The 144,179-nt window shown below is 39.5% G+C and overlaps 3 protein-coding genes and 1 long non-coding RNA gene across 6 annotated transcripts; 1 reads left to right on the top strand and 3 right to left on the bottom strand.

Annotated features, from left to right (window-relative positions):
- Positions 1-17,454: 17,454 nt before the first annotated feature.
- On the bottom strand, positions 17,455-18,213 carry LOC149241240 (uncharacterized). Its single transcript, XM_089370478.1, has one exon. The coding sequence runs from the start codon at positions 18,211-18,213 to the stop codon at positions 17,455-17,457; it is 759 nt and encodes a 252-aa protein (XP_089226604.1).
- Positions 18,214-21,070: 2,857 nt separating this feature from the next.
- LOC149241241 (uncharacterized) lies at positions 21,071-21,865 on the bottom strand. Its single transcript, XR_016245603.1, has 2 exons — positions 21,728-21,865; positions 21,071-21,619 (listed from the first exon to the last, which is right to left on the bottom strand). It is a non-coding gene; the product is annotated as an uncharacterized LOC149241241 (long non-coding RNA).
- An 11,742-nt stretch (positions 21,866-33,607) lies between these two features.
- On the bottom strand, positions 33,608-113,371 carry NFD5 (pentatricopeptide (PPR) repeat-containing protein). 3 transcript variants are annotated; one of them, XM_089373921.1, is made up of 3 exons: positions 112,033-113,371; positions 34,457-35,514; positions 33,608-33,915 (listed from the first exon to the last, which is right to left on the bottom strand). In XM_089373921.1, exons 1-2 carry the CDS (start codon positions 113,158-113,160, stop codon positions 34,465-34,467), a joined length of 2,178 nt encoding a protein of 725 aa, XP_089230047.1. In that variant the 5' UTR covers positions 113,161-113,371; the 3' UTR covers positions 33,608-33,915; positions 34,457-34,464. The 3 variants fall into 3 exon arrangements, with proteins under 3 accessions (XP_089230047.1, XP_089230046.1, XP_089230045.1); XM_089373920.1 differs by having other exon boundaries at positions 33,608-34,009; XM_089373919.1 differs by having other exon boundaries at positions 33,608-34,128.
- Positions 113,372-129,776: 16,405 nt separating this feature from the next.
- On the top strand, positions 129,777-130,706 carry LOC149241243 (uncharacterized). The gene has a single exon (XM_089370479.1). It carries the CDS (start codon positions 129,777-129,779, stop codon positions 130,704-130,706), a length of 930 nt encoding a protein of 309 aa, XP_089226605.1.
- Positions 130,707-144,179: the final 13,473 nt, after the last annotated feature.

The raw sequence follows: 144,179 nt of genomic DNA on the forward strand, positions 1-144,179 counted from the left end.
GCAAATTTCAAGAGCATTGAGAAACCTTAATTTCCTCAAAGCATATCTCAGAAAATATAGTGATTTAATGATTAAAATATTTACCACATGTACATGAAATCATAGCCTCTATCTCCTCAAATTTTTATGGTATGAAACATCTAGAAGAAAAGCTATAGGAAAATTCTAAGATGACACATTTGCTCCAAAAATCACATTTTTGTTCCAACTTTAAAACCTGAAGAGTATTCATCAGCATCGCTTGTGCACCTTGAATTTCTTCTTACTTGGATGATCTTCAAATGCACTCATTTGTCCTTTATTTATAGTGTTTTTGTATTCATTTATGGGGGACTACTTCTAAAACTAGATGGGTTGACCTGTACTTTCTAGCTAGGTCGACCTAACATATCCTTTCATATCTCCTTGTTCCTATGGAGTTAGAGGGACTTCCATATATCATTGAAAAGGTCTCTGAGTAATTTTTTTAATAATATATTCTATGCTCCCATTTGAGCTAGGTATTTAGAGTCTAAATGTCTTCAAAGATAGCCTGGTATCCAAACTGTGCATCAACAAAATTAGATATCCAAACAAAATTTCCAACAATATTCATCTTGTAATCTTTATCTTGGACATTTGTATTCTCACCCTATCTTTGGCATCTATGACAATATTTTCCAACAAAACTAACAGTAATTAAAAAGGCAAGGTGTTACATTAGGGGAATTTTGAGGTCTAAAATAGGTCTCCTAAGAAAAATGTACAACCAAAATAAACTTTATAAGGACCAATAAGATTCAAGATGATGATGTCAACCATGGGGAATGATTCACCATTTTTTTAGTAAAAAAGTAAAAAGATTAAAAAATAATAAAATAATAAAACTACTTTTTCAACTCGTATTTTGAACTTATCTCCCTAAGGTTTTACTCAAATTTTGAGTGGGAGTACTCATTGGATGCAAAATTTAATTCCTCATCCAAGGAGTACCCATGTTGCATACTTTCGATGAACCCTGCTACACGAAAAATGAGAAATACATGAAAAAACATGATTGCAATCATGTTTTTCATGTATTTCTCATTTTTTGTGTACTAGGGTCCATCGAAAGTATGAAGCATGGGTATTCATTGGATGAGGAATCAAATTTTGCATCCAAAGCGTGTTTTCACTCAAAATTTGAGTAAACCTATAGGGAGATAAGTTAAAAAGAAAAATAGTTTTTTTTTTTTTTTTTTCCCTCTAAAATTTGATGATGTAGTCTAATCTTATTTTATTATTTTCACTATTATTTTATAGTTTCCTTAGGAGGCCCATTTTAGACCTCAAAATTCCCCTAATGATAGTCACCCTATTATTGGAAAAATCAAAACTTCAACTAAGTATAAAAAGAAATGAAAATCTAACTAATAATGCAATAAAATCAACATGAATAGAAGCAAGGAAGGATGAAAAATAAGAAATGAAAGACACAATCTTATCTACTCTAATCTATCTAAAGTTAAACAATCAAGTGTTAGTATAAAGTACAAGAAGTTTTCATCTACTAGTAATGGAAACTTCACTCCATCAGGCCTAGATGAGTAAGAGTAATTAATCCCAACCTTTCCATGTACCTTACATGAGTAAGGGTCATCTCCTACACGCACAAGGTTTACTATTTGAAAATTAGTTGCTATGTGATCAGGTTCCTTTTTTACATTATACCTTATTTTTGTTTTTATCTTATACTCACAATAATTGGTCTTGGGACAAGATAAAAATGTCTGTATAGCATATATTGCTTCTAAATTCTCCATTCCCCTTCAATTTAAGATTTTCAAACTCCCTAAGTTTGGGGTGCAAAATGTTTCCAAGATATTTCAAGGTTTAAAGGCTCATCTTGCTCATCTTTTCTTTTCATGGAATTAGTCACATCTTCAAAGAAAAAAGGGAGAAAAGATAAGTCTTCTTATTGATCTTCTTTGATTTCTTTGAGTTTATGGAAGGAAAATCATCCAAAAATACTTTATGAATATCAAATATTCAATTATTAGTCTCATTGATGTCTTTTACATGGTATCTTAACACAAGTTCTCTATAAGGGACAAATGTTTCTCCACTAAAAGTGGGCATGGTAGCATGGAACACGAACATTTGCAAATGCCCACCTAAGGTAGCATACCATTTGCTTGATAAGAGCACACCCTTGGAATCAAAGACATCTATGTCAACGACATCCATAAGCATATTAATGTAAGGATTAGCAACCCAGCAAACCTTAAATCTTTGATAAGACCATGAATTTTGTTAGAGTTTGAATCAAAACCACACACATTCCTATAAGGTCCAGTAATTTACAATTCCAACTAATTCATGACCTTAAAAGCCATCGCATTAGTAGAAGCACTATATTCAAACATACAATTATGAAGGAACGAGTCATTTACCACTAATGTGAGAATGAAAGGTGCATGTCCTCCATTTATTCTAACACGGTGCATATTTTGTAAAATCACAAGAGGATCCTCAAGTTCTTTATCAAAGTTAATTATTTTCCGAATTTTTCCTCTTTGAGGCTCTAGCTTGGCTAATTCAAGGAAAGGTACAGAAACATTTACCTTAGGGAGTACATTCCCCAAATCAACATCCAAGGATGCATCATTGTTCTTTTGGGTTGAAATGGGTTTGGGGTTAGTATTCAAAGGTAAAGATGCCCTAGTCCATTGTCTGGGTGGGGCATCACTGCTATTTTAATCAAGGTTTTATGGTTGTTTGCTTTTTCTAGTATAATGCAACCCTTTAAACTTGTCCCTTCTAATGCATTCACATTTGAATCTAGATTCTTAAGACATTCTTTAATCATTTCCTCATGGTGTTGCTTGGTTATAGGGAAATTTTTAATCAACAAAACACATTTAGGACAAGGATCATTTATTAACTTCAAATTTTCTTATTTTTCTTCTTCACTTGCTTGGTTACAAAGACACTCATCCTAAAAAAAGACACCTATGAAACTCATTACAATAACAGAACCAAGAAAACTCTTCCTCATTGATCATGTTAGTAGGAGCAAGGCTACTAGGAATGCTCTATTTAAAATGAGACTCATTGTTGGTTGGCCCTGAGTTCCTTCTTGATGGGTAGTCATTCTTATAATGAAGCTTAGGAGGATAATTTGGATGTGTTGTTGATGTTTTGGAATGTAAGTGTGGCTCAAGCACTACACCCACATCAACATCTCAGACTCCTTTGTAGTTGTTGAGGAGTGATAGGAACGTTATCTCGTTGTTTTAAGCCGCTCGAGTTAGAGTTGGGTTCATGCTAATAATAACGCAACTCAAACTACTCGCAAGTCAAGAAAAGAAAAATAAAAACCTAACGCACTAATCTTAAACACAAACTATACACAAAAGGCAGTGAACCAATCAGCTCTCTAAGGTTTGTGGCCTTAGATCACTGTAGGGCCTAAGCTGCTATAAACACAGGTAAAAGGAAGTGAGCTAATCAAAGCTAAAGCTAAAAGGAATTAAGATCCTGTAGAGCGTAATTTGTTGTAAACAATAAAAGAAGAGAAGACATTGGTTACAAAGATTTATGCATGAACAATTAAATAAACAACAACCCTTCTATTTATGTCAAACATTGAATGCATATATGAATAAGTAATAAATAAAGGGGTATTGTAGACTTAATGCCCGACATTAATAATGTTTTAGTTGTTTGATAGACTTATATTATGATATAAAACCTTAATCATTAATATGGTATGTATAGTTAATTAATAAAGAACAAGGCTCAAATGTACAACAATTAAATATTGTGAGAGAGTAATGTTTAACCCTTTATTACTATGATTTTAGTTAAATAAAAAGAACTTATGTGATTTAAAACCATGACTTCCAAGTTGCATGTGTGTTGATTTTACCATTGAATCATGGGCCTAACTTGTGTAATTAGCTCTTTAATCACATAATTAAGTTGGTGTATATGTATTTGGTTCATGAAATAAAATCTTAATTCATTATGTGAAATGTATAATTAAATCATTTAATGAATAAGATTTATTTTTGTTAAAAGAACTGATAGCGAATAAAAGAGATTAATAAAAACTAAACAAAATTAAAATGTTTACAGAAACAGAACAAAGTTTAAAAAGGGTGCTTAACTAAAACCACTCTTAAATAAATTAAAGATCAAAAAATTAGTAAACACGTTAGATACATAAATTAGGGTTAATGTGATGTACAGTAAAACATGGTAAAATCAAAAAATTTACACAATGTGAAAGAAAGCACATAAAATCCAGAACTTTACATAGGTTAACCAAAGGATAATGTCTCTGGCCTTTTCACTATCATAATGTAATGAATAAGCATTTTCTGCAGAAATGGTTACTGTTCTGGGTCGAAATATTGCAACAACTCATCTTTAGTCACCCAAAAATAATCATCACAATTGTTGACTCTATAACTATGACTTGCAATTACTTGTGATCTAAGAAAGAATTGCTTGAAGTATGAAGGATCTTCATCCTCTGATTACTTAGATTGTGTAACAATACGAGTACAAGGAGCGTTGTCGTCTCCAAAATAACAATTGATTTGAAGGGAGATTCTGCAACCTCTTTTTCTTAGTGTAAAGTTGAAGTGTTCATCCGAAAATGTGGATCATCTTTATTTTTCATTATGAGTTCTGGGCAGGCAGTAGTCAAGCTGAAATATGATTCACATGGATCCATTGTTACCATCTTCAATGGGATTTAGAGCGTAATATTATTTATTTATTTCCTTCGATGCTTCCATGGAGCACTTCGCAGAACATCTGTGCATCGACATAATCTTCGTGAGCGTGAACTTACAGCTCAAAAGATCCCTATAACTCGTAGCGAAAATTATGAGCGCCGGAGATAGACCTTTCGGTTTCAATATATCATCCATAATTTGTAGTCTCGCCAATGATCTCACAGTGTTGTGCGTTTTGAATTCTTCATTTGTTTGATTCGACGTGCGGTCCATCCGACGGTGATAACACCTTTAGATTCTCGCGGTTTTAAATTTAGTTGATTATGTATATACATTATCTTGTGGGCAGGCTTGTATGTTGGCCTTTCATTTTTTATATATTCGTATGGGATCAGCAAGAATGAGTTACATAATTACATCGAAGGTGTTTCTTTTGAATCTGTTAACCGCCGACCATCGTCTACCTTCTTCTTTTACACCGTTCGTTCGAGAAAACACCTGTCACTGCGGTTTGTTTTCCACCGTTCGTTTGGGCAAGCAGCGATCAACGCACGTTGCCTGTGGTTAGTTCGAGGAAACAACTGCCACTACTCTTACTTTCCACCATTGGTTTGAGCGAGCAGCTGTGAAGGCACGTTGCACACTGGCCATTATCTGTCTCCCACTTGTGTAATTGACATATAACTCGACCAAACAGAAAGCACCTCACCTGTTCACACTGGCCATTATCTGTCTCCCACTTGTGTAATTGACATATAACTCGACCAAACAGAAAGCACCTCACCTGTTCACACCAACAAAATCAAGAAGTCCAAGATGCCCGAATCCGCCTTTAAAACCTCTGAACCTACTACTGTCAATGGCGACGATGAAGAGCTTGCTTTCCTAGAGGTCATTCAAAGGGTTTTTGTCTCCGTTCAGTATTGAAACCCTTGGTGTATGTTTTCATTTGTTCATTTTCTTTATTTTTAAGAAACCATTCAATGGTGATTACATGTAGAAAAGCGGCATCTGCACTCTGAATATATTCAGATATTGAAATTTTCATTAAAACCTCTGAACATACTACTTCGATACTTCGATGGCAACCATGAAGAGCTTGCTTTCCTAGAGGTCATTCAAAGGGTTTTTGTCTCGGTTTGGTACCCTTTGTCTGTGTTCAATTTTTTCATCTTCCTCGTTTGTTAAGAAAGAATGCAATGGTGATTGTTGTGTTATCTCAAAATCAGATCCTGATAGGCTGCTGGTCATGTTGACTCTAAGTAACTATTTCAACCTACTTTAGGCTGAGGCTTAGCCTCTCTCTCTTGATGGATTAATGATTTTGATTAAAGATAAGATGGCTAACTCTTATAGAACAACTTTGAAAAATATGAATGGTGGAAACACATTAAACAAAACTATCCATTGGGCTTATGGAGTCAACAACACCTCAATATAACAATGAACTCAACCCTACATGGAAGTCAGGGCATTCAGCATTTAAACATTCAGAACATAAACTCATATGGGACCACACAGTTTATAAATGTATACAGGAAGTCAGAGCACATTCAGTGAATTCTGAGTGATTATACATCCATGCCACTGTAAGAATTAAGGAAATGACAACATCACATATTCTAAACATAAAAAATCCTTCATGAATCCTGAGAAGTAAAGTCAAGCATGTATTACTGAAAATGAGTCTTACGTAGGCCAAATACAAGCTTTTCCATAAAAAATTCCAACCCTGATTACATTGTTGTTTCAGCTATATATAGAGCTCTTATTCTAACTGATCAAGATTCTTTCTCCAGCATGAGGGGAATTCGAAAACTACTTCTATTACTGACAACTCTTAAACTCTAACTACTTAATAAATACAACAAAGTGTTGACTGGAGTTTTTAGAGATCTAAATCAACTATGACTCTAACTCCATATTACATGCATGATGGCTATAATTAAGATGATTCCTTTCTATGACATCTGGTTCTCTTTCAGTTTGGCTGTGGTAGGTGTTTGTAGCTGCTTGTTGGCCTTTAATGTCGTATCCTCTCCATTGCCCTGAAACATAGGAAACTACCGCTGTTTTACCCGTCTTTGGTTTGCCTCAAATGTTCGAATCCAAAGAAACATGCCATTTATATTTGATTACCCAAAATAGAACAGATTGCCACGTCCTTGATGTGCTGGCCACCTTTGTCATGTGTAAAGGCAAAAACTCTTTCAAACCGTTTTGACATATCTTGAACTGTGGTAAGTGTGTTCACTTTATGACAAAAATTTAAAGCTGGATTCGAATCCATATTTTCTCCACCTGTCTTTACATGGTTGAATGTTGATAGCTTCAGATAATGCCTTGTATATATTCCCCTTTCAAAATTCCCGCTTGTATCTCAAAACCGGTTGACTGATATCAGATTGTTTTAGCTTCAGCAGTTTCGTAGCGCGCTATGAAATTGCTGAGTTTTAGTCATCATCTTCAGCAGTTTCGTAGCGCTCTATGAAACTGCTATGTTATTCCAAAAGACACAGTTTCGACCAAATTTTTTTCCATTTTGAGCCCTTTGCTATCTTGAAATGTCTCTTTTCATGTGCCTTGGAGCTTTTCAAACTGAATATATATATGGACCCCATTCTTTCCATATGCCTCCACATAACACCAATCATCTGTTGTGCCAACCATTAATGAGAGATTACACATAGGATTCTGGACAGCTGCAGCAACAAACCTATCTAGTGCCTAGTCAATTAAATGGGTTGCAATAATGCCTTCAGTTATCTGAGATTTCCTCAGAATACCATCTGGATCACATGTCACAAACCAACCAATCTGCCAACCAGGAACCATCCATTTCTTCGATATGCTCCCAAGAGTAATTACTGGTATAATTGATGCAAAGAATCCCATTGGAATGAATGGCTTCTTACCAAAGACAATATGAGCATATACTTCATCTGAGATTATTAACAAACCTAACCTTTTAGCTGTCTCTGCAACCTTAGCCAAATGATCATGGGTAAAAGTGGTGCCACATGGGTTGCTTGGATTGATAACAACCATTGCCACTATGTTGCTGTCTGCAATTGTATGAAGTTGATCTGGATTGATTTCCCAACCCCTTTCTGGAACTAAATCATGATGCCTTGCTTCCTTTTTCTTGCATTGCCAATAAGCGAAGATGACATGAGATATAAGCTTCTATTCTGGCTGAAAAATAGGGCTTGGGACAGAGCTCATAACTTTTCACAAAAAACGTATTTGGAAAACCTGAAAGAGGCTTTTGTGAACCAATCCATGCTGAACAAAAACCTATCTTGGTTTTTTGAAACACCTTCCCTACCGCCCAGAATGTGTCTTGGAAAAACAGGTGTAAAACAGGAGATGAAAAACTGCACCTACAGCAGTTTCGTAGCGCAACTTTGGTCATTAATTTCTCTCAGATCGTAATGGATTTGAGGAAACTGAAGGAGGTTTTTCCAGTTCAGTCTGTTAGGAATAAAAATCTCTTTCCATTACCCAAAATAGGCTTTCAGTTGCTTTAGAGACCTCCTGGAAGTTGACCACCTTTTCATAATAAAACTTTGGAGTTCATAAATGTATTTCTTTTCTTTGCTTCTTTTGAAACTTGCAACCTGTGCATACCAAGACAGCTAATGACCTAATGATGAGGATTCTGATAAATATGACAGCTAGGTGAGATTTTCTATGGATCAGCACGAAATCACCTAGACAGGGTCTACGAAATCACCTAGACAGTTGCGCTGCGAAAACACCTAAAACTGACTTATGCACTACGAAATTACCTAAAGAGCTTTGTAACACATAATAACCTTTGAACAGAGCTGTCACATGGAAATTGTGTGAATTATGAGACCAGTGGTGACTGAGAATGCATAGTGGACTCCTAAGACTCAGACTCTAAGGCAAACAAAAACCCAAACTTAGACTAGCACCGAATCTTTACCATCAAGCTAGTATGAGAAATTTTGGCATTAAAATTCTTAAGTGATAACATGTTGGACACCTAATCCTCTAGTGTAGAAGCGGAATAGACTAAGGAAGTCCAAGAGACCTTGGGATGTGGAACTCAACAGTCACATAATGTACTATAAATGTATATCATTTGTTAATAAAAAATGCACTCTCATGATTTATCTTTCATATTATGTTGCTGCCCATGTGTGTGTTTAACATGGTATCAGAGCAGGCGTATTCTTGTCCTACATAATTACTTTGAGCCATTTGTTTTATGGCCTTTCTGTGCAGGTCATTTCTGCCATCACTTCTGCATTTCATGAATATTTTCTCAGCTAAATTCTAGTTGCAACCTCTGTCATTTCTCCAGCGCCATTTTTGGCCTCCCTCTTTAATTTGTAACTCCTATTCTGCCTATTTTGCCTATGTTCTGCATTTCTTGCAGGCTGACATCTCTATCAACTTCCTGCGAAATCTCTCATTCATTGTTGAAGTGCGTTACTGCATTGAAGGAGTCGATTGGTGCGTCGAATGATGCATTGAAGGAGTAGATTGGAGCTAGTTGTTGCGTGGAGGTGTTGTGGAGTGAGTTGGGGTCGAAACTCTTGGCGCTGTTGGTGGTCTGACATGTTTGGTGTAGATTCACAGACTCCAAATGTTGTTCGAAGGAATGTTGAGGACTGTGTCTGAACGCTGCCACAGTGCGTAGGAGGAAGGAAGGTCGATATTCGGGCGACCTTGGTGTGGCTCTTGCAGCAATCAGAGGAACGATAACTGATTACATATATCGTTGTGGTTTTACATTAAATGTTGAATGCATTGGTATCCTACTGTCATAACTCAACATACCTCTCCATCCGCTCTCCATACTTCTGCACAATTAAACACAGTGCTATCACCTGTCCCTGGCTCCTCTATTACGTTGAACGTTGTCCGGTTAATACACAATTTTTGTATTACCACTTATTTCATAACCGTTGTTGTCATAATACTCTTTATCCTCTCACGAGTCGTCTCAATGATATGTATTGGATATATTTTGTTCAGGCCACATTTTTTATCCAGCTTACATTGCAATGGTAAAATTAGTACATGATACGTGTTTCCTGTAATTCGTTATTTGCCGGAAAATTTCTATGTGGATGCTGCATGTATGTATGTTACCATGGAAATATCTCTCGCCATTAATATCCACCCTCGACGAAAATTTAATACCATGGCCTCTGATATAGAGTTCATCCGATGTAAATTGATGGCAAATCCGACAGTATAGATTTAATACTGCGCAGTCCATTGTAGCCGAAAACTTAGGCTGGGCTTTGAAGACGTCATTTAAAGTACTGTTAGAAACCATGGCAGCCTTTAGCAAACCCAACACCTCGTTAGGACCAACTGTGGCATTCCACTCTTCCAATTCTGTGGGCTCCTTGACATCAAGTTTAGTCCACAACTGAACAATCGTGGCAGTGGAATTAACTGGAATTATATTCAAGTCGTCTGTGATGACAAAGTTGGCACTCTTCTAGACAAATCCCGTTGGGAGTACAGGCACAGGGGCCTTGTCCACCAGCTTCACTTCTCGGTTTAGCCAACTGCCGCAGGAACACGTTACAGTTCCATTTCGGGTGCTAAGATTGTGCGTGCTGGTATAGTAACCACCGTTGTAGTAGTCGTTACTAGCGTTGTTGCACACATAATACTTGGGAGGAGTTGCAGGTGAAGGAGATTCAATACGGAGTATGTCATTGGTGTAGGTTGTGGAAACCACCTTTGGGTCTAACAAAACCGCTTTGTCACCTTTAATGAGCTACACAGAGAGACTCTCCACGCTCTTATAAAGATTTGTGATGCCGCCAACTTTTGTGTGATATAGAGGCCATCGAATTTGAATTAATTGCAAATCCAACGATTCAGATTTAATATTTCGATTTTGAATTGCATGCAAATCCAACAGTTTAAATTTAATCCTGATATAGACCGCTGCGAGTTAAGTCATCAATGCAGTAAAATCTAGATTTTGATGAGGACGGTGATGATATTCGATCCAGAACACAAATGCATCCTTGAAATTGTTTAGCTGGATTAGAGCAGGATCATCCAAGTTCAGCCATTGCGTGCATTGCCTTGAAGAAAAAAAAAAGACATAGATGCAGATTTGTGAGAATTTGCAACTCATTGAGGTATTAATCTCTTGAATTTTCCATAAATAATTGTGCCATGAGATAAATTTGTAATTGCAAATCTGAAGAGTGAAGTTCCAGAGATATTGGGGCACACTTCTCCTTCTATTGGTGTCTGAAATTCCTGCAGTGAAATAAGGGTTGAATTGCATTGTGGAAAGGGCTATTGGAGGCTAAATTGAGGGTGTATAGTCCACAACAACTGTTGAACGAAAGCCTAGGAAGACTAATTAAGTGTGTGCAGATTCTCCGTGGCTTAGAGGATGCAATTCTCTAAGAAATATCCACGATTCATTGCAGAGGTTTTACAAAGGAAGGGGGCACTTACACGTTGTAGCTGTCCCTAATTAATAACAGCCAGTTAGAGGGGTCCCCTTAGCACAAAAAGAGGAGCACTTTGAAGAAGCAACACAGGGTCAATACTTTTGGTTTGATCTATTCTTTCCAACCAACATATTAATTGAGGTTTCTATAATTTATATATTAGCAAGGATTGTTGTTGCATATTCTGCTACACAAAGATATGTATGTTTAAGAAGACAATTGCAAGCTATTGTATAATCCAATTGTAGTGACATTGTATTGTGAGTGGGTGTTGATTCTTGGTTCATAGTTGTGATCAGTGTTGGAAGTGTAAGTTTGATTTGTTGAGAAAAATGGCTAAAATTGATGATGCATTAGAGTTGTTGAATAACCTCATTCATTCCACTGTTCATGATATGGTAAAAATTAGCAAAAATGGTCTCTCTAATATTCGAACTTGTCTACAAAATGCACAAGAGAAGATTGAATTTTTGCAGCTTGAATCTCAACTACAACAATCAGAATTACAACAATGGAGTCATCATTCTGAACCTGTTTCTGTTCAAAACAATGAAACAGACTCCCATAAATAGCAAGTCAATATTGTTGAAGTTCATTCAGATCCAGTGCCCAATAAAGCAGCAGTTGTACATGCAGATGCAGAAATTCAGTCTGCACTTCCCAAGTCAGTCATCAGACCTTGGGAAGAGCTTGTCCACAACAAGCACAGAACTGGTCTTGGATATGACAAGGATGTGTCCTTTCATATTCCAGACTACTCCAAACCAATCCAATTTCAAAGTGCTGGATTTCTTCAGGACGGTTCATCTTCACCTGCTCCTCATGACAGTTCACCTCCAGTTGTTCTAGATTCTGCCCCTCTTCCACAGCAACAACAACAACAACAAATTGTGAAATGCCAACATTGTGACCGAGTTGGCCATCTGAAAGATCACTGTTTTGATCTTCATCCATGTAAGCACTGTCATAAAACTAGTCATTCTTCAAACAGATGCTTCAGAAACAAACCTCCTGCAAGAACAAAGATTCATCTTGGATGGATCGCTTCTTGGCAATGGGCATCAACAGCCAAGAAGATATTTCAGTGACATGTCAGAACTTGTTCTAGAGTATTGAACAGTCTTGCAGTTGAAATTTCTCCATCTTCTCGCCTTGTATATAACAGGGGGGAAATGATGGTCATCTACAAGCTTCAAAGTCACATCAAGCGAGCCTCAACCACAACCTGCCACACCAATTTCAGAGTTGTAGCCAGAGACAAAGATGCCCCTGAGCATGCCTTCGGCTGGTAATTTGAGAGACTTCCTCTAGCAAAAGACTTCAGCTTCTTGCCAGTTTCGGAACAATTCCAGGAATAGAATTGGGGACACTTCCTCTAGTAGAAGACTTCAGCTTCTTACCAGTTTCGAAAGAGTTCCCGGAATTGCATTAAGCATTCCAGAGTTGTTGGTCATCCTTAAACCATCTCAGGTTGAGACTTCCCTTTTAAGGTTGAAGTTCTCCCTTTTATGTGGGGTGAGACCTCCCTTTCATGGTTGAAGGTTTCCCTCTTCAAAACATTTGGAGCATTTCCTCTAGCAGAAGACCTGAGCTTCATGTCAGTTTTGGAAGAGTTCTAGGAATTGCACTAAGCATTCCAGTGTTGGTGGTCATCCTTAAACCACCGCCCTTATACCAACATTTCAAAGAGCACAGTCAGCGTAGTGCTTCCATGCATTTTTGCATATTTTGTATTACAGCTCTCTTATTGGACTCATACATAACCCTTCGAATTAAGGGGGCCAATGTTGGACACATAATCCTCTATGGGTTAGTGTGGAAGCGGAATAGACTAAGGAAGTCCAAGAGACCTTGGGATGTGGAACCCAACGGTCACATAATGTACTATAAATGTATATCATTTGTTAATAAAAAATGCACTCTCGTGATTTATCTTTCATATTCTGTCGCTGCCCATGTGTGTGTTTAACAGTGATTACATGTATAGAAGCAACATCGACACTCGGAATCTTAACAATATTGAAATTTTCAGTAATTTTTTTGTGAAGCTAATTAAACACCATTAGGGTTTTGCCCATTTCTATTTTATAACCTGTAAGAGTCGATGTGGTGCAAAAAATTTAGAGGTCTATAATAAAACTGTATCTTCTAAGTTATTTTGTAACTGATTTTTCCTGGAATTCAAATGTTGAAATATTAAGGTCAAGTTCTGTGCATTTTGCCCAAAACTGACAGCTTGAAAAGAGTCGATGTGGTGCAAAAAATTTAGAGGTCTATAATAAAATTGTATCTTCTAAGTTATTTTGCCACTGATTTTTCCTGGAATTCAAATGTTGAAATATTAAAGTCAAGTTCTGTGCATTTTGCCCAAAATTGACAGCTTGAAAAGAATCGATGTGGTGCAAAAAATTTAGAGGTCTATAATAAAATTGTATCTTCTAAGTTATTTTGTCACTGATTTTTCCTGGAATTCAAATGTTGAAATATTAAGGTGAAGCTCTATGCTTTTTTCCCAAAACTAGAAGCTTGAAAAGTCTGCAGAAATGTTTTTGGGGTCAATTCAGAGAACAGGGGTACTATAGTTAAGGTGAAATTATAACTGGGGAGGGTTTCTCCATGTGAGGTATCGTTGGTCAAATTTGTAGTTCAAAGGGTTTCTCAATGTGGGTATTAAACTTGAATCAATTTTTATTGGGTGGAGAATTTCTCAATGCGGGCATTAAACTTGAATAAAATTTTTTATTGCGTATTAAACTTGAATCAATTTTTTTATTGGGCGGAGGATTTCTCAATGCAGGCATTGGTTTCTTCATTCGGGGTATTGAAATTTAGATGTATTTTTTTAATTGACAGGTGTTTGGGGGTAAATTTTTTTGTTGGTAGGAGGGTTTGGAATTGATAAATAGAAGGATACAATGTTGTAATTAATATCAAAACCCTACAAGCATGTAGGCAAATGTCATTCTTCATTTGAAGAATTGATTGAAGACTAAGCAAAAGGTAGGGAAATGTCATTCTTCATTTGAAGAATTGATTGAAGACTAAGCAAAAGGTAGAAGGGTAGCTCCTGATTTTCGAATTATGATTGTGAATAATTTTCTCGCGTTTTTTTAACAATTACATACTCACAAAGCGATTTTTCTTATGTTTAAGTCATGAAGTGGTTTATTGAGTATATTATATTCATTAAAAATAGCGATAATAATACATCATTTGACGGTTATGCTAAACTAATAGTGGATCCGGATATGGCATGCAAGCCTATGATGAGAGAATATCATTATCTGATCACCAAAAATACAGAACCTCAATGACATATAGCAGTATAAAATAGAGGCATTGTATGAAACAACACTAGTAAGCAAAATGAGAAAACTTCAATTGTTGTGCAGAATAGGAAAATATAAACGGGGTACTTGATACATACCAGAGATGAAGAAAATTGATAAATAGATTAAGTACCCGGTAGAATGAAGTCCTAAATGTGGTGCTGAACATCTCCCACTGATATGCTCATCTTCCAGAATTCATTTGGAGAAGAAAGACCATCTTTTGAAAGAGCATCAGCCTCTTTTTTTTTTGCTCTATCAATATGGTGAATAGTATAGTCCTTTCGAGATTTCCATATAGAATCTATTCTGCTCAGCCACCCCAAAAGATTGAGATTTTTTAAGGAGTGAACGGACTTTACATGATCAATTATGACCTTGGAGTCTCCAAAAATATGCAGTCCCTGGATGTTTAGAAAGTCACAAAACTTTAAGAGACCAGCCAACGCCATTGCCTCTGCTTTGTTATTTGTCCCTTTCCCTCCATGCCAAAAAATGTCAATATGTTGGTTCTCCCATGGAATAATAAATACCCCACATGCACAAAAGCCATTTTGAGCCGCCCCATCGAAGTAAGCACGAGGAACATTTGTGGGATCCATATTTCTTGCCTGCAGCTTTCTAACTCTTTGATAAATAATGGGGGATTTGCAGGCGAAGTACTGGGAGAGAATGTATTCAAAAACAGAGTTATGATTTTCCTTACTGTTTTGAAAGAGGGCCCTGTTCCTCCATTTCCATATAGCCCATAAGGTTAGCAGCGGAATCGGCCTCCAGTCTGATTTCATATTGCTCCACCATTCAAAAGCTTCCTTTAGAGAGAGAAAAGAAATCCTATTGAATCCAAAATGGTCAGCAAGGCTCTTCCATATCTCCTGAGAAAGGGGACAGTTTAGGAAAATGTGATAGTTGTTTTCTTCATTCGATTTACAGATAGGACAGATAGCAGGCCCGCTCCAATTCCTTTTTTGAAGGTTATCCCACGTTAGATTCTTATTGTGGAAAACAAGCCAAGCAAAGATAATTATCTTATTGGGGCAACCCGATTTCCAGAAGATGATAGGGAAAATGATATCCTGTAGGTTGGAACTATCCTGTTGAAGTTGGATATAGATGTCCTTTACAAAAACAGTCGACCTCCCCCTGAACCCCTTCCAGATTAGTTTATCCTCCGCCTCAGTTCTGAAAATACCCTTGTTTCTCATAGACCAAGTGATCTGATTCCATTGGAGAGCCAGATTGTCATTGAGGTCCATCATCGCGGCCGATTTCCATATAGGAAGAGATCCCACCCATCTATCAATGGTCTGGTCCCAATAGAAGATCCCTTTTTGCTGTAAGGCCCAAAGTAACTGCGGAGAAATGGATGTTTCCTCGTCTCCTCCCGCGATGGGATCAAGTCCTATAATGATATTTTTCCCTGATTGAAAACTCCATACCAGATTTTGAAGAAAAAAATGTTCAATTTTTCGGAAACTTCTCCAAATGGCTGATCCCTGAGAAGATCCAATTGTCCCTTGTCTATACTAGAATGATAAGTCTCTGCTGTCCATATATTTTGCCTTGATGGCTTTGCTCCAGAGGCTATCCCCAAAGACTCCTTTCCATAAAGATTTGCATAGGAGTGCTATGCAAAACATATTTAGGTCCATGATACCCCAGCCCCCCAATTTTTTTGGACGAGTCAAATTTGAGAGTTTAGTAAGGTGGAATCTTCTTTTCTCTTTGTTCCCCCCCCCCCCAAATGAAATTTGCAGTTAATCTATTTAGTTTGTGGATTATATTTACAAGAATGTAAAATAGATGAGCCCAATAAACCATTAATTGAACCAGAACTGCTTGAGTTAAAATCGCTCTCCCAGCCAAAGAAAGACATTTAAATTCCCAACCAGCAATTCTCATGAAGTACCGGTCATGAATCCACATCCAATCAGAAGATGAGTATCCCACAGGTTTTAAATGAAAGCCCAGGTATTTCAGGCCCTCATTGAGGGGTTTGGCTTTTATATTGAAGAGATTGATCAAATGAGCAATAAGTTCCGCATTTACATCCTCTAGATGGAAAGATGACTTGTCGTCATTTATGCAGAGCCCCGTGGCTTTTTGGAACTTTCCTAATATGTCATGCAAACAGGTCCACGAGGCACGACATAGCATTGCTGAAAGAAGGATGTCATCAACAAACAAGTTGTGAGAAAATGAAATATCTCGGCTGATATTCAAAGGACGACATCTCTTTTCTCTTATAGCCCTACTTATGTGGAGACTTAAGGAGTCCATAACCAAAATAAATAGAAGAGGGGACAGAGAACAACCCTGCCTCAAACCTCTGGCGGCAGGGAAGAAAGAAGATGGGATACCATTTACAAGAACAGCATAGTTAACATCAACAACACATGCCATTATCCAGTTTGAGCAATTGACATTTAGGCCAATTTTGGAGAGAAGACAACTAAGGAAACCCCAATCAATGCAGTCATATGCTTTCTTGAGATCTAATTTCAATAAAGCAGCTTCAGCTTTTCTTGTGTGCATGGAGTGAAGGCATTCCTGAGTAATAGCAACAGCCTCTAGAATGTTCCTGCCCTTAAGGAAGCCATGTTGCTCAAGGGTCATATGGGAAGATAAAATATTTCTCATCCTTTCAGCGATGAGTTTGGAGATAATCTTATAGAGGGTATTACAAAGGGAGATGGGCCTGAAGTCCATGAAGGAGAGAGAGATCTTTTTTTTTGGAATTAAAGCAATATATGTGGAGGATATTGAGTGGTTTATTGAGCCATTAATCCTAGACTCCTCCACCATATTCAGAAGATCGGACTTCAACAGATCATAAAAGTGAATGAAAAAATCAATTGTCCATCCATCTGGACCCAGACTTTTGTCCTTTTGAAAGGATTTCATGATTGACAAAAGTTCCTCCTCAAAGACCTTTGCATAAAGGTAGTCATTCTACTCCTCATCAAACATTGTAGGGTAGGGTTCAATGCCCCATAAAATGTCATTAAAATCACTGCCCCCATTCCTGTTGTATGCTTTCTGAAAATAATTTACAGCCTCCTTTGTGATGTCTTCCTGTGACACCACCGAGATCCCCATCTCATTTTTTATCTCCCAAATTGTATTAAGTTCCCGCCTTCTATTTGCATATCGATGAAAGAATTTAGTATTTCTATCACCCTCTTTAAGCCATGTGGCTCTGCTCTTCAATCTCCATGATGCCTCTTCAATTGCAAGAAGGTTTTGCTTTTTTCTCTCAAGATCCCTAATATGAGCCCTCATATCCAGAGACACATTATTTGAAATAAGACATACAGATAATCTTTCAAGTTCTTCATTTATCTTCTTTAGAGCATCCCTATTAGAGATCACCTTTTCCCGCTGCCATCTTTTAACACATAACCTGAGGACCGATAAGCGATCCAAGAATGATTTGGAATGCCAAGGGCGTTCATCAGGGGAAGAAGATTGCCAATTTTCCCGGATGAGATTATTGAACTGCTCATCCTCCAGCCAGACTCTATTGAATTTGAATGGATAACCATTCCTGTGACCGACCAGATTCCATTGGATGGAGATAGGTCTGTGGTCTGAGATGTAGCTCGAAATAATCTTGACAGAGGGATTCCTCAAACGATCAATCAAGCTGTCGTGAATGAGGAAACGGTCAAGCCTCTTTGCGAGATAAGCCTCCATGAGCTCTTGCCCCATAAGGGAACTTATTTTTCTTAGAGGTCGAGAAGATAGTTAATCCAGGTTAAAATGCCATCTGCGCAAAACTTACTGAGGTTGAAAGCTGCTTTCCAAGGAAATTGCCAAAGAAATTAGAAACACCCAGAACATCAGAAGTCTGCAAGGGGTTTACTCAAAGGAGGCCATTAGTGGCCAAATATCTCATTTTCCTATTCTTTTGGCACAAATAATTTATCATCAATTGCATGCTTGCGCAATTTGGGCTGTTTCAATCAATCAAATAGATGGTTTGATCAGACATTTGATCACAAAAATACAATTTCTATGTCAGGAACTCTTTCCCAGACGTTTTCAATCCCCTCGGTCCATGGTCCTTCATGACATGTTTGCTTTCCTAGAGGTCGTTCAAAGAGTTTTTGTATCAGTTCTGTATTGAAACCCTTGGTGTCTGTGTTCCATTTTTTCATTTTCCTAGTCTTTTAAGAAATAATTCAATGGTGATTACATGCACAGAATCCCCATCGCCACTCTGAATCTAACGGTATTGAACTTTTCAGTATTTCCTTTTTCTACAAGTTACATAAACACCATTGGGGTTTTGCCCATTTCTATGTTAGAACCTGCAAGAGTCCATATGGCGAAAAAAATTTAAATGTCTATAACAAAACTGTGCCTTTTAAGTTATTTTGTAATTTAGTTTCCCTGGAATTCAAACCTTAAAAAATTAAGGTGAAGTATAATAAAATTGTGCCTTTTTAAGTTATTTTGTAATTTATTTTCCCCGGAATTCAAATGTTAAAAAAGTAACGTGAAGTTCTGTGCATTTTTCCCAAAATTAGCAGCTTGAAAAGTTTGCAGTAAAGTTTTTGGGGTCAATTGAGAGAACATGGGTATTATAGTTAAGGTGAAATTATAGGAGTAGTCTACCTAGGCGGTAGAATGGCCCGTTTTCTGTCACCGACTGGAAAATCGTCCGGCTCCGGCCACTAGCAGTCCTTTTGTCCTCCACCACCCTCCCCTAGCTCCGCCACCCTCCTTCGCCCCCACCCTCCCCTGACAATCCTGACATTCCCTGCCATTCCCTCACAAAAAATCCGATCGCAGCTGGAGGCCCTGACATTGTCAGGGAATGGCAGGGAATGTCAGGATTGTCAGTGGAGGGTGGGGCGAAGGAGGGTGGCAGAGCTAGGGGAGGGGGGCGGAGGACAAAGGGATTGCCGGTGACCGGAGCCGGACGATTTTCCAGCCGGTGACGGAAAACAGGCCATTCTACCGCCTAGGTAGACTACTCCACCCCATAAGATTTGAAATATCCATCAACTTTATACTTGAGCTACCCGAGAGGATTCGAACCCAAAATCTCATACCCCAGAAGATTTGACTTCATACTCGAGCTACCCCAAAAGATTCAAACCCAAAATCTCCCCAAAATCTCTGATTCTTGGAGACTTCATACTAAAGTAAATTTTATATTCGAACACAAAGTCATACTAAAGTAAATTTTATATTGGAACAAATCTCCCCAAAATCTGTGATTATGTGAGACTTCATACTAAAGTAAATCTTCATACTAAAGTAAATTTTATATTCTAAACCAAAATCATACTCAAGCAAATCTTCGTACTAAAGTAAATTTTATATTGGAACCCAAAATTAAATCTTCATACTAAAGTAAATTTTATAAATTTTATACTTGAGCTACCCTAGAAGATTTGACTTCATACTTGAGCTACTCCTTCATACTAAGTAAATTTTATACTTGAGCTACCCCTCGAACGAGTAAATTTTATAAATTTTATACTTGAGCTACCTCAGAAGATTTGACTTCATACTTGAGCTACCCCTTCATACTAAAATAAATTTTATACATGAGCTAACCAGAGGATTCGAATAAGTAAATAAATTTTATACTTGAGCTACCCAGAAGATTCGAACAAGTAAATTTTATAAATTTTATACTTGAACTACCCAAGAAGATTTGACTTCATACTTGAGCCACTCTATAAAATTTTTATAAATTTTATACTTGAGCTACTCCAGAAGATTTTTTATAAATTTTATACTTGCTACCGTGTTAAAAATGTTCATAACCATAACAATATCTTGTTATATATTCATCATATTTACAGAGGGTAGATCCTTTTACAACCATGTACTTCTTAATCACTGTTCCTCCTGGGGACTTCAAGAAAAATGATATTTAGGGTGATATTCACATGCAGGAGGAGCTCTGCCTTACACTTCAACGGTCCTTCTATTATTTATTAAATAATATTTAATTTTTTTGTGTTTTTTAATAATGTTTTATTAAATAATGTTTAATCTTTTTGTGTTTTTTAATAATGTTTTATTTTTAAGGTTATTTTTTTTTAATCTGATGGCATACCATTGTTTAATGGTCTGCCAATGGATCTAATGGTCAACAATAGTACAGAATGGAATAATTTAGTTAAGATATTAATACCCACTTAAATCTATCTTTAACTTCTCTTCATCCCTCTTCCTTCTTTGTAAATATAAATTTAAACAAAATCTAAATTGATTTATGATTTATATATATTCAGTTAAATATTTTCTAAACGCATTAATTAATCCTTTGTAAATATAAAATTTAAACTGATTTATGATTTATATATATTCAGTTAAATATTTTCTAAATATATTAATTGATCCTTTGTAAATATAATTTTAAACTGAATCTAAACCGATTGATGATTTATATATATTCAATTAAATATTTTATAAATGTATAAAATTGTCACTAAAGTTCGCCAAAGTGATAGAAACATAATATTGCGCACTCTAATTACTTTGCAGGTCACAGCTTTGTGATGCAAATCCAATTTATTCATGTGATTTGCTCCAGTAGTCAACCTTCCAATTTACCAAACTACTTCAGTTATTTTTGAAGTAGCTATAATTAGCTAATCTATCATCAAGGGATAAATTTTATCATGTAATGCGATCTACACGTTGCCTGAATGAATTTCGTTGGATCTTTTGGGTAATAAGCTACCATCCACAACTTTTGGGCAAAAAAACAAAGAGCATTCTACCATTTATGCCTGTCTCCATAAGCATCGAATATTTACACACTATGATAAAAAATCCATTAAATTGGGGCTTCAGGCTACAAATCTCCACTCAGCCTACATGGTTGTTTATTTCACTCTCAGACAATATTTATAACAATGTGATCCACCCAATAAAATGCAATAATGGGTTAATGCTGATCTCCTGAATCAAGGGCACTTGGGTTTGCCCTGAGAGCTCCTCTTGTCCCGATAACAGGGGCATTCGTCTTTGTTCCCTCTAGTGCCGGATGGAACGCACTTGCAGGCATTGCAACAGATACCACAGAATTTGAGACATGCCTTTTGTCTCGGGGCCACCGAACATCTCCGATTGCACTCGCTCTTGCAATCTGCTCCTCCCCAAAACATACACACAAAAGTTACATACAATATCAAAACCACTACCAGAAAAAATGAGTTTATAAGAAGAGAAAGTTTATGTTTGCCTGGCTTTATACCTATCAGAGGTGCAGGCGAAGGTGCAGGTGAGTTTGGATGAACCAGAGTACCTCCACTTCCAGTGATCCCCTGGTCTGCGCTAAGAACAAACTACAAAACAAAACAAGAATACAGGTCTTCAGGATAATATAGAGGAGGAGAATAGTACTTCCATATATGAAAACAACCCTAATAACATTTGCAATACTGCCCTGCCATTCGAGGGCTGAGATCAGAAGCAGCAGAAGGCACACATACACACAAACATTAGAATTCCTCATCATTTTGCTTGGAAGAGTATTGAACCCTTGATGCACAACCGATCAGGCCGTTGTGGGTTTATAAAGCAGAGGAGCGGAGTGACCTACAGAGAGGCTTCTAAGAACTTGACAAGATACAGGACATCGCGGCGTAGATGATCTGGTTTGCATTATTGAATGCACAGTATGTGTTCGGAAACCCCCGCGGCGGATTTCCGAAACCTGGCGGCTTTCTCTGTCATCCTCAATCGACGAATCGCCCTCAGGGCTGTATTTCGCTGCATCTGTTGACAAGCTCCAGCACATTAAAGAAACAAAAGAATCCCCTGGACGGCCTGCAGACAACAGGGATTTCTTGACGGTCGGAATTGTAGAGCGGGAAGCCCCGAGTTGAAGAGGAAGGTGAGTAAGCAGCGAGCGGTGATCATTTCCTCAATTTGAATTGGAACCGGCAATAATACTCCACCCCTGCAATTCCAGCTCGTCCCCGATCTGTCAGGGGATGTCAGGGCCTCCAGCTGCGATCGGATTTTTTGTCAGGGAATGGCAGGGAATGTCAGGATTGTCAGGGGAGGGTGGGGCGAAGGAGGGTGGGGGAGCTAGGGGAAGGAGGGTGGGGGAGCTAGGGGAGGGGGGCGGAGGACAAAGGGATTGCCGGTGACCGGAGCCGGACGATTTTCCAGCCGGTGACGGAAAACGGGCCATTCTACTGCCTAGGTAGACTACTCCCAAAACAAAATATAAAAGAAAACAAAATTTAAATATTAAAATAATAATAATAATAATAAACACAAAAAATAATACAAGAGAAAACAAAAATTCAAATATTGGAAAAAAACAATAAAAATAATACCAAAAATAAAAAAAATAAAAAAAACAAAAATTCAAATATTGTAAAAAATTAAAAACAGTATAAAAAACACAAAAAATAATACAAAAGACAACAAAAATTCAAAAAAAAAAAAAAAAAAAACAATAAAAACACAACCAAAATTTTAAAAACTAATAATAAGAAATAAAATAAATAAATAAAATATAAAATATAAAACGGAGAAAAAATAAATTAATTAAAAACAAAAACAAAAATAGACACAATTTAACAAAAAAAAATAACATTTTTTTAGTTTAAAAAATTAAAATACAAAACTAAAAAATAAAAGAACAATTATGAATAAAAAAAAAACAAACAAACAAAACAAAACACCATTAAAAAAATAAATTTTATAGATATATATATATATATATATATATATATATATATATATATCCCCGCCACCTCTGGCGAGGTTGGCAGGGTTTGTTGCGGCGAGTGGGTAGCCTTCCTGCCATGCCCATGGCCAACCCCACCCAGGGGTGGTAGGGATTTTATTTTTATTTTTTTAATTGTTTTGTTTTAATTTGACTTTTTTTAATTTAAATTTTTTTTATTTATCTTTTATTTTTTTATTTTTATTTTTTGTAATTTTATTTTTTTATTTTTAATTGTTTATTTTTTCATTTTTTTTTTTTTTTTTAATTTTTATGATTGTTTTTCAATTTTTTAATTTAACTTTTATTAATTTAATTTTTATAATTTTGTTTAGTTTATTATTATTATTATTATTATTTGGTTGTATTTTATTTTTTTAGCTCAAAGAAATCATGTATTTTTTTAAGGTTAATTTTCAATTTTTTCCTTTAAATGATATGTTTTTTTGAAATATTCTCTTTTTATTTATTTATTTTTTGATATTTTTATTTATTTATTTATTTTATTTTTTGTTTCATTTTTTTATTTTTACAATTTAATTTTTATTTTTTTTTACACTTTTATGGGGTTTTTTAGATATGTTTTTATTATTTGAGTTTTTTTTGTCATGTTTTTTAATTTTTTTTTTTTTTATTACCAACATGAAAATCTCCAAAATTTAAAAAAATATATCCACACTTAATACATTAGAAAATTTAAAGTGTAAAAAATAAACCCTCTAAACAAAAAGGGTTGATGTTGCATAACACTTTTCAAAATCAAGATGAAAATCACTAACATTTAAAAAAAAATGTATATACTTGGATAACAAAAAAAAATGTCAAAAATAAACTCTTTAAAAAAATGTATTGATGCTCCATCAACACTTTTTAAAATCAGCATGAAAATCACTAACATTTTTTTAAAAATATTCATACTTGATACGTAAGAAAATTTAAAGTGCCAAAAATATGCTAAAAAAAAATGTATTTTGAATTACCAATTTTCAAAATCAGGGGATTTTTTGCAGCCTCAAGAAAACGGGTACTACGTAATTTTCTCGCTTGATCGGTAACTATATTGAATGACCTTTCTCTTATCATGGTAAGAGAGATATATGTCAGAGCTCCTTTTGAGATAATGTGTCCTTTCTCTTTTGCTTCAATGACACAAACTTGTGAAATCATTCACCTCTACGTAGACATAACCAAGAGAGACATAGCCTTTTCTTTGTTCTTCTTTCACCATTAGACTTATGATGGGCATAACACTCGTTCAAATGGAGTTGAGAAAGGGAAGAGACTTGCAATGGCTTGCCAAAGTTTTGAAAACGTTGATGTGCGTCAACATGTGGTCCTCTTTCCTTATCCATAAGAGTTACCTTATCATGGTGATTTGACCCTACATAAGTTCATTAGTCACTTTATCAAACTTTTGGGCAAGAGCACGTAGCCGGGGCTCAACATGATTCATGGCCTGAGACTTGGGCTCAAGTTTGGCTCTAAGGTATGAGAAGAAATCAATTTTGGAAGTCAAGGGGTTGACTTTAACAAAAGCAACATATTCTTTTGCTTGAACCAAAGAAGAAGGACCCTTGTCTCTAAATGCATAACCAAAATTTCCCTCAAAAGAAACAATATATTGCATCACTATAGTATATGCAGTGGGATTGAAATTTGTCGACATCTCTTTGATTAAGCCATCAAATCCTTGATTAAAGTCACAAATGCTTTCGTTTTCTTTCTTCTTTATTTCATAAAACTAATGCATTAGTAATCTTCCATCTTCTTAGTTGCCCATCTTTTACCGAAAGCCTCATGGAATTGATCCCAATCCTTGATCCCTCTATCAAGTAAGTCTTGGTACCATGATTTAGCACTTTCCTCAAAAGATAGAGAGAAGATTTTCATGACAACATATTCTTCCTCAGTGTGATGACCACCAACACACCAATAAAATAGGTCTATATGTTTTTCAACCATGACAACATCATTTCTAGTGAACTTGGGCAACCACTCCTCAAATTTATTAGGAATTTTGTTTGGGTATTCCTTGAATGACGCTCATGTCCAAAGGTTTCAAAGCTATGGTGAGCCATGCTTTAGTCACTATGGTTGACGTAGGAGGACCACTGAACAGAGCTTTAACTATAGGTGTCTTCAAAATTTTCCTCTTTTTAGGAGGAACAGTAAGTTTCATGCGAGGTCTTGAACTAGAAGCTCTCGAGGTAGAATGAGATTATGGAGTAGCCATATGAGTAATTATTATAGGCTTTGATATATGTTCCTCAAGAAGGATTGAAGCATAGACTTCAGATCATGAGGACTCAACTCCTACCCGACAATGGCACCAAAAATGTTACAGCAAACTGTAGTACCTCAATGCAAAGCCTCACTAAGCAATATAGATTGAGAGCAACAACGAGATTAGTTATCACTATCACCTTATCAACTATTCCCTTGCTATTTAATATTCAAATACAATCCTCACATAGGAGGATTAAGTAAACCTCAAATCTTCCAAAGCCTCAAATCTTAGGGATTAAGTAAAACTCGAATGATCTTAGGCTCTTTATCCCTTGAGGGTTCTACCACAAGATTCACCCAAGGATAAATATTCAATGATTACGTTTTCAAGTGAATTAAGGTATAATTCCAAGATGGTGAGTTCAAAGGACCCTATGGCTAAATCTATAAGGCTTAACAAGTCCTGAACATAATCAATAGGTTCTCAAACATGTGCAATCTAGAAATTACACTTTGTTGTTATAAACTATAGTTTTAATCGACAAAATTACAACATGCAAACATTTATAACAGTAGTGAGAAAATAGTGCTAGAATCTATGATAAATTGATGAAAATTTAGGACTATTCATTGAGTAAATGAGGAAATACATTACAGTAATTTTCAATGGTTGAAAACAAATAAAACAACAATAGAAACCCTAGACATCAACCCTGATTAATTGCTGAAAAATGTTAAAATAATATTTTCACTTTTTTACAAGGTCCAACATAAATAACATTGAAAATTGCAAATTTTGTTATAACCCTAATTTACCCTAGAAAACATAAAAATAAAAATTTATGGTTTTATTTATTTTATTATTTTATATATTGACATAAGAGGTAGAACTAGTGTTTTTCTTAATGAAAGGTTAATGGAGTCTAAGGCTACAATTCCATGGAATATGACTGATGGAAGTGATTTCAAGGAGAAAGAGAAAGTTACATTTAAATTTCTCAATTCCTTAAACTCATCCTTTTATCTTCTTTGGAGATTGAAAGGAAGGAAGCTACACTTAGGTTCCTCAAGAGAAACTTGATGAAAATCTTGTTCAAGAAGATGTCAGAGCCATAAAACATTCAACAACACTTTAGTGAGAAATTCATTAAAAACCCAAATCCTTTAGCAAGTACAATATGGAAGAAGATACTTGTAATAAATTAACACAAAATCATCATAAAATCACCAATCATCATCCAAGAGAGAGAACCATCCAATCAAAATATCCCCCTTGAAGACAATTCACTCAACTAGTGCCTTGTAGCAGCAAAGAAAGAAGAGGCTAACTTGTGTGCATCGATCTCCAAGTGTGTGTGGAAATGACTTAAAGATAAATTGACTCCCTTTATTTATATGACGACAACCAAGTCAATTTTACCTTAATTTAGACTAAAAGATTAAATATGATTACACGTTGGATAGGTCACAAGTTAACCCTCAAAGATCTCTAACTCAATGATAAAACATGAAAAACTTCATTTAACCCACACATGTGAGCTAAAGACCCTCCATGGATGACATTATCCTCCCAAAGGTGTCTCTCTCATCAAAAGGTGCCATGGATGACTAAGGGGTGCACATCTCATCATTAAATGGCTTCCAATCATCAAGCAAGGCTCCATCATGCAAAATGTCATCATCAACTAAGCTTACATCATCAATCCAACCCCCTTGAAGGGGACATCATAAAGTTATGGCATGATGTCATCACACTAAGAAGTGTGCCATCGGCGGTCATCATCATCATCAAATTTCTTTAAAAACAAGGCAACATCCACCAAGCATGTGCAATGCCAACGTGAGGGCATCTTGTCAGCTTTGAGGTACATCAGCACTAGGAAATATTTTGGTTCCAAAGTGCAGTCTTTCAACGCCTAAAGGGATAGAAGAGTGGCATCAATTGTGTTGAAAGCATCTTGTTACCACTCAAACTAGCAGGGGACCTAAGGGGGATCCCTAAAGGGAAAATGCTAGGCTAAGGGCAACAAATGGAGGCTTAGCCCATTGTCACCTCAACGAAGGCTCTCTTCTATTTACGGACTTTCATTGATGGGAGTAGACCCGATATGAATAGAGTCACTGGTGAAGGATAAATCAATGGATATAAGTGACCCAAATGAATCCCTTTCCCATAAGAGGTGGAAGGATTGAACTTGCTTGCTTTCTAAGCAAAGCACAATGTGTTCTAGGGAAAGGAAGAGAGGATTATTTAAGGGTTAAGTTTATGGGATAAGACTTGTGACAGAATTTCCCAATCCTTGAAATCCTTGTTAGAATTGGTATCACGGATGGTTCTTGAAGAATGGTCTCTCAACGGAGTGGGACCACACGGGGCCAAGTGGACCCAGTCTAGGGTATGAGGAAGGAATGTAGCAACCAATGATATCCTTACCCTAGACAAGGTGGAGAGAGGACCAAAGAAAATATAATTAGTCAAAGATGTTGTTTTAACCTTGGGAAGTGCTAGTGTTAGAGATGACAAGGCAAGTTTTGATCTTGGAGCTAAGGCTTGGCTTTTCGCCCAACTCCACTGTCGGAATGTCTTCAAATTTGGAGGAGGGCTAGAGGAAAGGCCAGCACGGGAGACCCTAAGAGGTCAAATTTTTTTAGTGGCTAACTTGCTGGGAAATTGATGCCCTAGGCGCCCCAATGTGCCCAGACTTGGGAGAAGGTGAAATAATAAGAGTTTTGGTGACCAACCTTGATAAATCAGTGCCTTAATCCTTGGGAGAATCGACTCTATGCTGATTTTGTGTAAGATTTATTGGTTCCTAGTCAAGGAGGCTTCAAAATTACTTCAAAAACCCCTCTAGGTCAAGTAAGAGCAATCTTGCAGCTTTATACTTCAAATGCACAAGAGGAATGGCTTATTAAGGTCAGTTTTACCCCTAGGAGATTTTTCTCATACTACATGGCCCATACTTGGAGAGAAGCGTCATAATAGAGACAATCCTACAATATTAAGCAATAATTTGCATGCAGCGATTAACCCTAAAACAACAAAATCTCAATCTAACATATATGACAAAATTAACAAGAATAACATAAAAATTGTGTACTTACATGCAGTAGAGTATATCCAACCATTCACAAATGACAATAGAGAAACTCCAAGAGAAGATAGACCAATAACCATACATCAAAATTCATCCATAAATGCTCAAATTCATCCTCTAGGAAAAAGTGTGAAATTCTCTAAAGAGGAAAAAGATCCAATCCAAAGTGATAATGAGAAATGATCTCGGCTCACTTGTATTTATACACATCTAAGGAGTTTGAATTAGCCTCCTTGGCCTACATAAGCCCCAAAAATAAAATAATGTGCTAATAATACAAATTTTCATGACAAACCCACCAAACTAGCTCATGAATGAAAAGATAATCCTCTCAAGAGGTCAAATAATAATTCATGCATGTCGTAAGGCCCTCTGAGAAGCCTAATGAAGTCCATGGGTGCCATAATGAAGAGAAGGACCCTCAAAAGCAGTGGGCAAGGGGGTAGCCCCTTGTAATAACCTGCGGTGCTCCAAATGACATATGGGGCCACAAAAGTGTCCTCATGGATCTCCAAACCAATCGAAGTTGCCTGTAGGTCGCCCTCAGGGGCTAGGATGGTGGTGTAGGTGATGCCACATCATCGTGGAATTCCTGGATCATCTACCAAGTGTGGGGCGTAGATTTGGGGTCAGCTGGGCATGATAGATCAAGTGCATCCTCCTCATCCAATAACTGAACCACGAGCAATCTTTGAATGAGTGTGGGGATCCATGGAGTGCAATCCGTTGTTGTGGAGGCCCACGGCTCAACGCTCACCCTATATGTGCCAATGTAGCCCCATGGAGGATTAGGACCCCGTATAGGGAGACCAAACCCCCAATGGAAATCATCTGCAATCCTCAATAAGATCCAATGCATCCCCTAGCCTTCCAGTACAACAAGTCTTTAGAAAAATCGAGTAAATGAGCTTACCTAATCATGGACCACATGTGGGGACTTCATAATGGCCTGCCCTTCCATAATGAGCTTCAAGATGTACCAATGTCTCCTAAACTCCAGATGGGTTAACCAAGCACCCTATTAGGTGGCTTCTACTTCTAAAAGGGATAATATAGTCAAAGTACATCTGTCAAAAAATGGTGGCATGTGATAGATAAGTGAATGAAGTAGGGGATGAAAAGGGGCGGCTCTGGGTGACATGTTAGGGTACAAGGGTAGCTAATAAGAGGGAAGCCCAGACTTGGGTTTATAATGTATAGGAGGGAGAAATCATGGTGCATGGGTGCCCCGGCCTTGATTTTTCCACCGTTTTTATATGTCTTTTGCCTTTTTATGATTTTCTTTGATTAATTGCTCGAGGCTCAAGGAGCTAGAACATGATGTATAAGATATAGCAGTGAATTCCCCCTTTTATGGTTGGGTGGTTCATCGCCCACCAGGGGTTGGGACAATCATGGGTTTCTATATGATTAAGAAGGCTCATAAAACCTAAAGGAATCAAGGTGATGGCCATGATGATGGGGTAAAGCTCATGTATTGGCTTTTCTCAACGTGCTAAATGTTTTTGTCTCATCCATCTTTTGCATTTTGTGGTACTTTTCCTATTTGAAAGTGGCCATGTATACTTTTAACTTTCTATTCAGCTGCATCAACCTTCGGGCTTCATTCCAGGCCATGAGTCGAGGTGTGGGCAAGGGGAAAGGGCAAGCTAACCCTATGCGGCCCCAATGGAGGGATGTGGACCCAGGTGGGAAATATGATGAATGGGGCAATAATGGATGGAAAAGGGGTAATATAAGCGGATAAGGGAGTGGGACCACGCAACCAAAATCAAGGTTTCCTGTGAAATATCTCCCTAGAACCAAATGGTCAATAAAAGAGATCCCACGGGACTAGAATCCAAGGCTAATTCCTAAAAGGGGTCTAGGGGACAAACCTAGCCCATTCTTTCCGTTGAATTCCCCCATTAATCCATGCCCAAAACTGTCCATGATAAGCAAACGACAATACTCAATTTAAAAATGACAAGGCATACCTTTAGATTCGGGAGGCCCACCTTCAAACATATGATCATGGCAGATGAGTAGGGGACCGCATGGTCAACTCAGGGGGAGGAGAAATGGCACAATGAGCTAGTTGATGGTTGCAAGCAGTTGTTGGTTGTCGGCTAAGGACTATCTTGGAGAAAAAAATTCTCCTAGGGATATTACCCACAAAATGGTGGGTAACACATCCCAAGGTCAACACTCAATAAGTGGTCAACGTCCTAGGTCAAAGTGCCCAGTGGAGTTGTCAAGTGGGGTTGGACATCGTCTTATAAGGGTTGGAGAAGCATCATACAATCCCTCGAGAGATTAACACATATTGAATCAAGTGAAATTAACACCATAGGTGCACAGACCATAAGACTATTAGAGTGGGCCATATTTATTAAAAATTGCAACAACGTACTTTACACAAGCATCGTCTTCAAATGTCTTTCTAGCTTATGTGACTTGTAAACAAGTTACATTGCTTAACTTTGGGAGGATCATCACAAGGCCCTATTAGGTGCTCCTAACCCTAAGGGGATGAACAATTCATAGGTCGACCCATCAATTAGTAGGTGCAACTGATCAATGACATCATATAGGGTCTACTTTATGGAGGATGCAAGTGTTGTATCAATTATGAAATCTCAACATCCTTAAGTGTTTATGATGTGAAGAGGGAGCAATCATGGGGCCTAATTTACCCCTTTTCTCAACATATTTCTACCACCCCTCTTGTGTGCCTTTTTCATCACTAATTTTCCTTTTATCACATGTATAGCTTGGGTTACAAGCTTTCATTGATTCATCATCAACCCCTTAAAGGTGAAGTGTTTCCTTACTCATTGGGGTTGGAATATTCAAATTTCCTTTCATTTATATATCTCATGCATTAGCCAAGAACTGACTAAGGGCTAATGAGGGGGGTAGAGCTTAAGTTAAATCCTTTGTCCATGCACTTTCATTTATCCCTAGGAATTTTTTGCATTTTAATATTATGGCTCATTTTTTTTCATTCTGTTGCATCAACTTCTTAGGGCTAAGTTTCCAAGCCCTTAGGATGAAGAAAACAAGAAATCAATAATAGTGACAAACAATGATCAACCTGTGATCCATACTAGAATGCCCTTAACATTAAATGAAAACACTTGAATACAAAAATGGTTTATGTACCTCACATTTGATGAGCCAACTTCATCGAATGAGAAAACCAAATGAATAAAGCACTGACCAGAGCATGGCTGAGAAGCATCTAATATTGGCTAATGTGGATCATGATAGGGTTGTTGGTTTGCTAGCCTAAATCATCAAGAGAAAAATTCTCCTAAGAGTCACCCACATGGGTGAGTCCATTCCATCTCAAAGGTGAGTTAAACAGTTCCCTATGTTCTTATTCTCATTTTAGTCAACCACCAAATGGAAGTCAAGACCTCACAAAATCAATGACCCTTATCAAGAATGCAAGAAATGTACCATAGCACACCACCCTTAATGGAAAAGTTCTTTAAGCAAGACAGCTTGCCTTATGGTAATGGTCAAATAAATATAATTTTGTTTATATTAGAAACTTTTCTTTTGTTTGATAATTTGTCCATGACTTGTTGGACTAGCCTTTGGCTAAGAAACCATAACCCATGGACATCTACGATGTCAAAATCACCAAGGGATCACACCCAGCCTAAACCAAACCAACTTGTAACATGGCTGAATTTTTTGTACCCAAAGGGTTTTGAACCATCAATCTTCACACAAGGAGTGCCTTAACAGAACAGAGTGTCACAAATTGTTCTACATCTCATGGGTTGTGTTTCTATTAGATCTAAATAGATATAAGCCAACCTTAGTTGGGATAAAACTTTGTCCTGACAGAATAGTATGTAGAAAATTTTTGTTTAGGTGATAAATTGATGAAGCCACAATTTCAGAAAATCCACAATATAGTGTTTTATATGCTGAAAGTTATAAGCTATGAAAGACCACGGGTATGGCCAGAGACATGCATGCTGTAAATTCTAATAAATATTAATTGTTTCTCTCGAAAAAAGAAAAAAAAACTACCATGATTATCATTCAATCGTTACAAAACTATTTTTGGGCTTGTATTCTCTGTGTCGCTGAAATAAAAAGGGCAGTCTAAGAAACCAATGTTCTCATCTTATGTAACTCTACATTGATAAAAATCACCTACCGTATGTTTCATTTCACATCAACTGTGTACCTTCTTCTCAACATATTTATCCACCAAACATATAGACAATCCTATCCCAGAAATAATGAAATTTTATGCTTTCATTTGCCAAAACTTTGAGCAAGAAACATAAACTTGGACAGTGGACAGAAATCAAGATCTACTTCACATGCATTTTGATGACTGAAATACAATTTTCAAAAAGTAACACGAAGTAAATAAACTTGGAAACGCTCATGAGCAATCCTAGCTAATGATCAAGTTGTCAATCAAATGAACTTTCTTCACAGAGACCAGAGTTCAAGCCTCCGAAAACACAGATTGCGATGTCAGTGTGATCTCTGAACTATTTTGTGCTATCTAGTGTCAATGTGATCAATTGTTGGGCTCTCTTAGTTATCTAAGCCTAGGCAGTGTATCTAAGTCAGAGATAGAGACCAATTCATTACCAAAGGACCATTTACATGATAAAAAGACTGCTAGTTAATGGAAATTAAAAACGATATTTGAATCCTCCGTATCCCTAGGCACTGCCAGAGTTGACAACGTTTGGAACTTTCTCGAGGGCATGAATATCACATATGTTACACTAATGTAAACTGCAAACCAAAAGCCAATGGAAAAACTTCATTCAAATAATCATGCACAGATCTAGAAGTCTGATGCTTCTTACAAAAATACAAACATGTATGGAATTTTTCTTTCAGATTAAAATCTTGTGTTTCAGGCATTCCACATACAAAAAGCAATGGTTCAATCAATACAATGCATGTACATTTCTTTTTTCTACTAAAGGAAGATTTTCGTACAAATATTATTGACAATATTTTACGAAATGGTCATGAAAACCTCAACCTGAGACTTGGAATTAAAAACACAACACATATAGCTGGAAAACTTCACATCGTCTAGAATTAAGTATTAATACTACTTTATCCTTCATAAAAGGAGTTAAAAAATTAAATAATAATATTAAAATGACAGAATTCAACCAAAGGACCTTAACAGGAAAAACTAGACGAACTGTGAAAGAGAGGAAAAATCAAAATGCATCTGACCAGCCTATTTAGTTGGCAACTTTCTGCATCCTGGTTAATACTTTCTTCCTAAATCACTCCAACACAGTAGAGAGAACATGAGTTGAACAATGGGGCATGGTAGTCTGTCTCAATAATCAACATGTCCATATTCAATTAACTGGAGTCATGAACCTGTAACTGTGATTTCCAATTGAAGCAACCAAGTTAGGATGATTATTCTCACAATATGATGTGAACGCCATATGCTGGCAGCTGGCCACATAAAAAATCTCTGAGCACACACAACTTCAATGTAAGTAACGCAATCTGAGCATGCAATCAACAATCAATATAATTATTGACACCGTGAGGAAGCTATCCCAAGCATCGGCAAAGGTGATGCACGATAACCTGAGAAGATCCCAAATGTAAAGGATCAAAAATGATAGCTAAGTTGGTTCCATAACAAAAATATGTACAATCTTGGCTGAATCTTAAGCAGCTAATTTTTGCATTTAAAATGAGATATAATCAAAATATTGCCAGCACATAGTCTGCACTCTAAACAAAATATTGAATACCATAGTTTTTTGAATTCCCGAGGACAGTGATAACCAGACACAAAGAATGCTATCTCGGTATCAGGTCAGCAGAAAAGGCCACAGAAAAATGTTTGTGTTATATTAAAAAGATGGAACGGGAGCTAAGAACTTATGGGTTACTCGATCAATAGACTCACTCTGATTTCTATTTTGTTGTGGGCTTCCTACGTGAAATGGCTTGAGCTGCCATCAGTGCTACTCGGGCAGGCTCTGAAGGAACTAAACCTTGACTCTGCATACGGTCGTTTATTCTTTTTGCTTCCTCTACAAGGCCACCAGCTAAAAGCCCGTGCATCAGCCTTTCATATTGATGTGAATCCAAAGTTTCTGCATTGTTCCATATTGTATTCAGTGTGTCTAATGCCTTTTGTTGTAAGCCACTCCTTGCATACATATCACATAGACTAATACAAACCTTGGAGGGAACTCTTTCCTTCCCAGCAATCTCAGTAAAAGCTTGCTCGGCTTCATACACCAAGCCTAACCTACCAAGCCAGTCAATCAATACAGCTGACGTTTCAAGACCTTGCTTAAAGCCATCCTTTTCAAGATCCAATAGCAAGTTTAATGCCTTGTCAAGATAATTCTTCTTCTCATATGCAGCTAGCATGCTAGCAGTGCATTTATCATCTGGCTTGTGCCCTGCTTTCATCATATGATCAAAAACATTTCTAGCCTGGTCTGCATCTCCAGACTGACCATAAGCTTCGACCAGTAGCGTGCAAGATTCCAAGTTTGGCATGACACCAGAAAACTGCATGGTGTTGAATATCCTCTGTGCACCATCAACAAGACCTCTCTGTGCAAAAGCCCTAAGCAGTGCCATGTAAACTTCCTTCCCTGGTTTGATGTCCTTGGCCTCCATCTCTCTCATCAAAGATTCTCCTGCTTTGGGCAATCCTGCTTGCACATAAGCCATAATCATTGAGCCATATGCTTTTTGGTCTGGTTGAAGTCCAAGTGATCTTATCTGTTCAAATGCCTCTCTAGCTCGATCCAGATTCCCTGTCTTGCTATACATGTGAACCAATGCACTGCATGTCACTGCATCCCGAGCAAATCCCTTCTCTGTCATAGTCTTCAGTACCCTTTCAGCATCTTCTAAACGATCTTTCTTTGCGTAGGCATCTAAAAGTTTGGTATAATCTCTAATGCTGGCTTCAAAGGATTCTTCATTTAGAGCAAACTCTGTTGCCTGAAAATATATTGTATAAGCACATTTATACAATTAGCTAAAATTAAGAGCATAACTATATACAACATCAAAAAAATCACTATAGCATTCACAAAGAGTATAGGATCATCTAACTTAACTGGTATAAAAAAAATTAGTTATAAATATAGTTTAATATTTTGATCAGGTTAGATAACCAAACGTTAATAGAACACAGATTCCATTTGAAAATATAGGATTATCAAAAACAGGAAAAACAATTATATGCAGCATACATTGCATGTGATGGTTTTTGTTAAAATTGGCAACTAGGGCCAAACTCCACATGGGTCATCTTATTTATGACAACTGATATTTTTCTTGGATTCCTCTCTTTGAGAGGTGTAGAATTGATCTAAAGATCATCCGATTCTGACATGTACAAATGCAGTCATGAATTTATTTTGATTATGGTCAAATTGTCAAGGTCGGCCAACAAACGTATGTAGGCTCAAAAGCCTAACAATCACGTCTATTCATCCTCGACGTTGCATATAAATAGAAGGTGAATTAGCCTCATTTGGATACACTTCTCTCTCTCTCTCTCCTCATTGATTGGGTACGGATTTCTGGGCCTCTCTCTCTCTCTCCACATGTCCGAAATTTTAGGACAGTTTGACCAAGTGTTGACCAGCATGCGTTGGCCTCCTTTGACTTCGTTTTTGTGAGGGTTATCTCTGTTTGGGAAGGCGCATTTCTGGAGACAGAAATCGAGGCTAAACGTTGACTATTGACCAGCGTTGACTGCAGCTAGGGCTGACCGCAGGTGGGCTGTTTGACCAGACTTTGACTGGGCTGAATTTGATTGTTTTGAAGGCTGTTTTATCTTGTTGTTTGGAGGCCGAAGTTGACTAAAGTTGACCGATTTGCTGAGAGTCAAATCTGCCCTGTTAACCAGCATTGACTTTTTGGTTAGGGCTTTTTTGCTGCGGTTATAAATTATCAGATTTGTAAATTGTACTATCTCTCTATGCTGAACTATTGAAGACTAAAAGAAGATTTGATCAAGGGTTTCCCCACATTGGGGTTTGTCGCTAGCTAGTGCCACATCTTGTGTCCTCTTGTCTTGGCTTGTCTTCTACTATTTATGTTTATGTTCTATCTGCATTTTACTATCATGTTGATGTGATTGCTAATCTAAATAATGATACTGGGCTAATAAATAAATTGAAGTAAAATTGCTCTAAAGCATAGAAGATACCATTGTTATCCTAAAATTAACATGGTATTAGAGGTGAGGTGAATACAAAGCCCAAGCAAGAGTGAAAGAGCAGTCACCAAAGACAGTTGGACAAGGACAAAAGGTTCAATGGGTTCCTCATCCTACTTCCCAGTTGAAGACAAGCTCCATGATAAATCTGACTATCATGGATGGAAGATGTCTCTTGATTTGACCTTGGAAGAAAAAGAAGTGATGGACTATGTGCAGGGTAAAATCCCTGAACCTCCTTCAAATGCACCGGCTGCTATGAAGGAATCTTTGTGGGCTATAGTGAAAATTCTAAGGGATATAGAATTTATGTGGCTAGTCAAAAGGAAGTTGAGATAAGTCATGATGTCACCTTAGACGAAGATATGGCCCTCAGGAAGATCAACAACCTTCCTATCCTAAGGACAAAGAAGCTGACACCGGAAATCAAGGTGCAACAGAAGACGAAACGATGCCTGATGTTGATGAACCTATGGATCTTATTGATCCTCCTCCTCATGAGCCCTCCTCCTCCAAAAGGAGACCCTCATGGCTTAGGGAGATTCTTGAAGATGCCGAGAAACACATTGCACCAAGGGCGACTTTCCATGAAAGCAAAAAGCCGAACAAGGATCAAAAATATTTGACAGCCATGAGCACTATCATTCAAAATGAGCCTTCATCATTCGAAGAAGTCGTGAAGCATCAAGTATGGAAGGATGCTATGAATGGAGAATACGTGTCAATTATGAAGAATGATGTCTGGGATATGATCCCTAGACCCCAAGACAAATTAGTTGTCACCTCTAAGTGGCTCTATAGAATCAAGCATGAAACTGATGGAAGTGCAAACCCTCTCATTCACAAATGTAAGAGGGAGTTGGCTTCTGAATTTGAGATGAAGGACCTAAGATCGATGCACTACTTCCTAGGGTTGGAGGTCTAGCAAAAACCAGGTGAAATTTTCCTATATCGAGGAAAATAGGTTGTGAAGATATTTGAAAGATTTGGGATGGTGGACTACAAGCTTGTGACTACCCCAATGGAACTTAACTTTAAGAAGTTATGTGGTAGTGTTGTTGGACCTGAATTGAGAAATGATTCTAAGTATCGTCAACTCATAGGAGCACTGATGTTCTTGGTGAACTCCCGTCCAGACATATGATTTGCAGTTAACACATTGAGCCAATATATGGTTGAGCCTCATCATATACATTGGATTGGTGCCAAGAATCTTTTGAGATATCTTCGGGGCACAATCACTCATGGACTGAGATACATTGCCGAAGATGTGAGGCTGCATGGTTATTTTGATGTTGATTGGGCTGGCAGTGTGGTGGATCGCAAGAGCACTTCTAGATGTTGTTTTTCTTTGGGTTCTGCTTCGATATCCTAGATGAGCACAAAGTAGAAATCGGTTGCTTTGAGCACTGCCAAGGCCGAATACAGAGCTGCTAGTATGGCCTCCTGTGAAGCTGTCTGGTTGAGGAAGCTCTTTAGTGAGTTGTTTGGACATGTGCTGAATACCACGTGATCCTCTACGACAACCAGAGTGGGATCCGATTATCGGAGAATCCTGTGTTTCATGATCATTCCAAGCATATAGATATCAAGTACCATTTTATCCAGGATATGGTACAACGAGGAGAAATAAGGCTCCATCACATTGGGACTAATGAGTAGGTCGTCGATATTCTGACAAAGCCCCTAGGGAAGGTCAAGTTCTTGGCCTTCCAAGAACGACTTGGAGTCGTGGAGAGACCCTCTTATGAGGGTCCTGTATGAGATGGACATTGAGCTCTGGGAGCTCTAGGGGGCTTGGGGTACTTCTTGGAGTGATGAGCAACCATAGGGTGAGTTGTTCAGCCTTCCCCTGCAGGCTGCGATACCCCTTAGTGACATGTAGGCAGAATGAGTGATTCATCCTTCTCCTGCCGAGACATCCTACCCATGCAGTTTGGGACCCATGGGAAGTACCTCTCATCTGGCCAATGAGTAGGGAAATGAGGATAGGGGCCATAGTATTACCGATGGACGCATCGTGTACTACGGTACTCCCTATGCTAGGATGACCGATATTGATCTGGGATCAATTCGAACTGACTTTGGGTCAGTAAGAGCGGTATGAGACACTCGCTTTTGATTGGAACTGACTTCGGGTCAGTTAGAGTGGTATGACACACTCTCCTTCGATTGACACTGACTTCGGATCAGTAGAGAATGGTATGATACATTCTAGATCACTTATTCTTCTTCATAGTTCAGCAGAGCATAGCAATGCATTGATGGCAGAGATAGTACAAATTGGCAAAGGGATTAGTAGATGGAGTTCTCCCTAGTTGAGAGGGAGTGTTAAAATTGGCAACTAGGGCCAAACTCCACATGGGCCATCTTATTTATGACCGCTGATATTTTTCTTGGATTCCTCTCTCCGAAAGGTGTAGGATTGATCTAAAGATCATCCGATTCTGACATGCAAAAATGAAGTTATGAATTTATTTTGATTATGGTCAAATTGTCAAGGTCAGCCAGCGAAATTATGTAGGCTCAGAAGCCCAACAATCACGTCTATTCATCCTCAACATTGCATATAAATAGAAGGTGACTTAGCCTCATTTGGACATACTCATCTTCACACTTCTCTCTCTCTCCCCTCATTGATGGGGTACGGATTTCTGGGCCTCTCCCTCTCCACACGTCCAAAATTTCAAGAAGCTGAAATTTCAGGACAGTTTGACCAAGTGTTGACCAGCATGCATTGACCTCCTTTGATTGCATTTTTGTGAGGGCTCTCTATTTGGGCAGGCCGCATTTCTGAGCACATAAATCGAGGCTAAACATTGACTCTTGACCAGCATTGACTGCAGCTAGGGCTGACCGCAGGTGGACTGTTTGACCAGACTTTGACTGGGCTGAATTTGACTATTTTGAGGGTTGTTTTATCTTGCTGTTTGGAGGCCGAAGTTGACTAAAGTTGACCGATTTGCTGAGGGTCAAATCTGCCCTGTTGACCAGCGTTGACTTTTCTGGTTAGGGCTCTTTTGCTGCTGTTATAAATTATCAGATTTGTAAATTGTACTATCTCTCTCTGCTGAACTATTGAAGACTAAAAGAAGATTTGATCAAGGGTTTCTCCACATTGGGGTTTGTCCCTCGCTGGTGCCACATCTTGTGTCCTCTTGTCTTGGCTTGTCTTCTACTGTTTATGTTTATGTTCTATCTGCATTTTACTATCATGTTGATGTGATTGCTAATCTGAATATTGATACTGGGCTAATAAAGAAATTGAAGTAAAATTGCTCTAAAGCATAGAACATACCATTCTTATCCTAAAATTAACAGTTTTTGAATCAATGTCAATATCTTATAAGTTATCTCTCAACTAGTCTACTGGTATGTCATATGGTTCTAAAAACAGATAATGATTTCTGGGTGGTGAAAACAACTGCTGTAGAATCGAAAGAATTATGTACCACCATACGACAAAAGAATATGAAACTGAAACAAGAATGCTTGACCATATTCAGAAGCAATATCCCAAAGCATTATGAAACTATAGCCCAAGGTAACATGACATTGAAATAGAATGGTATAATGGCAGAAAAACACAGAACATGGTACAAAAAGAGGGTTACAACATTACATAATTCTCTAGCAGAATACTCCGCAAGGAAGCTGTTAAGAAACTGAAAGATGAAAATAAAAACGAATGCAATTATAGAGAAAGTTGAAATGAATAAATAAATGCTCGGTGATATGCAACAAAATGAGCAAAGGTCAGAAATAAAAAAGCTAGGAAGAAATGAATTGCAACATGAGAAGAAACAGAAAATAAAACATATGGATGCAGAAAATGTGAACATAGTGCACTTTATGTATGTAACCTAACATATTAACATGAAACGCCAAAACTATTCAACAATTGTTCCCAAACAGAGTCCAGATTTTACGGTCCACAAGAGTCCAATAAATCATGCAACCACAAATAATCAGAGATGAAAAGAAAGGTCAAAGTCTGTTTTGATGCCTGGTCTGTTTTACTCTACAATGTTTTGTGTATAAATATGTAGGTGGCCAATCAATCTATAATTGTACACAAAACATTGTGATTGTAATTATCGCTCATATTATATTGTTCAATACATTATATTTATCCTAAATGGATTTCTCGATGTTTTCCTATTCAGCTTGGATATTTAGTATATGAATCAGTTTGGTTCATTCAATTGGTAACAGAAACCCTTCTGGGGCCCTTCCATAGCAGATAGTGATCTAAACATGACCTTTAGCAACACATTTGCTAGAGATTCTCTGACTCTGGCCTTTGGCCACACACTTTTCAGGCCCTGTCCAACTCCAGCTTTTGCCCACATATCTAGAGTAAATCCAAAATCAGCCCCTTGGCATTTCTTATTGAGACATACTGTTAAACTCCAAAATGTCAAAACCAAAAAATAAAAAGAAATTCAGTTAAGAATATTCTGCTGCCATGCAGTGAAGTGTTAGGAAAGATCATTCCACAGATACATACAAAAATAGTTAAGTTGCACGAAACGGGGAAATGGGTACGAGTTTCCGAAACGGGCACGGGTACGAAACGTGACCCCCCCAAATTTTGGAAATGGAGAAACGCAATATATATATATATATATATATATATATATATATATATATTAATATTAGGACATTTAAGAAATATGTGCAATCATAAAGCATATATGATACATTTTAATTTATTACATCACGATTAAATTGTCAATTGTCAATGCATAAACTGTAAGTCTCTAAATGTACATCGCATTTACTCATGAATGATCACATAATGAAAATAGCAATATCCAAAATTAGCCACGAAAAATTTCTAATTTCTTATCTCGTGCTTGATTGGGAGTTCCTCCTACATAGTCAAACGACCTTAGTGCTCTTGATTAAATACAAGTTCCATACCCTAGTACATGACAAAATCCAATGGAAACATTCCAATCCACCAATCTTGAAATCCTGAAAAACAGATAAGTCTGCTGGATTTTGAGTGAGATCTTAAATTCTACTTTCTCCATATGAAATCCAATAAGGGCGAAACCACTCTCAAACATCCTGAGTCATTTCATGGTAATGTTAAAAATTTAAGTAAAAGGAACATTACCATTTAAAAATTTAAGAATTTAACATTACCATGAACTGCATATCAACACTAGGGCCATAGGCTTGAACATTAGGCTGCCCCACTCAAAAAAATCCTCTTTTTTATAACTTAAGAGGCATCTAGAAGCACCCAGAAGATATTTTAGTTGCCCAATAAAAAATTAAAAGCGAAAAAACAAAAATAAAATACAATAAAAAGTCAAGTTAGAAGAGGAAACTCCGTCGTACGGCCTGGAAACTCGTTTCCGGCCGTACTGGCCACCTTTCCTGCTCGAGAAATGGGCCAGTATGGCCGGAAATACGTTTCCAGGGCGTATGGTACGAGTTTTCTCATTTCCATTTCGTTTCTCACCGGAAACGGACCCTTCTCCAACGTTTCCTGCAACTTAGAAAAATACAGAAGATAAAACCTAAAACATTCATAGAAAAAGACTAACAAGCTATTCAGAGAAATAACCATGAACATAGATCTGCAAAAATCGTCCAGTTCACAGTTAATCAATTCCGCTGCCTATTGATCATAGGAGTAAGTTTCCATTCTTTCTGATGATCTGGCCCAACCTGTGAGACTGAGTCACATCTATAAAATGTATATTTCTGAAATGGGATTGACAGGACCAGTGTCTGGGCGAGATGGCAGCAGAGGCGTGCCTTAAACTGTGAATAGTAGCCACCAAACTAGTTACAAACTGAAGTTTGTGCAGCAGTTTCATCTCCACATTCTTCGTTGTGGATTCACCAAACAGGACAGAAAATTTAAGCCACAGAGGATGTTAGCTGTCAGAGAGGCTTAGGTCATACACTGCCATGTCTGTATGGAAGAAAGAAAAACAAATTTTGTTTGACTGCCACTGTTAAAAATTAAAATGATCGTGAAGATGCTCTGCATTTCTTGCAGTGTGTCCACTTTCACAGGGACTTCAACATTTTCGATGACCCGGTCGTAGGTGATGGAGGTTAATAGCCATCTAATGCCTTGAAAGGGGTCATTTTTGTGTCAAAGCGATATGCAGTATTTACCAATTTTGGCCAGATGCAACTACCTCATCATTCCTTTATTTTGCTTATCGCCTATGTACATCAGAAGATATCCCTTCAAGTATTTATTAACTACCTTGGTTTTCCCATTTATTTGAAAGTGATATATAATACTCATTTTAAAAGTAACTAGTGATGCAGTGAGGAAGCCCGTGGAGCTTATAGAGATGCTTAAAAAAATAAATCAGCGACCTTCGAAGCTGAGCTTAGTGTTCAAACAGGTGAAATAAGCATGTTCAGTTAAAGGATCAACTACCATCAAGATAGCAGCCTTACCTTCAGAGAGAAACAGACTTATAGTGAACTCCGTAGATACTTTCCGAACTCCATAGATACTTTCCCCACTTGTCAATGGGAGTCATGTTAGGTTGGAGAACACCATGCGATGAGAAATTTCCACTTTATCATGCTAGCAAGTGTCACATTCTACCACAAACTGCTCAATATCATACTTCATTTTGAACCACTAAAAGTTGGAGGAGACATTTTTGTAGGTTATGTGGAAACCCACATGATTCACAGAGGGAGAAATTAGAAGCATGCCCATCTTAAAAAGCCTTTTGTATAAAAGGAGAGACGCGCCATAAAAAGATGCAAATTTAGAGGATGGCACCATTCCTAAAAGTTCAATGTTGGTTCTTCTTGCCATCAATAATGTCCTGTTGAACTTGAATTGCAGTAGGATCCATTAGGTAGTCTATCCCAAGCAAGTTATCTAAAAGAGATGAAGTTGAAGGTGGGTGATTTATCCCATCTAAATAAAGCATCTATAATGATATCATCTTTCCCCTTCTTGTAGACAATCTCAAAGTCATCTCGATAGCGGCCAATGGTCAATTCCCTTCTATTGCCCCTCTGTTAGAGTACCTTGTGTCAGTGAATGCTTCAAGATGAGGTGATCAGTTTTAATATTTCCATACTTTAGAAGGCAATGAGTCTATCATCTTAGTAAAATAGAGCACTAACTCCAAACCCAAGAGAATCACACTCAATGATGAAGGGCTAGGTGAAATCAAGCGGAGCAAACTGGAGTCGAAGCAAGGGATTTATCAAATTCTCAAAGCCTTGGGGTGCCTCAGATGACAAATGAAAGGCATCCTTCTTTATTCAGATGGTTAGAGGGAGCAACAATAGATAAATTTCATACAAAACAGCAATAGAATCCTACTTAACCCCAAAATCCCTAAATCTTCTTAAGGGTGGTAGGAACTGGCCACTCTTGAATGGCTTAATCTTTGTAGTAGCAGTATGAACCATTGTTTTTCGACGGTACTGGAATCTAGGATAAGGTCTTAGAATCACTAACACTACCAATCCAAATACCACAACAAACTACTTTGCACAACGAAACAAAATACAACAGCAAATCAACATGTGCACAAAATATAGACAATTTTTTACAATTTCCAATATCCCCACTTCGTTATATTAACAAACTGTAATACAATTGTCTAGGGCTCCTGTACCAGAGATAATGGCTACATCCATCGATACAAGAAATACAAACTAGGGCTTGTTGTCAACAACTATGACAATCAAATTGCCCCGAACAAGATACACTGACAGTCTAGCTGATGTACTGCACAATCATAGCTCCTCTTGTCGTACCTTGAACACAACTACTTGTTTGTACTTATCTGTCTACTTCCCAATCTGCAGCGTTGCCTCTATCAATAGTCCTGCTCCTTTAGGTCACTGAACACGACTTCTCCAACTGCTCTCTAGTTGATCAGTAGTCCTTCAACGCATCAACAAATAGAGACTCTCGTTGAGTTGTTCACAGGTTGGTTTGTGAACAAATATCAACTGCGCACAGCTGCTCAACTCCTTTAGGACTTCTTACCTCTAATGCCTTCCTGCGCTGCTCCAATGAAGACAAACTTCAAGACGGAGGGTTGCCTGAGGGTTGCCACCTATCACAACAAGATGTACTTTTCCAACAATGAACATGGGCTAACTCACTTAGTCGTCCTTGGTCCTTCAAGGTGTCAACACTAGAGCCTCCTATCAATCTACATCTCCTAGCAATCCAAATGTCCGTCCCTGTACTGCACTTAGGGCTCCTTTGAGCACCTCCTTGCTACCCTCCAACATCCTTGAGAAACCAAATATGTGCAACCTAGACCTATCCTCTAGCAACAAGACATCACAACAAAGAGGCTAACACACCTTGTTATGCAGACTTCTTCTGTCCTCCTTGTCCTTGGTTGTTCTGCAATTCTGAGCACTAGTTAGGGCACACATCAGCCCTAACTCCTGCTGCAAACTTTTGTGTTCCTTCCTCCTTTTAGGTCTTCAAACCTTCGTTGCTCCTTCCTGAAGTTGCGGCCTAGCTTAGGCCTGTTTCTAGGCCTCTCGGCTTGTTGAAGCAAATGTAACTAGGTTCGGTCTTCATAAATGTACTTTTGATGTTTGTACTTATTCAAGAAAAAAATATTATTTCTATAATATATATCAATGAGTTTCTTGCTCATTGAAATAGGTCTAGCACATGTTAAGTGCTATAGGTGAGTCAAATAGTCAAAAGGAAATGTTGAAGGCCTTAAGGACATGTTACACCATGTATTAGGGTCAAGAGAATACCTCCAAGCTGCAAAGGCACCATCAAAGAAGATCCTTCACGCATGTTACGCCACCAAAGAAGCCATCCGAAGCAAGCACAACAAGTCGGCCTGCAAACTGTCCTCAAGTCGACCTTCTAGTTAGCCTAAAAGGAGGGACAATCTTCTATATATAGAGTGTTGGCATTATGATACAGGTGTTGTCCTTGATGGCAACTCACTCAGATGAAATATCACAGTACAGCAGGTTAACAGCAAAGAATTATAGATCAAACTACAAAGAATGAAGAAAGAGAGGTATACGCAGGTTCACCTTGACCAAGATGCGTATACACGCAAGTTCACTGAACACAAGTAGCGTATACGTACACACGCACTTTCACAGAAGGAAAAGCACGTATATCTTGGAAAACTAAGTTTTTGGTCCAAGGTATTTGGTCCATGGTATTTTGATCCATGGTATTGGTCCAACGTATCTGGTCTGAGGTATTGACCCTACGTATTTCATCCAAGGTATTGGTCCTAAGTGGTTTTGGTCCATGGTATTGAGAAAGGCCTAAAACTATAAAAGGAGGAGACGATCATTAGGTCAGGTGTGCAAATATCGAATATCTGATGAAGTGTGAGATCTAGTATGCAGGTTATTGGCTTATGGTATTGTGCTTGATGTAAACCAAGGATGAACCTCAGCGGTTGGTGAAGGATAAGATCTAATGATGGCTTGAAATGAATTATCATTATGTGGTTTGATCATGTATAGTCTAGATCTGAATACTGACGCATGTGTTGTTCTGTAAATATTATGGTCTGGGTATAACTTAAGGCTGGAATAGCTGTAGAATTATAAATTAATATTTGCATATGTTGTCAGGCCAGGAGTAACTCCATTTGGCAAAAAACTGATTCATATTATTCCATCAGGTATGTTATTAACTTATTGTTATATACAAAAGGGTGTGACTGTTCAATTCATCTCTTGATGACTGTTCACATTCCTAATTTAATTATTTACATGAATTCACCCAATCGTGAGGATTAGGTGTTATGATTCCCCCCCTTAATCTGAAGGGATGTTGGTGAGTCCAAGCATCATTCTGAATCTTTCAAGCTTTTCTCTTCCAAGCGCTTTGGTGAAGATGTCTGCAATTTGCTCATTTGTGGAACAATGACGGAGATGGATTGTTTTGGCCTCAACATGATGTCGGATCAGATGATATTTAGTATTGATATGCTTTGTTCGATCATGGAACTTTGGGTTCTTGGCCAACTTTATTGCAAAGGTGTTGTCTATCATGGGTGGAGTTGATTGTACTTGTTTTACCTGCAAATCTTCAAGAATTTTCCTGAGCCACACAATTTCTTTTGTCGCTTCAGCTGCTGGCACGTATTTTACTTCTGTTGTGGAATCTGCTGCTGGCACGTATTCTGCTTCTGTTGTGGAATCTGCTGCAACTGATTGTTTGCGTGATCTCCAGGAGACAGCTCCTGATCCAAGACTCATAGCATATCCTGAAGTAGATATCCCAGTTTCTTTGTCTCCATCGAAGTCTGAATCAAAGTATCCGATTAAACTGAAGTCATCCACCTGTGTGTACTTGATTCCAAGTCTTGAGTTCCCTTCAAGTACTTTAGAACTCTTTTTGCAGCAAACCAATGTCCCTCACAAGGCTTTTGCATAAACTTGGAGAGGATTCCAACAGCAAATGAAATGTCTAGTCTAGTGGTAGTTAGGTAGTTGAGACTTCCTACAAGCTGTCTATACTTTGTTGCATCCTCAAATTTATTTCCTTCAATAGATGTGAGCTTAAAGTTTTGTTCCATTAGAGTAGTAAGAAGATTGCACTCTACATGACAAACCTGTTCAACAAATCTACAATGTATTTCTTTTGAGAAAGAAATATGGACTTTGGATGTTGGGTTACTTCAATGCCAAGATAGTAATGAACATAGCCCAAATAAGTGATTTCACAACTTTTTCCCAATTCTTTTTTTATGGATGCAATGTAGCTTTCATTGTTCCTTGTCATTAAAAGATCATCTACATATACCACAAGATATACAACTGTTTTGCCAACTTTCTTGACAAATAAAGTTGCATCATCAAGATCAAAATGATTGAAATTGAGTTTCAGAAGATGCTCAGTTAGTTTTTCATACCAGGCTCGCGGAGCTTGTTGGAGGCCATACATGGACTTCACAAGTTTGCATACTTTATGTTCATGTCCTTTCACAACAAATCCTTTAGGCTGGGACATAAAAACATTCTCTTTTAGATCTCCATTCAAGAAGGCAGTTTTTACATCCATTTGATGGACTTTCCAACCGTTCTGAGCTACTAGTGCAAAGAGTGTCTGGATGGTGGCCCATTTTGCTGTGGGGACAAAAGTTTCCTCATAATCGACCCCTTCCTTCTGTGCAAAACCTTTTGCCACAAGCCTAGCTTTGTGCTTGTCAAGTGAGCCATCAGCTTTGTACTTGTTCTTGTAGACCCACTTGCAGCCAATTGGTTTGGTTCCAAATGGAGGATCAACCAGCGTCCAAGTGTTGTTCTTTATGAGGGCATCATACTGCTTTTGCATCGCTTCTTTCCATTCATCATGAGAAGCAGCTTCTTTAAAGGAAGTTGGTTCAAAATCTGTAGACAAGTTCAATTCACAATCATAAGAAACATCCATATCAACAGTGAATTAGAGTCATCTACATCACCTCCATTTTGTCGGTTTGAATTTCTGGTTCCTGTTTTTCCAATTTCATCAGGATGAACACTTTCAAGTGTCTTCATCAACCACTTTGGGGGACCTTTCTGAGATGGTCCAGGCTGCTCTGTTGATTGAGTTGGGACTGAATCAAGATTGAGTCTCCCAATTCTATCAATTACATCACTTAAAGGCTAAAGCATCATCCGTTGTTGGAGTTTCATGCGAGGGAGAGTGTTCTTCAGAAGAAGATTCCACATGTTGATCTAGAATAGGAATCCCCCCTTCAAGATGTGGAATCTGATTATCAAATTCTTGAAATGATTTTGTTTTTGCGAATCTATCCAAGCGATCAAGTTGCCGCTCAACAACATTGTCAGATTTGGATGATTCAAGAAAAATTACATCTCTAGATACAACAAACTTTTTATTTACTTCATCATAGAGTCTGTATGCTTTGGAGGTGGTTGAATACCCCAGGAAGATACACTTATGACTTCTAGCACCAAGTTTGTTTCTATGTACCTTAGGTATCAAAGCATAACAGGTGGAACCAAAGACCCTGAGATGTTTTACCGAAGGAATATGTCCATACCACAATTCATAAGGAGTCTTGTTTCTTATAGCATTAGATGGACATCTATTATTTATATATGCAGCACATAGAACAGCATCAGCCCAAAACATTATCTTTACATTTTTGAAGAAAAACATGGATCGTACCATATTCAAGATTGTTCTATTCATTCTTTCAGCTACACCATTCTGTTGGGGATTATAAGGCACAGTTGTTTGATGTTTGATCCCATGTTGGCGAAGATAGTTTTCAAATTCATTTGATGTGTATTCTTTTCCATTATCAGTGCGAATAGACCCAATATGAGATTGTGCATCATTTTCAATCCATTTATGAAAATTCTTGAATGTTTGAAAAGCATCAGATTTGTTCTTCAATAAATAAACCCAACACATTCTGGTGTAGTCATCAATAAATGTCATGATATATTTATTTCCATTTGCAGAAGGAATAGGCATTGGACCACTTAAATCTGAATGAATGAGTTCAAGCTTCCTATGTGCTCTTGAATGTGAATCATGAAATGATTGTTTGCTATGCTTTCCTAGAATGCAAGCATCACATTGCTTAAGTTTCCTAGGAATTGTAGGCAAACCAGCAACACCACTTTTCTTCAATAAGCGGAGACTGTCATAGTTTAAATGTCCAAATCTAGCATGCCATAATAAACTTGATGGAAGTGTACCTTCTTCATAATGAGAAGTATATGAGAAATGTTGTGCATGAGCAGAGGTTCCCTGCAGTTTGAGAAGCCTTTCTTCTTCTATTCCCCTCATGACAAGTGAGTGGTCAGATGCTTTTCTCACCTCAAGCTTGCCATCAAACATATGAATGGAGTGACCTTGCTGGCGGATGTGGACCAAGGACAGCAAGTTTCTCTTGCGCTGTGGGAGATATAGAACATGATCCAGAAGAAAGTCTGGAAGACCAGGCAATTTAACCTGATTGTGCCAAGCCCTGATGGCTTGATTTTTGATTGATCTGCAAAGTATACTGCTCCATCAACATTGTCAGTAAAATCTTCAAAAAAATCTTTTCTATGAGTCATGTGAGAGGTTGCTCCTGAATCAAGCAACCAATCATTTTTTTAAGAAGCAAGTGAAGCATTAAACAAATCTTCATTTACTCCAATGTTACATTGTGCCTCAACATAGTGAGCGGATTCAGGTGCTTTACCTTTGTCTATATCATCAGTTTTACCTTTTTGTTGATTTCTTTTCTGCTCAATTTTGTCCCATGGTAGCTTGCATGTAGAGGCATCATGTGATCCATTTCTTTTGCAGCGAATGCAGTGCAAATCTGTCTTTTCTCCTTGAGAATGTCTGCCCCCCCTGCCTCTGAAATATCTTCCTCTTCCTCTTCGTCCACCTCTTCCTCTTGTAGAATCTTGAGCAGGATGCTTTTCTTTATGAGCAAGGCACATAGTCTCTTCAGAAGATTCAGGCGCTATCTTCTTTCCAAAAGCTCTCTCTTTCAGCAAAATTTTTCATAAGAGAGTCAAAGGTTATATCTTTGAGATTTCCATTTGCTTGCAAAGACTCAAGATAATTGGAGTAAGTAGGATAAAGTGCCTTGAGAAAAGCAATAAGAGGGATATCCAGCTCAACCTTAGTGGAATTGATATCATGCATTATAGACTTTACTTCAGATGCAAGAGCAAGAGGATCATTATTTTGCAGTTCAAGAGTGAAGAGTTTAATCATGAGTTGAACAACTTCAAGTGCAGAATGTGAGTCATAGAGTTCTTTCAGCTTTTGTAAGGCTTCAAAGGCAGTGGAATATGACGAAATATGGCGACTCACCTCTTCATTTACAGATGCTGCGATTAATGCATAAGCTTTGTTGTTCTTGTTTTCCCAAATGACGAGCTCTTTGTCTAAGGTAGGTTGTACTGGGTCATTGTCTCCTTCTCCGACACACACTCCTTTCCACAACTCATTGAAGATGAGGGTGTGTTTTATCATCCGGGACCATTCAGGATAGTTCTCCTTGCCAGTGAGAACTATTCCTACCATGGATATGATTGAATGCATTCTGTAAAAAACTTTTGCTGATAGAAAAAAATACTTCTGCCAATATACAGTAAAATGTACTCAAAAGGGCATTCTCAAAGGGTATTATTGTCCACTAAGACTTCTAAGATAAGGTTCTCATGTACCCATTGAATCACTGTCATCACAACTTCAATACACAGAGAGAAAATGACTTTCAAAATGTATACGGCTACCAATAAAAACATTCAATGTATATGCAGTATACGGCCTCTTTTAAAAAGGGCTCAACGCATTATGGATGTTCTGCCTCCACCAAATATTCTGCTACAAAATTTATTTTATTTTTTTTTCGTTCAAATGTATGCTTTCAACTGTTAGGCCACGTCAGGTATCAAAGCCGTCGTTTAATTATTTGAAAGGATATATCAGGCAGCGTTCAAATATACCATGACAGAGCATTCAAATAGACTATGACCAGCATTCAAATATACCATGACAGACAGCGTTCAAATATACCATAACAGAGTGTTCAAATATACCAACAGTCAGCAACATGTCCGCTTGTTGTTCAAGCAACAGTCAGCAAGAAGTCGTGGAAAACAGCGGGGCGCCTGTCACATTCCTTTCAGAGGAGGAGGATGGTTGCTTCCGGGGATTAAACGTCCTCGAGGCTCAGAGACTGGCCGGCGGGGTCAGTACTAATTCGCAGCGAAGGTTGGTTTTGGAGAACCTCATGTCCTCGGGACAAACCAAGAGCTGCCGGCTAAAGCTGGAGGCTGACGCCGCCAATTTCACTGCGCTGACAAATCTGGCTTCGTCGTTCCAGTCCGCTGGGAATGGTCACTGTAGTGGGTTCGAGCACCCGTTTGGTAAGCTCAGGTGTAAGAAGTATCTTTACACTCTGCGCGGCTTTGACAGCTATGGACAGCTAGAATGTTGCAGGATTCAGAGAGCGTTATGAACAGATCAGAGAGCGTTATGGACAGATCGCAGCAGTTTTTGGAATATGGACAGATGCGTTATGAGGCAGCGCTGGAAAGGAATATGGCAGAGGCAGGTTATGTCAGGACAGAGGGGATATGGCAGACAGAGGAGTTACAGGAGCATAAGAGCTAAAACAAGGAGCTGGCTCTGATACCATGTCAGGCCAGGAGTAACTCCATTTGGCAGAAAACTGATTCGTATTATTCCATCAGGTATGTTATTGTTATATACAAAAGGGTGTGACTGTTCAGTTCATCTCCTGATGACTGTTCACATTCCTAATTTAATTATTTACATGAATTCACCCAATCGTGAGGATTAGGTGTCAACATATGTGTACGTTGGTTGGCTTTGATAAAAGTGCGTATACACGTAGGTTTGACACATGGAAGTAGTGTATACCTCATAAAGTATGTTTCAGTTGTTTCTGTTTGCTGTTGCAAAATTTTGGGTTCTGGTTTGGGTTCTAGTGACTGTATTCTAGTGACAGTGTTCTGACTGATCAGATTGACTGTGAAGGTGATTGATTGATTCAGTTATGGGTGATTCAGAAAGTGATGTTTGAGTTTCAGTGATTGGTTGATGCAGATGTATTTGATGATTGAATTGCAGTGGTAATATGGATCCAGTCTGAAAATTTATGAAACGTGGTCCTTGGAGGAAGAAAGAAGGTCGTAGCCTTCTGTAGGTCACAGCCTATGTACTAGTAAACATATCGGCTAGTACAAGAGTTAGGGGGTTGTAGCTCCCTTCCAGTAGAAGCTGGAGAACGAGAGAAGGTTGTAACCTTCTGCAAGTAGAAGCCTGCGTACTGGTATAAGTTTGCACCAGTACAAAATTGTAAATAGATTTTCTTATTATTAAAATAAAACAGAGACGACAGCAGCAGGTGGTTTTCACCCACATTGGGTTTCCACCTTATATCTTGGTGTTCATGTGTGTTGCTTATGTGTGATGCTTTATTCTGCGTTTACTGCACTCTAATATATTGGTTAAAGTTCAATGCATGATAAATTGGGTAAATCAAAAATTCTCTGCATATACGCTGGTTGATTTAAGTACAGTCACGTATACACGCTAGTTCACTTAGCTGAAGTAGCATATACAAATCTGTTTGGGAAATTAAATTATTGATCTGATAATATTGATTCACCCCCCCTCTCAGTATTATTTCCAACAAAATGTATCAGAGCAGGTCCTTCAGAAGAAGCTTGATCGCTTGAAAGGAGATCCATCATCATGAGTAATCAAGAAAGCATGGGATTCATCAGACAGCCAATCTTTGATGGGAGCAACTTTGTTTATTGGAAGATAAGAACCACATCCTATCTACAATCACTTGGAACAGAGGTATGGGAAATCGTGGAAGGAGGATATACATTTCCATCAACAATTCTTACAGATACGATAGGTAAAAAGCAATATGAAACCAATGCCAGGGGGGTCAATACATTATTGGGAAGTCTGTCACAATCAAAGTTTGTCAAAGTTATGCAGCTCAAATCAGCCAAAGAAATATGGGACAAAATCGTTCTAAGCTACGAAGGAGACTCTCAGGTAAAACGTGTTAAACTACAAACTCTCAGAACTCAATATGAAACTCTTAAGATGCACAATGATGAAAGTATAGCTTACGTATAGATGAGGTTGTTAATTGCATGAAGAATCTGGGTGAAGAGATAAAGGAAGTTACCTTAGTTGAGAAAGTCTTAAGATCCTTGTCTGCTAAATTTGAATCAAAAGTATCTGCCATAAAAGAAAAACAGGATCTACAAACTATCACTTTGACACAGCTTCACGGAATCTTAACTGCCTTTGAGATGAGAAATGGAGGCCCATCAAATATGAGAGAAGTCGCATTTAAAGTTTCAGCAAAAGGAAAGGAAGAACTCAATGAATCAAGACATATTTCAGAAGAAGAAGATGAAGTAAACTTTGTCAAGAAGCTTCAACAGGGTTCTGGAAGATTTAGAGGTAAAATACCTTTCAAATGTTTTGCCTGTGGTAGAGTCGGTCATTACACTGCCAAATGTCCTCATAAAGATAAATATGATAAAGGGAAGGAATCTACAGAATGGAATAGAAAACAAAGTGTAAGTAAAAAGAGTTAATATACTCATGAAGATAGCTATGGTTTATCAAATAGCGATGAAAATGATGAGAAAACAAAATCTCTCAATCTTAGATTTGTTAAAGGATCAGAAACCTTAAATGGAATTATCAAAGTGCAGCGTTCTCCTCTAATAAAGGCAGGTCTTGGATATACTGAAGAAGCATCTCAATCACAGAAGTCGTCAACCTCCACTAAAAGCTATCTTGATGCAGCAAAGAACAGTGAACAGTATGACAATCATCAACAAAGGGATAAAGCAGATCACCAGGTAAATCAGGCTCAATTTGTTTCAAGGATGAACAGAAGCCACAACCAACCTCAAGTAAATCATATTCAATTTGCTCCAAAGATGAATATCAATAGAAACTACAATCACCAGGTCAATAGATTCGATAATCGCAGGAACTTCTTTAATGGTCAATGTTTCTCATGTCATAATTTTGGACACAAAGCTGCTCAATGTGTTGCTTACAAAACCATCATGACTAGAGAAGCACGAAATCAAAGGAATGTGACAGGGATCAAGAAAAGTTCATATAATAACTTTCTCTTCTTGAAAATGAAATAGAATGCTCAATCTGTAACAACTTTGGCCATGAAGAATCTGAATGCAGGAGTAAATTTCGGCAAATATCTCAAAATGAGCAAACTCCATTAAATCCCAAAATATGGAGAAGGAAATAACCTCAAACAGAAAGATGTGGTATAGCCTTGTATGCAGAAGGACAAGAAAATCAGTGGTACATCGACAGTGGATGCTCAAAACACATGACAGGTGACAAAGAAAAACTTCACTCATATAATGCCTTAGAAAAGGAAAAGAATGTCTCATTTAGAAACGACACTCCTGCTGTCATAAAAGGTAAAGGCTCTGTTTTCTTGAAAGAAAAAGTTAAAGTTGGGAATGTTAGGTATGTAGATGGTCTAAAGCATAACCTGTTGAGTGTCAGTGAAATGTGTGATCAAGGAAATGAAGCGGTGTTTCGATCAAACGGATGTGTTGTTCGTGAGCTTGATACAGGAGAAACCGTGATCAAAGGTACAAGAACTCCAAACAACTTATACATACTCAAGGGAGGACAACAACAGTGTTATCTAAGCAAAAATGATGAAAATTGGCTATGGCATAGAAGATTGGGACACCTAAGCTTTTCTCAAATAAGAAAAGCATGCAGATTCCAAGTTGTTCATGATCTTCCAGATATCAGCATTCCTGAAAATACAATATGCAAACCATGTCAATTCGGTAAGCAAACCAAATCTCACTTCATTGAAAAAGAAGGGTCAGCTAGTAAGCATCTTGAACTTGTTCATACTGATTTATGTGGACTATCAAGGAAAAAGTCACCTCATAGAGAACAATACTTTATATTGTTCATTGATGATTTTCCCAGAATGTGTTGGATAGGTCTTCTAAAACATAAAGATGAAGCAATTGAAAAGTTCAAAGCCTTCAAAGCTTTGGTTGAAAATGAATCAAATCACAAAATCAAATGCCTCAGATCTGATCGAGGAGGGGAATTTACCTCGGATGAATTCTTTGACTTTTGTGAACAACATGGAATAAAAAGGCAGTTCTCCACCGCAAGGACTCCTCAACAAAATGGAGTGGTAGAAAGAATGAACAGAACTGTTCAACAAATGGCTCGAGCTATGCTAGATGAATCTGGAACTCCTGCAACCTTCTGGGGTGAAGCTGCATTCGCCGCCGTAACTATTCTCAACCAAGCAAATGTTCGGGTAAACAACACTCAAACTCCACATGAAATTTGGTATGGTAAGACTCCTACGATAAATACTTTAAAGTTTTTGGAAGCAAATGCTATATCAAAAGGACTGATGAAAAACTTGGTAAGTTTGAGCCCAGAGCAGATGAAGGTATTCTTCTTAGTTACTCTTCCCGAAGTAAAGGATATAAATGTTATAATAAAAGACTTGGGAAAATTGTTGAAAGTATTGATGTTGTAGTTGATGAAGCATGCAAAAATCCAAAACAGATAAAAACCGAAGATTATGACAATGAAGAAGATGGGGATTATTTTCCCACATCAAATCACAATGATTCTGAAGAAGAAACCAATGAAGCACCAGAAGAAGAAATAACGGTAGAAGAAAAGACTTCGTCCAGGTATGTTCAGAAAATTCATTCAGAAACTCAAATTTTAGAGGAAAAAGAGGCAGGTGTACAGATAAGAAGAACTATTATAGAAACCTCAAGCTATCTAGCATTACTATCCTCCACCAAACCTCAAAATGTAAATGAAGCATGCAAAGATGAATGTTGGGTCAAGGCCATGAATGAAGAACTTGAGCAAATTGAAAAGAATAATACTTGGGAATTAGTTCCTAGACCTCATGATAAGAATATCATAGGAACTAAATGGATATTCAAAAACAAGTTGAATGAAAATGGAGAAGTTATTAGAAACAAGGCCAGACTTGTTTGTAAAGGATATGCTCAACAAGAAGGTATAGATTTTGAAGAAACTTTTGCACCTGTTGCTAGACTTGAAGCCATAAGGATGTTTCTTGCTCTTTCTAGTTTTGAAAAATTCAAAGTATACCAAATGGATATAAAATCTGCCTTCCTTAATGAAGACTTAGAAGAAGAAGTCTATATTGAACAACCAAAGGATTCATTCTTGGAAATGATGCAAAACTTGTATGCAGACTCAGAAAGGCGCTCTATGGTCTAGAACAGGCTCCAAGGGCCTGGTATTACCATCTTGACAAATATTTCCACCAACAGTGTTTTTCAAAGGGGTCAGCAGATAGCAATCTATATACAAAGATTGACACTGATAAACTACTAATAATTGTTGTTTATGTTGATGATATCATTTTTGGAAGCAATGAAGAATCCATGAGTCAGAATTTTGCTTCAGTAATGCAGCAAGAATTTGAAATTTCCTTGCTTGGTGAGCCTACCTATTTTCTTGGTCTACAAGTTCAACAAAATAAAGATGGTATTTTTCTTTCACAAACCAAATATCTCAAACAGATCTTGAAAAAGTACAGCATGGAAGATTCTTAACCAGTATGTACCCCAATGGTAACAAGATGCAGTCTCTGCTCAAATGATGAATCAGCAACAGTACATCAACCAACTTACAGATCCATGATTGGCAGTCTGCTTTATTTAACAGGAACCCGACCTGACATCATGCATGCAGTAGGAATAGTTGGAAGATTCCAAGCAAATCCAAAGGAATCACACCTTCAAGCAGTCAAAAGGATTTTCAAATATCTTCAAGGAATACAAAACTTTGGTTCATGGTATCCTAGAGATACAGATCTTACTCTTCATGCATATATAGATGCAGATTGGGTAAGAAGTGTTGATGATAGAAAAAGCACTAGTGGTGGTGCATTCTATATGGGTCCCAGGTTAGTGTCTTGGTTCAGCAAGAAACAAAGTTCAATTGCATTATCTACAGCAGAAGTAGAATATGTGGTTGTTGCATCTTGCTGCACACAACTACTTTGGATGATGCAAACCTTGCAAGACATTCAGATCACATGTACTCCAACCATCTCCATTATATGTGATAATACAAGTGCCATCAGTATTTCAAAGAATCCAGTCATGCACTCCAAGACCAAACACATATCTATCAAATATTATTTTCTACGTGAACAAGTGCTTGAACAAAAGGTCAAATTGGAGTATGTTCCCTCCAAATAACAGGTTGCTAATATATTCACGAAACCACTGCTCAGAGAGACATTTGAATATCTCAGACAAAAGTTGGGAGTAGTTGTTGCATCATCCTGCTATTAAATCCTATTTTTCAGAGAAAGGTTGTTATACGCGAGTTTCATGAAGTGTAGTCGCGTACATACGCGGGTTTCTGTGGGCACAGTCGCATATATGTTGGTTTGAGGAAAAGCAATGGGTCAGACTCAAAAAAAGGGGTCTGATATGGTTCTGTCAATTATCTGCTCTGTTTGATGATGGTTACAATCTGCTAATAACATGTGGAAATATGTTGGTCCTCATAAGTTGTTGATAACTTGATGTATATCTGATTGATGATGATGCCTTGATATTTCTTACTAATATATGGAATAATCAGATCTGACAGTGAACATCTGACACAGGTTCAGGGGGAACATATGCTTCTAATAATGCATTGTTGGCATTATCTTAGAATATCTTGGTACATATCCACATAATTGTTTTGATTCAGGTGACCCTTTTGATGATGGAAATATACAGGTTGTTGATCCTAATGTTGTTGATGGTGCAGATCATATTTGGTGTATGATAGCTGTTGATGACTATCATGAGAAAACAAAATCTCTCAATCTTAGATTTGTTAAAGGATCAGAAACCTTAAATGGAATTATCAAAGTGCAGCGTTCTCCTCTAATAAAGACAGGTCTTGGATATACTGAAGAAGCATCTCAATCACAGAAGTCGTCAACCTCCACTAAAAGCTATCTTGATGCAACAAAGAAAAGTGAACAGTATGACAATCATCAGCAAAGGCATAAAGCATATCACCAGGTAAATCAGGCTCAATTTGTTTCAAGGATGAACAGAAGCCACAACCAACCTCAAGTAAATCATATTCAATTTGCTCCAAAGATGAATATCAGTAGAAACTACAATCACCAGGTCAATAGGTTCGATAATCGCAGGAACTTCTTTAATGGTCAATGTTTCTCATGTCATAATTTTGGACACAAAGCTACTCAATGTGTTGCTTACAAAACCATCATGACTAGAGAAGCACGAAATCAAAGGAATGTGACAGGGATCAAGAAAAGTTCCTATAATAACTTTTCTCTTCTTGAAAATGAAATAGAATGCTCAATCTGTAACAACTTTGACCATGAAGAATCTGAATGCAGGAGTAAATTTCGGCAAATATCTCAAAAGGAGCAAACTCCATTCAATCCCAAAATATGGATAAGGAAATAACCTCAAACAGAAAGATGTGGTATAGCCTTGTATGCAGAAAGACAAGAAGATCAGTGGTACATCGACAGTGGATGCTCAAAACACATGACAGGTGACAAAGAAAAACTTCACTCATATAATGCCTTAGAAAAGGAAAAGAATGTCTCATTTAGAAACGACACTCCTGCTGTCATAAAAGGTAAAGGCTCTGTTTTCTTGAAAGAAAAAGTTAAAGTTGGGAGTGTTATGTATGTAGATGGTCTAAAGCATAACCTGTTGAGTGTCAGTGAAATGTGTAATCAAGAAAATGAAGCGGTGTTTCGATCAAACAGATGTGTTGTTCGTGAGCTTGATACAGGAGAAACCGTGATCAAAGGTACAAGAACCCCAAACAACTTATACATACTCAAGGGAGGACAACAACAGTGCTATCTAAGCAAAAATGATGAAAACTGGCTATAGCACAGAAGATTGGGAAACCTAAGCTTTTCTCAAATAAGAAAAGCATGCAAATTCCAAGTTGTTCGTGATCTTCCAGATATCAGCATTCCTGAAAATACAATATGCAAACCATGTCAATTCGGTAAGCAAACCAAATCTCACTTCATTGAAAAAGAAGGGTCAGCTAGTAAGCATCTTGAACTTGTTCATACTGATTTATGTGGACTATCAAGTTAAAAGTCACCTCGTGGAGAAGAATACTTTATATTGTTCATTGATGATTTTTCTAGAATGTGTTGGATAGGTCTTCTAAAGCATAAAGATGAAGCAATTGAAAAGTTCAAAGCCTTCAAAGCTTTGGTTGTAAATGAATCAAATCACAAAATCAAATGCCTCAGATCTGATCGAGGAGGGGAATTTACCTCGGATGAATTCTTTGACTTCTATGGACAACATGGAATAAAAAGGCAGTTCTCCACCGCAAGGACTCCTCAGCAAAATGGAGTGGTAGAAAGAATGAACAGAACTGTTCAACAAATGGCTCGAGCTATGCTAGATGAATCTGGAACTCCTGCAACCTTCTAGGGTGAAGCTGCATTCGCCACCATAACTATTCTCAACCAAGCAAATGTTCAGGTAAACAGCACTCAAACTCCACATGAAATTTGGTATGGTAAGACTCCTACGATAAATACTTTAAAATTTTTGGAATCAAATGCTATATCACAAGGACTGATGAAAAACTTGGTAAGTTTGAGCCCAGAGCAGATGAAGGTATTCTTCTTGGTTACTCTTCCCGAAGTAAAGGATATAAATGTTATAATAAAAGACTTGGGAAAATTGTTGAAAGTATTGATGTTGTAGTTGATGAAGCATGCAAAAATCCAAAACAGATAAAAACCGAAGATTATGACAATGAAAAAGATGGGGATTATTTTCCCACATCAAATCACAATGATTCTGAAGAAGAAACCAATGAAGCACCAGAAGAAGAGATAACGGTAGAAGAAAAGACTTCGTACAAGTATGTTCAGAAAATTCATTCAGAAACTCAAATTTTAGAGGAAAAAGAGGCAGGTGTACAGATAAGAAGAACTATTATAGAAACCTCAAGCTATGTAGCATTACTATCCTCCACCAAACCTCAAAATGTAAATGAAGCATGCAAAGATGAATGTTGGGTCAAGGCCATGAATGAAGAACTTGAGCAAATTGAAAAGAATAATACTTGGGAATTAGTTCCTAGACCTCATGATAAGAATATCATAGGAACTAAATGGATATTCAAAAACAAGTTGAATGAAAATGGAGAAGTTATTAGAAACAAGGCCAGACTTGTTTGTAAAGAATATGCTCAACAAGAAGGTATAGATTTTGAAGAAACTTTTGCCCCTGTTGCTAGACTTGAAGCCATAAGGATGTTTCTTGCTCTTTCTAGTTTTGAAAAATTCAAAGTATACCAAATGGATGTAAAATCTGCCTTCCTTAATGAAGACTTAGAAGAAGAAGTCTATATTGAACAACCAGAAGGATTCATTCTTGGAAATGATGCAAAACTTGTATGCAGACTCAGAAAGGCGCTATATGGTCTAGAACAGGCTCCAAGGACCTGGTATTACCATCTTGACAAATATCTCCACCAACAGTGTTTTTCAAAGGGGTCAGCAGATAGCAATCTATATACAAAGATTGACACTGATAAACTACTAATAATTGTTGTTTATGTTGATGATATCATTTTTGGAAGCAATGAAGAATCCATGAGTCAGAATTTTGCTTCAGTAATGCAGCAAGAATTTGAAATGTCCTTGCTTGGTGAGCCTACCTATTTTTTTGGTCTACAAGTTCAACAAAATAAAGATGGTATTTTCTTTCACAAACCAAATATCTCAAACAGATCTTGAAAAAGTACAGCATGGAAGATTCTTAACCAGTATGTACCCCAGTGGTAACAAGATGCAGTCTCTGCTCAAATGATGAATCAGCAACAGTACATCAACCAACTTACAGATCCATGATTGGCAGTCTGCTTTATCTAACAGGTACCCGACCTGACATCATGCATGCAGTAGGAATAGTTGGAAGATTCCAAGCAAATCCAAAGGAATCACACCTTCAAGCAGTCAAAAGGATTTTCAAATATCTTCAAGGAACACAAAACTTTGGTTTATGGTATCCTAGAGATACAGATCTTACTCTTCATGCATATATAGATGCAGATTGGGCAGGAAGTGTTGATGACAGAAAAAGCACTAGTGGTGGTGCATTCTATATGGGTTCCAGGTTAGTGTCTTGGTTCAGCAAGAAACAAAGTTCAATTGCATTATCTACAGCTGAAGTAGAATATGTGGCCGTTGAATCTTGCTGCACACAACTACTTTGGATGATGCAAACCTTGCAAGACATTCAGATCACATGTACTCCAACCATCTCCATTATATGTGATAATACAAGTGTCATCAGTATTTCAAAGAATCCAGTCATGCACTCCAAGACCAAACACATATCTCTCAAATATTATTTTCTACGTGAACAAGTGCTTGAACAAAAGGTCAAATTGGAGTATGTTCCCTCCAAATAACAGGTTGCTAATATATTCACGAAACCACTGCTCAGAGAGACATTTGAATATCTCAGACAAAAGTTGGGAGTAGTTGTTGCATCATCCTGCTATTAAGTCCTATTTTTCAGAGAAAGGTTGTTATACGCGAGTTTCATGAATTGTAGTCGCGTACATAAGCGGGTTTCTGTGGGCACAGTCGCATATATGTTGGTTTGAGGAAAAGCAATGGGTCAGACTCAAAAAAAAGGGGTCTAATATGGTTCTTTCAATTATCTGCTCTGTTTGATGATGGTTACAATCTGCTAATAACATGTGGAAATATGTTGGTCCTCATAAGTTGTTGATAACTTGATGTATATCTGATTGATGATGATGCCTTGATATTTCTTACTAATATATGCAATAATCAGATGTGACAGTGAACATATGACACAGGTTCAGGGGGAACATATGCTTCTAATAATGCATTGTTGGCATTATCTTAGAATATCTTGGTACATATCCACATAATTGTTTTGATTCAGGTGACCCTTTTGATGATGGAAATATACAGGTTGTTGATCCTAATGTTGTTGATGGTGCAGATCATATTTGGTGTATGATAGCTGTTGATGACTATCATGGTCTTGTTTAGAACCGTTGTCCGTATTATAAATGTCGTATATCATTTAATGTAAAGGTCATGATAAGACCTAATTTGTAACCCCACTATGCATGGAATGGTTGATGTAATATTTCCTGTTTTTGTCATGTATAAACAATTTGGTATATCCCCACTTGGTTGGGAGATGGATGTATGAGTCATTGGTGATAGAAAGGTCATCCTCACATAGTTGATTTATAGTCATGTTATTCTTTTAGAAAAACTTCTTGCAGACTTTGCTAGTGCTCAGGGGGGGCATGGACTCAATCATGGGAGCTCAATCAGTACATTTCAACATATCAGAGAATTCATCATGTACTCAGGAGGAGCATGACCCTTTTCCCTTGATGTCAAAGGGGGGGAGTGACTTGGTGTTGTTGTTGCCATCAAGTCCAAAGGGGGAAATTGTTGGCATTATGATACAGGTGTTGTCCTTGATGGCAACTCACTCAGATGAAAGATCACAGTACAGAGGGTTAACAGCAAAGAATTATAGATCAGACTACAAAGAATGAAGAAAGAGAGGTATACGCAAGTTCACCTTGACCAAGATGCGTATACACACAGGTTCACTGAACACAAGTAGCGTATACGTACACACGCACTTTCACAGAAGGAAAAGCACGTATATCTTGAATAACTAAGTTTTTGGTCCAAGGTATTTGGTCCATGGTATTTTGATCTATGGTATTGGTCCAAGGTATTTGGTCCATGGTATTTTGATCCATGGTATTGGTCCAAGGTATCTGGTCCGAGGTATTGACCCTAGGTATTTGGTCCAAGGTATTGGTCCTAAGTGGTTTTGGTCCATGGTATTGAGAAAGGCCTAAAACTATAAAAGGAGGAGAAGATCATTAGGCCAAGTGTGCAAGTATCGAATATCTGATGAAGTGTGAGATCTAGTATGCAGGTTATTGGCTTATGGTATTGTGCTTGATCTAAACCAAGGATGAACCTCAGCGGTTGGTGAAGGATAAGATCTAATGATGGATCGGGATCTTAAGGCTTGAAATGAATTATCATTATGTGGTTTGATCATGTATAGTCTAGATCTGAATACTGACGCATGTGTTGTTCTGTAAATATTATGATCTGGGTATAACTTAAGTCTGGAATAGCTACAGAATTATGAATTAATATTTGCAGATGTGTACGCTGGTTGGCTTTGATAAAAGCGCATATACACGCAGGTTCGACACATGGAAGTAGCATATACCTCATAAAGTATGTTTCAGTTGTTTCTGTTTGCTGTTGCAGAATTCTGGGTTTTGGTTTGGGTTCTAGTGACTGTATTCTGGTGATAGTATTCTGACTGATCAGATTGACTGTCAAAGTGATTGATTGATTCAGTTATAGGTGATTTAGAAAGTGATGTTTAAGTTTCAGTGATTGGTTGATGCAGATGTATTTGATGATTGAATTGCAATTGTAATATGGATCCAGTCTGAAAATTTATGAAATGTGGTCCTTGGAGGAAGAAAGAAGGTCGTAACCTTCTATAGGTCGCAGCCTACGTACTAGTAAACATATCGGCTAGTACAAGAGTTAGGGGGTTGTAGCTCCCTTCCAATAGACACTGGAGAACGAGAGAAGGTTGTAACCTTCTGCAGGTCGTACTGGTATAAGTCTGCACCAGTACAAAATTGTAAACAGATTTTCTTATTATTAAAAAAAGACAGAGACGATAGTAGCAGGTGGTTTTCACCCACATTGGGTTTCCACCTTATATCTTGGTGTTCATGTGTGTTGCTTATGTGTGATGCTTTATTCTGCTTTTACTGCACTCTGATATACTGGCTAAAGTTCAATGCATGATAAATTGGGTAAATCAAAAATTCTCTTACGCTGGTTGCTTTAAATACAGACGCGTATACACGCTAGTTCACTTAGCTGAAGTAGCGTATACAAATCTCTTTGGGAAATTAAATTATTGATCTGATAATACTGATTCACCCCCCCTCTCAGTGTTATTTCCAACATAGAGGTTGTCCACTCCACCAAAACGCACTCACTCACCTCTGAAATCAGCACAGCAATGAGGCTAAGAAAAGGATGAAGAAGAGATCTTATAGGGCAGCAAAAGGAAGAGAGAAAGAAGCCGAGGTGGAAGGTGTTGTTTTTCTAGGGTTAAGACGTCCACACGTGCTAGAAAGGAAGGGACTGTCTGCGATCATAACAGTAGAAACCCACAGTGACATGTCTCTCTGTTTTGGGCTAGTAAACAAGGCCTATAAGGCCTCCCAATCAAGCGAAGAGGAAGGGCACTCAAGCGAAGAAGGAAAGAGGCCACAACAACAAGTAAACCACCACACGTGCGAGAATTTAGGGCTGCAGGACAGTCACATCAAGTCTGCACCTACACCTTGAAGAAGGAGCTCATTTGGTCAAGAAGAAGGAAGGGATCATCACAAGAAAAGGGGATCTTCAAAAGGTGTCTCTTCTAGAGTAAGTGCAACAAGGTCTATCAACAGTTGAAAGAAGAACGAAGTGCCAGAAGAAGGAAGACAAAGTCTCAAAAGGAGAAGGACAAAGTGTCGGGGAAATAAAGTGTTGGGAAGAGGAAGGACTTGACTTGTGCTTGGAGGATCTTCTTATCAAGGGCCTAGGGTTTGGTATTGATCAATAGAAGCTTCAATAAGAGAAATTCACGAAAGGGTTTTCCTCTCAAGAGAAGAGAGGTTTTGGCCCTGGCAGAAAGCCAACATCTTGTGTTCTTGTTCTTATGTTTTGGTCGCAGTTTGATGAAGTACATACTACACACTCATGCATTAATAAGAAGAAGAAGAGGATTAAGCTAACAAGAAAAAGTAAAAAGACTCCACAATTTTTTATCAAGTAACGAAAAATCACACTACACTTATTTGCCCTAGATTCTTCAACACAACCCTCCCAAGAGATAGGTCGTCCAGCTGCAAACTTCCCTGAATTTCCCATAGCCCAAAACAGAGATAAGGACACCAACAAAATTGGCATAAACAGCCTAGATCTCCTCTCTAAAGCCTTAGTGTACTGCCCATATAACTCGGCCCTCCAAATAGCCTTGAAAGCTTGGAAAACAATCCTCCTTTTCTCCTTCGGTAGGGATCCTTCTATCTACAGCCAAATCAAAGATCAAACTTGTGATGTGTTACTCTTGGATTTGTACAAATGAGGTCTCCTTGTGTCTTATTTATATGTTACTTGGGGTGCAACGAACAACCCTCCAAAGGGCACCTCTAATGTCTAGCTGACCTAAACTTTTTGCCAATTTCACCCACCTAAACATATAAAAATTTATATCTCACTTTGTAGACCTTCGTTCTTGGTGCTTGAAGTTGCCCCTTGCTCTTTTAAGTGTGCTCTTCCATCTCCAAGAATCAAATTACGGATACTCTTCTTGGTTTTGGCCCAACATCTTTGGGTGCAAAACCCCCACCTTGGGTTCTAAGCCCACAAATCACTTTTGTGGTGCCCATTCCTCCAAAACCCTGAACCCTAGGGCTTGGAGTACCTCCCAAGCTACAAATCTCAACACTCCCTCTTAGCGAGGGAGGTACTTCCAAGACTAGGAAGTAACTCGTCATAATTGTCACTGCTAGCGACCCTAGCCCAACCCCCGACACCCACAACTCTAGCAAGCCCTGAAGAATGGACTACACCCTTCTCGGAAGTGTCACTACTACTAGAACCCTCCTGATGCTTCTTCTCTTGAAATGCTTTCAGGCCATTCCATGATTCTTTCTTGCCAGTTGTAGAAGCACCCTTGCTCCCCACTGACCACACATTCTTCTTGGGCTGCAAATTCTCCCTTTGAACCTGCAAACCTTCATCAAAGATAGACTCCCTCTGAACATGGACCTTCTATTCCTTCTTCTCATGATCTATAGGCTTGACTATCAACCTATATAAACCATGCTCTCTAACTCCAATCACAACACCTGCGAAGCTAGAGCCTCTGGGCCTGAGTCTTACCTTTCCACCCTGGAACAACACCTCAAACCCCTTTTGCTCAATCGTTGAGACAGACAACACGTTATATCTAAGTTTTGGTACAAGCAATGCATCTTGAACTTGCATCATCTGACTTGAATCCATTCTAAATGGCACGACACTTGATCCTCTGATCTCCTTCTGACTCTTATCACCCAACACCATGTGCAACTTCAAGTCCCACTCAACTAGAGTCTCGAACACATCCTGCGAACCTGTCATGTGCTTTGACGCACCACTGTCCACGTACCATGCAGCCTCATCGATGGTACCCTGAGAGAAATGAGAGATCAAAGCAAAGTCCTCACTCTCCAATCTCCTAGAGAGATCATCAATCTCGGTAGAAGTGGCAACACCTGCAACCTGCTTCCCCTTCTTCTCGTCATCTCCCTTCTTCTTCCTCAGACACTTCATCGAATAATGACCATACTCGTCGCAATTGAAACACTTAATCTTACTCAAGTCCTTCTTTTGCTTGCCCTTCATTCTTGCTGCAAGAGCCACGTCATCATCAAAAGCCTTCTTGTTCGAATGAAGATCCTCGTCTCGCAATTCTTCTTGAATGAAGTCATCCCACAACCTGTTCTAGTTTGGCAGCTTGTCCCTGGCAATGATCCTCTTAATGGATGGCTTCCACTCTACAGTAAACCCCTTCAAAGCAAACCTCACCATCTTAGAATCTGAAATAGTCTCACAGATGGCAGCAAGCTCATTTCGAACCTGAGACAACCTCATTAGAATCGAAGTCACCCCTTCAACCTATATCATCTTGGTGGCCTTCAACTTATCCTGTAACACCAACACCCGATTCTCATTCTTATTCTGGAACAGATTCTAAAGAGCTTCCCACATTTCATGGGTAGTGTTCTTCCCGAATAGATGAGGTATTAAGGAATCCCTGACACTATCTAAGATGATCAACTTCACCTTCGTATCCAACTCTTTGTACACTTTCAGCTCCTTAGGGTCAGTGGGCATCTTGATCATATTCTCGTTAAAGTCCCAGATCCTGTTCGCCATAAGAACCAACATGATCCTTTCCTCCTATGGACTATAGTTGGAAAACCCTTCCAACCTGTCCTCAAACTGTAGACCAACCGACAATTTCAACATTGTTGTGAGCCCTTCAACAACAATGTGACCAACTCCCTCTTAAGTTGTACTTCATTATTCACACTTTGATTCACAGGCCCTTCAAAGTAGCTCTAATACCATGTTGTTTTTCCATAGTATTGGAATCTATCTTAGGGTCTTAAAATCACTGACACTACCAATCCAAATACCACAACAAACTACTTTGCACAACGAAACAAAATACAGCAGTAAATCAACACGTGCACCAAATATAGACAATTGTTTACAATTTTCAATGACCCAACTTCGTTATATTAAAAAATTTTAATACAACTATCTAGGACTCCCGTATCAAGAATAATGGCTCTCATACATCCATTGATACAAGAATACAAACTAGGGCTTGTTGTCAACAACTATGACAACCCAACTGCCCTGAACAAGATACACTGACGGCCTAGCTGATATAGTGCACAATCACAGCTCCTCCTGTCATACCGTGAACACAATTGTTGGTCCGTCTGCTTCCCAATTTGCAGCTCTACCTCTATCAATGGTCCTGCTCCTTTAGGTCACTGAACATGGCTTCTCCAACTGCTCTCTAGTTGATCGTTATTACTTCAACGCATCAACACATGGAGACTCTTGTTGAGTTGGTCACAACTCTTTTTGTGAACAACTCTCAACTTCCCATTGTTGCTCTTCTGCTCCTCTGGGACTTATTCCCTCTAATGCCTTCCTGCATTGCTCCAATGTAGACAAACTTTGGGTCGGAGGGCCGCCACCTATCACTGCAAGATGCCCTTCTTCAACAATGAACTTGGGATGAGTCACTTAGTTGTCCTTTGTCCTCAAGGTATCAACCAACGTTGCAGGAGAGCCCCCCCACCTTCTCAAACTCGCTCACGAAGTGCGCTCCGCTCAAGAGCAGATCAGGAGCGCACTCTCTTAAAAAAAATTCCCTCCCTGTTTTTTCGGGAGCAAACTAGGAAGCGATAGGGAAGCGTTCGCTCCCTGACCACTCCTGTTTGCTCTCGAAGCGAATTTTTTAAGGCGGGAGTGGTTGGGGAGCAATCGCTCCCAACCGCTCCCGTCTTAAAAAATTCGCTCCCCTTGGGCGAAAAAGGCAGGTCGTACGGTGAGAAAGCGAGGGAGGGAAGGGGCCAAAAGAAATAAAAGGCTCCCCTCCCCTCCCATTATTCACCATTTTCATATTGAAAGAGCAAGAGAGGGCTTTTGCAATCGAAGCTTGAGTTGAGGAGGAAGATGGAGAGAAAGATTGAGAGGATTGCTTAGGAGCTTGAGGAGCTTGCAATGGAGATTGGAGCTTGGGATTAAAGGTCAAAGAGGTATGATCTAGACTCTAATCTAGCATTTGTGTTTTTTATATGTTCATTGTCAAAAGAAAAAGTTCCCTTCTCTCTTTTCCATTACTATTCCTCCATTTAATTCCCAGCAAGAAACTATAACTCCACCAATGTTCAAAGAATCAAAACTTCAAACATCATGTCTATATGGATTCGCCTTATCTTCATGTTGGTTCCTTTTTTTGTTATTATGGTGTTGGAGAGTAGGAGGAGGGTTAATCATGATGAAGAGGATGAAGAAGTGGGTAGTGATGGATTTGAAAACCCTAGAGAGGAGTACCTTGGTGAGGAGGAAGAGAAGAGTAGAGATAATGAGGGCACAAAATGGAAAGTAGACTAAACCCCATTGTGGAAATATGTTTCTAGGCCTAAAGGAGGGAAAGGGGGTGGAACCACTAAATTTACATGCCTCCATTGCAAAAACACTTACACAAGTTCATACACCCGTGCCAGAAAGCACCTCTATGGGAAAATGCCATGGGATGGAAATAAACAAGTAGGAATCAAAACTTGTGTAAGTGTGTCAGCACAACAAAGAGCCAAATACATAAGGGAAGAGGAGGAAGCCCAATACAGATCTAAAAGATCAAAGGGTGACTTTGAACATGATAGCCCACAATCACATAGACAAAGAACTCCATCAGCATCCTCCCATGGCAGTGGATATGGAGGCATAGGAACAAACATCCCTTTAAGGCGTAGAACCATATCAGATTTCCTTGACGAAGGGTGTAGGAATGATGTGGATTCAAAAATTTATTGGTTTCTCTATGCATGTGGAATACCATTCAATGTTCTTTGCTCACCTTATTGGCATGAAATGGTTTTTGCCATTAATGATGCCCCCAAAGGATACAAGAGCCCTGGGTATGACAAGGCTAGAACTGTGAAACTTTATCATGAAAAAGCAAAAAGCAGATGCTTTGGGTAAAATGACAAGTTCTTCGAATGAGCAGGGGGTATCAATCGTATCTGATGAATGGACAAATGTAAAAGGCAAGCCATTGATAAGTGTTCTTGTTGTGTCTACTAGTGGTGCAGTCTTCCTTTCAGCATATGATTACTCAGAAAAGTTCAAGACCACCATCAACATTGCAGAACCATTACTTCAAACAATTGAACATATTGGGCCATATAATGTCATCCAAGTCCTCTGTTATGAACATAATTTATGTAAAAAAAATAAAAATAGATAATAAATAATAATCATAATAATATGTAATTAAATAATAATTAGTTAAACAAAGAGGCATGTCTCTACAGACATGCTTGTTTGTGAAAGGGTACTTACCTGGCTATATATACAGGACCCTCATTTTCATTGTATCATCATTCTTATTCATATATTTAATATATAATCTTGTATCTCAATGGAGATCTACATATTCCAAGTCTTCTGGAGTATTTAACGAGAAGAATGAACTTTGTTCACTTCATTGGTATCAGAGCCACGTTGGCTGATCACCGGATCTTTGGCCATCAACCCTTCGTCTGTTGCCATTGGAATTCAGTGTTTTGGCCACAAGAAGCTTTTGGAGGTTCTCCAGGGTTAACGTCAGGCCATTGGCCATTTAAAAAATATATATATATATATATATATATATATATATATATATTAAAAAAGAAAATCAAAAGTTAAAAGAAAAAAAAGAGTGACGCAACCCACGGCATAGACATCGATTACTGGAATCTCTAGAAGTCACTGCAAGTCAAGCAATCCCCTCAATCAACTGCATCCACACCTCGTCGTTGTGCTCACTACCACAGTCGGATCCCTGTCAGTTGTCACATCACAAACGAAGGTGACCACAACTATGAAACGTCACCCTTCTCTGTAACGTTCCTTACGCTAGCTTTCCACCGCCGCCAACAAGCCACTGCAGCTGTCGTCCGACATTCTCCAGCCCAACACCTCGACCATCTGCTCCGGACATGACTTTTCCCACACCAACCACAATTCACCGCCACTAGATTCAACTCCCAGTTGATGCATCCATCTGATGCCACTGTTCTTTCAGTCGCTTACCTGTTGCCCTTTTTTATTGCAATACAAATCAATTGAACAAAATCATTGTTGTGCGAACCCATTAAACAAAATGAATTTTAAACAGGAACATCACCATTCTTTGTTAAAATCGTGACCCTTACAAGTTTAAAATTGCAAAGGTATTTTTTTAAAGGATCATTTGTAAAATTGGAAATATATAAAGTGGAAAATTCAACGCTAATATATTGAGAGAAATATTGGTCCAAAGGTTCCCCTTATAAGACTTATAAGTCATGACCAAATAATAATAAAAATTGGACTCCAAGTTTTTCTTATAAGTCGACTTCATACGAGGTATTTAATTGTAATATAAAGTGCTTTTAAAATAAAAAGGAAGGAATCAAATACCAAAAACTATTTGAGGTTTCTTTTAAAAAGATTATTAAGAATTCAATAATAAGGTTGGAAGAAGGATTAAAATTTTGGCAAAAAAAAAATATCAATTATTGTTGATATTAAAGTAGTGTCAACGAATACAAAATGGAATCAACTGTTGAAAGAAAAAGCACAGATTATAATTTGGGAACCAAGGAAGGAAGATTTTCCTATAAGGATATTTTAATCACACATCGCAAGTTAATTACATTAAGAAGGACGATCCAAAGGAAAAAAAATTAATATCGCTATTAGTACAAGCAACGACGAAAATTACATAAATATTAATCTAGCGAATCGACTGCTAATTTCAGATGCCAATGTAGGCGAAACAACAGATCTTTTTGGAAAGAAATACAAAATTAATGATTTACAAATAACAGTAGATCATTATGAGTACACATCCCAATTTAATGTTGTAAAAATGTATGACATGGAGGTTGACATAATTTTGGGTCAACCTTGGTTTAGAGAATTGGGTGCGTTCATATTAAACATAGAGAAAAAGAAATTGATGTTTTCTTATAAGGGAAAGATGATCACATTTCAAGACATGACAATGAAGTCAAAATCGATAATGTCCTCATCAGAAGACTTTAAAGATGTTACGAAATTAATACCTCAAAAGAATCAAAACTCAATATCGGAGAAGCAAAAAGAGCTTGAAGAGGTCATATCCAATAAAAACAATGAAAATTCTTGTTTAAAAAATCATATCCAGAAACTACTTGCACAAGTCAAAAAGTGTAAAACTAAAAAGCAAAAGTTAGAACAAGAAAAAGAAAGTTTTGATGAGAAGCTCAACAAAAGCTTATCAGACAAGGAAGAGGAAAATTTACACTTAAAGAACCTTAATAAAAAATTATTAAAACAAATCAAGTGTTTAAAAGATCAGAAGCTTGAATGCCAAAATAAAGTTGACTTAGAAAATGAGGAACTCTTACGTCTCAAAAATCATAATCTATTAATTTTAGGTATGTTCTATGCTTAGAGCAATTTATTTCAATTTTCACAGTTAGCTCAATATCTTTTCCTGATTAGCGATCACATCAGCATAATATTAAATTGCAGATAGAACATAAACATAAATTGCAGAAGATAAGCCAAGACAAGAGGACACAAGATGTGGCACGCCAGGGACAAACCCCATTGTGGGGAAACCCTTGATCAATTCTTCTTATATGTTCTTCAATAGTTCAGCAGAGAGAGAGAGAGATAGTACATATAGAACAAAAGTCAACACATTGACTTATCTAAATAAGAACATAGATCATCTCTAAGAAGATGATACATGAAGTAGTTGAACTCAATTGAAGACATGCTGCTTCAACTGATTCTTCAAGGTGACTCCATCACCATGTTGCACCTATCATTGTGTTGCACCTCATCATCATGCTGCACCTCACTATGTTGCATCCATCATCACTATGTTGCATCTCATCAAACTATACCCATCACTGTACTGTTGCATTATGTTGAGCTCTTCATTGCACCACGCTGCACCCAAATGCATGTTGCAATACTTCATCATCCTGTTGCTGCAATACCTTCTTGTTGTTGCAATATGTCCATCATTACCATGTTGTCCCATTGTTGCACCATACTATGTATAGCAACACTGAGCTACATCATGCTGCACCACTACTGTGTGCACCATGTTGCACTGTACATCATATACCCATTGCTACTCCTATGTGCACTATATCGCACTGTACATCATGTACCCATTGTTACTCTTATGTGCACTATGTTGCACTGTACATCATGTACCCCTTGCTACTCCTATGTGCACTATCCTGCACTGTACATCATGTACCCATTGTTGCTCCTATGTGCACAATGCTACAATATACATCTTGTAACCCTTGTTGCTCCTATAATGTTACAACATTCATCATAAGACTTGGATCTATCATTCATGACTGTGATTCAATCCAAACAGCAAATACAGCATCCTTATTTAGAACAGCGTTAAGGATAGCTAAAAGTGTGGCTTCCTTATCTCAGCGTTTAAGTGTGAGAGCATTCCTTCCATGACAGCAAGGGGATTCCTTTCATGACTTCGTATAGGATGAGGGCTTTTCCTTTCATGACAGCAAGGCCATTCCATGTGTAGAGCACTTCTTCTAAGACAACATTTAAGTGCCATCTCCATAACTGCGATTAGGGTCACCCTTGGGACAGCGTATTAGGTGAGGGTTGTCTTTTCATGACAGCAAGAGGATTAGGGTTGTCTTCTTCACAATATGACTATGTCTTCCTTGATAATGTATTGGTTAGGGTTGTCTTCTTCACAACATGACTGCGTCCTAGATCTAGGTCATGCGTAGAGCTTCTAGGGCATCATCTAGGACTGCGTTTAGAGCATCCTTTAGGACAGCATGTATGGGAGCCTCTTTACTGCGGTTAGGGTATACCTTTAGGCAGCCTATTAGGGCAAGTTTGGGCAGCGTATAGGAGCAAGGATCTCCTCTCTTGGAATGCGACTAAACCACCCTCTTTAGGACTGCAGCTAGGCAGTATTGGACTTCTTCATGATTACGACCAGACTATGGCTAGGGCTCCTTGTTTAGTCTCCTTTCCTCCTGCGTCTAGGGCTTCCTCCTCTTAGACTTCTCTTCCACTAAAACCCAAAAACAAGTGGAGAGAAGTGTGTATTCAAATGACTATCAAGTCACCTCCTTTTATACTAAAACGTTGAGCACACGTGGGGGTTATTTGGTTGCTGGCTGACCTTGACAAATTGTCCCATAACACAAATAAATTCATATCTCCATGAATACTTATCGGAATCGGATGATCTTTAGATCAATCCTACCTCTCAATGAGAGGGATCCAAGAAAATTATTAGTTGCCATAAATAAGATGACCCACATGGAGTTTGGCCCTAGTTGCCAATTTTAACATAATCAGAGTTTACTCACTCAAATTAAAAAACTTAAAAATGATAAGAATCATTAAACAACAAATTAGAAGAATTTCTCACAAAGGAAGTATCGAAGTCGTCAGATGTAATAGTTCAAGTTGAAAATAAAAGAACAAATAACGATTCCATGAATATCATAACTCAAGAAGATGAGAAACCAAAGAAAGTTAAAACTTATGCAGATGTTGCAGTTCAAACAATGGAAATTCCAAATAATTATGCCAACTCAACTGGACCTGTAGGAAATCAAGAAGCTGCCAAAATGATAAATTGGACCTCTTCATGACTGTGGCTAGGGCACCTTGTTTAGTCTCCTTTCCTTCTGCGTCTAGGGTTTCCTCCTCTTAGACTTCTCTTCCACTAAAACCCAAAAACAAGTGGAGAAAAATCAAAAGTGAAGTGTGTGTTCAAATGACTATCAAGTCACCTCCTTTTATACTAAAACGTTGAGCACACGTGGGGGTTATTTGGTCGTTGGCCGACCTCGACGTATTGTCACATAACACAAATAAATTCATATCTCCATGAATACTTATCGGAATCAAATGATCTTTAGATCAATCCTACACCTCTCGATGAGAGGGATCTAAGAAAAATATCAGCTACCATAAATAAGACAATGTTCCACCAAGACTCCCGGATGGGGAGACGCGGGTGCGGGGAGACGCACAAGGGGAACATGTGGGAGTACCCTCAAATTTTAGGGAAATTTAGGGGGAGTGGGGGGACGTCGAGGTATATATATATATTTTTTCCTTTTTAATATATATATATATATATTCAATACTGAAAGTATAAATACAATGATACATACATAATTGAATTAAATAATGAAATACATTGATCCATACTCATCATCCTTATTAATACATACATGATTCATCCATAGATCACAAGATTCAATAATGAAATACTCCAATCCATATTCATTATTCATTATTCACCATTCTAGAATCTACATTGATTTAAAAATTAAATTCATCATTCATCATTCTAGAATCTAGATTCTAAATTGATTTAAAGTTAGAATTCATCATTCATCATTCTAGAATCTAATTAGTACTAAGCAAAATAGACTATAATAGATACTGAAATCTGAATACTGGAATAGTAAATTGATATAACTAAAACTCAAAAACAATGGAGTGATAAGTCTAAAAGTCACTCTAAAGTACAAAGAGGGCTTGGTGCTCTTGATTAAATACTAATTCCATACCCTTGTACATGACAAAATGCAATGGAAACATTGCAATCCATCGAATCCTAAATTCCTGAAAAATTGTTAAGTCTGTTGGATTTTGAGTGAGATCTAAAATTCTACTTTCTCCATATGAAATCCAATGAGGTCGGAACCACTCTCAAACATCCTGAGTCATTTCATGGTAATGTTAAAAATTTAAGTAAAAGTGACATTCTCTTTTATCTTTCATTTTCATCCTTTTACTTTAAGAATTTAACATTACCATGAATTGCATAGCATTAGTAGGGAAATATGGTCAAATACTAGGTTTTCCCTGTCATAAATCATTGTCTAAAAGAAAATTTAACGGGGGACGCATAGCCCATATAGAGGGGAGACACCCACGCGTCCCCCTTTTGGGGAGTCACGTCCACCACACTGGGGAAACGCCCCCCCTACGTCTCCCCAAAAGGGGGACGTGGGGAAACGTTTCCCCAGACATCCCTTCGTCCCGGGTGTGGGGTGCGAGGGGTGCACGCACCCGACCCAGGGGGACGCGTCCCTGTGGAACACTGAAATAAGATGACCCACATGGAGTTTGGCCCTAGTTGCCAATTTTATCACTCGCTCTCAACTAGGGATAACTCCATCTATTGATCCATCTGTCAGACTGTACTATCTCTGTCATCAGTGCCATGCACTGCTCTGCTAAACCATGAAGAAGAAGAATTGATCAAGAATGTCTCGTACCATTCTCTAGTGACCCGAAGTCAATTCCATATAAAGAGAGTGCTCAAAAGCGCTCTTACTGACCCGAAGTCAGTGCCAGAGAGTGTGTCATACCACTCTTACTGATCGCAGATCAATTCCAAGAGAGAGTGAGATGTATCACTCTTACTAACCCGAAGTCAGTGCCAATTGATCCCAGATCAATGTCGGTCATCCTAGCATAGGGACTACAGTAGATACACAATGCGTCAATCGGTACTACTATGGTCCCTATCCTCATTTCCCTACTCATTGGCCAAATGAAAGGTACTTCCCATGAGTCCCAGATTGCGTGGGTAGGATGCCTCGGCAGGAGAACCACTCATCCTGCCCACAAGTCGCCACAAGGTATTGCAGAGGAAGGCTGAACCATTCACCCTGTACTCAGTGCACCACTAGGGGAGGGTATGGTCGCTTGTCTCTCCAAGAAGTACCCCAAGCCCCTCGGAGCTCCCAGAGCTCAATGCATGCATCATGCAAGACCCTCATACGAGGGTCTCTCAAAGACTCCAAGTCGTTCTTGGAAAGTCACAAATTTGATCTTTCCCAGAGGCTTCAACAGAATGTCGGCGACCTGCACATCAGTCCCAATGCGATGGAGCCTTCTTGCTCATCAATGTACCATATCCCAGATAAAGTGGTACCTGATGTCTATATACTGAAGCAATCATAGAATACGGGATTCCTCAATAATCGAATCCTCCTCTGGTTGACACAGAAGATCATGGTGGTATCCATCATTTGTACAAACAGCTCACTGAAGAGCTTCCCCAACCAGGCAGCTTCACACGAGGTCATACTCATAGCTATGTATTTGGTTTCAACGGAACCGTCTTCTGCTCCCTGCTAATCCAGGATATTGGCGCAAAAACCAAATAGAACCAGCACTTAGAAGTGCTCTTTCGATCCTCCACACTACCTGCCCAGTCAGCATTCGAATAATCATGCAGCTTCATATTTCCGGCAGTGTATCTTAATCCATGAGAGAATGTGCCCTGAAGATATCTCAAATGATTCTTAGCACCAATCCAGTGAGGCTCAACCAAATATAAGCCCAACATGCTAACTACCAAACATATATCCGGACGGAAGTTCACCAAGAACATCAATGCTAGAATGAGTTTATGAAACTCAGAGGCATTTCCCAAATCAGGTCCGGCATCCCTACCACATAACTTCTGAAAGTTAAGCTCCATTGAGGTAGTTACGGGCTTGTAGTTCACCATTCCAAATCCGAAATCCAACTCCCTCTTACTTTTGCAAATGAGAGGGTTTGCACCTGTTAGAAAGAGGTCGTCCTCAAAAGGTGCCAGTATGAGAGGTCTATCATCCACAACCTTCAAGCAATGGTTTTGGATCGGCTTCACTCCTAGTGAATCTCAGCTTCATCAGACAGCTATCAATCCTCTCATATCAAGCCCGGGGTGTTTTGCTTCAAGCCATAGAGGGCTTTCTTCCACCTGCATACATGAGATTCCCGATCATGAATCTCAAACCCCTCAAGTTGTTCCAAACCTGTGGACCTGTTACATGAGGGGAATGGTCCCCTTGTAAGATTTTCCCTCGGTACATCTCGGACATGTACCTTCATGTTGTTCTTGAATTCAGGTATCCTTGTCATCATCTGACTCACATCATGTGGGGCCCCATAATAAGCAAACCTCCAATGCTATAGACGAGATGCATCAACTGACATGGCCCCAATGGACTTCCTGCAACTTGATACAAATTGCCAACCTTGAATAAAAACATCTTTGAAAATTCCAAAACACGTACCTTTCCATCGATGAATGTCACCTTGAAACTTTCGACTTCCATTGCCGAAATGGACACCAGGTTCTTCTTGCGATCAAGTACATAAAGAGCTTCTTTTAAATGAGTTGAGTTACCCTCATTCAATTGAGGGGTAACATTCCCTACACCCTTCCGGGATAGGTGGCATTGACTCCAAGTATAATCTCACGATTGTTTCCATCTTTGCCAAATTAGAGAGGGCACCCTTCTATCTGATAAAGTGCCTTGAAGCACTACAATCAATAAGCCAGATTCCCAAAGAGTCTGGAGGAGAGGGCCACTATAACAACATTTGATTCTTCATACCTGGGGTTCCTTGCTTTCTTTGAAGAGTCGGTCATTTCCTTGATGTCCTGCATTACCTGTCATTCCTCCAATCACTGAAGATGTCCCTGGAATGATTGTTATCATCAAGTGATGTGTCTCGACCATTCGAACACTCCTTCGCATAATGGTCGAGCTTATTGCAAGCAAGGCATCTATGTTTCCTTCTACCCTTAGATCCGGACTTACCATTGAAGAGATCTTTAGGTCGGCCATCAGAAGCTTTCGCTGCACCATTCTGATAATATTCTCTGCTTCGATTTCACCCTTGGTGAATTTGAAGAGGGATGAGGAACTCATTGAGCCTTTTGTCCTTTCCCAATTGTCTTCGGTGATTGCTCTTTTCACTCTTCCTTCAGCTTTGTCTTCACCTCAGCTCCGATACCATGTCAATTTTAGGTATGTTCTATGCTTAGAGCAATTTATTTCAATTTTCACAGTTAGCTCAATATTTTTTTCCTGATTAGCAATCACATCAGCATAATAGTAAATTGCAGAGAGAACATGAACATAAATCACAGAAGACAAGCCAAGACAAGAGGACACAGGATGTGGCGCTAGCCAGGGACAAACCCCAATGTGGGGAAACCCTTAATCAATTCTTCTTATATTTTCTTCAATAGTTCAGCAAAGAGAGAGAGAGATAGTACATATACAATAGAAGTCAACACTTTGACTTATCTAGATAAGAGCATAGATCATCTCTAAGAAGATGATACATGAGGTAGTTGAACTCAGTTGAAGACATGCTGCTTCAACTAATTCTCCAAGGTGACTCCATCACCATGTTGCACCTATTATTATGTTGCACCTCATCATTACGCTGTACCTCACTGTGCTTCACCATGTTGCACCCATCATCACTATGTTGCATCTCATCAGACTGTACCCATCATTGTACTACTGCATTATGCTGAGCTCTTCATTATTAGAATAATCCTATTTAGTATTTAATGCTCATTCTTTTAGCTGTTGCTAATTTTTATTCTTTTAGCAGTTTCTTAGATGAAACTGATTGTTTCCATTATCTAAATAGAAACTTGATGTTTCTATTTCTGTAAATATCTCTGTATTATTATTGAGCTTCAGCTTGCTCATTAATGAATTCATTCATTGAAATCTATATGCGTGTTTCGCACTGTTTTATGGTATCAGAGCTAGGGTATTTTTTTCCAAAATTATTTTTTCAATTTATGAAAAAATTCAGTGTCTCATTTCGAAATTGCTAATTCAGTGGAGCATTTTTAACGTGAGTGGTCATTCCGTGGAAGCTGGTGCCTGCAATCGATTGATCGTGTTTACATTAAGCGATTCAGTGTGTGCGGTAAAAAAAAAAATTACAGGACTTCTTGCTACGTGCATTCACCAAGCTTCATTTGATATTTTAACGTCTTTGGAGCGGAGCGGATCCCAGCTGTTGTCGTATACCTCTTCGTGGAACTGCGTGTGAACTGTGCGTGGTTTTAACAGTTGTGGCTTTGTTAAATCTCGTGGTCAACAGCAAAACTAGACCGCTTCCACTCCTACTCTGGCTCCCCTGTCGCGGCACAGGTCGACAACCACGTCTCGCGGCTCAAAGGTTCCAGGATCGATTCTCGTGGTCAACAAGCAAAGCGAACAGCGCTATCATCCTTGGACGAACGGCATACCATTTTTTCCTTTTAACCTGAGAAGTCAGCCAGTTATAATTTGTGCAAACGTATATGGGTATAGAACGCAGAGGATTATTTGTCCATATTTTTTTCGTGATCTCATCTTCAAAATTTCTGTTTGGATAGTCGCAGTCGGCTCTGTTCAATTTTCAGTCGGACGGCATACCTCTGCCATTCTTTTCCGCAGCATCCGTTGACACAAAATCACTGTGTACAGCGTGGGTCTGTTCGAGAACGTGTATACGTGCTGTTTGTTCTTCCGCTAAGACGGTCACGGTCACGCCATTATCAGATTCGACCCCGCATATTTGCTGTGTGTGAAATTTCAAAACGGCGGCTCACGTGGGTTCAGCATTCACGGTCACGCCATTATCAGATTCGACCCCGCATATTTGCTGTGTGTGAAATTTCTAAACGGCGGCTCACGTGGATTCAACATTCGATTGCTCTGACAAAGACGTGGGTTCACACTTCTGTCCACGTATTGGTCAATCTCTGTCCACGTATCGGTCATTTTGCTGTTTCTTGGCTGAGTGGATTAAGTTATCTACTGCAAAATCAGACGTTGGAGTTTCGACTTAACTGGAAAGATAGTCACACAGAAATTTTTGCTGTTGCAAAATATAGCGCTCATTTTTTATCAAATAAATTATTTCTGTGGAGACTTTTGCCGGGTAAGCGCTATATATATATTTTCTTGAACCTGCTTCGCAGAACAAATTATGTTTTGTTTATCTTTATTGCACCAAGATCAGCGGGCATCTACATTGAAATTTGTGCCAGACTTCTTTATTGTCTTTGGGAAACGTACAAATGGCCTCACTCACCAATCTGATGTTAGAAGGAAATCAACGCTTTAATGGCAGCAATTATAACATCTGGAAACAAAGAATGTTGACCATTTTTTAATACAGGCGTCTTGATCAGCTCGTTTTGGGCAAAGAGCTTCGTCCCGGTACAGCTGGTACCGATCAAGATAAGTTTGATGATCGAAATCGAGAGGCTGTTATGCTTCTCAAGCTCTCTGTAGCTGATGATCAGTTACCGCAGATTCCTTCTGGCAAGACAGCTGCCGAGATCTGGCAATAGTTGAAAGAACTACACGAGACATCTGACAAGAGCAAAGCTTTCTTTCTCAAAAATCAATTGTTCTCCATCATGATGGACGAACATATGTCTTTACAGGAACATCTCAACAAGATTAAAGACATTCGAGACCAGCTCGAAGCCATTGGCCGCACCATGGAGGAAGAAGATATGGTAGTCATCACTCTGAAAAGTCTACCAAAATCTTATGAGCACTTCATAGAAACACTCAACATTACCGCCACTAATGTTGATCTGAAGTTTCCAGAGTTATGCACCAAACTCATGCAGCAGGATCGTTGGAAACAACAATTTGGTAGTGGTGCAGCATCAGCCTCCTCAGAAAATGCTTTTGCTGCCAAATATCAATCCTCTCAGTCCTTTCAGCAAAAAGGTTCTTCTCAGCCTTTTGATCCTACTAGGAAGAAAAATGTGCAGTGTAATTACTGTCACAAGTTCGGCCACATGAAGAAAGATTGTCGACAGAGGATTGCCTCTGAACAGAAGAAACAGGGAGGGCTTCATCAGACAGCAAATGTTGCAGAACATTCCGAGCAGACAGATTCTGCCTTTTACGCCTTTATGGCTAAAAGGTCTTCAGATCATGTTCCGTCTTCTGCCTGGTACATTGACTCTGGTGCATCACGCCATTTTTCTCACAGGCGTGACTGGTTTATTGACTTCTCACTTTTCAGTGATTCCGTGGTATTTGGCGGAGGTGAAAAGTACACAGTAGTTGGCAGAGGTACAGTTCAAATCCAGTCTGGTGGGCGCACACTCATCTTTCTGAATGTATACTATGTTCCTGGTATGGAAATTAATCTGCTGTCTGTCAGCCAGATTATGAGGAATTCTCCTCAGCTTGATGTAGTGTTCAGTGCGCACAAGTGCTCCATTATTGATAGGGAGACTAGTCTTACAGTTGTTGTTGGCCTAGAGGACCATGGTCTATACAGGCTACTTGACACCGGTGACTCTCCAGAAGTGGCTCTAGCAGCGCGTGTCTCTCCCATCAGCACTCTATGGCATCAGCGATATGGGCATCTAAATATGCAGTATCTCTCTCAGCTCTCTCGGGAGGGACTTGTGTCAGGATTACCTGATATTCAGACTCAGCAGTTGGGGGTATGCGACGCCTATCAAGCGGGAAAGCAACATCGGTCTTCATTCAAGGATGGAGAATCTTGGCGCGCATCTAAGGTACTCCAGTTACTTCATGCTGATATTTGTGGTCCTATGAATACAGCTTCTATCACTGCTTGCAAATACTTTTTACTTATTGTAGATGATTTCAGTAGAAAGATGTGGGTGTATTTTCTAAAAAATAAATCTGATGCACTTAGTACCTTTCAGAAGTTTAAAACCTTAGTGGAAAAAGAGTCTGGCTGTAACATCATGACTCTTAGGACCGACAACAGGGGGGGAATTTTGTTCTTCAGCTTTTGCCAACTTCTGTGATATTCATGGCATCAAACGTCAGTTAACCACACCCTACACTCCTCAGCAGAATAGTGTTGTCGAGCGTCGCAACCGCACGGTTGTTGAAATGGCTCGTTCCATGTTACAACACAGGAGTGTTCCAAACAAATTCTGGGCTGAAGCAGTATTTACTGCTGTTTATCTTCTTAACCGATCACCCACTCAGGCTGTTAAAGGGAAGACTCCCGAAGAGGTTTGGTCTGGCCGTAAGCCTAAGATCAGTCACCTCAAAGTATTTGGCTCAGTTGCATATGTTTGGATTCCAGCTGCTAAGCGCTCTAAGTTGGATTCCAAAAGCTAGAAACTCATGATGACAGGATACAGTGATCATCACAAGGCCTATAGGCTAATAGATATAGCCACTGGTCGTCTTAGCTTCAGTCGGGATGTAGTATTTGATGAAGACAGAGGATTCTTTCAGTCTTCTTCTTCTGAGCAGTGTTCTGAGGATCAACCTCACAGTGTTCTTCTTCCGGTCGGTCCACCTGATGGGAGGGATGATGTAGCATCAGTGTTTGATAATACTCTATCTGAGCTTCCTCCAGAAAATAACCCTCCTCTTGAGTCTTCTCCACCTCCTCTTGATATTGGTTCCTCTACTCTTCGACCTAAATGGTGGGCTAAAACCATTGGTGATCTCCGGGATGATGAGCTCCTTGAAGGTAGAACTTCTAGACATAAGAACAAACAACAGTCTACAGTCAATTTTGCTCTTATGGCTAACCTACACAGTATTTTTGAGCCCCAAACCTATTCAAAGGCTAAGGGTACATCTGAGTGGGAACAGGCTATGGAAGCCGAATTCCAGAGTCTTCAGAAGAATCACACATGGACCCTTTCTGATCTTCCTGCAGGGAAAAAGCCCATAGGCTGCAAATGGGTGTATAAAGTGAAATACAAAGCTGATGGAACCATAGACAAGTATAAAGCTCGTCTTGTGGCTCGAGGGTTCTCACAGAAGGAAGGCATCGACTATGAAGAGACTTTTGCTCCTACAGCCAAGATGAGTACCATACGGCTTGTCCTTGCCCTAGCAGCTCAGTTCAATTGGAAAGTTCATCAGATGGATGTAAAGAGTGCTTTCCTAAATGGTGATCTCCAAGAAGAAGTCTACATGACGCAGCCTCCAGGATTCAAGGTTGTTGGTCAAGAACAGAAAGTGTGTCGATTAGCTAAAGCACTCTATGGATTGAAACAAGCTCCTCGGGCTTGGTACATGAAAATTGATCAGTACCTGACAGATCAGGGTTTTCAGCGGAGCCCATCTGATGCAAACCTGTATATCAAGCATACTGGTGATGATATCTTGTTTGTGGTTGTCTATGTGGATGACCTTATCATTACTGGCAGCTCTGCACATTTGATCCATGGGATCAAACAAGATTTATGCAGAACCTTTGAGATGACAGACTTGGGACTTCTTCATTACTGTCTGGGGGTTGAAGTTTGGCAGACTGAAAATCATATCTTTCTCTCTCAGTCCAAGTATGCCAAAAATCTTGTGGACAGGTTCAGAATGCAGGATTGCAAACCGGCCACGACTCCTATGGAACCAGGGCTCAAACTTTCAGCACAGTCATCCTCTCCCCTTGTGGATGAAACTTTATTCAGGCAATTAGTGGGCAGTCTCATCTATCTTACTGCCACCAGACCTGACATCAGTTTTGCAGTAAGCTACATTTCCCGCTTCATGTCAGCTCCTAAAGCTGATCATTGGATAGCAGCAAAGCGTGTGCTACGATATGTGCGTGGCACTTCTGATTATGGACTCCTATACACTCGAAGTTCCGATCCTATACTCAGTGGTTACACAGATTCTGACTGGGCCGGTTCGGTTGATGACCGTAAATCTACAGCTGGGTATGTGTTTAGTCTAGGATCCGGTGCTGTTACTTGGACTAGTAAGAAGCAACAGGCAGTGGCTCTCTCCTCAACAGAAGCAGAGTATCGGGGAGCAGTTAAGGCATCTTGTGAGGCAGTTTGGCTTCGACGTATGCTTGCAGATATGCATGTTTCCCAGACAGGGCCTACTTCTTTGTTTTGTGATAATCAGGGAGTGCTCAAACTTGCCAAGAATCCAGTCTTTCATGAACGAACAAAGCATGTGGAAACTCATTGCCACTACATTCGCCAGCTTGTTGAAGATGGATCAGTTCAGTTGCAATATGTTCCCACAACAGAGCAGCCCGCAGACATCTTCACCAAGCCTCTTGGCCCTGATAAATTTGTAAAATTCAGAGGATCTATTGGTGTTGTAAATAGATTGAGCATTAAGGGAGGGTATTAGAATAATCCTATTTAGTATTTAATGCTCATTCTTTTAGTTGTTGCTAATTTTTATTCTTTTAGCAGTTTCTTAGATGAAACTGTGTGTTTCCATTATCTAAATAGAAACTTGATGTTTCTATTTCTGTAAATATCTTTGTATTATTATTGAGCTTCAGCTTGCTCATTAATGAATTCATTCATTGAAATCTATATGCATGTTTCGCACTGTTTTATTCATTGCACTATGTTGCACCCAAATGCCTGTTGCAATACCTCATCATCCTGTTGTTGCAGTGCCTCATCATCCTGTTGTTGCAATATGTCCATCATTACCATGTTGTCCCATTGCTGCACCATACTATGTCCAGCCACACCGAGCTACATCATGTTGCACCACTACTGTGTGCACTATGCTGCATTGTACATCATGTACCCATTGCTACTCCTATGTGCACTATGTTGCACTGTACATCATGTACCCATTGTTGCTCCTATGTGCACTATGCTACACTGTACATCATGTACCCATTGCTACTCCTATGTGCACTATGTTGCACTGTACATCATGTACCCATTGTTGCTCCACATCCTGTAACCCTTGTTGCTCCTATAATGTTACAACATTCATCATAAGACTTGGATCTATCATTCATGACTGTGACTCAATCCAAACAACAGATAGAGCATCCTTATTTAGAACAGCGTTAAGGATAGTTGAAGTTGTGGTTTCTTTATCTCAGTGTTTAAGTGTGAGAGCATTCCTTCCATGACAGCAAGGGGATTCCTTTCATGACTTCGTATAGGATGAGGGCTTTTCCTTTCATGACAGCAAGGGCATTCCATGTGTAGAGCACTTATTCTAAGACAATGTTTAGGTGCCATCTCCATAACTGCGATTAGGGTCACCCTTGGGACAACATATTAGGTCAGGGTTGTCTTTTCATGACAGCAAGAGGATTAGGGTTGTCTTCTTCACAATATGACTATGTCTTCCTTGACAGCGTATTGGTTAGGGTTGTCTTCTTCACAATATGACTGCATCCTAGATCTAGGTCATGTGTAGAGTTGCTAAGGCATCATCTAGGATTGTGTTTAGAGCATCCTTTAGGACAGCGTGTATGGGAGCCTCTTTACTGCGGTTAGGGTATCCCTTTAGGCAGCGTATTAGGGCAGGTTTGGGTAGCGTATAGGAGCAGGGATCTCCTCTCTTGGACTGCAACTAAACCACCCTCTTTAGGACTGTGGCTAGGGCAGTATTGGACCTCCTCATGATTGCGACCACACTGTGGCTAGGGCTCCTTGTTTAGTCTCTTTTCCTCCTGCGTCTAGGGCTTCCTCCTCTTCGACTTCTCTTCCACTAAAACCCAAAAACAAGTGGAGAGAAGTGTGTGTTCAAATGACTATCAAGTCACCTCCTTTTATACTAAAACGTTGAGCACACGTGGGGGTTATTTGGTTGCTGGCTGACCTTGACGAATTGTCCCATAACACAAATAAATTCATATCTCCATGAATACTTATCGGAATCGGATGATCTTTAGATCAATCCTACACCTCTCAATGAGAGGGATCCAAGAAAAATATCAGTTGCCATAAATAAGATGACCCACATGGAGTTTGTCCCTAGTTGCCAATTTTAACATAATAAGAGTTTACTCGCTCAAATTAAGAAACTTAAAAATGATAAGAAATCATCAAACAACAAATTAGAAGAATTTCTCCCAAATGAAGTATTGAAGTCGTCAGATGTAATTGTTCAAGTTGAAAATAAAGGAACAAATAACGATTCCATGAATATCATAATTCAAGAAGATGAGAAACCAAAGAAAGTTAAAACTTATGCAGATGTTGCAGTTCAAACAATGGAAATTCCAAATAATTATGCCAACTCAACAATGGCAAGACCTAAAGGAAATCAAGAAGCTGCCAAAATGATAAAGGAAAGTCCAACCAGAAGAACTATTTATCGACATCCAAATCACAAGAGCAAACTTTCCAATCAATCTACGTACCAGTATCATTCAGAACGCAAGCAACAAATGTATGTTCCAAAGAATACTTAAGTTTGTAAAATCCAGCCTTATGATAACTATTCATCACAAAATTCCAGTGATCAAAAAATTCCACAGAAAGTTAATTTAAGATGGTCAAATCCTTCCTCCGTGCGACAATTTTATATGTCACTCCAAGGATCATATCAACTTGTACCGACAAAGATAATTGTCCCGAGACAGAGAAAGAGATCAAGTCCATTCATCAACAATCTTTGAGGACAAAGCTTTTTGAAGGGAAGGCAATGTTATGAACATAATTTATGTAAAAATAATAAAAATAGATAATAAATAATAATCATAATAATATGCAATTAAATAATAATTACTTAAACAAAGAGGCATGTCTCTACAGACATGTATGTTCATGAAAGGGTACTTACCTGGCTATATATACAAGACCCTCATTCTCATTGTACCATCATTCGTATTCATACATTTAATATATAATCTTGTATCTCAATGGAGATCTACATATTCCAAGTCTTCTGGAGTATTTAACGAGAAGAACGAACTTTGTTTGCTTCATCATCACTGATAATACTTCTAATTATAAAGCAGCAGGAGCAATTATTGAAGATAGATACCTCGACGTATTTTGGTCTGGGTGTTAGGTTCACACAATGAACCTTTTGATCCCTGATATTATTAAGAACAAACACCCTCAATACCAATAGATTGGTGATTTGTACAAGAGAGGCAAAAGAATAATAAAATTTATTACCAATCATAGCAATACCCATGGGCTTTTCTGCAGTCACTCAAGTTTGGAGCTATTGAAGATTGCGAAGACTAGATTTGCTAGCTATTACCTCACCTTCAGGCACCTTTTGAAGGTAAGAGAGCCATTGGCTAGCATGGTATCAAGTCAACATTAGCAAGTATTAAAGGACAAGGCTCTAACCGCAATGGACAAGCAAGGTTTTGAACAGGTGGAAGCCACTGCTCTTGATGGTCTGTTTTGGGCACGTGTGAGGGAAGTTTTGCAATTCACCAAGCCTATTTATAACATGATTTGTTTTGCGGATACAAATGCACTAGTGATTGGGGAGGTGTATGAGCAGATGGATAACATGTTGGGTCAAATAAAAGATATTGTTCAAGAAAAAGATCCCAACTTGTATGATATTATTCACAATTTTGTGTGTGCACAGTGGGATAAACTTAATGTTCCACTACATGCCTTGGCCTATATCCTTATGCCAAAATACTACTCTCAATCTTGGTTGGGAAAACCTGCACATGGGGTGGGGTTAGGGCCAAACCCCATACAAAATTAGACAAGTTGGTCCCTAACAGGGAGGAGTGTGCTAATCTGTACCTTGAATTAGGTAGATACTTCATTAGCATTGGAGTGTTTGGTTCTTTGCATGTAATGGAAGATAGGGACAGATTTGATGCTATCAAATGGTGGGACGCATATGGCAGCCAAGGACTTTTGCCAAAATTGGCAGAAAAAGTGCTCTCACAAATTGTAAATACTTCTTCTACAGAGAGGTGTTGGAGCACCTATAGCTTCATCCATAATGTGAGAAGAAACAAACTCAATGAAAACCGAGCAGAAAGCTTGGTTTATGTGCACTACAACTTGAGGTTGTTGAGTCTTTATTGTGATCGGGCTCGTGAGGATACATCATATACAACTTGGGACAACAACTCAGAGGTAGATAATTTAGAGGATAGCGCTCTACATCTAGAAGAATTGGAAACAGATCTTTTGAAAGATGAAGATGAAGCAACAGTAGCCATGCCACCCCCAGCGTCCAGTAGCAATGCTCGAGTTCCAGCATCTTAACCTTTGCTGTCGCCACCTCCATCTACATCCTCATGTGGAGGGCATGTGCCTTCTAGTTCTGATCGTCCAACTATGCGGGAAGAGACTTCCAAAAGACCACCACAACCTTCTCAGAAATTAGAAATGTCTCGTGGCGGCAAGAGGAAACAATAGATAATAGATTTGCTTGTCTTTTCTAGTTTCTAGTAGTTTTAAATTTTTATAACTATTGACTCTTTCATATTTATAATGATATTTTTGTGAACAATATATGACAATTTAAGTTTGAACTTTGAACTTTGAAGTTGGCAATTATAACTCATTGATAATGAATTATGAATATGATGCTTTGTGAGCGCTGAAAGTTGAAACATTTCCTTTCATGTTAGATATCATTTGTTGTAATGGTTAAAAGTACAACTTTAGTGATCAATGATGATAAATGTTATATATTGAATTTTGAAAGCTTGAAACTTTAAAATTCATGAATCGTGAGACTCAATAGGTTGTATGTTACTAACTTGTGGACGTGGTTGATGAAGATTATAACTTCTAGATTATTGATGTTATATGGTTCAATCCATGTTTTTATGTTTTTTATATCTAATTCATCATTCCACATGCTTTTGTTGACATATATGCATCAAAATATATTATTTAAAAATTCGCTCCCGAACCGGGAGTTTTTTAAAATGTCGCTCCTCACTCCCGCTCCCAAGTAACCTTGGTCACAGGGTGTGCATGAACTGTTTGATGAAATGGTTAAATGAAATTCACTATGACTGTTTAGCAGATTTCATGTTTTGCTGCTATACTGATTTCCTAACTGAATTTGAGAGCTGTTAAGATTGGAGCTATCTCATAATTTCTCATCTCAGTTAAATTTGAAAGTTGATCTCTCAATTGTCTTTTTCTCCAACTTAAAAAAACAAACCATTGCATTTCATCCCCATCTCAAATGTTATCAGGTTGCGTGCCACATGTTTGACAAATGTATGAATAATTCCTTTTCATTTATGCCTAAAACTTTATCATTTTTTATGTTTATATGTTGAAGCATGCACACTAGCCTATCATTTGGATGTTCATTGATTGGTTTAGAACTCAAACCTTAAGCTGGAAACTTTGTTAGCAACACTCTTCTTATTGGAAATTATTGAATTCTCTCCTATATAGTGAGTTTCCGGCTCTGTTTTTATGGCTTATACTTAACAATAAATTTGCAGCTTACATGCTGATCTAAAGGAACACAGAAATACATCACAATATCAACCATTCATTTCCTGTGTATTTTACTACAGCTTGAACATTACCCGCTCAAAAGAGTGTGCTCCTTAATGCGTGAAATCTCTATTAGAAAGGTATATCTATAAGAGAGCAGTTTGCATCAGTATTCACAAATATGATATTGGACCCATATTTTCACGAATGATTGATTGGGAAAAGTGTTTATTTGTTATATGACATGTAATGAGAAGAGCTTCCAGCCTATCAAGATCAGAACTTTACACACACACTCAACAAAAGATTCACTAACCTACACTGTGCTGAAAACCCACTGCCTTTAGTGTGGAATTCTTTTAGGGAAGCCCCCGTTTAGGTGGCCCTTCGTCATCTAAGAAGAGCAAGGGAGTGGGACCTAGGTGACAGTGGTTCCCCTTCCAAGTTGCCCTCAGTTTGTCACAAGCATTGACCTTGCTTATCTAGCGTGGCAAATTGAGAGGTAACAGGGATCAATTCACATATAATTTTATATGTGCAAACAACAAAATCCAATTAGATGGACTTGTAAAGCCTACCTAAAGTTACAAACCCAGTAGATGGACTGCAACTTCAGAGCAGCAAGTACCTTAGAGCCTCTTGATTGAGGAGCTTGAGGATAAAAAACATGAAGAACACTCAATTGATTGGCATCCCTAATTAGTGACCAGTCACCAATGATTGACTAGTAAATGCCATTGAGCATGTTTTGTAGCTACTTATAAATTTAAATTTACAATTAGAATATTCAAGTTAAATCGTTGAACCTGAATGTTGAAAATTAAATCATGTGTTAAATTGGAAATGTGAATGTAACATGATCATGATCATATTTAATATTTTTATATTTTTCTTATTTGTTTTTAGTTTTGTATTTTAGTATTTCCCAGTTTTAAACAATGTTTTAAAAACAGGAACAGGTGACCGGACCGGTCCACCTAATGAACTGGGTTTTGAACAGGGACTGGTCAGGTCTAAACGAACCGGTTTAAAAAAAATACATTAAATAATTATTTTTTAATGAAAAAAACTATTTTTAAGATTTAAAACCATAATTCCAAGCCAATAGAAACAAAATATGCAAAGTTTGCTCATATATACACCATGTAAAAGTGAATATATGTTAATTTTAGGTATGTTCTATGCTTAGAGCAATTTATTTCAATTTTCACAATTTGCTCAATATCTTTTCCAGATTAGCAATCACATCAGCATTAAAGTAAACTGCAGATAGAACATAAACATAAATCACAGAAGACAAGAGGACACAAAATGTGGCACTAGCCAGGGACAAACCCCAATGTGGGGAAACCCTTGATAAATTCTTCTTATATGCTCTTCAATAATTCAGCAGAGAGAGAGAGATAGTACGTTTACAACAGAAGTCAACACTTTGACTTATCTAGATAAGAGCATAGATCATCTCTAAGAAGATGATACATGAGATCAGTTGAAGACATGCTGCGTCAACTAATTCTCTAAGGTGACTCCTTCACCTATCGTTGTGTTGCATTTCGTCATCATGTTGCACCTCACTGCGCTGCATCATGCTGCACCCATCATCACTACGCTGCATCTCATCACGCTTCATTAATCATGATTGTACCCATCACTATACTGCATTATGTGCCATTGTTGCACCATGTTGCCATTCTGACCTATGTGTTGGCTGCACCTTGCTTGCTTGTTGTCCCTTGCTTGCTTGTTGTCCCTAGCATGCTTGTTATCCTTAGCATGCTTGTTGTTGCATGCTAGTTGTCCCTTGCATGCTAGTTGTAACATTGCACGCTTGGTGTATTTGCTACTAAGTACCATACAACTGTCCCAATGTTAGTTAGTTGTCCCTTGCATGCTGCTCTCCTTCAGAGACAGATGCTCCACCTGTTTCGGCAGTTCTCGCAGTTCCGACTGTTCCCAATAGTTCCGGTTGTTCCCAACAGCTCTGGTTGTTCCCGACAACCCCGGCAGTTTCGGTTGTTCCCGGCAGTTCCAGTTATTACCGGCAGTTCCGACTTTTTCGGCAATTTCAGCAGTTTTGGCAGTTCCGGCTTTTCCGGCTTTTCTGGCAGTTCTGGCTTTTCCGGCAGTTCCAGCTTTTCCGACAGTTCCGACTTTTCCGGCTTTTCCGGTAGTTCCGGCAGTTCCGGCTTTTCCGGCTTTTCCAGCACTTCTGGCTTTTCCGGCTTTTCTGGCAGTTCCGGATTTTTCGGCAGTTCCGACTTTTTCGGCAGTTCCAGCTTTTCCAGCAGTTCCGGCTTTTCTGACAGTTCCGGCTTTTCCGGCAATTACGACTTTTCTTGCAATTCTGACTTTCTGCCCAACGTTATTCCTTAGGATCTCTCCTCCTACTAAAACCCAAAGACAAGTAGAGAGAGGAAGAAATCCCAAGTGTGTTGAAATGACTTGAAGGCCACCTCTATTTATACTAAAACGTTGAGCACATGTGGGGTTTATTTGGTTGTTGGCCGACCTTGACGAATTGTCTTATAACGCAAATAAATTCATAACTCCATGAATACTTATCAAAATCGGATGATCTTTAGATCAATCCTACACCTCTCAATGAGAGGGATCCAAGAAAAATATCAGCTGCCATAAATAAGATAACCCACATGGAGTTTGACCCTAGTTGCCAATTTTAACAATATATCAAAATGACATCGAGCGCAATACATATCCGCAACAAAATACATAATCAATGAGGCTCTAAATGGCCTCTAGAGTTCGAAAACAATTCTCTAAGCTATGGGGTCACTAAACTACTACAAGTCTACATATCAGTAATCAACAACATGATCACTCCTCATCATGATCAAACTCATCACCACTACTAGACAACAGATCATCAAACATAAATAATATGGCTCCAAGTTTGAGGACTCCTAAACCTCCTCTACAACTTTAGTAGTAGTAGCAAAAATAGACATCAAAACTACAAATCACTGATCAACATGGTCACTCATGAAACTCATCATTGATTCAACGCTACTAGAAATACATAAACATCATCAACAAGAGATACATAAACATCATCTCGCTCAAAGTCTTCAGAGTTGGATTGCTCAACCTTATAACATGATAGAAATTGAAAAGGTTTAACATGCCTAACCAATGATTTTGGTTTGAGTGAAGGGTTCATCTCCTCAACCTTATAATGTGGTAGAAATAGATTAGCATGCCTAACTAGTTGTTTTCCTTTTAGTGAAGGGTGCATTCTTGTTAAGGCCATGGTAGAGGAGTTCAACCAGTGTTACTTGGGAGCGGGAGCGGGAGCGGGGAGCGGGAGCGGAAGCGGGAGCGGGAGCGGGAGCGACCATTTTCAGAAGCTCCCGGTTTGGGAGCGAATCCCGGAGCGATTTTTTAAAAATATATATATTTTTTAATTTTTGATACATATATGTCAACAAAAACATGTAGAATGATGAAATAGACATAAAAAACATAAAAAAACATAAATTGATCATTGAACCATATCACATCAATCATCTAGAAATTATAATCGTCATCAACCTTAGTAAAATAATAAATTAAAATAACATTCAATTCAATAACATTTATCATCATTGATCACCAAAGTAACAAGTTGTACTTGTAAGCCAAGTTTAACCATTACAAGAAGTAATATCGAAGATATTTCTAAGTCCTAACTTCTAACTGTTAACATGATATGAAATGTTAAAAATTTATAAAATGAAACATGAATAATGAGATGAAATGAAACAACTTTAGTCTTTCACAAAGCATCATATTCATAATTCACAATCATTACCAATGAGTTATAATTGCCAAGGCCCAACTTCAAACTTCAAATTTTCATTGTCACTGTGATATAATGTTTACAAAAAATATCATAATGTCATAATGATATGAAAGAGTCAAGAGTCAAGAGTCAAGGACTCAAAACTCAACACTGAACAGTTATGAAAACTAAAGTGACAAGTCTAATAGAAACTAAAAAAGACAAGTAAACTGTAAATCTACAAGTGGCCCTTGCCACGAGAGTCTCCAGGAGTATAAGTAGGTCTTGGCGGTCTTCTAGGAGTCTCCCGCCCAGACCGACGACCAGAACTAGAGCCTCCACGCGAGGGTGTCGATGGAGGTGGCGACAGCAATGGAACAAGACTCGGGCCCCGAGAACTGCTACTGGATGGTGGAGGTGGAGGTGGCATGGCTGCTGCAGCTGCTTCAGCTTCATCCCGTACAAGCTCATCTTCTAGTTCTTCCATATGTACAATGCCATCCTCTAAATTGTCGTCCTCAGGGTGATTGTCCCAAATTTTATATGTGGGATCTTCATTAGCCCGATCACAGTAATGGCTCAACAACCTCAAATTGTAGTGCACATAAACCAAGCTTTCTGCTCGGTTTTCGTTGAGCCTGTTTCTTTTCACATTATGTATATAACTGTAGGTGCTCCAACACCTCTCTGCAGAAGAAGAATTTACAACCTGTGCAAGAACTTTCAATGCCAATTTTCGCAAAAGTCCGTCGCCGCCATATGTTTCCCACCATGTGAGAGAATCAAATTTATCTTTGTCGTCCATTGCATGGAAGTTACCATACAAACCACTGCCAGTGAAGTATCTGCCTATTTCAAGGCGCACAGCTGCACATTCCTCCCTGTCAGGCACCAACTTTTCTAATGCATCCAGATATCCTTTAGTTACCTCTCGATCTAAATGGGGTTTGGTCCTAACACCACCCCCTGCTGCAGGTTTGCCCAACCAAGAATCTGAGTAGTATTTTGGCGTAAGGATATACGCCAAGCAATGTAGTGGAAGGTTAAGCCTTTTCCACCGTTCACACACACAATCGTGAATCAGATTGTACAAGTCGGGATCTCTGTTATTAACAATGTCTTTTATTTCCCCCAACATGGTATCCATTTGCTCATACACCTCGCCAATCACTGGTTTGTCTGTATCTGCAAACCGAATCATGTTATAAATTGGCTTGGTGAAATCCAATACCTGTCTCACAGCTGTCCAAAACTGCCCATCAAGAGCGGCCTCCTCCACCGTTTCAAAACCTGCAATGTCAGCTACATTTGTAGCCCTTTCCTTTAACACCTGCCAATTTGGACTTGATACCATGCTAGCTAAACCCTCTCTTACCTTCAAAAGGCGCCTGAAGGTGAGGTAATAGCTACCAAATCTAGTCCTCGCAATCTTCAGCAACTCCAATCTCGAGTGACTGCGGAAAAGGCCATGGGTATTGCTATGATTTGTAATAAATTTTATCATTTTTTTTCCTCTCTTGTACAAATCCCCAATCCATTGGTATTGTTCATTTTTGTTTTTGACAATATCATGCAACAGAAGGTTCAATGTGTGAACCAAACATCCAGACCAAAATATGTTCGGGTATCTATCCTCAATAATTGCTCCCGCTGCCTTACAATTAGGAGCATTATCAGTGATGACTTGGATGACATTGTATGGGCCAATACGCTCAATTGTTTCAAGCAATGCTTCTGCAATGTTGATAGCGGTCTTGAACTTGTCTGAGTAATCATGTACAGCTAGAAAAATGGGACCACTTCGGGACACAGCAAGAACACTTATCAATGGCTTGCCTTTTACATTTGTCCATCCATCAGATACAATGGACACCCCATTGTCAGTCCAAGAACTTGTCATTTTATTCAAAGAATGTGATATTTTTGCTTTTTCATGATCAAGGCCAACTGTTCTTGCCTTGTCATACCCAGGGCTCTTGTATCCTTTAGGGGCATCATTTATGGCAGAAACCATTTCGTGCCAATAAGGTGAGCGTAGAACATTGAATGGTATCCCATTTGCATAGAGGAACCTGTAAATTTTTGAATCCACATCATTCCTACACCCCTCATCAAGGAAATCTGATATGGTTCTACGGCGTAAAGATGATGACCCTGAGCCTCCATGTCCATATCCACTGCCTTGGGAGGATGCTGAAGGAGTTCTTTGTGAGCTTTCAAAGAAACCCCTTGATCTTTTTGCTTTGTATTGGGCGTCCTCCTCTTCCTTTATGTATTTGGCTCTATCTGTTGTTGACACCGCGTCGCAAGTTCTGATTCCTATTTGTTTCTCTCCATCCCATGCCCTTTTCCCGCAAAGGTGTCTTCTCAAACGGGTGTATGAGCCTGTGAAATCAGTGTTGCAATGGGGGCAATGAAATTTAGTGGTTCCACCCCCTCTCCCTGTTTCAGGCCTCTGAACATATTTCCACAATGGAGTTTGGTCTTGTTTAGTTTTTTGACCCTCATGTTCACCCTCCACATCCTCCTCACTGGGGTTTTCACCTATTTGACTTCCTCCGGCTTCTTCATCCACCTCTTCAGTTTCAGGCCCCCTCCGTTTCCTACTCTCCACCACCATAATAACCAGAAAGGGGACCAGGAAGAGGAAAATGCCAATAAAAATGCTCAGGTCCATCGTGTTTGATGTTTGTAGGGTTTGAGTCTTGAATCTGCAAATTAATTTAGTTTATTGGGATTAATTCATTTAATTTATTAATTTAATTTAAATTAATGATCTTTAAACTCAAACAGGTAAATGAAACTAACCAAATTAACTACCTAACCAGCTAAACTAACTAAATGATTAAGTTACTTACCTCTGCAAGCTTGCTCCTCGCTCCTTGGCACTTGCTCCTCGCTCCTCAGCTCTGGCTCCTTGCTCCTCAGCTCTTGCTCCTTGCTCCTTTGCTCTCAAACTCAAGCTCAATCTCATTGAAATGATTTTGTTTTGGCCCATTGGGCTTATAAACCCAAAAAAATTAGTTTAATTTTTTGTTTTTTTCGGGTCCGCGGAATTTTTTTCCGCCGAATCGCTCCCGGAATTTTAAAATTCGCTCCCGGAGCGTTTTTTAATGCCCGGGAGCGATCAGGGAGCGATCGCTCCCCGATCGCTCCCGGGCATTAAAAAGCGCTCCGGGAACGCGGGAGCGATCGCTCCCTGAAGCGCTCCCTCACAGACCAGGGAGCGCAAATTTTTTTACGGGAGCGCGCTCCCGAGCCGCTCCCGCCCGGAGCGCGCTTCGGGAGCGGGTTCGAAGGGGGGGGGGCCGCTCCCCCGCATCACTGAGTTCAACAATCAATACCACCAACATCAACAAAGTTCAACAATCAATGCCACCACGATCAAGGTTCTTAAAGGGCTTCATGCTCTTGATCAAATGCCAATCTCATAGCTTCACGCATGATAGAATCAAACGGAAACATTGCAAACCCCCAAACCATGAAATCCTGAAAACCATTAAGTCTGTTGAATTTTGAGTGAAATCTAAAATTCTAGTTTCTCCATATGAAAAATGAAATCCAATGAAATCGAAGCCACTCTCAAACATCCTGAGTCATTTCATATTAATGTTAAATTCTTAAAGTAAAAGGATGAAAATGAAAATTAAAGGAAATGTCACTTTTACTTTAAGAATTTAACATTACCATTAATTGCTAACATTGTTAGGGTTGAGATGTGTTAGGAAAATTAGAGGGTAAGCATGTTTTTCTTGGAGGGACTATTTTTGGAGGAAAACAACCCCAAATTTCCCTCAAAACTCACAAAAATGCATTCAGTGGGGTTTATAGTTGCCCTGGCAATAAACCGGCTGGTTTAGGATGGAATCCGCCAGTTGACCACAAACCGGCCGGTTAGGACCAATTTGTCCACTTTTTTGCTGAAATGGAGGGTCAAACCAAGTTTTTCCGCTGGTTTGACCCAGTCAGCTAGCTAACCGGCCGGTTTTTAAAACACTCGTTTTAATGTCAATTGGGACTAGCTTGGGTGGTCAAGAGGAGAAGTTCTCATCTTCCCCACCTAGGTTTAAATCCTACTTGTGACATGTTTACCCCTTCTAGCCCAATTCGAACTGGCAAAGTACAAACAATCTCACCCTCACTTATGTGCTTGCGGGTAGCACAAGATGTTTCCAATCATTTTTTAATCAATTGGGTTTGGTTGATGGTTAATAGGGGAAGGTGCTATCCTCCCCACTGAGTTTCTGTTAAAATTGGCTACTAGGGCCAAACTCCATGTGGGTCATCTTATTTATGGCAGCTGATATTTTTCTGGGACTCCTCTCATCAAGAGATGTAGGATTGATCTAAAGATCATCCGATTTCGATAAGTATTCATGAAGATGTGAATTTATTTGTGTTATAAGACAATTTTTCAAGGTCGGCCAGCAACCAAATAACCCACACATGTGCTCAACGTTTTAGTATAAAAGGAGGTGACTTGATAGTCATTTCTACACACTTCACTCTTGATTTCTCTCCACTTGTTTTGGGTTTTAGTGGAAGAGAAAATTAAGAGAGGAAGCCCTAAACACCAAAGGTAAGGAGCCCTAGTACAAGCCCTAGACGCAGTCAAGAAGGAGGGCTACACGCTGCCATATACGCTGGTCTCTACAAGCCCTTGATGCAGTCAAGAAGGAAGCCTACACGTTGCCCTATAAGCTGGTCTCTACAAGCCCTAGACGCAGTTAAGAAGGAAGCCTACAAGCTTCCCTATACACTGGTCTCTACAATCCCTAGCTGCAGTCAAGGAGGGTTACTATGATGCCCTAACTACAGGTCCATGATGCCCTAGCCGCAGGCCACTTCAAGTGACCGAATTGATGGATGGAGGGCCAAGGATCTAGGTCCGATCAGGTAGGTTGCTAGGCTGAGTAGAGGGAAGCTAAACGCTGGAATTTGAGTGGTTGTTTGGGCATGTTGAGGAGGTTGAAAGCTATAGCAAGCTAGGCCGCAGGCCATAGCAAGTTGTTGGAGTTATTCCATGGCTGCGTTGAGAGGATAACGTGGCATGGGAGAAGCCTCTTCAAGGTTGGCCACAGTACTAAAGGGCTAGTCTTGTTGTGCGTTGGGTTAAGGGCAGTGGCACATACCCTAACCAGAAGTGCAATCACAGCAATGCCAACTATTGGGACATCAGCGACAATTAGGACAGCAACAATAATGGGACAGCAGCAATGGCACGCTAACAAATGGGACAGCAGCATGACATGGTGCAACAATAGCCAATTGGGACAGCAGTACGGTAAGCAAGGTACAGCAAGCACATGGTGGCAAGCATGGTGTTGCAAGCACATTGGGCAAGGTGCAAAAAGCACATGGTGGCAAGCATGATGCTGCAAGCACATAGGATAGCAGTGTGGAAACATGGTACATCAATGGCACATACATGATGCAGTACAGTGAGGTACAGTATGAGGTAGCACTGGTGAGTGCAGCAAGATGATAAGGTACAGCAAGATGTTGCAGTACAAGAAGGTGCAGCAGTATGATGTGTGCAGCATGGTAATAAGGCCCAGCATAGTGATGATGGGTGCAGCATGATGCAGCACAATGATAGGTGATGGAGTCACCTTGGAGAATCAGTTGAAGCAGCGTGTCTTCAACTGAGTTCAACTACCTCATGTATCATCTACTTAGAGATGATCTATGCTCTTATTTAGATAAGTCAACGTGTTGACTTCTGTTGTATATGTACTATCTCTCTCTCTCTCTGCTGAACTATTGAAGAACGTATAAGAGGAATTGATCAAGGGTTTCCCCACATTGGGGTTTGTCCCTAGCTGGCGCCACATCTTGTGTCCTCTTGTCTTCTGCGATTTATGTTTATGTTCTATCTGCAATTTACTATTACGCTGATGTGATTGCTAATCTGGAAAAGATATTGAGCTAACTGTGAAAATTGAAATAAATTCCTCTACGCATAGAACATACCTAAACTTAACATGGTATCAGAGCTGAGGTGAAGACAAAGCCCAAGCAAGAGTGAAAGAGCAATCACCGAAGATAGTTGGGAAAGGACAAAAGGATCAATGGGTTCCTCATCCCTCTTCAAATTAACCAAGGGTCAGGTCGAAGCAGAGAATATTATCAAAATGGCGCAGCGGAGGCTTCTGATGGCCTACCTAAAGATCACTTCAATGGGAAGTCTGGATCTAAGGGTGGAAGAAAAGGCAGATGCCTTGTTTATAATAAGTTCAGCCATTATGCGAAGGAGTGTCCAAATGGTAGGGACACATCACTTGTTGATGATAACAATCATTCCAAGGACATCTTCAATGATCAGAGGAATGACAGGTAATACAAGTCATCAAGGAAATAGCCGACTCTTCAAGAAAGCAAGGAACCCTAGGTATGAAGAATCAAATGTTGTTTCTGATAAGATAAAGAAGCATTATCTTATATTGGCCCTCTCCTCCAGACTCTTTGGGAATCTGGCTTATTGATTGTAGTGTTTCAAGGCACTTCATTGGATAGAAGGGTGCACTCTCTAATTTGGTAGAGATGGAAACAATCATGGGATTATACTTGGAATCAATGCCACCTATCCTGGAAAGGGTGTAGGGAATGTCACCCCTCAATTGAATGAGGGTAACTCGATTCATTTATAAGAATCTCTTTATGTACCTAATCACAAGAAGAACCTGGTGTCCATTTCGGCAATGGAAGTCAAAGATTTCAGGATGGCATTCGTCAATGGAAAGGTACATATTTGAAAATGGAATTTTCAAAGATGCTTTTATTCTTGGGTTCAGGGTTGGCAATTTGTATCAAGTTGCAGGAAGTCCATTGGGGACCATGTCAGTTGACACATCTCTTCTATAGCACCGAAGGTCTACTTATTATGGGGCCCTACCCGATGTGAGTCAGATGGTGACAGGGATGCCTAAATTCAAGAAGAGCATGAAGGTACATGTCCGAGATGTACCGAAGGAAAATCTTACAAGGGGACCATTCCCCTCATGTAGTAGGTCCACAGGTTTGGAACAACCCGAGGGGTTTGAGATTCATGATTGGGAATCTCATGTATGCAGGTGGAAGAAAGCCCTCTATGGCTTGAAGCAAAACACCCTGGGCTTAATATGAGAGGATTGATAGCTGTCTGATGAAGCTGAGATTCACTAGGAGTGAAGTCGATCCAAACCATTGCTTGAAGGTTGTGGATGATAGACCTCTCATACTGGCACCTTATGAGGATGACCTCTTTCTGATAGGTGCAAACCCTCTCATTTGCAAAAGTAAGAGGGAGTTGGATTTCGGATTTGGAATGGTGAACTGCAAGCCCGTGACTACCTCGATGGAGCTTAACTTTCAGAAGTTATGTGGTAGTGATGTCGAACCAGATTTGGGAAATGCCTCTGAGTTTCATAAACTCATTCGCATTGATGTTCTTGGTGAACTTCCGTCCGGATATATGTTTTGCAGTTAGCATGTTGGGCTCATATTTGGTTGAGCCTCACTGGATTGGTGCCAAGAATCATTTGAGATATCTTCAAGGCACAATCTCTCATGGATTAAGATACACTGCCGGAAATGTGAAGCTACGTGATTATTTTGAAGCTGATTAGGCAAGCAGTGTGGAGAATCACAAGAGAACTTCTGGGTGTTGGTTCTCTTTGGGTTCTACTCGATATCCTCGATGAGCAAGAAGCAGAAGACGGTTGCTTTGAGCACCGCTAAGACCGAATACATAGCTACGAGTATGACCTCGTGTGAAGCTGCCTGGTTGCGGAAGCTCTTCAGCGAGTTGGTTGTACACATGATGGATACCACGATGATCTTCTGTGCCAACCAGAGGAGGATTCGATTATTGAGGAATCTCGTATTCTATAATTGCTCTAGCATATAGACATCAGGTACTACCTTATCTGGGATATGGTACATCGATGAGCAAGAAGGCTCCATCACATTGGGACTGATGTGCAAGTCGCATACATTTTGTCGAAGCCCTGAGGAAAGGTCAAATTTGTGACTTTCCCGAACAACTTGAAGTCGTTGAGAGACCCTCTTATGAGGGTCCTGCATGATGCATGCATTGAGCTTTGGGAGCTCTGGGGGGCTTGGGGTACTTCTTGGAGCAACAAGCGACCATAGGGCGACTCACCCTCCCCTAATGGTGCATTGTGTACAGGGTGAATGGTTCAGCCTTCCCCTGTGATACCTCGTGGCGACTTATGGACAGGATGAGTGGTTCTCCTGTCGAGGCATCCTACCCATGTAGTCTGGGACTCATGGGAAGTACCTCTCATTTGGCCAATGAGTAGGGAAATGGGATTAGGGACCCTAGTAGTATTATAGATGGACGCATCGTTGTATCTACCATACTCCCTATGCTAGGATGACCTCCATTGATCTAGGATCAATTGGACCTGACTTCGGGTCAGTAAGAGTGATATAGCTCACTCTCTCTTGGAATTGATCTGGGATCAGTATGAGTGGTTTTAGACACTCTCGTGTGATATTGTTCTGGGATCAACTGGAACTAACTTCGGGTCAGTAAGAGTGATATAGCTCACTCTCTCTTGGAACTGATCTGGGATTAGTATGAGTGGTTTCAGACACTCTCTTGTGATATTGATCTAGGATCAACTGGAACTGACTTCGGGTCAATAAGAGTGACATAACTCACTCTCTTTTGGAACTAATCTAGGATCAGTAAGAGTGGTATGACACACTCTCTTCATATGCAACTGACTCTGGGTCAGTAGAGAATGGTATGAGACATTCTCGATCAATTCTTCTTCTTCATGGTTCAGCAGAGCAGAGTAGAGCAGTGCAGAGCATTGATGACAAAGATAGTACAGTCTGGCAGATGGATCAGCAGATGGAGTGCTCCCTAGTTGAAAGGGAATGTTGAAATTGGCAACTAGGGCCAACTCCATGTGGGTCATCTTATTTATGGCAGATGATATTTTTCTTGGACTCCTCTCATCGAAAGGTGTAGGATTGATCTAAAGATCATTCGATTCCGATAAGTATTCATGAAGATATGAATTTATTTGTGTTATAAGACAATTCGTCAAGGTCGGCCAGCAACCAACCAACCCACGCATGTGCTCAACGTTTTAGTATAAAAGTAGGTGACTTGATAGTCATTTCTACACACTTCACTCTTGATTTCTCTCCACTTGTTCTGGGTTTTAGTGGAAGAGAAATCTAGGAGAGGAAGCCCTAAACACAGAAGGTAAGGAGCCCTAGTACAAGCCCTAAATGCAGTCAAGAAGGAACACGCTGCCATATACATTGGTCTCTACAAGCCCTAGACGTAGTCAAGAAGGAAGCCTACATGCTGCCCTATAAGTTGGTCTCTGCAAGCCCTAGACGCAGTCAAGAAGGAAGCCTACACGCTGCCCTATACGCTGGTCTCTACAAGCCCTAGACGTAGTCAAGGAGGGTTACTATGATGCCCTAGCAGCATGTCCATGATGCCCTAGACGCAGGTCACTTCAAGTGACGGAATTGATGGATGGAGGGCCAAGGATCTAGGGCCGAGAAGGCAAGCTGCTAGGCCGAGTAGAGGGAAGCTAAACGCTGGAATTTGAGTGGTTGTTTGGGCACGTTGAGGAGGCTGAAAGCTACAACAAGCTAGGTCGCAGGCCATAGCAAGTTGTTGGAGTTATTTCATGGCTGTGTTGAGAGGATAACATGGCATGGGAGGAGCATCTTCAAGGCTGGCCGCAGTACTAGAGGGCTAGTCTTGTTGTGTGTTGGGTTAAGGGCAGTGGCACATACCCTAACCAAAAGTGCAGTCACAGCAATGCCAACTATTGGGACAGCAGCGACAATTGGAACAGCAACAATAATGGGACAGCAGCAATGGAATGGTAACAATTAGGACAGTAGCAATGGCATGCTGACAAATGGGATAACAGCATGACATGGTGCAGCAATAGCCAATTGGGACAACAGTACAGTAAGCAAGGTACAGCAAGCACATGGTGGCAAGCATGGTGCTGCAAGCACATTGGGCAAGGTGTAAAAAGCACATGGTGCTGCAAGCACATTGGGCAAGGTGCAGAAAGCACATGGTGGCACGCATGATGCTGCAAGCACATGGGATAGCAGTGTGGCAACATGGTGCAGCAATGGCACATACATGATGCAATACAGTGAGGTACAGTATAAAACACTGGTGAGTGCAGCAAGATGATATGGTACAGCAAGATGTTGTAGTACAAGAAGGTGTGGCATAAGGAGCAGTAGTATGATGTGTGCATGTTAAAATTGGCAACTAGGGCCAAACTCCATGTGGGTCATCTTATTTATGGCAGCTGCTATTTTTCTTGGATCCCTTCATCGAGAGGTGTAGGATTGATCTAAAGATCATCCGATTCCGATAAGTAGTCATGGAGTTATGAATTTATTTGTGTTATAAGACAATTCAACAAGGTCGGCCAGCAACCAAACTACCCGCACTTGTGCTCAATGTTTTAGTATAAATAGAGGTGGCCTTCAAGTCATTTTCACACACTCACACTATTGTGATCTCTCTCTTCATTCTGTTCTGGGTTTTGATGAAGGAGAGATCTAGAGGGAGTACCCTAGGCTCTACGCTGCCCTAATGAAGAAACCCTAATGCAGTCAATGAAGAAGCCTTAACGCAGTCATGGAGGAGACTTTTATAGCACAGCAAGGAGAAGTTCTAACTGCCCTAAACACAGGTCTAGAAGAGACCCTAAGCAGTTGTCCTTAAAAGCCTTAAATGTTGTCCTAGGAAAAGATATTTAACTGCAGACAAAGGAGGGTCATGTTGTGCCCTAGCCGCAGAGAATAGAAGGACTAACGCAGCACTTTAGTCACAGATGAATGATGTATAAAGGAGGCCTCAACGTGCCCTAGCCTCAGACAAGGATGAGACCTAATCATACGTGGAAGACGGGCCCTAAACTCTGATGTATGAGGCCTAAGTTTGTGCCCTAGTCACTGTCCAGGTGTGCCTTAACTGCAGGCCTTATGCCACAGCAATAAGGATTGTTTTAGGATCATTTGGAAGAGTGTTGGGCTACCACAGTCAAGAGGAGACTTGATATAGTAAACCGCAGCAAACAGAGGAAGGGCAAAGTTGTTGATGAGGGATAGACTGCCCAGAAAATGCAGTATAGGGTCTCCTCCTCTCTTTGAAGGGCAGTTGCAGCAAAGGAGGGCATTTCTGGGCAGATTAAAGGTTTGTTGGAAGTACCCTAACCAGTCCAAGATTGTTGCAGTCAAGGACCCTAGAGCTATGAGCTGAAGGAAGTATTAAGGCCTGCCATATGCCCAGAACAGCGGTGTGTTGGGCATGACTGTTAGGTACAGCAGTTACAGTACAGCTAGGCAATGGTACATACATATTTAGAGCAGCGTAAGTATGTTGGGACAGCAGCAATGTTGGGTTGCTATACTGGGATAACAAGCCGTGATGGGACAACAGTACTAGTAGCATGAAATTGTGCCACAATATTCAATGGGACAGCAAGACATAGTGCTGCTAACATGCATGGGACAGCAAGGTAATATAGTGATGCTAATATGCATAGGACAGCAAGGTAACATGATGCTGCTAAGACACATGGACAGCAACAAGGTATGCTAAGACATATCGACAACAACAAGGTATGGCAAGGCAAAGTGGGACAGCAGCTGTGACATGGCAGAAGGCACATGGTACAGCAGCAAGCATGGTACAACAGCAAGCATGGACAGCATGGATAGCAGCGACAAGCAAGGTGCAGCACGGTGAGGTGCAGCATGATGACGAGATGCAACACAATGATAGGTGAAGGAGTCACCTTGGAGAATCAATTGAAGCAGCATGGCTTCAACTGATCTCATGTATCATCTTCTTAGAGATGATCTCTGCTCTTATCCAGATAAGTCAAAGTGTTGACTTCTGTTGTAAATGTACTATCTCTCTCTCTCTCTGTTGAACTATTGAAGAACATATAATAAGAATTGATCAAGGGTTTCCCCACATTGGGGTTTGTCCCTGGCTAGCGTCACATCTTGTGTCCTCTTGTCTTGGCTTGTCTTCTGCAATTTATGTTTATGTTCTATCTACATTTACTTTAATGCTAATGTGATTGCTAATCTGGAAAAAAAAATTGTGCTAACTATGAAAATTGAAATAAACTGCTCTAAGCATAGAACATACCTAAAATTAACATGGTATCAGAGCTGAGGTGAAGACAAAGCCCAAGCAAGAGTGAAAGAGCAATTACCGAAAACAGTTGGGAAAGGACAAAAGGATCAATGAATTCCTCATCCCTCTTCAAATTCACCAAGGGTGAAGTTGAAGCAGAGAATATTATCAGAATAGCACAGCGGAAGCTTTTGATGGCCTACCTACAGATCACTTCAATGGAAGTCCGGATCTCAAGGTGAAAGGAAAGGCAGATGCCTTGCTTGTAATAAGTTCGGCCATTATGACACATCACTTGATGATAACAACAATCATTCCAGGGACATCTTCAATGATCAAAGGAATGACAAGTAAGGCAGATCATCAAGGAAATGGCCAACTCTTCAAAGGAAGCAAGAAACCCCAGGCACTTCATCGGATAGAAGGGCGCTCTCCTTAATTTGGTAGAAATGGAAACAATCGTGGGATTATACTTGGAGTCGATGCCACCTATCCCAGAAAGGGTGTAGAGAATATTACCCCTCAATTGAATGAGAGTAACTCGATTCATTTATAGAATCTCTTTTATGTACCTGATCGCAAGAAGAACCTGGTTTCCATTTCGGCAATGGAAGTCAAAGGTTTTAGGGTGGCATTCATCGATGGAAAGGTACGTGTTTAAAATAAATAAAATCTAAGATGCTTTCGATTTCAGGGTTGGCAATTTGTATAAAGTTGCAGGATGGTCCATTGGGGACCATGTCAATTGACACATCTCATCTATATCACCAGAGGTCTACTTATGGGGCCCTACCCGATGTGAGTCAAATGGTGACAGGGATGCCTGAATTCAAAAAGAGCATGAAGGTACATGTCTGAGATGTACCGAAGGAAAATCTTACAAGGGGACCATTCCCCTCATGTAGCAGGTCCACAAGTTTGGAACAACCCGAGGGGTTTGAGATTCATGATTAGGAATCTCATGTATACAGGTGGAAGAAAGCACTCTATGGCTTGAACCAAAACACCCTGGGCGTAGTATGAGAGGATTGATAGCTGTCTAATGAAGCTGAGATTCACTAGGAGTGAAGCCGATCCAAACCATTGCTCGAAGGTTGTGGATGATAGACCTCTCATACCGGCACCTTCTAAGGATGACCTATCTCTGACAGGTGCAGACCCTCCCATTTGCAGAAGTAAGAAGTAGTTTTATTCCGAATGTGGAAAGGTAAACTACAAGCCCGTGACTACCTCGAACTTTCAGAAGTTATATGGTAGTGATGCTAGACCAGATTTGGGAAATGCCTCTGAATTTCATAAACTCATTCGCGTTGATGTTCTTGGTGAACTTCTGTCCGGACATATAATTTGCAGTTAGTATGATGAGCTCATATATGGTTGAGCCACACTGGATTGGTGCCAGGAATCTTCTGAGATATCTTCAGGGCACAATCTCTCATAGATTGAGATACACTACTGAAATATGAAGCTACATGATTATTCGAATACTGACTGGGCAGGCAGTGTGGAGGATCGCAAGAGCACTTCCGAGTGCTGGTTCTCTTTGGGTTCTGTTTGATATCCTGGATGAGCAGGAAGCAGAAGTCAATTGCTATAAGCACCGCTAAGACCGAATACATAGCTATGAGTATGATCTCGTGTGAAGCTGCCTGGTTGTGGAAGCTCTTCAGCGAGCTGTTTGTACACATGATGAATACCACCGTGATCCTCTGTGACAACCACGGGGGGATTCGATTGTTGAGGAATCCCGTATTCTATGATTGCTCCAGTAGATAGACATCAAATACTACCTTATCTGGGATATGGTACATCGATGAGCGAGGAGGCTCCATCGCATTGAGACTGATGTACAGGTTGCAAACATTTTGTTAAAGCCTCGGGGAAAGGTCAAATTTGTGACTTTCCCGAACGACTTGGAGTCATTGAGAGACCTTCTTATAAGGGTCTTGCATGTTGCATACATTGAGCTCTGGGAGCTCCGGGGGGCTTGGGGTACTTACTAGAGCAACATGCAACCATAGGGCGACTCACCCTCCCCTAATGGTGCACTGTGTATACGGTGAATGGCTCAACCTTCCCCTATGATACTCCGAGGCGACTTAGGGACAAGATGAATGATTCTCCTGTCGAGGCATCCTACCCATGCAGTCTGGAACTCATAGGAAGTACCTCTCATCTGGCTAATGAGCAAGGAAATGGGGTTAGGGACCATAGTACTATCGATGGACGCATAATTGTATCTACCGTACTCCCTATGCTAGGATGACCTCCATTGATATAGGATCAATGAAACTGATCTGGGATCAGTATGAGTGATTTGAGACACTCTCTTGTGATATTGATCTGGGATCAATAAAACTAATTTCGGGTCAATAGAGAATGGTATGAGACATTCTCGATCAATTCTTCTTCTTCAAGGTTCAACAGAGCAGAACAGAGGTCAACAGCGCAGAGCAGAACAATGCATGGCACTGATGGCAGAGATTGTACAATCGGACATATGGATCAGCAGATGGAGTTCTCCCTAGTTGAGAGGGAGTGTTAAAATTGGCAACTAGGGCCAAACTCCATGTGGGTCATCTTATTTATGGCAGCTGATATTTCTCTTGGATCCCTCTTATCGAGAGGTGTAGGATTGATCTAAAGATCATCTGATTCTGATACGTATTCATGGAGTAATGAATTTATTTGTGTTATAAGACAATTCAACAAGGTCGGCCAGCAACCAAATTACCCCCACTTGTGCTCAACGTTTTAGTATAAATAGAGGTGGCCTTCAAGTCATTTTCACACACTCACACTCTTGTGATCTCTCTCTTCATTATGTTTTGGGTTTTGATGGAGGAGAGATCTAGAGGGAGTACCCTAGGCTCTACGTTGCCCTAATGAAGAAGCCCTAACGCAGTCAATGAAGAAGCCTTAACACAGTCATGGAGGAGACTTCTATAGCGCAGTAAGGAGAAGTTATAACTGCTCTAAACGCGGGTCTAGAAGAGACCCTAGGCAGTTGTCCTTAAAAACCTTAAATGTTGTCCTAGGAAAAGACATCTAACCGCAGAAAAAGGAGGGTCATGTTGTGCCCTAGCCGCAGAGAATAGAAGGACTAATGCAGCACTTTAGACGCAGATGAATGATGTATAAAGGAGGCCTCAACATGCCCTAGCCGCAGCCAAGGATGAAACCTAATTATACGTGGAAGACAGGCCCTAAACGCTAATTTATGAAGCCTAAGTTTGTGCCCTAGTCACTATCCAGGTGTGCCCTAACCGCAGGCCTTATGCCGCAGCAATATGGACTGTTTTAGGATCATTTGGAAGAGTGTTGGGCTGCCACAGACAAGATGAGACTTGATATAGTAAGCCGCAGCAAACAAAGGAAGGCTGAAGTTGTTGATGAAGGATAGACTGCCCAAAAAACGCAGTATAGGGTCTCCTCCTCTCTTTGAAGGCCAGTTGCAACAAAGGAGGGCATTCCTGAGCAGATTGAAGGGATGTTGGAAGTACCCTAATCAGTCCAAGATTGTTGCAGTCAAGGACCCTAGAGCTATGAGCTGAAGGAAGTATTAAGGGCTGCCATATGCCCAGAACAGCAATGTGTTGGGCATGACTGTTAGGTACAGCAGTTACAAGACAGCTAGGCAATGGTACATACATATTTAGAGCAGCGTAAGTATGTTGGGACAGCAGCAATGTTGGGTTGCTATACTGGGATAACAAGCCGTGATGGGACAACAGTACTAGCAGCATGAAATTATGCCACAATATTCAATGGGACAGCAAGACATAGTGCTGCTAACATGCATGGGACAGCAAGGTAATATAGCGATGCTAACATGCATGGGACAGCAAGGTAACATGATGCTGCTAAGACACATGGACAACAGGAGGGTATGCTAAGACATATGGACAGAAACAAGGTATGCTAAGACATATGGGACAGCTACAAGGTATGGCAAGGCAAAGTGGGACAGGAGTTGTGACATGGTAGAAGGCACATGGTACAGCAGCAAGCATGGTACAACAACAAGCATGGACAACATGGATAGCAATGGCAAGCATGGTGCAGCATGATGACGAGATTCCACACAATGATAGGTGAAGGAATCACCTTGGAGAATCAGTTGAAGCATCATGTCTTCAACTGATCTCACGTATCATCTTCTTAGAGATGATCTCTGCTCTTATCTAGATAAGTCAAAGTGTTGACTTCTCTTGTAAATGTATTCCCTCTCTCTCTCTCTCTCTGTTGAACTACTGAAGAACATATAAGAAGAATTGATCAAGGGTTTCCCCACATTGGGGTTTGTCCCTAGCTAGCGCCACATCTTGTGTCCTCTTGTCTTGGCTTGTCTTCTGCAATTTATGTTTATGTTCTATCTGCAGTTTACTTTAACATTGATGTGATTACTAATCTGGAAAAGAAATTGTGCTAACTATGAAAATTGAAATAAACTGCTCTAAGCATAGAACATACCTAAAATTAATAGTGCAGCGTGGTAATAAGGTCCAGCATAGTGATGATGGGTGCAGCATGATGCAGCACAATGAGGTGGAGCGTGATTACGAGGTGCAGCACAATGAGGTGGAGCGTGATGACGAGGTGCATCACAATGATAGGTGATGGAGTCACCTTGGAGAATCAATTGAAGCAGCATGTCTTCAACTGAGTTCAGTTACCTCATGTATCATCTACTTAGAGATGATCTATGCTCTTATTTAGATAAGTCAACATGTTGACTTTTGTTGTATATGTACTATCTCTCTCTCTGCTGAACTATTGAAGAACGTGTAAGAAGAATTGATCAAGGGTTTCCCCACATTGGGGTTTGTCCCTAGCTAGCGCCACATCTTGTGTCCTCTTATCTTGGCTTGTCTTCTACGATTTATGTTTATGTTATATCTGCAATTTACTATTATGCTGATGTGATTGCTAATCTGGAAAAGATATTGAGCTCACTATGAAAATTGAAATAAATTCCTCTAAGCATAGAACATACTTAAACTTAACAGATTCAAATACCACTTGTGATATATTTGCCCCTCATTAGTCAATTAGGGCTAGCAAAGTACTAGCAATCCCAAACTTAGTTAAGCACTTGAGTGTGGGATGAAGTGTTTCCAAACATTTTAGTTAATTTGGTCTAGCTTGGGTGGTTAACAGCAAAAGTTGTTATCCTCCCCACCCATGTTCAAATCTCGCTTGTGATATGTTTCCCTGTTTTGCACCAATTAGTACTCTCAAGGTACCAACAATCTCACTCTCGCTTTAGGGTGGGACGCCATGTGTCCAAACATTTTGGTTGACTGGATCTAGCTTGAGTGGGTAGGAGGAAAAGTTGTTGTCGCCCACATCTAGGTGCAAATCCAACTCATGACATGTTTTCCTTTGTGGGTCAATTGGAGTTTTCAAGGTACCAACAATCTCACTGTCACTTAAGTGCTTGATGGTGTGACAAGATGTTTCCAAACATTTTAGCCCGAAAAGCTAGCTCAACCAATTGGCCCAAATGTTGTTGGGTATTTGGCTAGTATTGTGTTAGCAGGTGCTTAGTTTGAATTCCCCCTAGGTGAGATGCATTGGTCTACGTTAACGATTTTACTTGGGATGCCATCCACAAATGCGGTGAAGCATCCCTTGTGTATCCCCATGACATTTTCTTTGGAAAAATATGTGTTTATGTGGTCTATGATATGCCCTGCTCACTTCAGACACCCAAATATCAAAACCAACCCACCCACGTGCATGCACCCTAGCTACATTGGTTCAAAATCAACATGTCAATTAGCACAAACCATTGGTATAACGAAGTCCTGGAATGCAATTTAGAAGGAGAGTACTGATATGGCACAGAATCCCATCACAAGGATATGCCGCCATAATAAGATAGCTTGCAATTGCGGACATCACATATTTATCAACCACAAGCCAAAGAGGCTCACGAGGCATGACATCAAAACTGGCAGCACTGCCAGTGCTGGAATGAAGGATGCTGCTACATCAACTTAAGGGATTTGAACTCAAATACCAGTTTCCAGATTGGCAAGCTTTTGATGTGGATAATAATTAATACCTCATATTACCCACCTTGGTCTCACATTGATGTGGGCTATACTTGGTCTCACATTGATGCAGGTAATACTTTACAAAACAACGTTCGTCTCATAATCGTTATCAGTGTAAGATTATTCACTACATACGCAGACAACAGAAAATTGGGGGGTCATCCTACAATGAACAAATCTTCATGTGAGTGAAGATCATGAAGATCTATTGTATTCTTAGACTTGGCAATACGGTGTTTCCAAATTCATAAAACTCAAGGAGCACCATCAAAAAAGGCTCAGGGAACATAATACCGACCTTAAAATATATAATCTTGTTTGACTCGCTCAATTGCTGCAGGATTGCAAGCCAATCTACCCTTCTAGGATTCAAATTTTCCCTCAACTGAGTCAGCAACTCCGACGGATCGTCATCATCAGACAAGGAAAGGATCTGCTTCATGATAGACTTACATTTTCCAGACATCACAGTAGGCTCTTCTGGAGTTATCTTCTTCTCTGCCACTTCCAATTTCTGGCCGACCGCAGTCCAGCTCGGATCAGACAAATCCATCCCGTATGCCTGAAACTTCAATTTCGCTCGCCGCTGCGGCAAACCATGCTTAGGCTTTTCTTCAGGCTCTTCGCCCTCAACAGATTCATCAACCCCTTCAGCCAAATGCTCTCTACCACTCCCAAGCAGTTTTACTCTGTGACCGCCACTCCCAAGCAGATTTGTAGTAGAATCTCTACCAGCCAACCTATCCAGGCTTCTGTAGAACTCAATTTCCGATCTTTTCTGCTCGGCAAAATGCATTTTCAAATCCCTCAGAAGCTCCCCAGTTACGCCTGCATCCTTGGCAAACTTAGTTATTTCCTTCATCTCATCGGACTGTAAATACATTTGAATCTCCATTTTCAATTCGTCCTTGTGCATGTCTTCGATAATGCCCTTGGAAGCATCCCAGACAATTTTCCAGAGATCTTGACTGAAGTCTTCTGTTTCCAGAGACGCTAAAAAGTCCTCAAATTGTTTGAAAGCTTCGAATGTGCCTTTTTCTATCTCCGTAACGACTTTATCCACTACGATTTCCAGCATACCGTTAATGACTTCTCTGTCCGCATCTACATAAGCTTCTGAGAGCTTGGTGCGCATGACTGCAACGAATTTTTCCAAGAACGAGTTAATGGCGGTATCATCATCATCTTCTTCTTCTTCGCGCACTTGCAGGGAATGCAGTAATCTGCTCTTTGATATGAAATGGGGTTCCAGTGTCGAATATCTGCTTGGTCGAAGGTCGAAGGGTCCGACGTTAGGGCTTTCCGGGCTGGAAATGGCGGGGTTGACATGGGCCGCTGAAACTCTGTAAAATGGTCTCCGGGTTTGGAATTTTTTGATGGCGTTCCTCAAGTGGGTGATCGTCCTCCTGGTGGTGAGGAACTCCATTAGCGTTAGCTGGAATAAACCCTATCCAAAACCCTGCAAATTTGACAATTTAGAACGACATTTGAATGGTCTCATTTGTGAAGAGTTTTGTATTGTATCATAATGCTCTCCTTGGGCAGGTGCTTTTGGCAAATATTCATTAAAACTGAATGAACCATTTTGAGTTCAGTTGAGAAAATCTCAAATCTCAATATCAGTCCAAATTTTATGGGTTTGATATTATGGTCGGGAGGAACTGATTTATTTAATTTTTATAATAAATAAATATTTGAAATTCCAATTTCTTATTTTTTAATATTAATTTTATTTAATTAGGATAAATTAAGTTTGTACTTAATAGTCATTAACTTATTATATATTTTGAAGTCTATAATATTTACTTATAAAGTTATATTTGTCTTCCATGTAGAATGATGCATTAATTTATTACTAGCACTTGAACCTTAGGGTGCAAAGGGTACATTGATGGTGTTTTGGGGTTACACTATACTTATACACAGTTTCGAAGCATGTAATCATAAGGCTGACTAAGAATGTCACGTGGAGTTTTCATGATCTCATCGAAATCTCTACAGCGTCGGCCTTATCATAGGGCTAACTAAAAATGTCACGTGGAGTTTTCATGACCTCATCGAAATCTCTACAACGTCAGCCTACAAATGTCTACAATATTAATAAGAGGAACCTCACAATAAAAACTCCTTCGGTGTAATTAAATTTCAATTACCATTCTCTTTTTTGTAAATTTAATTGATTGTTTATACAGATTGCGCACATTCTTTATAATTATTTCAAATGCTCACATTGTATGTTGCATACAAGGTTTCTCCACATTGCATAATCCACTCACATCCCTTCTTTATATGTCAATACTATCATTTCATCCACTAAATTAATTTATTCAAAAGAACCAAATGAACAACAATACCATTTTCCATAAGTAATGCCTATTACAGTGTTTAATCATACCTTTTTCTTTTCTATATAGTTTTCCATAAGTAGTACTTATTACACTGTCTAATCATACTTTTTTCTCTCATGTCTAAATAATTACAGTTCAAAATGACAAGTTGTGCAATAACATGCAATGACATACCATGGTAATAGGTAATATCCACACAAAATCATATATATAATCTTAAAAATTAAGGCTATGTTTTCTTCTTTTATTTGTGGTTGTTAAAGCCATTAAAATGCCTATAGGTAGTGGTTATTGATTTAGAAATTTTCTCAAATTTTGCTTTTGCTCTACAAAATTTAGGGTTTCTTTTTGCATAATTGTCCATGCTTAGTTCCACGAGAGGGGGCTATGCCCCCTCCTTGAGCCAAGTTGTTTTGGAAGTTCATAATGATTTTGGATCTACTTGTATTCCCCTTCAATCTCCTCATCTTTGACATCCTTTTCATAAAGTAGTCAAACGAAGTGAGGTTTCTAGTTTCGCAGTGAAACCCTCATTGGGTGCATCTTGGCAAGATGCAAAATATGAGGTTAAATCTAGCAAAATAAAGAATATATCCAGCATATGCAGGGTCGCACTCTCATTTGCAAATTCATTGGATTATGGCCCTCTGAAAAGTCTCTAATTGGGTGGATCTAAAATAAATGGAATCTCTAGGGTCAAATAAAATTAAAGCTGGGGAGGAGGATTCTTCACAATCATTTTCTCCAACTTGGAAGATAGATTGAGGCTTTTTGAAGGAGAGTCGTATTTTTTTAACAATACAAGGCTCTTCATGCAATTTTAGAAGGAGTAGTGCAATCCAAAGAAGGAATACTTCCTTACTGCCTTGGGGTGGATACTACTCTTTTCTCTTCCCCGGGAATATTGGGAGGAGGAAACCCCTGAAGGCATTGGCAATGTCATCGACCACTTTGTCAAAATATTGGAGACTACTAAGATAAGGAGGTACACATCATATACTTGTTTTTATGTTTACATGAATATCTCCTAGCATCTTCCAACCTCCATAGATATATATTATCAGGGTAGTGTTTGGAAACAATCTCTAGATTACAAACATGTGCCCTTTAAATGCAGACATTGTCATGAATATGAGCATTATTATTAGGGATTGTCTAATGAAGACCAAGGAATTGCCTGAAAAACACCCTTCTCAGAAAGCACAAGATGATTTGGGCAAAGTCCCCCAAAGAAGAAGAAATGTGAGTCCTCAAGGTACCCCAAACTTTGAGTCCCTCTCTGAAGGAGTCTTCAGAGCAAGATAATGTTCAATCAAGCATTCAATCAATAGAAGGAAAATCGCATAAACCTCTATTGAATCTTACAGAGCTTGTGCAAAAGTCTCTTGAAGAGAACCAACAAAATCCATTACCACAGGAAATGGTTAGCCCCCTTTCGTTATAAGTTGAAGCAGAATCCATACTAGAAGATATCGATTTGGATGACCCACAATCGATTGCCCTTGCAGAAGAACGGCATGAAAAAGATATGAAGGACATACAAGCTCATTTGGCCAGGATTTTGTACAAAGCATATCTTTAAAACAAGGAAAAAAACCAACTAGGCTTGAGCTCTTCTCAATCCATTCATGGGGTTCAAACCAAGGATTTCAAGGTGGTCTCTAGGCATGACAAAGAAGCTAACAGATGAAGTTGCAAGAGCAATAAGGCATTGATCCAAGAAGACAATGAAAAATTAGTCAACTCAAGAAAAATGATGCTAATGTCAAAGGCATTTCCTGATCTAGGCAGATATTGGTGGCCACCTACCTATTCCACTTGGACCCCCAACATTGTTTCATTTTAGTTTCCTAATTTAAGCACGGTTTCCTATTTCGGCAGTTTTTTTTGGCAGTTTTTTGGGTCCTGAACTTCTAGAGCTGTTTTGAAGCCATAACGGTGTTTTTTGGGGAAACGGGAAAAGGTAAGTCTTTGATCGACGTTTGCAATCAAAATTTGTTGTCCTTCACTAGACCTTTCTAATGGGCTATCGCACACACCAAACGGAGATCGTATGTGAAAGTTATTGTTATGAAACCAGCTCACAAAAAGATAGAAAAGATAGATGAACGCCTTAGAAATAAGACTCTTTGAGGGGGAAACCTCCTTTACATTACACAAATGAACAATTCTTGGATGATACAAATGACAAGACCTCCTTTCTGTATATAGGAGTCTAAGGGGTCATAATATAATCAGAGCCGACATAACAATAATAATGTAAGGGCACAATAATAACAATAGTCGGCTTCTATGGGGCACGATAATAACAATATGGGGACTACATGGGCACAACAATATAATAAGGGGGTTGTACTAATAACAATAAGGGGTTACACTAGTAGTAAAGGAACCTAACATGCCCCTCTCCTTCAAAAAGTGTTGTCCTCAACGCTTGAGTAGTTCTTGATGCTTCTGTATAAAATTCTTGTCCTCCCATGTGGAATCTTTAGCAGGTAAGTTCTTCCACTTGATGATATACTCTGAAATTGATCGATTTCATAGCTGTCGAGTTCTTGTTTCTATGACTGCTCCAGGTTCCAATATGATTTTTCCTTCCTCGTCGAGTTTTGGTAATATTGTTTGAACTGGGATCTTCTGCAACTTTTGAATGAGTGGCCACACTTTTTCATCCTTCTTCCATTCATCCCTTGCTTCGTTTATCCAATTTGTTTGGATAATAGAAATAGCACAAAACAATGCTTCTACATCCTCATCCTTTCTTGAGAGTGCATCTGCAACAACATTTTTCTTCCCCTTTTGTAGATGATTTCAAAGTCATAACCCAACATATTTGTGACCCATTTTTTTTGTTCTTCTAAAGATAATATTTGTTCTAAAAAGTATTTAAGATTATCATGATCCATTTTTACCTTGAAGTGTCTTCCCATTAGGTAAGGTCACCATTTCTTAAGTGCATGTAGTATTGCCAACATTTCCTTCTCATAAATAGCTTGCTTGAGATGTAGACATAAAAATACCCAATCGCCTACATCAAAACTTCTTTCCCTGTGTTGTTGATCTGCCTATTGTTTCATTCTATTCTGCACCAAAGTGGCATTATCCTTTAAAATTTGGAGAACTTGTTGTTGATGCTCGATGTGATCTTTCAATGCTTGAATCTTTTTCTTCTTGATATGTCCTTCTATCTTGAGAGTTTGAGTGGTAATTTCTTCCAATGCATTACAAGATATGGTCAGATTCATTTCTTGATGCTCGATGTGACCTTTCACTTCTTGAACATTTTTCTTCTTGATATGTCCTTCTATCTTGATAGTTTGAGGAGTGGTAATTCCAGTCAATGCATTACAAGATATGGTCGGATTCATTTCTTCTTTCTTGACGTGGTCTTTCACTTCTTGAACCTTTTTCTTCTTGATATGTCCTTCTATCTTAAGAGATTGAGGAGTAGTAATTCTTTCCAATGCTTTACAAGACATGGTCGGATTCATTTCTTCTTTCTCTGGGGTTGGTTCCTGGTGTATATACTCTTCTTTTGACATTTCCTGATCCTTTTCTTCCTCCTCTCCACAATCAATGTAAAATAATTTATTCTCAGCACACTTATGACCTTTAATGTATTTGTTATCACAATTTTAACAAAGCCCTTTTTCTCTTTTTTCTTCCAATTGTTGTGGTGTAACCCTTGTAGGTTGTGGAAGTCTAGGAGAAACAACACTTCCATCTTTATAGTTGTGAGGGGTAGACTTACTTGTTGCCATAGTTTTGCTTTCCACCTTGTAACAAATCCCTTTTGCTCTTTTTTCTTCCAATTGTTGTGGTGTTGCTCTAAAGAAGGTGTTGCGCTTTGTATCCTCATAATGTGTTATCATTTCCTCCTTGAAAATTGACCACGTAACAAGTTGTTTACGAGAACAAATCCCTTTATACCATAAAAATTGATCCGGTTCTAAATATGAAGATGCAGTACATACCTTTTGTAACAATGGTACATCATGTAGATCAAAATATTGCTCCATTTGTAGTATCCAATTTACCAGATCCTTGCCATCAAACTTCCTCGTATCGCCTTTTCTTGATTTTAGGAGCTTGATCTTGAAACAATAGTAACTCTGTAATTTCAGATCTCCAAGTTCTGAAATGTATTCCTGCAATAGCTCTCTACGTTCTCTTTCTAACGCCACAAGTCTGATCAATATTTGATTATCCAAGAAAGAGTTATGCCAAATCTCCCACAGTGACCTGATTATAGACTAGTTCAGTAGAGCGAACAAGTACAATGTGCCACGTCTTACTGTTTCGACCTTAGTACCTGAAACTGATATACATAAAACTACAAGAAGTCCTATTTCTACAACTTCTTATGAAAATTCAATATGATGCTCAGAGATAAAGTTATGACGATTTTCCCAAGGTGACCTGTTTGGAATGTAATTCGGGAGTCTGCAAAATAGCTAACTTCCTCAGATCATATCTTCGAAAATCTAGCGAGAAAAGATCTGAAATTCGGACCCGAGGTTTAGCGCGATTTCGTCTCAAATGGGTTTTGTTTTTCACTTCTGAAACATCTCAAAAACAAAGTTATAGCGAAAATTCCACGATGACCTGTTTGGAGCAGCGAAACCCTAGAAACCAAAGCTTTGATACCAGATGGTATGAAACCAGCTCACAAAAAGATAGAAAAGATAGATCAACGTCTTAGAATTCAGACTCTTCGAGGGGGCAACCTCCTTTACATTACACAAATGAACAATTCTTCGATGATACAAATGACAAGACCTCCTTTCTATATATAGGAGTCTAAGGGGTCATAATATAAGCAGAGCTGACATAAAAATAATAATCTAAGAGCACAATAATAACAATAGTGGGCTTCTATGGGGCACAATAATAACAATATGGGGACTACATGGGCACAACAATATAATAAGGGGGTTGTACTAATAACAATAAGGGGTTACACTAGTAGTATAAGGACCTAACAGTTACAACCCCAGGATGTTGACATTCTAACTAACCTCATCGGGGCCCATACTATTTGGTGCTTCATCTCCTAAGGTTAGGTTTTTTTATGTTTAGGGTTTTTCAATGTTTCTTCATCATAAAAAGGCCTCTAACCCTCATTATAATGCAATTCATAAGGCATGTAGCCGTCACATTACTTCTAAGAGATCAGTTACCATCGCTTGAGCTAGTTTGTTTCATTTCTTCATGTAAATAATTTTCTGCAGTTACTATTTACTAATTGGAGTTATGTTTCATTGTATCTTTGTGTTTTGTTTAAATTTGTATTTCATTTCATTCCTTCATAAATTTGGATCAGTGGTATCAAAGCAGTCCTCTCTTTCCCTATTTTTGTGCATGTCCCCAACAAGGTCGAGGTATAAGGAGTTGGGACTTGAACTAGTTGAAACCTTGCAAGATTGGCCTCATTGACACCGACAACCTCCCATGGCGGAAGAAAAGAAAGACGAGGGAGCAGGAGATGCTTTCAAATTATTGCTTAAAGAGGCCCTAGAACGACAAAGGAACGAGATGATGGATAAATTTTCCCAAATCCTTCGACATGTATTAGCGGGTGAAGCATCTTCATCCAACAGTCACTTTAGACGAACTACCCCTATTAAGGTACAAGTTAACTTTGAAATTCCTATATTTGAGGGATAGATAGGTGCAGATGCTCTAGATATATGGTTAAATATATTGGAAGGACATTTTTCAGTCCATAATTTTTACGATAGGGAAAAGATGACTTTTGCACTCTTTAAAATCGCTCCCCCTGTCAAGGACTGGTGGGAAACTTATTGTGAACAACGGGACGAGGAGGAACCAAGACATGTAAAAGTTCACGATTTTCTTTCATACCCTATGCAAGAAGTTGGGTATCAAGGATTCTAAGCGGAATCTAGCACTCATGTACTGTGGTTGTCTACACAAATACATCCAGGCAAAAATGGAGTCCCTAGACATCTCCTCGCTTGGCACAACATACCAATATTTTGTTAAGATCGATCATAAATTTAAACATGAAGAAGCGAGACTTTGGATATGCAAATTCAAAGCATGGAAAAGGCATCTCCAAACCACAGAACAAAGGACAGAGCCAAAGTGGAGTGACCCAGGACAACCCATCGAAGCCACAAGTAAATAATAGCACCACAAAGACAAAGAAGGACACATGAAAGTGGTGTGAGTTCCACAAGAGCCCCATCCACAACAAAAATGAGTGTCACACTGAGCATTCACTAGCGTCCAAGCTAAAAGCTTCGAAGTCATATGCATGTTCTAATTATGAGTCATAACCTAACAAGGGGAAACAAATTATTAATAAAGAACCCAGTGTTGTCGTTGCCACCACCAAGATCCAAAAGATTGAGCCCGAAGATCCAGAGGATGGGGAGTGTCTCTTTGACTCACAGATGTGGGTGAAGGTTTCTCCACGACAGTTCAGTGTTGACGGTGGGAACTAAAAGAACCTCATCTCAATAGAGATCGTTAAGTAGTTGGGTTTGCCGACCACACCACACTCGCAGCCATACACCATCGGTGGCTCCATTAAGGGCGATATCTTTGCATCAGCTAACAATGTTGCATTCCCTTCAACATCAAGCCCTTCATGGACGAGGTATTGTGTGAAGTTGCTCCCCTTGAAGTTTTTTGATGTTTTATTAGGCCAACCATACTTATGGAAGCATCATGTTATGTATGAGTCCAAGCCTCCTAGTGTTATTATTACTTTGGGAAGAAAACTATACAGGATACTAGAGGTAGCCCCACCTACCACCATTTCTTTAATCTCTGTTACGCAATGTAGTAAGATCATTTCCCAAACCGAGAAATTTGCTTTCTTTCTTATTCACTTTTAAAGTAAGGGGAAGATCATGGCCACATCCATGGCCCCTAGAAATGATTCCTCCACACAACAGAAGCAAGTTGATAATGTCATGGAAGAGTACAAGGACATCTTCTCCTCACCCACAAGGGTACCCTTGCACTATCAAGTCAAGCATTCAATCGATCTGACTCTTAGAGCACCTCTACCCAATGGGCCAATATATTGTCGTTCTCTTATGGAAAATGAGGGAATCAAGCTACAAATCTAGAAGTTGCTACAAAGAAGGGCACATCTGACCAAGTTCCTCACCTTATGGGAGCCCAATTATACTCGTACAGAAGAAAGATGGGACCTAGAGATGTTGCACTGATTATCGAGCACTGAATAAAATCACTGTCAAGAACAGATACCTGATCCCATGGATTGATGACCTTCTTGACCAAGTTAAGGGGGGCAAGTACTTAAGCAAGATTGATTTGAAGTATGGTTATCATCAAGTTCCAACAGAACCCACAAATGTATGGAAGATCACCTTCAAATCCAAGGAGGGCCTCTTTAAGTGGTTGGTCATGCCCTTCGGGTTGACAAATGCCCCCGCAACTTTTATGAGGCATATGGATGACATATTGTGGCCTTTCACCAACTTGTCTGTGGTTGTATATGTGGATGACATCCTCATCTTCAACAAGAATTGGGCAGAGCACTTGCAAAATATTCAGCAGGTCCTTCAAATCTTGCAGCAGCACAAACTATGTGCCAACTTGGAGAAATGCTCCTTTGGCATGAACCAGGTCCAATATTTGGGCTACATTATTGATGAGAAAGGCATGCATGTGGATCCAGCTAAGATCCAAGTCATTCGAGATTGGTCAACCTCGACAAATCTAACAGAGCTTCATAACTTATAGGGCCTTGCCAATTTCTATCGAAGGTTTGTGTTGGGGTTCTCTCATATCACTTGGCCTTGAAGACAAGTTACTGAGGGTGGAGAAAAAGTAAAGTTTTTTTGGTCTGAGCCACAATAGAAGGCATTCGTTGAGTTAAAACACTGCCTTTTCTCTGCGCCAATGCTCACATTGCTAGACCCGCAACAACCATTTGAAATTGAGACAAATACCTTCGACTATGCTATTGGTGCAGCTCTCACCTAGCAAGGGCATCTGATGGCATGTCACAGTGAGACACTCTCTAATATTATTCATAAATACCCTACCTACGACAAGGATATGTATTCCATCGTGCAGGCTTGCCAACAGTGGAAACATTACATTTTGGGGAAGGAGACGATCATCCACACAGATCACCAACCTCTTCAATTTATGTAGACACAAGGGAAGTTAGAGAATGATCACCATAAAAATGGTCCACATATATGCAACAAATCCTTTTGAACATTAAATATAAGAAGGGAAACACCAATAATGTTGAAGATTGCCTCAGTTGGCCCCTGGTTTTGGCACTAACCATTATTCTCAACTCTTGCAGGCACGAGACTTCTGGATGGCCATAGTTATACAAACATGATTAAGAATTTGCCACCGCATACCAAATGTTGATGGATGGAAAGCAAGTACCAGACTTCCACCTCTAGAACGCATGGTTATGCTACCTAGGGCACTTTTGTGTTCATTCAAGTGATTGGTGCCAAGTTGATTTGGGAGGTGCACTATAGTTAGGTCGTAGGACACTTTGGTGTGGAGAAAAAAGTGGCAGTACTGCATAAATATTTTTATTGGCGAAAAATCCGACTGAACGTTGGAAAATATATCAGATCCTACATCGCATGTGCCATTTCCAAGCAAACCATTAAGAAGCAAGGCATGTGCATTCCTCTACCTACTCTTGGACAGCCTTGGGAATCCATGTCCATGGACTATATGTCTGACCTTCCTTCTACCAAGCATGGTAATGACTCTGTATTTGTGGTCGTTGATAGATTTTCTAAGATGGCTATATTGGTTTCCTGCAAGAAAAGCATCATAGCAAAAGACATTGTTAATCTCTTCTTCGAATGAGTGTGGGTACGTTTTGGGTTTTCATAGACCATTATATCAGATCAGGATAACAGGTTCCTGAGCACATTCTAGTTAATCCTATGGTCATTGTTGGACACCAAGCTCACCAAATCAACTGCATTCCATCCTTAGACTGATGGCCAGACAAAGGTTGTCAACGGGGTGATAGTGCATATACTACACATGTACAACTCCAAGCATCCACGAACATGGGATGGGAGTCTTCCCTAAGAGGAACACAACTATAATAGAGCTCTTCTTAGCTCGACTGTACACAAACCCTTTCAAGTGGGCCTAGGATTTCAACCATTGTGCTCCATTGATGTTGAAATGCCTCTTGCAACTACACAACCATAATCTACACATGTTTAGTCTGAAGCTAATAAAGCCACAAGATCTGTTGAATGGATCATCACATCCACCAGTAGGTTCATGATATATTGGATAAAGCCAATGCCAAGTATAAATAATGTCATGATCAATATCAAGTGCCACATAAGTTTCAAGTGGGCGACAAGGTGTGGTTGCATTTACAGAAGGAACGCCTTGTCAGTACCCATTGGAAGCTTTGACCGCTTCAATACGGGCCTTACACCATCACCAATGTTGTGGATGATAATGATTTCAAGCTAAGTATCCCCCCATTCCTTGGCCTAGACCCAATATTCATTGTGGATCACCTTCGACCATAGTTTCCACCATTGTTGGACACATCAGACATTGTTGAGCAACTGACACCAATAAAGATCAATCCAGATTGCATTGAACATGCCACAACTGATCGGATCATGGACACATAGATTAAGAACACTCACCAACAAAGGATCCAACTGTATAGGGTTGTCAAAGTTGGTTGGCTCTTGCACCAAGGCAAGTGATTCGCCAGGGACCAAGTTCAATAAAAGTTTCCCCATCTCATGGAGGCACTCAATGCAATGGGGACCATTACTACCTAAGGGGCGAGGACTAATACAAGTGGATATTGGTGTCCACCTGCCTATTCCAATCTGACCCCCAACACTGTTTCCTTTCAGTTTCCTAATTTCAACACAATTTCCTATTTTGGTAGTTTTCTATTTTTCGTAGTTTTTTGGGTTATGAACTTCCAAAGTCGTTTTGAGGCCCTAAATGACATTTTTTTTGGAAACGGGAAAATGTGAGTCTTTGATTAGGTTCGAACCACAAATACACATACAAATACATACTACATGTAATAGCAATAAGCCATGTAAGAAATTTCACCATATTTTCAGTTGAAAGTTGTTGTCCTCGAATAGACCTTTCTAACGAGCTATTGTGCATGCCAAACAAAAATCGTATGCCAAAGTTACGACCCCGGGAAGTTGACGTTCCAACTAACCCCATCAAGGCCCATACCTTTTGGCACTTCATCTCCTAGGGTTAGGTTTTTGGATGTTTAGGGTTTCTCAATGTTTCTTCATGATAAAAAGGCCTTCGAGCCTCATTGTAACATAGTTTAGAAGGCATGTAGTCATCACATCTCTTCTCAGAGATAAGCTACCATCACCCAAGTTAGTTTGTTTCCTCCCCGCATGTAAACAATTTTCAACAATTACTATTTATTAATTGAAGTTATGTTTCGATGTATCTCCGTGTTTTTGTTTAAATTTTTATTGCATTTCATTCCTTCATAAATATGGATCATTTCTCCCCTTGAAGTCTCAAATCATCAAGGATTTCTCCATGTGGTCGTGATTGTCATAGTCAATTTTTTATTATATGTTATTGGTAGGCAACTTGCTAGTCTCAAAAATCTCTTAGATTTTAGTCCTCTTTTGGGAATCCAAGATATATCTAACTTTTTAATTATTAATGAAAGGATCCATTTATCCCACAAAAAATGCCTATAGACAATGATAATAACAACACTACATATACTTTAGCCTTTAATAAGAAAGGTCTTCATAGACTAAACATCGAGCTCCTGCGCGTTGACCTGGTTCTGCGCCTCCCGGGTGCTCCATTCGGCCTCCCTGCGCTGCATGCAGCGGCTGGCCCTTGCCTCCGGATCGTCTCAGCCGGATTGGGAGTGCCTGATCGTTTCTGCAGAGAGATCCTGACTCTCCCCGGCCTCCCTGCGTTGCATGCAGCGATTGGCCCTCGCCTCAGGATCAGATTGCCTGCTGTGTATCTGTTCTTCCGCTGCATGCTGAGGATCGTCCAGCATCAGAGCAGTCTCGCATTCCAGAACCTCTTCTCGCTGCAAATGGAAGCCTTTGGGCTCTGACCTCTCGGCTTTCTCAATGGAGGGATTGGGCTCCCCTCAGTCCCCGCCTCCCCCGCCGAGATCGCCAGCTGAGGCCTTCTCTCAGCTCCTGGCTGGCCTCCCGCAGAAGAAGACCTCAGAGGCAGCGAAATTTGTCAAAAGATTAGATGAAATCCCGGTGATCTCCCTTCCCCCTGAAACCCCAATACAAGTCGCTTTGTCGCTAGCAGATCGGGCTCTCATCGGCCAATTTACGGGCTCATGGTCATCTCCAAAGTCCACCGAGAACTGGGTTAACAGAAATTGGGCGCCGCTTATTAAAGAAAACGTCACCTCATATTTTTTGGGAAGGGGATTCTTCCTGTTCGAATTCACATCTAAAGAAGACAAGGAGTTGATCTTCCAAAACGGCCCCTACTTCATGGGCCCTCAGGGACTGTATCTAAACAACTGGACCCCGGACTTTGATCCAACAGTCAACGTCCCCAAAGCAGTACCGGTTTGGGTCAGACTCCCAAACCTCCCGGTTCACTGCTGGAACTGGGACTCATTGAGGCATATCGGCAACGCCCTAGGAAAATTCATAGACTGAGCCAACAACAAAGATCAATATGACTGTGCCAGGATTTGCGTAGAGGTGGATCTGGAGGAAGGGTTACCGGAGGCCATTACCCTAAAGGTAGGAAGCTGGACGCATCTTCAGAAATTGGATTATGAACAGTTGCCATTCAAATGTCGGAAATGCCACGTCTATGGGCATTTCGCCAGAGATTGCCCTTCCAGCAGCGAGACAGCGCAAGGGAAGGAGGACGGATGGAATCAAGTCAAGAGAACCAAAGCCCATCCAAAAGCACAGAAACAGGGAGGCCCTCCTGGCAGAGCGAACCAGCAGACTTCTTCTCATCAGAACCCAACAAAGACTGCATCAGAAAACAAGTTCGATCCTCTGAGTTCGCAAACAGAGGGCGCCAAGGAGATCGAGATCCAAAAAGAATCAGAATTGGTCCAGGAGACTGAAGGCCCATCCACAGCTCCCCCAGGAAAAAGTAACCCCACTCCTTCCTCCAAAGATCTCATCAGAAAGAATCTAGTAGGGGAGGAAGAAGAACCGGAAACAGAAGAGTCAGAAGAGGAAGGGGAAATAGGCGAGTCTCAAACCTCAGTAAGAAGATCCACCAGAGGATGGAAAACGGATAAAGAAAAAAGAGAACAGGAAACCTATAGAGAAAAACTCCAGGGCAGTCAACCAACATTGGAAAAACTGCTGGCACCAAAGGCGAAGATGCTAAAAGGTCAGATCCAAGGCTCCAAGGGAGCCCACCAGAAACACAAATAATGAAGATTATCTCCTGGAACTGCAGAGGTATGGGGAGCAAAACTAAGGAAGAAGCAATCAGAAATCTAATCAGAACAGAAACCCCAGACATCCTTTTGGTCCAGGAGACAAAGCTGGAAGACACCGTCTTCATCCAAGCAAGCAAGAAAATTTGGTTCAAAAGTGAAGCGAGAGCAATCTTTGCCCGAGGTGCCTCGGGAGGAATAGCCACTATATGGAATATGAGTAAATTTGCAGTCATATTCGAGGTCAGAAATTCCCAATGGTTACTGCTAAAAATGCAGAACCTTGACACTAAGGAAACTTTTTGTCTTTTTAACGTTTACTCTCCAACAGGTGCTGGGGACAAAATATCGCTTTGGGAATCCTTAAGACACCAAGCTGATTTGGTAAACATGGAGAACATCGTAATTGTTGGAGATCTAAACCTCACCCTTCATTCTTCTGAAAAAGGGGGAGGCAGCATAGTGCGTGACCCAGCAAGGGAATGGGTGGAGGACATCTTGCAGGAGTGGGACATGCTGGATATCAAACCGTCTTCCGGTAAGTACACTTGGTCTAATAAAAGACTAGGCCCGGGCCATATAGCCGCCAGGCTTGACAGATTCTTTATTCAAAGTTCCTTTTTGCTGCTAGGAGTATAACCTCGAATGTCCATTCTTCCCAACAGTATTTCGGACCACAAGCCCATTAAATTGGAGCTTCTAGCCTAGAAGGATCTGGGGCCTATCCCTTTCCGCTTCAGCCCGCTTTGGATCAAGGAGCCAGATTTTATGCAAATAGTTAAGGACAGTTGGAACCAGGCGGTCAGAGGCTCGCCTTTTTATATATGGGAAGAAAAGCTCAGAAGATTAAAAAGGGATCTCAAGAGATGGGCAAAATCTCTGTCTAATTCGACCACAGAAAGAAAATCCCTGAAAATCTTGCTCGATTCCCACCAAAAGAGCATGGAGAAGGACATTATTACTGAGGAGGTGATTGAACAGGAATCTCATTTGCAGCAAAGCTACCACAGGGCCTGCCTTGCTGAAGAAGAACTCTGGAGGTTGAAATCCCGCAATCTCTGGCTCAAAGTTGGGGACAGGAACACCGCCTTCTTCCATAAGCAAACACTGGTAAGAAAATGCCATAACTCCATTGCTGAGATCAAAGTTGATAATGTCACTCATAAATATTTTGATTATATAAAGAAAACAACGTTCTTACACTTCCAAAGCTTATACACCGAGGATAAGGATCTGAACCAAAACTCAGACCTCCTAGATGTTGTTCCCTCTTTAATAAATCAGAAAACAAAGGAATCTCTTGAGGCCAAAATCACCAAAGAAGAAGTGGAAAAAGCCCTATTTGATATGGACCCGGACAAGGCCCCGGGGCCGGATGGATTCACAGCTAGATTTCTTCAAGCTTGCTGGCTGATTATAGAAAAGGACTTGCTGAGAATGGTGCAAAAATCTCAGAACACTCAGAAGATAGGAGGCAGCACCAACTCTGCGTTCTTAGCCCTTATCCCCAAGGAAAAACGCGCCAATACATTCAGCAGATTCCGCTCGATCTCTCTCTGCAACATTGGGTATAAAATAATTACCAGAATCATAGCAAATTGATTGAAGCCCATTCTCCCGGAATTAGTTCCTAAGAATCAAGCAGGATTCATCCAAGGAAGGCAGATCGTGGACAATTACCTGCTCGTCCAAGAGGCAATCCACTCAAGTCTTCGGCGAAAAGAGAAAGGTATGGCTATCAAACTCGACTTAGCTAATGCATTTGATAGAGTAAATCATAGTTTTCTGTTTCAAGTTTTGAATAAATTCGGGTTTGGAGAAAACTTCATCAAATGGATCCGGGCATGCATCTGGGAACCATGGATCGCCCCTCTTGTGAATGGAAGAGCCACGAAGTTCTTTAAAGCTTCGAGAGGATTAAGGCAGGGGTGCCCCCTATCCCCGCTGCTATTTGTCATCCAGGCTTCCGTCCTCAGTTTCCTCCTCAACAAAAGCATGCAAGATCATGAAATCAACGGACTGTGAATCGCGAGAGGGGCTAAAAATATAAATCATGCTCTGTTCGCGGACGATACTCTCCTCCTGGGGCCTGCCTCGCTCCCCTCTACATCAAAATTCAAAAGAGTTTTAGATGACCTCAGCAATGCTACAGGCTGCACTATAAATAAGAGAAAATGTCACATTTACAGCTGGAACATTTCTCCCAGGGCGCTGTCTGATATCTCTATATGCTTGGGCTTTGCTACTTCCTCTTCCTGGACATCGTTCAATTACTTGGGGCTTCCTGTGCACCTCAAAAATCTTTCCTGCAAGGACTGGCTTCCACAATTGGAAAAGCTCAAAACAAAAATCCAAGCTTGGGGCTACTCCTGGTTAAACATCGCTGGGAAAGCAACTCTAATCAAATCAGTGCTTCACAGTCTCCCTCTTTTCCAGTTCACTGCCCTCCTCGCCCCTGCAACAATCATTAAAAAAATGGAAGAATACATCAGGAGATTCTTCTGGCAGGGAGGAAAAAACAATGCGAGAAAAATTCCTTTAATCAGCTGGGATATCATCACTAGGCCGCTATGTGAAGGGGGCTTAAATTTCAAAAAGCTCAGCCAACAGAATGTGGCACTGGCTGCTAAGATCCTCTGGAAAATTACTGCTCCAAAGCCAGGATGGGCACAAACAGCAATTTGGAAGAAATATTACAGGGGATCGCGCACCAGGTGTCTAGAAAACGTCAGACAAATGCCAAATTCGTCCTTCCTGAAACTCCACGCTAAGGCCGCCCATCTGATTACAGACCATGCGTTCTGGATACCTGGCAGTGGCAAAAAAATCAAGATATGGAGCGATCGCATTATGAACCAGCATCCGATTGAAAGCAGAGTCAACTTGAATGAGCTGCGTCGCTGGATGGACAGCAATTCCCTGCGCACGCTCTGGGACATTTCTAAATGGCATGAAGGCTCCTGGGCAAGCTGGATCCATTTCAACGGTTCGGCGCAGCTGGGGAAGGAATGGGACACGCTAATTAACTGTCTCCAGGGAAACGCACCCATCAGCAGAAGATCAAGAGACAGGAAGGGATGGGGCACAAGCCTTAAAGGCTATACAGTTAACCAAGGATATACCAAGCTTAGCGAGATCCCCTACGCTCCTCCGGACCCTGCTCCATGGTGCGGCATGTGGAGTTCTCCTTCTCTGCCAAAAATTGACATCTTTGCATGGCATGTATGTCATTCCAAAACCCTCACATTTGACATTCTGCAGAAAAAAAAGGAATGAATGGTCCCTCCATCTGCCAGCTATGCAGAGAAAGCGGCCCATCTGTTCCTCGAGTGCCCATTCTCTAAGCATATATGGACCGCTCTCAGCCCTCAGCCATACCTTAATCTCCCCAGCTCCATGACAGACCTCTTTGCTAATTGGGCACATAATTATCCAGGACCTGCCCCTAAAAATATGATCATCAGAAAGGCGTGGGCAATTCTACCCAAGATCACAAGCTGGCAGATATGGTTGGAGCGTAATAGAAGGATTTTCAGGGACACAAAGCACAACTACAGGATTCTGGAAAACAAAATCAAAAGCCAAATCAAGGAATGCCTGGGGGATACCAGAGATGATACCAATTTGAGTCAGCAAGACATGGCCTGGGCACTGTCTCTCGGCCTTCAAATCAGGCCAGCAGAAAAAAAGAGCCCTATTAATAAATACTGGCAGCTAAGGAAATCTGAAAGTGATATGCAAAGCTGGATTAAAATGCAAGGAAATCACTCCCTCTTTTTTGTTGGGGCAGCAAAGAGCAACCCGGGAAAAGCAGGAGCAGGAGGAATCGTGCTAACTCCAAAAGGAGAAAAAGTCCAGTCCTTTGCCTGGGGCCTTGGCTATGCCTCCAGCATCCAAGCGGAGGCTTTAGCCCTCTTCCAAGGTCTCCAATGTCTAAAAGAATTAAATATAAAAGAAGCCAATATAATTGGAGATTCCCAGATCATCATCAACTCCATGATTTCCAACTCCCCTGTCAAGGATCTCAAGTTAGCAAGAATGATAACCCGAATTAAAGGATTGGAAAGGCACTTTCAGAAGCTAAGATATTATCATGTGCTGCGAATGCACAACAAAGCGGCGGACAGCGAAGCTAATAAAGCAATCCTCCTCCCTGTAGGAACTAAGATGAAGGACGGAGAAGAAACTTGGGAACCAATCCCATAATCAGATTTTCGCCATGTTTTATTGCTGGCTATTAAATCAATTTGTCTGCACCTTCAAGTGGGGGAAAATCTCAAACTTGGAATTCTTGGTATCTTTAACAATTAGGAAATCGGCAAGCTTTAACTGTACTCTCTATCTCTGCGGAAAGCAGCAACAAAACATGGAGCTATCAATTGTAACAGCTATTTCGGCATTCACGCCAAGAGGAATATAACCAATCCATAACCGTTTCTTTAAAAAAAGAAAAAAAAAAAAACAACAACAACAACAACACTACATATACTTGTCTAATGTAATTATATATCTTTCTGTTTGGGCTTACAAAACTCATTATAGAATATAAATGGTGGCATGTTGTCTTTTATGATCCTAAGTTATAAGCATTGATGCCATGAACAATTATTATACCAAACCTTCATAACATAGTTATAACATACTCAACCACCTATGTATGCCAATTAAGGTGATGGGGTACTCCAAAACAACTCCAATTACATCATACATGCATTTTGATGTGGAATTAATGCAATCATAAGTAATGATTCAATTTATGAGCATGTAAATATGAATGTGAATTGTTTAATGCAAATCATTTTAAGCCCCAAGGGTTAGATCAGTTGGTTGGGGTCCTGTTGCTAAGTACCTTGCCAGTTGGGAGGGCATGGGGTCAAATCTCCTCGATTCCCTTGGTGTTAGGCCCTGCTTGTTTGACCGATGGGTAGATCCCTTCAAGTTGATCTACCTGGATTTTCCCGTAGATGTAGCCACAACTTGTCATCTGTGAACCATGTTAAAAAAATGCAATTCATTTCACATAAGATAAATTAAAACTCATTCACGTGAAAGAAAACCATAAAATAACTACTAATCCTTGCACTTATAAAAATATTAATGTTCGCATGCTCATAAACAATGAAGGAATAATTATATATTTTAGAATTATTCATCAACTTGTAACAAATGAAGAACGTTCCACCCTGGTGCTCTTTATCACACATATTCTCCTTGTCATATATGCCACCCCCCAATTCAGTATTATGAATCCACAAGGGAGAAAGTCCATGGCTTAGCTCTAGTATCTCTCAATGAGCCCAAATCACCAAATTTACATGTAAATAGAACTAATTTTTTACATTTTCTCATTATCACCATCCCAAGTACTCTTTCCTTTCATCTTATACAACACTAGGAATGAGATCCCCTTCTATGCTAAAGAATCCTTCAGGCCATCTCACTTCCCTATGATACTCCAACACAGGGTAACTAGGGAATATCAGTGACTAGAAAATAGTTATTTTTAGTTGTTAATTAATTTCCTCTTCATCTCAATCATCACCCATAACTCAACCATATTTTTCACAAAGTATCATTTTCATGAACTATGGCATCCTAAATGCAAAGGAAAACAACCAAAAGAATTACGAACAACTAGCATACTTGCATACCCAAAATCACAGACTATATTTGTATGGTAACATCAACTATTGTGTTGGTCCTTGCACCACTCTCTATTTCATATTGGTTCGATGACCCCTCTAGAGACTGCTCTTTGGGGGGCAATCCCCTCCTCCTCGCCTTCTCCCGATCCAACTGCTCGCGCATTCTTGAACCTCATATTCTTCATTGGACGACCTTGGTAGCACCCTTCAATTTCCAAGTTTGTCAAGAGGATGGATTCAACCCCTGAGATAGACCTCCATATCACGCAAAGTAGCTCTCTCTCTAGCCGAGCAAGGATTGGTTGGAAAAATCACAAGACTCTAGCCCTCTCCAAAAACTATGCAAAAATAGATAGAGAGCATTTGTACTCTGAAAATACAAGGGAAAATTTTGGTCTTTTTTGTGGAAGAGGATATTTCACCTTTTACTTCGAATCCAAGGAAGATTGTGACCTGACCTTTAGGAACATACCATACTTTATGGATTCAAGAGGACTTTATTTAAATCGACGGACTATAGACTTCGATTCTGAGTTCGACATACCGAGTGCAGTTTCGGTCTGGGTGTGCCTTCCCTGTCCTCCTTTACACTATTAGGGAGACGAATCAGTAAGATCCATAGGTAATGCAATCAAGAAATATATTGATTGAATTGAATCAAAGAAGGATATGCATGCATGTGCAAGGATCTGTGTAGAAGTCGATATAGCCAAAGAGATACCAGAAGCAGTGAAGATCAAGGTAGACAGTTGGGTGCACATTCAACAGCTCAACTACGAATAACTTCCATTCAAGTGTAAGGTATGTCATGAATACAATCATTTTTCTAATAGATGTCTAAAGCAATCAATAAAGGAATCAAAAGAGGCTCAAGAAACAAACTGAGAAACTGTAAAGTGCAAAAATTCCAACAACCCCAATAAATCCACTAAATAATCAGTGCACCCTCATTCAAGACCCTCTAGTTTTGTTTCCCCATCTTCCAATGTCAACCCTATGCCTCACGTTGGGATCTCACAACCTTCTTCCTCCAATTATTTTGGATCCTTAGCTAATATACTCGTTGATCCAAATCTAGATGAACCCACAACCACCACCCCCAAGCATGAAGAAGAAAAAGTTTTTGAAGATCCACCTGCTATGACTTATCCCCTCCCCCTCTCTGTTGAAAGGGATCAAATCAATGCCTCGCCTCACCCATCTTATTAGCTAACCCCCATGCATATAATCTCACCCTCTTAGATCTTATCCCCCCCTCAAGCTAAAGCACCTCATGCCCCCTTGAACTCCTTGACATCCTCCTTTGTAGGGATTTCAACAAGAACTAAAACTAAAGAGGCTCTCACACCATTAGAGATGCTTCAAAAGAAAACTAGAAGGAAAACTAACAAATAAGTTTGAGATGAAGTAATGCAAAAAGACATGGCAATGGGCGTTCAACAAAAAATGGACACATATCTAGATAAAGGGCTAGTAATGAAGGAAACTCAGTCTCAGGCAGGGAGAGGAAAGGAATCTGCCACCCCCTCATAAGGTAAATAATGACCCTAGTTTCCTAGAACTGCAGAGGCCTTGGGCATGCAATGAAAACCAATGCAATCAAATACCTAATTAAATTAGAAAACCTTGTAGTTATGCTTCTCTAGGAGACCAAGCTTAGCGAGGAGAAAATGTCATCAATAATCAAGATGACTAGGAACTACAAAGAAGCAACAATTAGTGCAAGATGGGCATCAGGAGGTATTTTCACAATATGGAATCAACCAATCATGGATATACAAAGAATTTACAGAGATCAACACTGGATCAAGACTGATTTTCATAACAAAGAAAATGGGAGTGATCTCACAATATACAACATCTATGCCCCTGTGCATTATAGAGATAAAGAACAGTGTGGGACCTCATTCATAAGCAATTTAGAAGCTAAAAATAATCAACATGTCATAATAAGTGGAGATCTTAACCCAGTTATGAATGTTGGAGAAAAATGAGGTGGGTTATTCCATCCATATCTAAGCGGAGACAAGCTCGAGGAGATAATGATCGAGCATATATTAATGGATGTCAAGCCAAAGAATGGAAATTATAGCTAGAGCAATAGGCGCATAGGCTCAGGAAACATAAAAGAAAGACTAGATCATTTCATAATCCACACTGGTCTCATCGTAGGTGTTGGAATGACATCCTCCAAAATTCTTCGAACAACTACATATGATCATAGACCTGTCACTTTAATCTTGGGCGATAACATCAACCTTGGACCACTCCCCTTTCGATACAACCCTCTTTGGTCCACCAATGAGGATGCCAAATGAGTGATTCATCTAGCTTGGTGTACCAGATTCAATGGTTCCCCCAGCTACATTTGGGAGTCAAAGATGAAACTTGTTAAAACTGCATGAAAAATATGGGCAAAATCGAGCTACAGAGACCCAGCTCAGGAGAAAATCAACCTTCAAAATGAATTAGTTAATGTGGGAGCAAGGTTGGAAAACAAGGGCAACACAACAAATATACAAGACAAAGAAAAATACCTTTATTGGAAATTATACCAAATCAACAGGAAAGAAGAGGAAAGTTGGCGGATCAAATCTAGGAGTCTCTCGATTCAGTTGGTGATTAGAACACAAATTTCTTCCACAACCACGCAAAAACTAGAAGGAATAAGAATCAGGTCGATTTGATATTTTGAGAAGGAAATATCCTAATAGAAGGGAAAGAAGAGATCAAGGAAGAAGCACGCCAACACTTCAAAATATTATTGACAATAGATCCAAAGCCTCTTCTAACTTTGAAGAAATTCTTAGGACAATTCCAAAAATGGTATTTGGAGAAGTTAATGCAACTCTGACATAGCCAATGGTAGAAGCAAAATTGAAGTGGGCATACTCAAGCCCGCATCTAGAAAAAGCATTGGGGCCAAATGGATTGACCATAGCTTTCTACCGTTCTTATTAGGATCTCATTAAAAAATATCTCCTTAAGATGATTCAATGGGTTCAATAGAAGCACAAAGTAGGAGGTAACACCAATTTGACCTTCCTAGCTTTAATTCCCAAAGAAACCAGGCCAAATAATTTCAATAGATTTTGGCCCATTTCTTTATGCAATTCCTCATACAAATTTCTAACTAAAATTCTAGCAAATCAACTCAAAATACTTCTCCCATGGCTGATCTTTGAAAGCCAAGGTGGTTCCATTCAGAAAAGACAGATTGTTCATAATATTCTCCTATTATAGGAAGCCATCCATTCCATCTTCTCCTGAGAAGAACAAGGCTTCATTCTCAAGCTCGACATGGTGAATGCCTTTGACATAGTAAGACACTCTTCTTTTTTCTTTTTTCTTTTTAAATGTTGTCTTAGAAAAGTTTGGTTTTGCTAACGAATTTGTTGATCTAATCAAATCTTGCATCCATAAGCCTCGAATAGATCCCCTTGTAAATGATACACCAAGGCAATTATTTTAGAGCACTCAACGAATAAGGCACATATTTCCACTATCATCCTTCCTCTATATCATTATGGGATAATCCCTCAATAGGAAACTTGAGCATGACAGAAAAAATGGGCTAATTACAGGAATACAATATAACAAAGGATTTAAAAGCATAAATCATTCCTAGTTCGTCGATGATACATTGTTAATAGGAGGAGCATCTACCATTGTAGCCAGGAGATTCAAGAACACTCTGGATCAGTTCTTAGAGGTATCGGTAGGAATTGTCAACAAGCTTAAGAGCAGTAAATATGGTTACAACACCTCTCCTTTAATCCTTAGTTGCATTTCTAAAATCCTTGAGATCCCTTATAATTCAAAACGAACTCATTTCAAATACCTAGGAATGCCAATTTTTAAGAAAAATGTGAAGGATGAGGTTTGGTATGAAACTATTGATAAAATGGAGAAGAAACTAAAAAAATGAGGAGTGCAAAGGTTAAACTTAGCACATAGGGTCATTTTAATCAAATCCATCTTATTAACCCTTTCCATATATCAATATGCAATTTCACAAGCACCAACTTGTACACAAAAACAAATTGAGCTCATCCTAATAATTTTTTTGTGGCAGGAAGGCAGGACAAACACCAAAAAATTGAATCTCCTCAATTGGAAAAAGGTGGTAGCCCTGTATGATCGAGGGGGGATAGCCATAAAGCAACCTAATCTAATGAATTTAGTTATGGGGGCAAAAATTGTGTGGAGACTCATCACCGACGGGCCTGCTTAGTGGAAGAATGTAATTGAGGGGAAATATTTGAACCCTACTTGTCAACAACTTCTTCAAACTCAGGTCCCAAACATGCCTTGTACTTCAATTTTGAAATTATGTAAAAAATCATTTCTCCTCATTCAACTCCATGCATCTAGAATTCCTGGAGGCAAGCGTGAGGTCAATTTTTGGGGAGACAGTATATTGAGAAAACCAAAACTCTCCTTTATTCAAGAAATGTAGTAGCTCAAGACCTAGTGTGAAAGGCAAGCATAATTAAGCTGGCTCAAATATCAGAATGGGATAAAAATGAATTAACCTGGAAGGAATGGAAACCTCCACCCACCCCTCTTGAGCTAGTACATCAATCGACTCTTCTTATCAAGTATTTAAAAGGTGCAATACCTATTCAATTCTAGCAACATGACAACTTCAAATGGAATCGAGAAAGATTACTCAGTCAAGAGTGGTTACAATGCACTTCAAGGAGATAGAGAGCAACAACCTGTGTGGACTTATTTTAGGGTAGTTTGGAAAGTTGAAAGTCTGCCTAGGGTCAAGCTGTTTATTTGGACCCTCCTCAGGGGGGAACTCTAACAACTGACAATATTAGAAAACATAAAACACAAGGCCCATCAAGATGCTCCTTCTGCATGAGCGTTGAGGAAACAATCCAACATTTGTTTTTCTCTTGTCCCTTCTCTCAAAAGTTTTTTAAGGCTTTGTCCCATCCCCTCCCCGTGATTAGAAATTTCAAAGTGAACATCACTAACTTCTTTGCACAATGGAATTCAAGTTATCCCTATTCCCTCGAAAAGAAAAACTTCTTAAATCGGTTATGGCTAATCATTCTAGGATCCTTTGTTGGCAAATCTAGTTAGCTGTGAATAAAAACATTTTTTATTACAAGAATCAAGAGCAAAGAAAGTTTCTGGCCAAGGTTTGAGGTCTTGCCATTGAAAACATTCTCTCAAAAGGAAACGAAAAATTTGACCAACATAGCTTGTGGGTGGGAGAATTAATGTGGTTTCAATTTGTTTTGGAAAAAATTCCTCATATCACGCATAATCCCCCTAGAATGCTTCCCACTCCCCTTAACTGGAAAATTTGATTGAAAGATAGTGCTTTTAAGAACTGGTTAGAAGAACACGATTGAGCTTGTCTCTTCTTTTACATTGCATCAAAGAGATATCCAGGTATAACAGGGGCCAGGGGAGTCGTAATTGATCCTAAAGGGAAAGAAAAGGCAAATTATGAATGGGGTCGTGTCTATGAATCTAACAATAGAGAAAAAGCATACAATATTCTTATGGGAGTAATAATTTTGTTTGGAATTTTAATTTGAAATCCCATTGTGATAGGAGACTTTGCACTGCGCATTCATCAATTGGGCAATAGCTCCCAACCCAAAAAGGTAGATATATGCCAAATATTAGTGTGTATGCGACATAACTTAGCTAACCTAGGGATCATGAGTTTCTTCCATGTGCTAAGAGAAAATAATGTAGCAGTAGATCACCATGCAAATCAAGTTTGCTAGTGACCCTAAAGAGAGGCTCGAAAAAATAATGATCTCTGGTGCATTCAAATTCCCTAACCATGTGCTTTGACCACATTCTCCTCATGAAAACAATCTCTACCTCCTTTGAAGTTGAGACAATCTCTCACATCAAAGCTGGCTCCCATGGAAACTCAGGTAACGCAAGAGTCCTTCTATGTCAAATCACATCCCCTTCTGCAGATTTGAGCATCCTCATAGGATTATTTGCTTAGAAGGCAATCCCTTTTACATCATCTTGTTTGATTCAATGCAGAGAACTCAATCCCTTGGATCTCACATTGCTCAAAAATTATGTTCATTTAAACTCCTCCTGTTAGTTGCACCTCACACTGAGCTCCCCTAGTGCTCTTGACCTATCCATACTCCTTTGCTACCCTACACTCCTTTATCTGTCCTAGACAATATTTCCATGTCATCCAATCCCTATTGCAACCACTGTTCCTCCCTTAAAGCTGAGCTAGAGCAAGTTAAGGAAATGTAGAAAAAATAGAATGAAGAATGTCAAATGGACATCGGGTACTTGCACGTTGGAGCAGCCTCACTCAGATAGGCGATTAATAAAACAAATCAATGTTGCATCCACATTAAGAAGGCTTTACACACCCTCCACAAGGTCATTGATGCACATCACAGTTGGATTGGAGGGCTGGAATAATGCATTGAGATCCAGGAAAGAAAGGTTGCCGAAAACTCAGGATTAGAAAACTGAAACTTCAACCAACCCCCGATAGAGGAGCACTCCATCAACCATGCCTAGAAACTATAAGACAAGTGCCATTTTCAAGGTGCACCATAGTTCACCAATTTATATGTAATGACCAATGAATTGTAGATATAACTTTCTCCTTTGTCAGTTTGTAATAATTTATACTGTCAGTGCAATATGAATAAACAAATATAGTCTTCTCTCTATAGCTATTGGGAAGTATGTACAAGGAGATCTTATTATAGAGCTGCCCCTTCTCTCTATAATACGAAGGCATTTTAGCCCTACTTTTTTGGAATTAATAAAAATGTAATCATCCCTGTTAAAAAAAAGGCCATGTGCTTGCATGAGAAGTTCACATATATATCTTTTGGGCAACTAATTCCAAGGTAGGTGAGTATAAGTAAAGGTTAAAAAACTTAGGTTAAATGTGAGTAATAATAAAATATTACTCTTATCCCCCTAGTACCCTTTCTTCTTGCCTCACGGACTCAGTCGTTTTCTTTTCCTTCGTCATTTGCAAACTTAGTGGTCTTTATATTGTATTTCGATGTGCATATTTATAAAGTCAACAATTATTCTTTACTTAGACTGCATATGTTTGACTTATACCCATTTCATCATTGCATATACATGCATAAGCTAGGGGTAAAAAGTATGGTGTTATAAGAGCCTTACACTATTATTCCAAGATGCTACGCACCTTCCTAATCTTGTACAAAAGTCTCCCAAAAAACCATTTGCTTTATAAAAGAAAATTGTTGGTTATTGAAATACAATGTGTTGAAAATGCAACAAGAAAAACCTAATTTAATTTTGTCCTTGAATTGAATTATGAATAAAATTGTAATTCCACGTCACAAGGAAACTTCTACAAGTTAACTAAGTTAATTTGACTTAGTTGCTTCAATTAATTCGATTTGAGGGTCTAACTTAAGTCATGTAGAGTGTCTCCTACATTATAGGAGCCCTGGTTGAGTTTACTTTGAACTGTAATTAATTAATTTAGTTTAACTGAGTTAAAGTCAAATAAAATAATTGCAACTGATGGAGGAACTAGTAGGAGGTCAAAGAGTGGGGTGTTGCTTCATCTGTTCAACCAGTCAATTGATGATTCACTCATAAATAACTCATGCATGTTAGATCTGAGAGCTACCCAGTGGATATTGGAATTCAGGGACAATGTACTATTATTTGTATAATCATTTGAATTGTACAGTTGGTGCATGTAGTCAGAGGAAGGCCTGTGAGGATTGCATAATTCCAACTAAGGAATTTCCCTAATTAATAGGGGGATAATTCCCAAGAAAAAAATGCAAGCAAATAGGGACTTGGGCAAGCCAAAATTTGGTTAAGTATTAGCCTGGGCTTGTCTATGAAGTAGTGTGACAAATAGAGATAGTGCAAAGGTTGCTTGGGCTTGAGAAAATCATTGTAATCTTCTCATATTTTTTGACTGATGCAATATAAAGATAGCAGGGGTTTTTAGTTGTGTATTTCCCTAGGAAATCATTGTGCGATGTGTTGATTGAATTCTTTCTCTTGTATGCTTCGTGATTTCACAATCATTTAATTGTTTCCGCTAATGAGTAGAGTAGATTCAAGTTTATTATTTTAGTAAATTACAATTAGCAATTTGAATCTACAAGGGATTTCTACATGGTATTGGAGCAGAAATCACTCTAGAAGAGGAGAATACGAGTTTGTCCTTTACAATTTAAATCAAATTTGTAGTATCATTCTTCAGATCCAACATGATGTCGTTCTACGGATTGAGACTCGAATATGCCCTTGAGGGTAGGTCGAACTATATTACTTGGAAGGACAGGATGGAGGCATTGTTTGAAGACAACAGACTAAAGGAATTCATAGACAAAGATATTCCTAAGCCTCCAACAATTGGTGTTGAAGATCTGGTGGAGTGTAGGAAATGTATTGCAAAGGCGAGAAGGGTCATAATAGAAGGAGTTAGAGATCATATTGTCTCGCACCTCCATGTGAAGGAGACTCCATATGCAATGTGGAAGGCCTTGACAGACTTGTTTCAGAATAACAGTGACCACAGGGAGTTGGCATTGAAGGACAAGATCAAGAAAATCAAGATGGAGAAGGGCGACACAATACCAAAGTACTTGACCAAGTTCACCCAATGTCGGGATGAGCTTGGAAGTGTTGGTGTTATAGTTGTTGAAGATGATCTGGTCATCCTAGCACTTCTAAGCCTTCCCAAGAGCTGACACAACTACCAGGACTCAGTAAATGGGAGGGAGAAGCTACCAGAGTGGGAGTGTTTGTGGTTCGACTTGTTGCAAGAAGAGATAAGGCGAAGCACCAAAGATGGAACCTCATCCAAGCATGATGATGAGGACAATTGTGCCTTGGTTGGAAAGGAGAAGAAAGGGAAAGGAAAGGAATTCCAATCCAAGGGAGATTCCAGTCAGGGGAACAAGAAGAAGGACTTCAAGAAGAAGGACTTGTCAAAGATTAAATGTTTTCATTGTCATGAGCTGGGACACTATGCAATGAAGTGTCTGCATAAGAAGGATGACAAGCAGCCCTTAGGAGGAGTGGCAAGTGAATCTCTTGCTTCAAAATTCGAGTTGGATTTCACCCTCATTTCTTGCATGGTGATAGCGGTGATGGGTAGTGTGTGGTATCTAGATAGTGGAGCCTCATTTCATATGACTGGAAACAAACAATTATTGAGTGACTTGGAGGAGAAGGACCTTCGAATGCACATTGAAATTGGAGATGATGGAAGGTATAACGCGACTGACATCAATATTGTTACTTTTCAAAGGGAGTCTGGTTCTCCTCTCACATTAAAATATGTCATGTATGTTTCGGGCCTAAAGAAAAATTTGGTTTCAATTGCCATGTTGGAGGAACGTGGCTATGATGTGATATTTAACAAAGGAAAGGATTTCCTTCATCACATAGCCTCAGGGCAAGTGAAGCAGATCAAGTTTTGGGTGAAGAACCTCTACAAATTGGATGTAGAAGACTATGTGTTGAAAATAGCAACAAGAAATGCTAAAAATAGAAGTGTTAAAAATAACATTGCTATAAATAGCATTTTGGGATACATTCCACTTTTAGTTAGTCCCTAAACTAAAATTGAGAATTAAAATTTGAATTTGATCTTAGCAGTGGTTTGTAAAATAATTAATTAATTCATCTTGAGTTAATTAGTTGTAGAAAATCAAACATGAAGTCTATGTGAAGACATGCAACAGTTTCCCCTTTGATTGAGGAAGTTATCCCTTGATTATGGAGATCAGGATGAGTTGTACTTTGAGTTGTAATTAGTTAGCTCAGTTATTTGAGTTAAGTCCAGTTAGATTAGTTCAAATATTTTGTTGAACTGATTGTGAGTTCAGTTAGTTAATGCATGCATGCATGTAATTATTTCACTTCAAATAACTGAATATTCTCTCATAAATAACTCATGCATGTCAGTTCAGTCAGAGACCCAGTTGAGATCAGATGATGGGACAATGTACTATTAGTTGCAGGAATATTCCATTGAGGGTATCTCTTGCATGCAGAAGGAATTCATTCCTTGAGGATTGTGCAATTATTTCTGAGTTTGATGAGTTGTGTGTGAGGCCAATTCACACAAGTGCTAGCATTGGACCCCAGGAGAAACTGCGCAAGGAAATAGGAGGCTTGGAGGATTGGAGGAAGGCATATGTTGTGTCTATTCAATCTGTGAGCTGTATTGAGGGATTGTACTGAGAGATGGATAGCTTGTGATCTAAAGCTTTGTGTAATCCAGACATATTTCCACTTGTATGATAATACAAAGATCGATAGCTGAGGCTTTCCCCAAAGTATTCTTCTGTGTTCATGTGTGATTGATTTCTCATTCTCTGCTATGTGTGTTCTATTTGATCTTGCTCAAAATCGATTAAGCTTCTGCAAGTTTGTTTGTAGAACTAGATCAAGCATTTTGCTTTAGTATATTGCATTATCAGGTGATCTACAGTGGGAATTTCTACATGGTATCAGAGCAAAGGTGATCAAAACGAAGAATAGTATACAAAGAAGGGAGAAGGGAGAAGTTTGAAGTTCATGATTATAGAATTCGAATTCTTATCACATCTCAAATTTCACCAATGGCGTTCAACGATTTAAGACTCGAGTATGCCCTTGATGGTAGCTCGAATTATATAGCTTGGAAGGATCGCATGGAAGCGGTACTAGAAGACAATGGTCTAAAGGACTTCATTGATCAAGAAGTCCCCAAGCCAGCAACAGCTAATGCCCAAGAATTGGTGGAATGGAAGAAATGTGTGGCTAGAGTGAGGAGAATCCTTCTGGAGGGAGTTTGAGACCACATAGTCTCGAGTCTCCATGGGAAGGAGACACTATTTTCAATGTGGAAAACATTGAAGGATCTATATCAGAAAAACAATGATTAGAGGAAGCTGGTGCTGAAAGACAAGCTTCGGAAAATCAAGTGTGAAAAGGGCGACACGATCTCTACATATCTGAACAAGCTCACCACCTACAAGGATGAGCTCGGAAGCGTAGGGATCACGACAACCGATGATGACATGGTGAGTCTTGCTCTCTTCGGTCTTCCTAAGAGCTGGCATAGCTACCAAGACTCGGTAAATGGAAGAGAGAAACTGCCAGATTGGGAACGACTTTGGTCGGATCTGATGCAAGAGGAGATAAGAAGAAGCACCAAAGATGGATCTTCATCAAAGCAAGATGATGAAGAAAATCTAGCCTTAGTGAGTAAGGCAAGGAAAGGGAAAGGGAAGGCATCCCATTCCAAATCCAGTTCTTCCCATGGTGGGAAGAAGTTTGACAAATCGAAAGTGAGATGATTTCATTGTCATGAGGTGGGCGATTATGCTACGAATTGTCCATAGAAGAAATCCAAGAAGGGATCCTCAAAGGGATTAGATGGTGAGGCACTGGCCTCACAGTTTGAATTGAATTTCTCTCTCATCACATGCATGGTTTCATCCATGGTGGGATGTGTTTGGTACCTGGACAGTGGACCTTCATTCCACATGACCGGCGACAAGAATCTTTTCAGTACCTTGATTGATGTAAAGTATGTACTGGGTCTGAAGAAGAATCGTGTGTCTGTTGCTATGATGGAAGACAAAGGCTATGATGTAGTCTTTAGTAAAGGAAAGGTATTCCTGAGGCATATTGACACTAGACAGACCAAGAGGATTGGGATTCGAGTTAAGAATCTCTATAAGCTAGAGGTAGACAACTGTGCTGCATTGAGTTCCAAAGCAGAGATGGTGCAGAGCCAAGATGTTGGCGAGCTATGGCATAGAAGATTGGGCCACTTGCACCATGGGGCCTTGAAGATCATGCAACAAATTTCTACCGAACTTCCCAAGGGAAAACTGGAGCAGACGGATACATGCAAAGGTTGTACCTTGGGTAAGTATGTGAAATCTTCCTTTCAGGATCGAGACAGTAGAGCTGGAGCAATCCTGGAGCGAGTTCACACAGATGTGTGTGGACCATTCTCTACAGCCTCCACCGCTAAACAAAGGTACTATGTTATTTTTATTGA

Source organism: Pinus tabuliformis, chromosome 8 (genome assembly GCF_031772625.1).
Source record: "Pinus tabuliformis cultivar Carrire ecotype Pingquan chromosome 8, CPIR1, whole genome shotgun sequence".
Classification (NCBI taxonomy): domain Eukaryota; kingdom Viridiplantae; phylum Streptophyta; class Pinopsida; order Pinales; family Pinaceae; genus Pinus; species Pinus tabuliformis.

Excerpts from the sequence above, each read along its gene's own strand:
- NFD5 (XM_089373921.1), bottom strand. The coding sequence starts at position 113,160 with ATGGAGTTCCTCACCACCAGGAGGACGATCACCCACTTGAGGAACGCC. Across the intron at positions 35,515-112,032 it reads ACAAGATTATATATTTTAAG|GCAACAGAGTTTGCTCTAAA; the intron begins GTCGGTATTATG and ends ATATATTTTCAG.
- LOC149241240 (XM_089370478.1), bottom strand. The coding sequence starts at position 18,213 with ATGGGGCAAGAGCTCATGGAGGCTTATCTCGCAAAGAGGCTTGACCGT.
- LOC149241243 (XM_089370479.1), top strand. The coding sequence starts at position 129,777 with ATGGTCCCTCCATCTGCCAGCTATGCAGAGAAAGCGGCCCATCTGTTC.